We start from the raw sequence: 144,179 nt of genomic DNA on the forward strand, positions 1-144,179 counted from the left end.
AATATACAGTGCACATGAAGGGCGTCATTGTTGATGTACGGTATGTTAAGACATGTTTAACTACTTGACTATGGATTAAAAACGTTGTTCTCTTCGCAATATACCAGATCTGTATTCTGCGGGAGGACGGATTTCTATGGTTATTATATGTCACAGTCCAACCAAATTGTGCATCAATGCAATAACAAAAAGGTGTCACATATCATAATCGATTTGTAATGCCGTCAGTGTTCAACCTTCGACTTGTGTTAATAATAATAAGTAGCCGCGCTAAAAGTAGAACTTCAAACAACATAATTTAGGATTGAATGAAAATTTCACATTACTTAATCGATATAGGCACAAGCGTTCCCCCTTCTTGATACAACTTTAAGGATCAATTATAAGATAACCACATGCAAAAACATTTGGCTGAGAGAACGTCAAAATAACCCAAAGAAACAGATTTGAATTCATTTATCGCAATCTTACGGATAACATCTCCTACAAGCTGTGACCATTACGGTGATACATCACACCTGGTAAATTGTGAACGATAAAAGTGATCAAATATTGGATTAAGGCAAAACATTAATGGCTGTTCTTGGTAAATATACGTTGTTAAAGAAAATACTGTGATAATTTTTTTATTTGAAATGTATGTGTACCAAGAATCTCTTTCTCTATCCAGATGAATGAGATCAGATTGATCGTTCGTCGTACTGCAGTATATAGTACAGTCAAAACCCGTTAGCTCGATATACCAGGGACCGGTCAAATACTTTGAGCCTCGCGAATATTGAGCCAAGCGGTAATGTTTACAAAGAGTCAATCAAAATTTGTACTAAACATCCATTTAGAGCCAACGAGAGAATCGAGGCTAGCGATGTTAAACCAACGTGTTTCAACTGTACTAATAAAATTGTACTGCATATTAAATACGTCAACAGGTCTAAAGTCTTTAGACAAATATATGATGATTTGACTGGATAGATATAGCATCTGTTATAGATCAAAAGCTTATTTATGTACATTAAATACCAACATTGTATGTGAAGAAATGTACGAGGGCAAGCTTTAGTGAACACTTCCATTGTACATATCTATCTTGTTTAAAATGAAAGGTTGCTAAGTTGAATCTACCGGTTATATATGACCGTTAACAACATCGAGGTGATTTTTATGACCACAACATCTGTTAAATGGTAGACGATATATTTATATGAGGATAACACCGCTGTTTTAATGAAAGACGTCATTACCCGTTGTTCTCGCTAATCTATGTTTATCGTGTATAGTGTTCTTTATCTAGTTCAACCAGAAAGCGTGAGTACACGTGGTATTGTGAGCCATGGAGTCATAAGCATTACAGTATCAAAATAACAAACGTCGTTAACTTCCTTTTTTGCTGATTATGTAATCATAACTAGCATTAATTTAACATCCAAGCGGTGAAACCCCTATGTTTATAGTGAAGCTCTACTTCCACGAAGCAGGTGGATAGTTACAAAGTATGTATTTAGAGCGAAGTTCTAACAGCTGATTTAATATTGAATTAAGGCAAAGCATTAATAGCTTTTTAATAGTTTCAAGCCGTCGTTAAAAACACCTGTATCATTTGTTTAGTTTATTTTTTTTTATCCAACAAAACGTTTTCTTTCAATATTGTTTTTAATAAGATAAACATAATCGTGATGCATGCCGAATACATAACAAGGTCACGAGGTATGCTAATTACACTGTATGTTACTATATTCCTGAGTAAAGTTTAACTATTTTAAAACATATCAGTATTTTCAGTTTTAAACAACTGAGTCAACGCTTATAGCTGCAGTTTGTCTAGATTTTACATGTGTTCGTTTGTTGTAGTTGCGACAAAGATTTGTAAGTGACACATACGCCTGCTTCCTACCATTACAGAAATTAGTGAGTTTTCCTAGAAACTTACAAGAAGTGTAGGCAAACCTTTGTATTATCCCCACGTAATCACAAATTTCTAAAGAAATATCTTACCTTATACACTTCTAGAGATTTGACATTTTTTAACATAAAACAGATATCCTTAAACGAAACAGCCCCTGATTACGACCATTATGAATTGTATAGGTCAGCGTGATACTCCATTTGGAGATATTTGATTAAAATGAGATACTCTTTATTTCTCTTCGTCATTCAATTCATACGAAAATACCTTAAATAAGCGTACTATGCCTGGCATAAAGTACATGACAATTGTGCATATTGTTTTTACAGGCAGTCGATTGTAAATAATACGTTTGATCAGAAACCAGAAACATAAATATTATTTTAGGGTAGAGTCATTTATAATTATAAACACTGTCTCTTGGGAAACCCTGATACAATGTTTTGTTCAACGACTACACCGTATAGTCATATACATACAAAAGACATCACATTAATTAAATGAAAAAAAAAAACGATTGTGATAACGTGAACATAAATGTATCATATGTTAATCTTCGTCAATCGCACTTACTGAGAGTTGCAAACGACAAGTCAGTTCAATCCAATTTAAAAATAAATGCGACCATTCTCGAGGAAGGCAAGTTACTTAAGACCAGCGTTGATGTTATTGCATTGGTGAGAACAAGTAATTACGGTCAATCTTGTTCGAGTATAAGTGCCTTATGTTGGAGAATTTATCTGACCTCAGACACATATTTCACGCCCACAGTTGGAATGACGTGGAATGAAGCCAAGTGTTATTTAGTAAACAGCTGTCTTTAAATCATGTCACGGTCATTTTCAACTCTTAATCGGAGTCATTGATCTTTTTGCATGGCCAACGTGTACAGTACTTAGGCAAATGAGGTATTCCTATGTTATGATAAAGTAGACATGCAAGTGAGAAATGATATTAATTTTCAACACAGTTTACGTAAGCATTTTGTACATATTCTATTTCCCATTTCAATATTTCTGTATCGACTTTCTTATATCAATAATATATTTTAAGAATGTCAACGCTGAACAAAATACGCCGCCCTAGGCTTATTGTCGACAATGGTTATGTAATATTAGCATATTTTTGCTTAACTACGCTCGCGTTTGCCTCCCTTTAGGATTTCAGTAATAAATTTGGTCCAGCAGATCAATAAATTATAATTGTTAAGACATTGTTTTAGAGTCGCCTAATTTGATTTAAAGACAAGAATTGAATTCACATGCTAACGTTCTACAGGCCGCAAAATGACAATCGATAATCGGCACTGGCCGCAAAACTGATACTCGCTAATTCATGCAAATATTTGCGGAATCCCTGTGCAAATGTGTTACTTTATATAGTAACTGTGTTATAATGTATAGTGTCATATGTATTTAGACTTTATAATGACTACCCGTATAAACGAAATCAACTTATCGATAAAATGTTATTCTTTCAGGCTTGTTTAACTAAAGGTATATGACCCAAACTTAAAGCTATGTGTCTGAATGTTCCATTTACCGTTAAATTGAATGTTGATGCCTGATGGCCCTTACAAGGTTTGTAACATTTGAAGGCAGTTACTTGCTGAGGTAACATTTGAAGGCAGTTTCTTGCTGAGTATCAATACTTATGTCAAATGTGTGGCCGTATGTACTTCATAACTAAAGTTATAACAGTATTTTTATAAATTTGCTTTTTATTTCAACTAATATTGGTATTAAATTATTTTTCAATCCATAGAGGCCTGCAATACTAGGTTGGTATATTATTTTTGTTAAAGAAATAACAAAAATGCTACCAAAATCATTTCAAATGATAATAAACTGATGTTTCATGGCAATCTTGCACCTAAAATACCATATTTATGGGTTGGATACCATAAAACGACGCTTTTATTTTAACTATTTTAAAGCAATGTCGGTGGTCATGGATTTCTCGATACACATCACACATTGACAAATATCCAAGTATGATTTTGTGACCTTGATCCCTGACTTTTATGAAGGTCGGATAACAGCCTTATATGTATGACAAAGCTAGGGAGAACTTCCAACGTTTGCAAATGTCACCTTTCCAAGTCGTCTAAATTTAAAGATCATTATAACATGTTAGCATGAGGATCTGAGAAACGAAATACACACAATATAAGATCAATGGTTTTTAAATTAAGCACTGTAAATTCAAAACAATAATTTAGCTTATGTGTGTTGAAATCGAATCGCTTATAGATACGTTCCATGATGCCAATAAAAATTCAAGGACAAGCTATACTAATAACTACGTCTCGATTTAAAGATTTTCACGTTATATAGGATTCGGAATATTATACATGTTCTCATAATCTCACCTTAAGCCTCACCATTGGTAGTGTACTTTATGTACAGCATCGGGACAGATAGCATGATAATGTAAACTACTCAATCACCCGCGTTTGCAACTACAATTTTCGATGATGCAAGGTACTGTACACAATCTGTAGAGTAGCAATATGTTATTCAGATTATGTTGCGTGTTAAATACTAAGCAGTGCTCAAATTATTTCTGAAAAAAAATGTATCCATTAACAATCTCTTGTCGTACTGGCTTTAAACCGAAACAATATTTTATTTTTTTAACTTTCGCACATGTTCAGGAATTTACAAATAACTATTTATACATCTCGTAAATTTGAATTGGCTTTACAACAAATTCTACCAATTTGAAATGTTCCGTACCTTTTCAGTAGTCAAGAGTGCGGGAGGAAATCGCTGGTATTTATAAGATATTACATTTCAATTATTTCGTTTTCGTTTTGTTAAATTTGCACATAATCATAAGAACAACACAGGAATAGCTCATAAATACTTGGCGTAGGACATTTAAAACTTTTACTTTTCTTGATTTTGATATGAATGCAAGACACGATAATGGCAAACTATCTATTTTAATTATATGTAATAGAATGTACGAGTTTTTCTTCAAAAGCGTCCTCTTACAGACGTAGGAAGCCGTTTCGCTAGGACGAATACCAAATTTATCCGAGCCGAAGACGAGATTGGTGTTCGTCCTAGCGAAACGGCTATGTCATGCATTACACGTTGAAAGGATTTTGCAGATAATTAACGGTATAAGCGGTTTTCTAAACATTAGTGATATTAACATTCTAAGAAGTCAATAACAATTAAAAAAATGTCTTCAGGCTACATTCTTATGTTAGAACATCATAATCAATCAGTCCATGCTGTCTCTGTTATCAAAAAAATGAAGACAAATGTGAGAAATGTGATCAGTAGAATAATATGGCTAATTTATTTGAAAGAATACTTTCTGTGGAGCCCGTATCTACGTTTGTCGTGATTATACATTTATGTCTCCAGTTCATTGTCGTTTCGGCCCTAGGCTTGTATCCTTAAACAGGGGCTCCGTTTTGTAATGTTCGACTTCAGGTCTTATTCCTACAGTTTTCATGAATTATTGTACATTTTAGATAATGTATTATTAGAAAAAGTGGTATGCACATATTTCACAATCAGCTAACGTTGACATTTTGTTGTATATAGACATGGCAACAGTTCTGTTCATTTAAAAAACCCCAGCTAGACTAGATATTTGTTCACGCCCGCTTAACTAGGTGTTCTGGGTAATGCGCCTCCGGAAAGTCAGTATAAAAAATAAAATGATATGATAAAGAGATTTGATCAAGCATATCAGTGTATGAACGTCATATATTTAAGTGTTAAACTTGTTGTTCGATGCGACTATATCTTAATTTGTGCCACTTTAAATAATTTTATCTCGATTAAGAAGACAGCTAAACGCATATCATACCCTTGCCTGTTCTTTATGGATTCACGAGCTCGTATGATTTATGACCATTTCTTGCGACCGTTAAACGTTGTCTAGAACATAAACCATTGTAACTAATATAGCGCACAAATCATTTACTAAACGGCTTGCACTCAACTGTATAACTATGTTCATGTATCTTCATATTTATAAAACCTAGATTTAATAAAGCTGAGTAACCGTCTAATGATGTTTCCAAAATACGTTTTCTCTATCGTTATGATTAGTAAGCTTATAACAAAAGCTGAACGCTTAATTACTTGTGTTATAAAAACTAGTCTGAATTAATAAGCCTAGTACGTGAGGAGTTCATAAATTATAATTTAATTAATAATTCTAAAAAGAAAATGTATCTTACTCGTGTGGCATTAATTACATATCTTAGGTATAAAGGCCCTTGTTCATCAGTTCGGTCTAATGACTGCTATCAAATTAAAGCTCAATCTGGACCGCATAGCGCCTTATTTCTGAAATCAAAGAACGCAATTCGGGTCCATTGTCTTCATTCTATCTGACACACACCTAATAATGGACTTAAGCTAGTTACACAATCTTATTTTCCGCACTGGTACTTCAGTTCTTATTAAAAATGAGCTAGTCAGTACGAAAACCTAACTTATATCATTGTATGATAACGTGTTAACACTTAAAATAAGGATATAATTATTATACTGCAATTAAGAATTTCTATTAATTACTGAAAACTGGTTTGTTGGTATTTCATGTTTTTCTTCCTAGTCAAACATAAAAAAAAATGTTCATAAATATTATTATTGTTGCCGTGGCAAGCAAAAAAATAAAGAATGTATTCTCCCTTTAAATGTAGGATCGATTTATAAATTGTTTATTCCTAAGTAAAAATATAAATTGTATAGATTTTGACAAATGTACGAAATACTGTTTGACATTCAGCTTTCGCAATCTTACTTATGAGTCTAAAAAAATGTTTGCATATAATTTACATTAACGTCCACAGACATTTTACGACATATGATTTAATGTTAATACTTTCAGTAATGAGAAATAAAGAATTTCTTTTTGAGACATTTATTTTCTAGATATGTTATATTTCAGTCCTTCCTACGAGTTTTCAAACAAATACTTTACTTAATCACATTACTATTTTTTCCGTATTAGCAGCCTCTATTTTATGCGATGCTCGGAAAGCGACACCTTTGCGATGATAAACCGAAAGGAAACCAAATTATACTAAAAGGTCAATCGAAAGTATTCAATGTCAGCTTCAATTTTAATGAGCCATAAAAAAAGGTAATATGTTGTAAACAGTTATCACACAATCGTGTTGGTAATGTAAACTCGAATGGAAATCGACAGTTTATCAAGGACAATGAACCTATATGACACATACATGACGGTCTGAATTAATAAGCATAGTACTTCTCTGCCATTTAGGAGGCTTATGTGTATTTTTCACTATATCTTGAACAAAAGTAACAACAACACAGATCAAGTAACACAAAAAGTTTAAGCACCGATTTAATATAATTTTAATAACTGTGCACACAATTACCTCATAAATTTGACTCAATGATGTATATACAGTCATTTAATGAAGGACAATTTATTTTCGATGTGTTTGTTTGGCGATTATAACGGCTTCAATGCCAATATCGCTGTGCATTTAGAAAAACTTCACAGACGTGTGTCGATATCAGGTCATAGGAAGTCAATAGCTCTTTGTGACGGGACTGATGAAGGGAGGGTGTCTCCCCCGTCAAAATGAGACACTTGGTATATTAAGCTTCTGATATAGAGATATGTGCAGCAATACGAATTTTACCATTGTGAACCACACGGAGAACAAACATGCTACGCTGTTTAATACCATGTAGCCAAGAACAGTGTTCAATCAATAGGATGCGGTTTAAGTGAATCGTTGTTATATATCAACATGGTAGTTATAGAACGGTTACGCGCATTTTAATTGCTAGCGTTTCGATAAGGGGTAAAGGTCTTGACGAACACAACGCTCACAAATAAATATGGTACAAATAACTTAGATTGTCCCATAGTCTCAACTGAAATAGTATTTTAATGTATATTTGAGTGTATTTTTGATAATTTTATGCCTGATTTGTTCTTTGTAACAGCTTTATATGTTTAACTCAACATACTTAAGTTATATTGACAAAGACGTTCATTATTTTTTTGTTTTAGTTCTATTATATTTATAGTAGGAATAATAGCCTAAATACGAATAACAATGCAAACAAAGGTTTTAAAAGAGAACTAAAAACAATAGTGTGTGTATGGTTAAGTGGTGTGATAATAGCATCAAGGCAAAATGTTAACGACTAAATTTCACCAATACACCAAGCTTTTTTATAATTTATTCATGTATGATATGATCTTTCAACGTGGACGTGTTGTATTGGAAAATTGCTAAACAAGTAAAAAAATCCGTGCAACGAGCATAACGTTGCCTGCAGAGGGATTCACTTTCACTGCATTCCAGTACTTTTTTTAAAAAGCACCATGCCATTTGCAGAGCCTAAATATAGCGTTTCATAATGTACTACAAGACAGATATGTGTTACTGTCCGGAGCTTTTCTTTCTATTGTCGCAATCATTGCAGTTCCTATACTTTTAAAGATCGTGGATTGTACTTTACTCAAAGTGTCTTTAGGTTTCTGTTATTGATTGAGAGGATTTCGACAGTGTGATGGAAACCAATAAAACAAACATAGAATCAAGAATAGTAAAAGTTTTTCTTTGTTTATGGAATCACAAAGAGGTGATCCTTTTATTCATAAAAACATATACAAATCATAAACATAACAAATAATGAACAAGAAAATCATGATATACAACTATTTTCATCTTAATACATTGCATTTTTACTAAATTAATAAAACTTGATTATTAACATGATTTTTTAAGTTGCTTTTAAATTTCATAATGAACTTATTGAGGATAGGACAATGAGTTCTTTTATTTTTATATAATGTTTGAATAATCAAAAGGTCATCATTTAATAATGCACATAGGTTAACTATGTTCTGCCTTCTTTCAGATAAAAAGTACGATTTGTAAATACAGTAACCTAACGAGATAGAATAGTACTGATAATATTACATTTGTTTGTATGCAATTTTATATCCAATTATAAGTTTTTCGAGGCTTTTCATCTGTTTATATATATTACATTGTTCAAAGGTGTCAAATATCTTTGACCAAAACTGAGAAAGATAAGGGCAATTAGTAACTATATTAGGTTAACTTGCACCTTTCTATGTGAAAAGAAATTTAAATTTCTCGATAAGTTCAATAAACTTTCTAACTTACAGTCGTTGTCCACCACTAACCAACGTTATTTACACCACTACAGTGTCATACGATTGGACACGATAGCTCAACAGCTGGCATTAAATCATTCACTACACAGAACATAGGCAATACTACAGTTGTCTACCTTTCTTCATAGACAGTGTTCAACTATAGCAGCACGTACATATCTTAGCGTTGTAAAATAACGTAATAAATAGTATAACTGTAAATCTTGATTTGAACGAGGCATATTACAATTAGGTCCGAAGCCAAGATGTTGCGCACCGTTTTTTATTTGCATTTTTACATACAGGACTTGGCACATGTTACAGATATACCGGAAGTGCAAATAACAACACCACTTTGCCCAGCTGTTGCATGAAATCCAAGGAAACAATAAGCACTATAAAGCACAAATGGCTTAACATAAATATAACAGCTTATTTCAATGCTTTATGCTGCCCCGTCCATTGAATAACTATGCAGTAGATTGTCACATACAACAATGATCAGCATCAATATCAGGGATATACACGGCACACATAATCTGTTTTACATGGGACTCTGACATAAATAACGCCGGCAAACATAATGCTGCCTTATGTTTGATAGTGTCCTAAGGATTGATATTGGTTGATATCGTTCTCGATACGCTAAAAAATATCAGCGTCTATCAAATTAGCAAGATAGACAGATAACTAATTACCTATATCACGAATAGAGGATTTGGCGGATGTGTTCGGTACAACGTGCCGCGTGCAAGGTAACATCCCTCCTTCATATGTCAGTTTCACATCTAAAGGTTTATCATTATTGAATGATGCATATAAAGTGTAAGTGGTTGAGTTCGGGCCATGATTTTGTCATGCACTGGGGGACTTTGAAAACATCATTCACACATGTGTTCAGTACCTAAAGTCGACGTGGCGCAAGCAATGTATGGAATACAGCAAATATGCACATTGTAATAGATAGAGTATCTCTGTCATGCACGGAGGAGTTCATGCAAATGCATCGTACAAAGTCTTGATAACAAACACGAAATTTGATTAATATTTTGTGGCTATGATATGTATACCTTAAGTAACTATTGAGTTATTCTTTCTTACCTTACTATAGAGTTATAATCTTTATAATAAAATTAACCACGTTTTAAGGAGAAAAAATTGAATGAAATAACACATTCAGAACAAAAGCGTTTTTGAAGCCGCATGTCTTAATAACTGTTGTATAAAAAATATTTCTGTAGTATCAAAGTCTAACAAGTATCGACACATTCAAGTTATATGATATTTAGGTAAACCTATTGTCTTAAAGTTGCCAGGCATTTCAATCACAATAACACTCGATATTGCTTTTATTCACAGTGTTAGGTGTTCGACCGTTATGTTGGCCAGAAAGATAGCCGCTTTCATCAATGGATTTCACAACTACCTAAGGACAAAATGAAACTAGGATAGTTTAATTGTTCGCGCATTTTTCTTTTGAACAATAAATGTATCGCTATAGTCTACACTGTATTGTTGGGAAAACAGCATTGAACAATAAATCATATATGAGTAAACACCACCATGTTCATTTGAATTTCAAGCCATAGATTTAACAGTAGTAGATTTTAGATAGTCGCCGTAAACGTCAAATGTTCTTTGAGCATTATTTGTTATTATTAGGTACATGTATATCAATACTAAACGTGACATAACAGTTCCTTTTCAGAATAAGGTTACTATAACGCGGAGCAAGAGGTACAATCCATATCAAACGAATTTGTTCGCCGTCAGATTTTATGCAAACTATCCTACGCCTCTAGTACCAATTTTAGTTGAGTACTATATAAATCCAAGTGAAGTATACAATATTGTAGTTATATAAGTTTTATTGCATCAATTTAGATAAATGTTTCGAGAGCTTTTGGTTAACATGAAATTTATCCGGTAGATAAAATATCACGTTTATATTTAAGTGTTTTTGTAACAGTTGAACGCACTTGTTTAAACATCTTAAAATAATTCCATTAATACATCGCTAATGATTAAGAATAAAAACGGCGTGGATTTAACTGGCGGAACAAAGCAACTTATATTTATTTAATTGATGAACACACATCGTTGTTGTTTTCAATTATGTGATTAAACAGCCAGCATTACTTTCCCTGATGCGTATTGACAGAATGATATAATTAAGATTATCATGATTATGATAAAAGACATTACTATAACAAGAAAAATGATGCTTGTCAATATACAACAATTACATTTTCTACGATGCATGTCCATGTATGCATACTAACAAATCCCAGGTTTAAATTGGTGCTGTTAAAACGGTGCAGCCTGAAAAGGTTGACGTTTTACATCTGCCTAGCCTAAAAAGACTATAGTTGTGCTATCGCCCAGCCTGAAAACTGTGTAGTTGTAAACTGCTTGATTGGCTTTACCGCAGTATACGTTCTGGTCGTTTTTGGTAGCAGCTTTTCTTTTAGGACATTTTGCAAAATACATTATAAAAAGCATTAGGATATTAAATCACAAGCGAAAGAGGATGCTTCAAGACATCATAAAGTATCGTCATTCGATAAATTGGACACACGCTCTATAAACTATAGTCTTGAAATGGAACATCATAGTAAAAACGTTATCAGACAAGTTCTCTCAAAATTACATAAAGTTCAGAAGAGCTAGTGGGAACAAAGGATTATGTTTTCATTGTACACGAACTCAGCCAGTCCAATAGCTGTTGGAGTATTGGCAAACATGAGCAGCATACATCAGTTATATCAGCGACCAAGCGCAGATATTGGCTTCATCTTTCGACTGGAAGCTGAAGGACGACTTTCAAAGTGACTATTGATAACTTACTTCAATGGTCGCTCAAAAACATTACCGCGGCATCAAATCCGGCATAATTCCAAACGTTTTTCGTTTGGGATGTTACGGATGTTTAAATATGAGCCATGGATTGTAATTCAAAATACATGTTGGAAAATAATTTTAGACGACGGTGCAAAATGTGCGAAGGACTATTTATTCTCTAACTATTAAGTAAATAGTTATTTAGTCAGTAATAAACTTTCATCCATAAGTTCAAGTTCGGCAATCGATTATGTGTTTTGGTAAAAAATGAATTTTACTATTGCGATGGAAAAAGACAATAATTCTTCCTACATTTTAGCCAACAACGAAGCGAAATCGTTGTCGACAATACTGTTTGCGGCAAAGACAATGCGAACTGTATTCATACCATTGATAGTAGCGATTGGTTTATGCGGAAACACATTATCGTTGATGGTGTTTTTAGCCCGAAGCATGAGGAGGTCCTCGTGCTCAGTGTTTCTGGCGTCCTTGGCGGCCGTGGACAACACGTTCCTTCTCAATCTGCTCTTCACCTGGATCGACAGCGAGGTGGTCACTATAATATCCACAGATTTACTCTGTCAAATGCTCATATACTTCACGTATGTGACTAGCTTCTTAAGTGTTTGGTTTATTGTGGGATTTACCTTTGAGCGTTATATCGCCATATGTTTCCCACTAAAACGCACGTTTCTGTGTAGTGTAAAACGGGAAAAGATAGCAGTTGTCGCCTTAATCCTGGTTGCTTGTGTTTTATACAGCTTTAGTTTTTGGACATCTGAAATGGAACGTCTTGGACCAAAACTGAAATGTTCTCTTAACATGGAATATATTCATTTTTTAAACATTGTAACATGGGTTGATACATTTCTTACCATGGTTTTGCCATTCTTGATCATCATCATAGTTAACATGCTTGTTCTTAGAACTATCATACAAGAGCCTTTACAATCTAAGACTTCAGTCAAACTATCATATAGGAAGAAATCCGGTTTTGCACATAAAGAAGTGGATACGTTTGTTTTTCTAGGAACAATGAAAAATACATTTTGCAAACCTACTAATCCTCAGATCCGAGTGACAAGAACACTGATTATGGTTTCCATGACATTTCTGTGTCTAAACCTTCCGTCGCACGCAATTAGACTTTGCAATCTATTTTCGTCGGTGATATCGAAACAGCAGACAATTTCTGAGGAGTATTTCCTTCTTCAAGAGGTGACAATGGTTCTGTATTACGTCACCTTTAGCTGCAATTTTGTGATTTATACCCTCTTCGGGAAAAACTTTAAGACGTCATTAATGCTCATTTTAAAATGTCGTTCGGCTACAGAAGGGCGACGCCGATTACTGTTAAAACGATTAAGTACAAATAACAGTACCACAACGCCGTTGTGATAAGTTTAACTCTTGTCGTCACTTAATTGATGACTTAATTGTAAAAGCTATATTAGCTACACAAGTGTTTCAAACAAACGCCGACATATATCTTTAAAAAGTTGCTTTTAATCAAATTCAATTCGTGTCCATATGTTTCAAGGATTAAACAAAATATTTTTTTCACTGGCACTTCACTTTTTGTAAGATATATTGTAAAATTTTATTTTAATAAGAAATGAAATCTGTTTATGTATACATTTCACCCGTTTCCCTGTATGTGATACTTATCATTTGATATAGCCTCATTTATCGATCTATACATTCAGTTAATTAAGGAAACTTGAAACTTGGTAGGCTTAATTGAAAGAGTAATTATTCCAGATGGGTAGCTTTGGAAGAAAAAAATAAACTGGCGGTGATCTTGTTTGATATGTTAATTAATCCCATGTGAACCCGTTAACCAATCTTTTAACCACGATTCACACTGTGATAGTTATTCGGTGAATAAAGCAGCACGATATTCTATTTTATCTTTTCGTATCTCATATTCCGGCTATAACTAAATGCCCGGCCTTCGTAAAACAGTACCATAGACATTTTCATTTGCCGTTCTCAGCTTTTCAAAGCGTTTTCGTATTGTGTTATGCTCTTGTATAAATATTTATTTGCTATTAAATACATTATATTGGCATTAAACCAGATTGAAAGGTTTCGAATGTGCTTTTATAGTCGATTATTGTCTGCCTTACATCATTCGTACGTATGCCGTGCACTGAGGTCAGTTGGTCATGTGAACACGTGGATTTTTATGTTTGTACTAATCATTCTAACTGCCCAGTTTTTTTTTAGATTTACAAAGCGGTACATTAAATATGCATCTGACTGTTTTATCTAATCAAAGTTCATTCATTTTTTAAAAATTTCAATATAAGAATGAGTTAGAATGGCATAAGACATGCAGTTTGTTATTCATTGATAATTTAGGTATGCTTAAGCGGAAGTTATATTGCCTTGTTTATTGTCATATAGTTTGTCAAAATAATGCTAAACCGTTGAAAAATTCAGCTCGGTGTCCCTGGCCTTAGCCATACCTTTTGCATATGCATAATGAAATAGCATTTCCAAATCGTTTTTTTTTTCAGTGCAATGTTGTCCAGAATATAAGTATCGATGAAGTGTTTCCGGAACGGATTGAAAATGCGACCTGAGGTCATGCGCGTAAGCCTGTTACGAGGCTCGCCGCGCCCGATAGTCGGATTTTTCGATCCGGAACGGAAAAAAGTCATTGATTTTTTTTGTTGTATATCTTAAATTATCAATTTGTGGGAAAATGACGTGAAAAATGCACTTTTGTACATAACACAAAAAATCGTACAAAAAATTTACTGGCGTCATATTGCTCAGTAATTATAAATACTATTGACCTCAAATAGTTCCTCTAAAATCCGCGTGTTAACGATTATTTGATTTCAATAATAATTCTTGCCAAATTATATATTTTGTTGCACTTAATTGAAATGGCATACTATACTTTTCATAAACCATACAATAAAGGCAATAGATGTGTCACATTGTTGCGCTTGACTCATCTACATGACCGGATACACACGTCCAGTATGCAAAAAAAGAAAGAATTCAAAGCATAAAATGTCCGTTATGTTCAACCTTTTGTATTTATATCGCTAATTTTGGTTGAAATGATAAACCTCGGCGCGATAAAAATGACAGTTGTCTTGAAGGGACCTGATGAATTAGCTGCTCCTTTATTCTAAGAAAACAACAACACTTTCTTTCCGAGATACTATGAATGGATTCAAGCTTTATTGAACGATGCAAACGGTAATATAGCTCTTGTGTTAAATCCAAGCTTAGCTGAGCGTAATGAAATGTTTAGTTGATAATTGTAATAACAGCGTATGTTGCATGGTTGGAAAAAGTGAAGTAGACCAATTCCGCTGTTTTAATAAAAAATGTCATTTTCCGTTGCAAGAACATACATTAGCTTATTGTGTACAGTGTTTTCAATCTAGGTTAACAGGAGAGCGTTAGTACAGGTTGTATTATGGTGAACGTTTTATCCATATGCATTGGAGTATTGATAAAACGAATATGAAGTGTATATAAAATTAACTTGTATCAAGTAAACAATAAGGTGTTTAGACGACCATGAAACTCTACTTCAGCAAAGGCAGCGAATGAGTCAACATTACAGGGTAAAATACATTTTGTGCGAAATCAATCGAAATGGTTTCACTTTCCAAACTTGTAACCATCACATCTTTTAAATTGTCTTTAGTACCGTTATTCTTGCGCTAACTATTAGCTTAAAAGAAAAAGCTAAACGAGTGTCACTTAAAGACAGTACACAGAAAGAGTGGTATTGTCGATGTTAAATATGTAATTACATAATATACTACTTACCAGATCGGAATATGGATTAAACATGTTGTTCGCCAATCTCTTCCAGAGCGGTTTTATGCAGGGAGGGCTCATTTCTAAAGTAACTAATAGCCCAACCGAATTGTGCACCAAAACAATATACATTTTATTGGTTTCAGGCTCATTCGCATATTGTTTTAGCACGAACACCGAACGAGGATATAGACGTTGGTTCATTTGTCTCTCTACTGAGGGGCAAAACTCAACATACAAAATGCTTAAATTCCTAGGTATTGTCGCATATACATGTATGCGTATTATTTCTGGAAGTAAGCCTGCTTTTTATCTTAATAATTTTGTTGCGTTATGTCTTTGTTGAAAGTTTCTGCAGAGACAGACGACATCAAGCCTATGGCACAATGACTTGTTTTGTTTGAAAAAGAAACAAGAAGTAACTAATAGTACCTTACAGTTGATTCAGACGAATGCATTACATAATATACGACCACTAATTACGACGAACATCGCATGAGTGATTACCTTAGAATACCGAACGACGGATTGAAATGGCGGTTTTTGTAAAAGTATGACAAATCATAATCTATTTTATATTTCCGTTTTTTTTTCAACCTTCGAGATATGTAAGAAATAATTGGTTACCGTGATAAAAGTGGTACTTCAAGCTCCATTGAAAAGATAGGAATTAAGAGTTCACATTAGATATACCTCAGTTAATTTTAGTTCTTATTTGGCGTCATGCGTTTCCCTTTTTTGATACATCTTCATGAATGAATTATAAGCTTATCACTTGCAAAAAACTCTTTTGCTATGAAAGCGTCAAAAGAACCCAAAGAAACAGCTTTGCATTGTATTAATCGGATTTCTGACGGACAACGTCTCCTACAAGCTGTGACTATTACCCTGATACATCACCGCTCGTGAAATTTGAACGATGAAAGTGATCATATATTGGAATGCATAACATTAATGGCAATTTACTAGTAAAACAACATTGTTAAAGAATATTGATGATTATTGTTTTATTTGAAATGTTTGTGTTCCAAGCATCCATTTCGCTATCCAGATAAGTGAGATCAGGTTGATCGTACGCCGTACTGCAATAAAGTATTAATGTAATAAATATAATTGTACTGCATATGTAATACGTCACAAAGTCTTAAGTATTTTTGCAAATTACAAGATGATTATACTGTATGGATATACCATCCGTTATATATCTAGTGCTTCCTTATGCACATAAATTACCAATATTGTCCGTCAGAGGGGAAATGTGCGGATGCAAGGTTTATTGAACAATTCAGTTGTAAATGTTTATATTGTTTAAAATCAAAGGTCGCTTAGTTGAGTAAAATATATCTAAAATACAACTCTACTCTCAATATATGACCGTTCACGACATTGAGTTAATTTTTATGACAACAACATCTGTTAAATGGTGGGAAATATGATATGAGAAGAAACGCTGTTTTAATAAAATGAGTCATTAACCGATGTACTCGCTAATCTTATCTAAATGTGTGCACTGTTCTTAATCTGGGTTCACAAAAAGCGTTAGTATACGTCGTACTATGGTGAACATTTTAGCCATTATCATTGAAATAACCTTCTATATTGCCGATTATATATTATAATAACTAGCATTAAACATTCAGGTGGTTAAACTGCTATATTTGCCACGAAGCTCTACTTCCACGAAGCAGGTGGATAGTTACAAAGTATGTATCTAGAGCGATATTGGCATTAAAGATGATTTTATATTGGATTAAGGCATAACGTTAAGAGCTTTTCCTGTTTCAAACCGTCGTTAAACATACGTTTTGTTATTAGATTGATGTTTAATGTTGATGTACCCAGCAAGTCGTTTTCTATCAATATTGTTATCTGTAAGATAGACAAAATCTTTCTGCATATGAAATACATCACAAGAAGTGATAATTACGAAACATTTTTACAATGTCCCTTTTGGATCACCCCTCGTATTCACAAACTTTCTTAAGAAATATCTTACACACTTCTACTGATTTAACATTTTTGCACTTAAATCAACGATCCTTAAAAGAAACAGCACCCGACCCCGCCCCGTCTTCGGACAATTTTACAATAGTATGTATAGTTCAGCGTGACACTTCATTTGGCGTGTATATATTAATAATTTGCTTTCATATCTTCAAAAGATATTATATAAAAATGAGATACTCTTAATTTCTCTGATTCATTCAATTCATACGGGAATTACCTTGAAATGTTCAGACTACGCCTAGCATAAAGTATATGACAAATGTGCATATTGTATCGTTAACAGGAAGTCGGTCGTAAAATATACGTTTGATCAGTAAACCAGAAACATAGTTATTATTAGGGTAGAGTCATTTTTAATTATAAACACTGTTTCCTGGAAAGCACAGGTACGATGTTTCGTGCAATAACTACACAGTACAGTCGTATAAGTACGAACAATACGTAATGCATCGCATTAATCAAATGAAGAAAACGATTGTGATAGCGTGAACATAAGTTCATCACATGTAAACCAAGTCTTTGTCAATCCCTCTTAGTAAGAGTCGCAGATCACAAGTCAGTTCAATCCAATTAATGAATAAAAGCGATCATTCCCGAGGGAGGCAAGCTTCTTAAGACCAGCGTTGATATCATTGCATGGGTGAGAACAAGTAATTACGATCAATCTGGTTCGAGTATAAATGCTTTATGTTGGAGAATTAATTTCTGACCTCACATATATTCCACGTCCACAGTTGGATTGACATGAAATGAAGCCAAGTAATACTTAGTACAGAACTGTCTTTAAATCATGTCACTTTCATTTTCTTCTCCTCGTCGGAGTCAGTGATATTGCTGCAAGGCCAACATGTACAGTATTTAGGCAAAAAGGTTATTCAAGGCACGATAAAGTAGATATGTAAGTAGGAAATGATATCAATTATCAAAGCAGTTCATTTTGCATTTTGTACATATTATATTCCTACTCTTTTCTATTAAGATGATAAAGAAGTATGTGCTGATATATATATAACATGTGAATACACCCTTTTTATCATTGTCAATACATTGAGCACCTATATGCATGCTCTGAAGCATGTGGGGAACACATACTGGTGGGAGAAAGAAATCAACTGAATAACAATATGTTATTCCTTCAGGCTAGTTAAACTAAAGGATTCTGATACACACATAAGCTATTTGTCTGAAGGTTCTTTTTACCGTTAAATTGAATGTTGATGCCAGATGGCCATTACACATTTTGTAACATTTGGAAGGCAGTAACTTGCTGATTATAAGTAAGTTAAATATGTGGTCGTATCTACATCATAAATTCATTGATAGTATTTTTATAAATCTGCTTTTTATTTCATCAACGACCGATCGTAAAGAACATAATTGACAATTCGTGAAGGCCGCCAGCAAAACTAAGTTGTTATATTATTGGCGTTAAAGAAATAAAACAAAGTTCTGAACACAAAATCGTTTCGAATGAAATCAAAATAATATATCATGGTAAACATGCAACAATAAAAACTTCTTTGTGGGCTCGATATCTTAAACCGACGCTTTTATTTTCACATTTTTTTAAAAATCATGTATGTTGTCATGGATTTCTCGATATGCATCTAACGTTGACAAATGTCCGCGTACATCTACGTATGTTTATTTATAGAGTAATACATGATTGACTTTGACTTTTGCTTAATAATTGCCCGAGGGATTTAGGCCAGGGTGAATAGACCGTTCGATGATAATAAGACAATCTCAATGACAAAACTTGAAGATGCTTCATAATTACCATCTAAATGTATACCTTTACTTATTACAGGTCTCGATTTCAAGGTTCACTTTTTGTTTTTTTGATAAAAAAACATGTAATCATAGTCTTCTTTCAAACCACAGTTTAAGGTAATGCTTTTTATACACACAAGTCAAAAGGCCTATTTAAAGTACTCTTTCACGCGCGATTGTAAAGTTTTACTAATTCAAGGCACTGTGCACAATATGTGCCGCAGTATAAGGTTACTTAAGACTATGGTGTTTGTTTAACACACAGTAGTGCTCAAACTATTTCTAAAACTAATCAGCAAATACCGTTTTCAATTGATTAAACCTAAGATCAGTTGGTATATATACCGGAAAATACCAATATGCACATCTCGGAACTTCTTAGTGGCTCAAAATCAAAGTCCATGTTGTTTTCCCTTCCCTTTCAGTAAACAGTGCATGGTTGCGTGGGGAATTCGCTAAGTTTTTAAGATATATTTTATACTATGATAATCTAAAACTAGAAAAACTAAAAAGTTATTATTGTATTAACGCATGTAGGGTGTACGAATCCAAGAAAAGAACAACCTTAAATCTGTTAACATTTTGTGCATGCCTTCTTGAAGTGGAAATTACGAAAAGGCTAGAAGTGGCTTTTACATTACAGTTTTAATACATTACAGTTGTATTATTGCAATGGTAGTACAGCGATATGTAGTCACATGATGGCATTTTTCAAGTTTATAAACAACTAGTTATATTAAGTATCTAAAATATTCTTCCTTTATTGAAGTTATTTTTGTGTTCTATGTCTTTGGCGTTTACACAAAGAAGAAATGGTAGGTGTCCTCAAATTCAGCACATTAGCAATAATTAATAATGTTTTTAGAGAAAACATGTTCATTAAGATAACTACAGTGCATCCGAAGCCTGCGTGACATATATTCCGCATTCCATTTCCGTTCACTCTCATAGTAGAAATGAGGGACTACTTATTTATTCTTGTTAAGAGTGTACCTGAAGGAGAATAGGATTCGACAGAAACGAACTGTTTCCGGAAGTGCATTCCATGAGTAAATTGTAGTAGGCAATGATTTCGATAACAATTGAGCATTACAAGAAATATTACGAAGGTTAACAGAATTCCGAAGATTGTAAGCTGTTTTCTTTGAGTTGTTGCATTAAAAGTCTCATTCTAAAATAAACTGTAACAAAAACATGGAATTTGCCAACGTAAAACTTTGGTGGACATAGTGAAAGTTAAAATCGTAGTGAATGAATTGATCAATTATTTTTTTCGAAGAATAATACTCATGAAATAATCAGTCCAGTGAAATGATGTGGAGACGTGTTCCCTCCAAATCATTTTCTTTCTTCAGGAACTGCTAAATAATGATGAATAACGCCCAAACTATCCAGTAGTTACTGGAAACAGACCATCATTTCAAATGCTCCATAGCTGTTCCAACAAACCATATTGGCGTTTTTCTTAACATGCGAAATCTACAATTTAGTGTGTGGTAAAATTGTTTTAGTTTTAAAGGTTAAAGGTTAGGAATGAGCTACAATTGGCTTATACTATTACTAAAGAGATAAAAAAGTTCATTTTTTTTTCTTTTTTATAGTTAGACAACGATTATGAGAAGGTTAAAGATAATAAATCTCAATGTAACATTTTTGCCCTTGTCATATAACATAACTCAGTCAGTGTTGTTCTTGTATTATGAGAATTAAATGTGAGTTATGAGGTCAGTATAATAATAATTGTTTAAATATTTCCGAAGTGTAGTTATTTAATAAATGTTTTATATGCTTCTTTTGATTTAAACCTGATTAAGTTACGATGCTAGTGGGTGTTAAGAGTATTGCACTTACCAAAATTGTCCGCAAAAAGTTTGAATCGAACTGGAAATGGGGTAATGGTTCGTAACCTGTATAAACTCCGTGGAGATTTTTATTGATTATTCTAAGGCGATATCCCAATATTTATAAGAGGAAAATTATATAAATATTGTCTTATTTGTCCGGAGTTGGTTAATGTCCTTGGTGCCTTGTTTTGGCCATAACACTTTATGAGCTGTAGCAAACTAGGCGATGTACCGGGGTTCAAGGGGTTTCAGTTCATTATTAAGTTCAGTTGTATTTAGGTCATGCGAATGTAAGTCAACTTTTAGATCAACATCGATACGTTTTTTTCCCGCACTAAGTCCTTTTGGTGCTCACTCGGAGAAATATATTGCGACCATACAATTAAACATCATACAGTTTCTCTATGTATGCGATCTTATTGGGTGACAAGGGCAGTATCGCAATAGAACCAGATACACTTTTCTCATCTCGGTGCCTAGCATGTAATTCTCTTTAACACGTTAAATTTCATTAAATGCACGTCATTTTAACAAAACAACGGTTTAGATTTTGTCCTCGTGTGTATAAACACTCAACATGACCAAGGAAATCGTTTGTAAAATTTACAAACTAAATGCAAGATTATATTTATTCATATAAAAAGTGTACGCACCTTGCAAACCGGAACTCAATATACGGGACAGTTTAGGGGATTTCGTTTACTAACGGTTATACATTTTTGTTAAATCTGATGTCGCCATTTTCAACTGTCAGAATTTTACAATGCAATTAGACCATGCCTGAAATTCCTCAACTAACTTTTTTATTAAAATTATATTCATATAAAGAATATTTTCTTTAGACAAAATTCTCGTGCTGAAATTAAATAGACGTAAAACACAAACACACCAAAAGTGTCAAAAAAGTACATCGTACGTCTATTTTCATCATTGAAACATATTTTTCTCAACTATCAACATTTTCTTTACAATTTATGAAAAAACTGGCCTATTAACTTAGTGTTAACTTTAAAAACAAGCTAACAACAGGTTAATTCACTACTAGATTGCTATTCGTTAAATTCGAAATATCGTTCAAAATAGATAAATGCTTCATTTTAAAAAAAATATTCGCGATCATCTGACTTGAGATAAAAATACGTTACGGACTGACATTTATTAACAGGATTGATCAGGCACACCGATATCAGGTCGATTTGTTTATTATTGAATGGATAAAAATTGTTTAGGTGCCGAAATTCGGGGTAAAGTCATATTTAATTATAAACATAATATTCATTTCTCCTGAAAAACTTTCTACTATACTGTCGTGTAATTATTGCACTGTACAGCCATTTACGTACGAAATAGCATACACCTGTATATTGCATTGCTTTTATTACATGACAGAAATTGCTTGTGACCGTTGGAAACATGTGTATCATCTGTTAATCAAGTTATTACACAACTCAAGTTGCCACATTTCGATAGTTGCAGACGACAAGTTAGTTTAATCCAATTTATGAATAAAATAGCCTAGGGAGGCTATTTATTCAAGACCATTATTAATGTCATTGCATGTGTGTGAACAAGTGTCTACGGTCAATTTCTGTCGAGTAGAAATGCCTGGAGATGTCAGAGAAATAATTTTAAACTCAGACATATATTTCACGTACATTTTGAGATGAGGTAGAATAAAGTGAAATTTAGTATAGAGCTGCCTTTAACTCATGTCACGTCGATTTTCAACTCTTTGACGTAATCATTGAATATGGTTATATACAATTTCTAAATATACTTCCATCCATACAATGAAATTAACTGCGAAATATACAGACACATTTTGAAATTGATGTCTTCTTTACTATTGGAAATATTGATCAATTGGATTTCATTCTGAGATATCAAACACATACATGTGGCATTGGCACTGCAAATATTTCATTTACATTTGCTGCCACTTGTAATTGTAAAATAATAGGCAAAATACAAACACTCCACACATACAGAATGATATGAGGGGTGTTATATATTGCACAAAAAAAAAATATTATTGAAATAAAGAAGCGTTTTGCTATTTGGAACCACACTTGTTGAGAACAAACCAAAAGGCAAAGCGTTGCTAAAAATACTACAAAGCTTGTAATCCTAGTAAAGAAAATTCACTGGCGATGAAACTTTTATGTAAGTGTAAACCTGTTATTTGGGTCATAAATAGCAAACGATGAGATTTTAAAATTCAGGCAGTCAGCCATTACAAAGAGGGCAAACATCGCCAATAAGGTTTTATAAACAAGTTTCTTAAAATATTGTGGCCCTTCTGTACGTAATCATGACAAAGACGGTAAAACAATTACAGGCAATTTTACAAAATAAAGCACTCACATCTGTAAATAAATGTATCAGAATTAACGCACATGTAAAGGTTTGAAAGCCATACATCATATTCATGATAATAATTCAGCCCATGATGGTAGAATTGTTCTGCCTTTTAAGCTTTCCGTTGCGGTTTGTGTCTCTAAACGCTTGTTTGGTAAGATTAAGGATGTTGTGCTATATCCTGTAGTTACCATTTTTTTATTAGACTGCCACTGATGTTCGCTGTCTAGACCTTCCGTTATTGTCACATGGAATATAACGTCTGTAAGAATAGACATGGGCCTTAAATAAATACCAATACACTCCACTTTTTTCATTATCGACTTCTATAGATTGGTAAACATTTTGTTACAAAAGCCTATTGGTTGACATTCAATTCTTGTCCATTTGTATTACGTTCAAAGAACGTTCCTATTAACCACAAACTATTTTTATGCTCCCCCCTTATCCATTACCTTATCACCTTTTTCTGAAGTATCAGTTAGAACGGTATCCTGTGGTTATACCTGATCAATATTTTAAGCTAAGGTCAATTGTTTAACAATTTTTTCTCATCGGTGTACAATATTACAATGGTTGTGAAATATGTTATTTTTAGTAAAGAGTAAAGAGATCGAAATGGTTCATTTATAAATAAAGTTTAATGAGTAGTAACCCATATAACATGTAAAATGTTAAACATTCTGCATCGATAATCTTCAGATTATGTACCATCATGCCGAGCTCAGGAACAAGGGACATAGTGGTGTGTAGCTGGAGGTGTTCCACACACAAATGAGCATAAAAGTGGTATAGTGCCCGCCTCTCATTTAAGGATGTGCGGGGATGACCCCCACCTAGGGTAATAACTGTTTACATACATTTGATTCATATCAACGTGAATTTGGAAAGTTGAGTAACCGGCCAAGGATGTTTCCATTTAGAGATTAAATATTAATACAGAACGTCAGCTCTTAATAAAAGCAGAACTCATCACTGGTCTGATTATAAAATCAAATCTGAATTGAATAGACAATAATGTTAGGAGTGTCTTGTGTATGGTATAATTAATTATTAGTCTATAAGCTTTAATTGCTGATTGACTGATGGCTGGTATCAAATTAAAGATCAAAATTGACCGGCGACCTACTAAACTCTGAAATCAAAGAACACAATTTCGGGCAAAGATTTCCTCCCAATCTGAGGCAAAATAGAAATGGGCGTTCGTTAGCCACTAAATCCTTATTCCGTATTTACTTTTTTGACTGGTTCCTTGTTTCGTATTAAAAATGAGCTAGTATCTGCGGAAACCTATATATATATAGTGTGTCATCTAAACGAAATCATGTTATTATTTTCTAATTAAATATCTTATTACTTATTGTTACTCAAAAACATTATGTTTCGCATAATAACTAACTCAATTTAAATGTCATGTTCTTCTACAAAGGCATGTTTATGTATAATATGCCTGTTGTCATGGTGACCTTAACAATAAAGAATGTATCTATTTAACCTTTAAATTAAGGCTCTTTCCATTTAAGTTACATTCCTGAATAACAATATGAATTGTGTTGCTTCTGGCATTTGTTATTAAAACTATTAGACATTCAGCTTTCACAATTTAACTTTATTAAATAGATTATAATGTGTGCATGTTTGAGTCGTAAATGTCATCAGGATGTTATATAATATTGATTTACGTGAATGTTAACATACATTTATAGCTTATGATTAGATTGATCTTCGTTTTCAAAACTTCAACGTTGGTCTGTTTTAAACAGTCTACTTAGTTGCATAACGCAACAAAAAGAATGGTCATAGTTGTGGGTATTGTATTATTTATGGAAGTACGCGTGATCAATATCGAAATATTTTAAACGTTCCTTTTTGCGTAATGCCGTTGTTTGAAGTTTCTGCACGATCAGACGACATAAAGCCTATGACACAATGGCTTGTTTTGTTTGAAACGATACAAATAAAACTTCATGAATGAATTATAATCTAATACGTGCAAAAAATCATTTTGCTGAGAAAGCGTCAAAAGAACCGAAAGAAACAGATTTGTATAATATTAATCACATTTCTGATGATTACATCTCCTACAATATGTGATCCTTACAGTGATATGTGAACGATAAAACTGAGCCAATTTTGGGCTAAATCCTAAAATTCATGGCTTTTTTCTGATGGTAATGTGTGCATGTTTGAGTGGTTCATGACATCATGATTTTAAATAATATTGATTAACGTAAATGTTAACAGACATTTACGACTTTTTATATAATCTTCATTCGCAGAGTGAGAAATTAATTCATGTTTGCATGCATCTATTTTCCAGACGTGTTGTATTTAAGTCCTTGGTACGAATTTTCACATGGAAAAATATTTACACCTAATACGAAATCACTTTGAGCATTTGTTTATTTACTCAGTAGCCGCCATTTTGCACACTGCTGTCTATGCAATGATCGGAAAGAGACACTATTGCACTGCTCTTAAGTAAACCAGTTTGTAAAAAAGGTACATCAAAAGCCATATTAAGAGTTGATATGTTTTTTAAAAGGTCCACGTTAACGCATGATAGTATTGCTAATATCCTTACACAACATTTATTGAAATTAAATTTGAGTTTATCAAAGACTATATTCCTGATAGTATTTGATACAATTTTTTTCTTATAATGATGCGCTTAGGTTTGTTTTCAATATGACTTGGAATATAATAATAGTAACAAAACAAATAAGAAGACAAGGTATAAACACGGAATAAGTATTGTAATGGTACACCCATTTGCCTCATACTATTTAGTTAATGATACTTTAACGTATATACACGAACGGCATATTGTAGACTTGATAGTTCATCACAACGGCATGATCCATGTTTATGTGGATAAACTTCAGGAATGTTTGTCGATTACAGGTCTTAGCAAGTAAACGGTCTTTTGTGGCGGAACTGTCGAAGAGAGGTTGTCCTCGTCTAAAAGGAAATTTTTATCTGGAAAATCATGTATACATTTCATTTACATTTGCTGCCACTTGTAAATGTAAAATGTAAAATAATAGGCAAAATACAAACACTCCACACATATAGAATGATATGAGGGGTGTTTAATTATACAGACGTTTATGTATTGCACAAAAAATATTATTCTGATGTTCGTTTTGAAATTAAGAAGCGTTTTGCTATTTAGAACCACACTTGTTGAGACCAAACCAAAAGACAAAGCGTTGCTAAAAATACTACAAAGCTTGTAATCCTAGTAAAACAAATTCACTGGCGATAAAACTTTTATGTAAGTGTAAACTTGGTTATGTTATTTGGGTCATAAATAGCAGACGATGGGATAATAAAATTCAAGCAGGCAGCCATTGCGAAGAGGGCAAACAACGCCAATAAGGTTTTATAAACAAGTTTCTTAAAACATTGTGGCCCTTCTGTACGTAATCATGACAAAGACGGTAAAACAATTACAGGCAATTTTACAAAATTAAGCACTCACATCTGTAAATAAATGTATCAGAATTAACGCACATGTAAAGGTTTAAAGCCATACATCATATTCATGATAATAATTCAGCCCATGTTAGTAGAATTGTTCGGCCTATTAAGCTTTCCTTTGCGGTTTGTGTCTTTAAACGCTTGTTTGGTAAGATTAAGGATGTTGTGCTATATCCTGTAGTTACCATTTTTTATTAGACTGCCACTGATGTTCGCTGTCTAGACCTTCCGTTATTGTCAAATGGAATATAACGTCTGTAAGAATAGACATGATCCTTAAATAAATACCAATACACTCCACTTTTTTTTTTATTGACTTCGATAGATTGGTAAACATTTTGTTACAAAAGCCTATTGGTTGACATTCAATTCTTGTCCATTTGTATTACGTTCAAAGAACGTTCCTATTGACCACAAACTATTTTTATGCTCCCCCCTTATCCATTACCTTATCACCTTTTTCTGAAGTATCAGTTAGAACGGCATCCTGTGGTAATACCTGATTAATATTTTAAGCTAAGGTCAATTGTTTAACAATTTTTTTTCTCATCGGTGTACAACATTACAATGGTTGTGAAATATGTTATTTTTAGTAAAGAGTAAAGAGATTGGTTCATTTATAAATAAAGTTTAATGAGTAGTAACCCATATAACATGTAAAATGTTAAACATTCTGCATCGATAATCTTCAGATTATGTACTATCATGCCGAACTCAGGAACAAGGGACATAGTGGTGTGTAGCTGAAGGTGTTCCACCCACAAATGAGAATAAAAGTGGTATAGTGCCCGCCTCTCATTTAAGGATGTGCGGGGATGACCCCCACCTAGGGTAATAATTTCATAGTCTCTAAAATGGACATTTGTTTATACAATGCTCATGAAACATTTTTCTATAGTAATTGTTTAAGCCGTCGAGCTAAAACAAATCAGTTAAGACTATAGCTTAAATCCAACTATAAAGATTTATTGTTTTGCAATTTAATGTATAGGTTACAACAATGAATATGTTCAGTATTCACACAAGCTAAATTCATCACAAAACTGTAAAGGGTCAACTGTCATATAACTTCTTTTGCGATTCGGATATCGTAGAGGTGTTGTTTCTTTTCAATTCCAACCGTATATCTCTTCACAAACAGTGCATATTCAATTTATACTAAATGATTCGATTCCTCAAGAATGACATATTCTTGTATTGCATTGTCTTCAACCCGGAAAACTCTTATTTCCGTACCCGAAGTGTCCATTTGCATTAACTGAAATGCTATTCTCCGAATGCCGTGTTTGATTTTAAAAAACAACAACATAATTTTCATGAGCTCTCACCCGTTTCTCAGAAATATTGTCTTTTTGAAAGTAAGATTTTTGGACACAATCTCTGAGGTTTTATTACCCTTTTATGTAACCAGTATATTGCGTAAGCCACTGTCTCTGGTGTTTGGATACGTGCACACATTTAACGTTATGGTTTAAACTCATTTAATTGAGAACTGTTTACATACATTTGATTCATATCAAATTGAATTTGAAAAGTTGAGTAACCGGCCAAGGATGTTTCCATTTAGAGATTAAATCTTAATACAGAACGTCAGCTCTTAATAAAAGCAGAACTCATCACTGGTCTGATTATAAAATAAAATCTGAATTGAATAGACACTAATGTTAGGAGTGTCTTGTGTATGGTATAATTAATTATTAGTCTATAAGCTCTAATTGCTGATTGACTGATGGCTGGTATCAAATTAAAGATCAACATTGACCGGCGACCTACTAAACTCTGAAATCAAAGAACACAATTTCGGGCAAAGCTTTTCTCCCAATCTGAGGCAAAATAGAAATGGGCGTTCGCTAGCCACTAAATCCTTATTCCGTATTTACTTTTTTGACTGGTTCCTTGTTTCGTATAAAAAATGAGCTAGTATCTGAGGAAACCTATATATATAGTGTGTCATCTAAAAGAAATCATGTTATTATTTTCTAATTAAATATCTTATTACTTATTATTACTCAAAAACAGTATGTTTCGCATAATAACTAACTCAATTTAAATGTCATGTTCTTCTACAAAGGCATGTTTATGTATAATATGCCTGTTGTCGTGGTGACATTAACAATAAAGACTGTATCTATTTAACCTTTAAATTAAGGCTCTTTCCAATAAAGTTACATTCCTGAATAACAATATGAATTGTGTTGCTTCTGGCATTTGTTATTAAAACATTAGACATTCAGCTTTCAAAATTTAACTTTATTTAATTGATTATAATGTGTGCATGTTTGAGTCGTAAATGTCATCAGGATGTTATATAATATTGATTTACGTGAATGTTAACAGACATTTATAGCTTATGATTAGATAGATCTTCGTTCTCAAAACTTCAACGTTGTTCTGTTTTAAACAGTCTACATGGTTGCATAACGCAACAAAAAGAATGGTCATAGTTGTGGGTATTGTATTATTTATGGAAGTACGCGTGATCAATATCGAAATATTTTAAACGTTCCTTTTTGCGTAATGCCGTTGTTTACAGTTTCTGCACGATCAGACGACATAAAGCCTATGACACAATGGCTTGTTTTGTTTGAAACGATACAAATAAAACTTCATGAATGAATTATAATCTAATACGTGCAAAAAATCATTTTGCTGAGAAAGCGTCAAAAGAACCCAAAGAAACAGAATTGCATAATATTAATCACATTTCTGATGATTACATCTCCTACAATATGTAATCCTTACAGTGATACATCACACTCTGTGATATGTGAACGATAAAACTGAGCCAATTTTGGGCTAAATCCTAAAATTCATGGTTTTTTTCTGATGGTAATGTGTGCATGTTTGAGTGGTTCATGACATCATGATTTCGAATAATATTGATTAACGTAAATGTTAACAGACATTTACGACTTTTTTTTATATAATCTTCATTCGCAGAGTAGTGAGAAATTAATTCATGTTTGCATGCATCTATTTTCCAGACGTGTAGTATTTAAGTCATTGTTAAGAGTTTTCACATGAAAAAAATATTTACACCTAATACGAAATCACTTTGATCATTTGTTTATTTACTCAGTAGCCGCCATTTTGCACACTGCTGTCTATGCAATGATCGGAAAGAGACACTATTGCACTGCTCTTAAGTAAAACAGTTTGTAAAAAAGGTACATCAAAAGCCATATTAAGAGTTGATATGTTGGTAAAAGGTCAACGTTAACGCATGATAGTATTGCTAATATCCTTACACAACATTAATTGAAATTAAATTTGAGTTTATCAAAGACTATATTCCTGATAGTATTTAATACATTTTTTTTTCTTATAATGATGCGCTTAGGTTTGTTTTCAATATGACTTGGAATACAATTATAGTAACAAAACAAATTAGAAGACAAGGTATAAACACGGAATAAGTATTGTAATGGTACACCCATTTGCCTCATACTATTTAGTTAATGATACTTTAACGTATATACACGAACGGCATATTGTAGACTTGATAGTTCATCACAACGGCATGATCCATGTTTATGTGGATAAACTTCAGGAATGTTTGTCGATTACAGGTCATAGCAAGTCAACGGTCTTTTGTGGCGGAACGGTCGTAGAGAGGATGTCCTCGTCTAAAAGAAAACTTTTTAAATAAAATTTCAAATATAGAAAGCTGTGATGCCAAACTTCTATTACGCCTGTGTATATCTATCTGGAAAATTATGTACTTGCTTGTTTTCACACATCTGCCGATGTCATTGGTATTTTAGTTGTGTAATGTATAAAAGACAATTCAATTACGTTAGTTATTAATTTTGAATATTGATAAATACTCAGATACTTAATAAGTATACTAAGTATTTTACATTAAACCGTCATATTACAGACAAACCTGGCACGGAATTATTTAACTAAACATCAACACCAACTTTAATAAAACTGTAACAAATCATAACTAGTATGTCAATGGTATATAAACAGTTCCTGGATACATTCAATGGAGTAGAGGTTGCTAAATCTCAAAGCTATATTTATTTCGGAAAAAAATGAATATTTCTACATTGAAAGAAGCTGTATTATCAACATTTATTCCTCTTATACAACGTACATAAACACTGTGTATGTGTTGATTATAGCCAATTTGCAAACGAAATTATAAGAAAACATATGTTTATGTCACGTTAAGTATTACTATACCTAATACATTATGCTACAATACTACTTGATGGTGAGGGTTTGTTGATGCGTTGCGTGTTTACTTTCTATGTTAAATTTCATATATTTAACATGAGACAGCGAAAAGCTTGAATGCCTAGTTACTGTACAAATATCTAAAATTTTAATGACTTGAAACTTTATTGAACATGGTGGTTTTATTTAGTGTTCATGTTTTATAACTTATTGTTCAATGTTGTTTTCACAACTAAACAGTATATACTACAGAGTTAGGTTGATTGTTGGAAAAAAATATAAATGCACGAATATTTGAACTAGTTTTCATTTTGTTTATGTGTAAGTATGAAGTCCAAATATGAAAGCTGGAATCTACGTGACCAACATACCGGTCAAACAGCCACCGCTGTGAATTGAAAAATAACGAGTGTTATTGTGATATTAATGCATGACACCTTTTAGACAAAAGATGTACCTATATATCATATAACATGACAGTGTCGATACTTGTTCAACGTTAAAACCTACAAAAACTTAGTTTTATAAAACAATTACCGAGACATTTTATTTCATAAAGTATTTCATAGGTATTTACCATTAGTTGTGCCGTAGTTACCAATTCCATCCAAATGTCGTCGCGTGATTAAATGGGGTCCTGTTAGAGATTTATAAAACAGCTGCTTAATGCGGTGGATGTTTTCTTCAAAAACGATAAAGATGTAGTTGTTAAGTTCAGGCGACTTTAGGTGGTATTTATTTATTTTCAGTCAGTTTGCATATGTCACAATGATACAAAATATTTAAATAACCGTTTTAGTATAACACGTTCTAGTTTAAAGGTAGTTTATGAATATCATTCTCGTAATTATTTTGTCCGATATACATTTTTATAATAAACGGCCTGAGACAGAAAATAGTAGCAAGGGTTGATATTTGACTATATTGAAACAGAATAAGAAAACAACACAAACACACAAACTTCAGCTTTTATTCAGAACTAGTTACTTAATTGTGTTTTTCTCTATTATCATGAGGGAAGTGTTTAATCTTGGAAAAACTACTTTAAGTGGGAAACAACTTTAATCCGGTTGTCTGTTTCCTGTAATTGTTAGTAGAAGTAGTAGGTTTATTCGGTAAAAAGACATGAACATTACATGGCACGTCATAATGCAGACAAATTATAACATATCACTCTCAATGCATAGACAATAGAAACCATGAAATGCACACACAATACCAAGGATGACACAAAAAAGAGAAAAATGATTTTCACTTATTTCCATTGTGGTCCTTGAAAAACTGGTGGCAGTAACCATGGAATAGTCATGTAGTTTAGCAAAATTGTTAAGTACAAGGATAATAAATCTAGACAAGTTATATCACAGATAATTAATTGCATAAATTATATCACAGAACTCATTAACATTATTACTCTGCATTCATAGCCTATTACACTGCATTCATGGCCTATGTATTGTAACAGAAGACTTGAGATCATAATGTATGGAATAAAAAAAAGCCATTCAAAATGGCAATACTGTAAAGCAATATTAATATCACAATGAGATATGATAAGATATAAGGAAATACGTGTGAATAAGAACCCTACATGCTAATAAAAATGAAATTATTCTGATAGCTAAAAATAAAAATTTATTATATTAATATCACAATGAGATATGATAAGATATAAAGAAATACGTATGAATAAGAACCCTACATGCTAATAAAAATGAAATTATTATAGCAGCTAAATATATAAATTTAAAATGATCTTTAAGACTGTCATAGGTACTGTTTGATGGCAGACTTGAAATGGTTAGGTTTTGAAATATTCCTTATATTTTGAGGAAGACTATTCCACAAATTTATGCCATTATTTGTGAATGTCTTTGCCCCAAAACTGCCAACCTTAGGCTTGGAGAAACGACCAGTGTTAACAAAGGTAAAACTATCCGCAAAATGATCAGACACTGGCTGAGCTACCTTATTAGACCTTGTACAGCAACCGTGCACATCCCTTAGCGGTTTAAAACGTTCACCAAGATACTCAGGGGCAAGGCCATTCTTTATCTTATGGACATGACAAAGCATAATTTGCTCTACCCTTTTTGACACGGGTAGCCAACCTAAACTTAGAAATTGCTCTTGACCAACATGAGACATGTTATCCATCTTTAAAACAAACCTGATCATCTTATTTTGGGTAGTCTGGAGTTTATTTTTAAGTGACTGGGTAAGACCTGGATACCAAAAGGAACAAGCATAGTCATAGTGGCACTGTATAAGGGACATAACCAAGAGTTTTCTAGTGTGCATATTTAAGAATTTACTTTTTCTGTATAAGAACTTCAACCTGGAGTATGCAACTGACATGAAGAAGATGTTCTGTGGGTGTTCTCAATTCTGAAAGCTAAAATACCAGAAACAGCTCAAGCTTACGTTCAAAATGTGTCGCAATTGTTTTTGTTTATTTTGCACTCAATTGATTTGTCGATATGACTTCAGATATTTCTTTTTGCAGATTTTTTGGGGAGATTGACCTATACCCTTATTACTCCAAACCAATTAACAACAGTTTTTGTATGAAAAAATACAACAATAACACTATTTTTTTAATTATGATTTGGAGTGTCGGATCCAAGGTGCATTTTCAGTAGGGTGCAATCCCGTGTTGAAAAGACATAGAAGTAACACTGATCTATATCTACATATACTTAGTTTCGGCGACACGGCGCAAAGCCTTGGTCAATACTCATGGAAGAAACACTGATCTATATCAGCATAATTTTGTTATGACCATTCGCCGAGAAGAACATTTACATATATTTCATTATGTGCTTCTTCTGGCAAAAGACATAGAAGAAAATATAACTTCCATAATACCAAATGCTTCATATGGCAAACGGCGTATCAGTAACGCTTTATCTATATCAATGTAGGCTTCATATGACCAAAAGTATAGATATACTACTCATCTATACATTAACTTGCTCTTATGACCAAAGGTGTAAAAGAAAAATGACATCTATATGATCATATGCCTGGTAAGGCCTAAACTGAAATAATAAGGCAATTCAGTCAAGACAATGCAGCTTTACAATCACAAGACAAACGAACGTCTTAATCGAATGAAACACATACATTCCTAACCCTTTCCAATGCAAAATAACATAATTATTAAAAAGTATCATGATACAGCTAAAATATATTGCTAAAAGAGATGAACAATTAAAATGATGTTTGTCATTATTTAATAATTACATTATCTACCATGCAAGTCCATGTATGCATGTTTACACATTCCTGATTTAAATTTGGTGTTGTTTAAACGCTGAAGCTGTACCTTTGACAGCCTTAAAACATTTAAGTTTTTCACCCTGGAAACATTGTAGCTGTGCTTCCGCCTAGCCTAAAAACATGTAGTTGTAACCTTCTTAGTTGTATTTACTGCATATTGCGTTCTGCTCGTTTCTGGTGTAACTTTTCTAATACTTTTTTTATAAGATTTTGGCAAATACATTTTAAAAGTATTAGAATACTAAATTACAAGCAAAAGTTGGCGCGTTCTGCTGTCTGAAATTATCGGTTTTTGATTGTTTGGACAAACGCGCCAAAAACTGTCATCTAAAAATGGAATATTACAGTTTAAACCTGATCAGACAAATTCTCACTGAAATATATACAGTTCAGAAAAGATAGCGGAAATAAAAGGAAATTGTTTTCAATATACACGAACTCAGCCAGTGCCATAGCTGTTGTAGTATTGTGAGACAGAGGAGCAGCATGCGTCAGTAATACCAGCGTCCAAGCGGATATTGGTTTTATCGTTCGACAGAAGAAAGCTGAGTGAAAACTTTTGGATTGACTATTGATACATTTCTTAGATGGAAACTATACAACTTTACAGCGGGAAAAAAATAGCAGTTGTCGGGTTAATCTTGGTCGCTTGTGTCTTATACAATTTTAGCTTATGGATATCTGGAATGGAACAGCATAGACCAAAATTGAAATGTTCTCTTAAAATGGAATATATTCATTTTTTGAACATCGTAACATGGGTTGATACATTCCTTACTATGGTTATTCCATTCTTCATCATCATCATAGTAAACTTGTTCATAGGACAATTATACGAGGGCCTTTACAATCTAGTCATTCAGTCGTAATATCAAATTCGGGAGAAACTTTAAGACGTCATTAATGCTCATTTTAAAATGTCTTTTGGCTACTGAAAAGCGACGCCGATTAATGTTAAAAGGGTTAAAAGGGTTAAGTACCAACAACAGCACCACAACGCCGTTGTGATAAGTCCTATTTTGCTATTGTCGTCAGTTAATTGATGTTTGTTTTATGTTCTATGTCTTTGGCGTTTACCCAGTGCCATTAAACCGGGTTTATGGTTAAACTTTTTGCTACTGAGCTTGTTTCTGTAGCTTTTCGCATAAATATTATTTGTAAAAGCTATATTAACTACACAAGTCTTTCAATTACCGACATATATCTTGAAAAAGTTGCTCACGTTTTATCAAATACAATTATTTAAAAGAAATTGCTTGAAGCTGAACTCTACCAAATGACCTTACATAATATTGACAGAAGGATCCGAAATCGAAAAGGTCTTATTGACTTGCCATTTATTCCATCATGAGTTTGGCCATTCGTTCATGTGACAGAAAATATGAGTTGAAGACATACGCAGTGATGAAAGACGAATTTCAAAGACATTGCAGCTACTTGTAAAACACTTGGATATATTTTCAATGTATGATATTTACGTCAGTTTTCATATTTAAATGAATGTTAACAGTCATTATGAGATACATATTAAATTATCCATACTTTTTAGCTGACTTTCACCATGATTGGTCTAGCTTCAATTGACTGTAGAACAACTTGGTGAAGATGATATGCAGTATAACATTGCTAAATATCAGCTGGTATTTTGTTTCGGGACATTGGCTCTCCCAAAAGTCAAACTGACCAATATATGACTCGACAGTTATTATATTGCTTTGTCCTTTGCAAGTAATACGTTTAATATTTTCTTTGATCGCAATTTCGTTTGGTTATGTACTTCAACTAGCATATACTAGTATCAATAGTTTGGAAGGTATGTGAACAACGGTTGTATGAATATATTTCGGTTTAAGTCGGTCAAGTTTTTCTCATCTTTTGATACGTGGCGATTTATAAAATACGTGTTCTTGCTGACAAGGTTGTCCGGTTAGCGCAGTGGTTAGCGCACTCGCTTCTCAACAAGGCGACCTGAGTTCGATTCCCGGCCTGAGCGCATGTGAATTTGGTTAGTGGTCACCAAGCCGGACAAGTGGGTTTTCTCCAGGTTCTCCGGTTTTCCCCACAAGACCACACTCTCGCGCAGCATCTTGCCAACGAGTGTGACTTAGTATAAGCTATCATAGCTTCCTTCACAATCGTTGTAAAATATATAATGGTCAAAGTAAAGTATTGAAATGTGTTACGGCCTGTTCTTTCTGGATAGCACTATTCTTTCCCAATGCAAAAACGGACAAAATATATTCTTGTCTATCACATCCTCTCCCACATCTACAGCACACTGTTATTTACAATACCTTGATTATACTCTACGTGTACATACTATCATAATATGCTGTTAACGCTGTTAATGTTTCCAATCTTCAATTTTGCAATCGTTCAGCTAAACTTGGAAGTTATAGAGCCGTTCTCCTCATATAATAAAGTTGTGTTAGAAAATCTTTGTAGTGACTGTACAATTATTAAGCTAAGGAAATTAGAAAATCGACCATAACTTCTGTTATGTTTGACTGTGTTTGTTGTGTATACCTATATTATGTGTTATTTGTATAGATTAGAAACGCTGTGCTTAAATCCAAAAAAATCATTTACCTGTTCTGTTTTGTGTACAGACCGATTCTTGTACAGTATTAACAACAATATCAAACTAATGAATTAAAAAAAAAATATTCCGAAATATCGCACCAAAATGGTTCCAATTTGTCAAAACCTTAACCGCTACAAGCTTGAGTTGCTTATTTCATTAAACCAAATTTCTTGCTTAATCTTGATTAACATACATAAAAATAATATTATCATGACTAACAAAATAATAGCTTCCTTTAGGAAGATTTTATCTACTACAAATGTAAATATTGCACCAGATATAACTATTACGAAACACTGCAATACACCCAAATAATGTTCCACCAGTTCGAACCTTCAACATATCATTTTTAATAATATGGTACCATCCCTGCGTTATCGGAGCTAGAGTAAGTATATTTTAAAGTTTAAGCGATCAACCATATGACCTTTGGTGAATCTGTGGTAATGACTCTTTCCATTGATATTGATGATCTGGATATAATAATCAGCAAATATTAATGGCAATGTTGTGAAGTATTCGTCTATAATAATATGCATCATTCTTAGGTCAACTATAGTAGGCAACTATTAAAAAGGATATTCCCACGGACTCATTATCTAATTGAATATTAAGTAAATGTTTGTTAAACAATGAATGGGATAGTCAAAACTTTGTGAACCCAAAATGGCTGAAGGCATGAGACAACACAGATATTTTTATACATGGATGGATGGTTAATATATATGCAAAAAGCTACAGAACTAATTAAAACAAAAGAAACGTCAAAACATGTAAGAACGCAGATTGTGTAAAACAAAATTATATTTTGAGCAAAATCTTAAATCAAAGACGTAATACCGTCTAATTGAGGAGTAGGAACTATATACTCTAAATTAGAACTGGTAACTGGAATAGAACACACTCAAATGAAAGGGTTTGTAGAAATTGCGTATATACATAAGGCGATGAATTCCTGTTTATATTATCGAGTTATGTTTATAAAGAAAGAAAGGAATGTTTGAAACAATAATTTTATAGTTATAGTTATTTCAAGAAGTTCGGATTGGTTGAGGTCGTTGCTTAGTACCCTTATGTTGTTGCTGAGAATAAAAGACGAATGTTTAATGTGATGTCATTTTATTGAAATTATATTGTTGACATGTTGCTAACATTCTCAGAAAATGCGCCATTTTATATTTTGTTAAAACAATCAATTAATGCATTGTACTTTCTACCAATTATTATAGTGATTCTGATATTGAATGGTTCGTAATTATTTGTAAAATGTAAAAGAAATCATGATTAATCAAATTATTTTGTGAAATAGCTTCCAATATGTGTTAAAAATTAAACCAACAAATCACTTGCACTTTACTTCTTATAAAATATATTATTGAAATTTGTTTTCATAAGAGATAAAAGCTTTGTTTGTATATTTTTCACCCGTTCGCCCTTATGTGATAGTCTTCATTTTATATAGCCTCGTTTATCGATGTATGTAATGAGTTAATAATAGAAACTTGAAACTTCTGGACATATTTGAAATCTTCATTATTCCGGACAGGTAGCGTTTGAAGATATAATTAAACTGACTGCGTTCTTGTTTGATATATTAATAAATTTCATGTTAACCTGGTAACCAACCTTTTAACCATGACTTACACTGTGATAGTAATTGCGTAAATAAAGCAGCACGATAGTGTATTTCATCTTTTTTTATCTCTAATGTCGGCTATAACTGAAAGCTGCCCGGCGTAAAACCATCATGCACTTGTTAATATGACGTTTTATGCGGATAAAAGCATTTCCGTTATGTGCATTGTTCTTATTTGAACATGTATATGTTATTATATTCACAGAAAAATATGGGAAGCACTTTTATAGTGAATTAGTGTTTGCCTTACATCTTTCGTACTCATGCCGTACACGAAATGTGTTAAATATGTTTGAAATAAAGGGAAAACGAGATACACCAATAGACAGTGCACATGAAGGGCGTCATTGTTGATGTACGGTATGTTAAGACATGTTTAACTACTTGACAGGTCAAAATACGGATTAAAAACGTTGTTCTCTACGCAATATACCAGATATGTATTTTGCGGGAGGACGGATTACTATTGTTATTAAATGTCATAGTTCAACCAAATTGTGCATCAATGCAATAACAAAATATCATAATCGATTTGTAATGCCGCGCTAAAAGTAGAACTTCAAACAACTTAATTTAGGATTGAATGAAAATTTCACATACCTTAATCGATATAAGCACAAGCGTTCCCCCTTCTTGATACAACTTCAAGGATCAATTATAAGATAACCACATGCAAAACCATTTGGCTGAGAGAACGTCAAAAGAACCCAAAGAAACAGCTTTGAATTCATTTATCGCAATCTTACGGATAACATCTCCTACAAGCTGTGACCATTTCGGTGATACATCACACCTGGTAAAATGTGAACGATAAAAGTGATCAAATATTGGATTAAGGCAAAACATTAATGCCTTTTCTTGGTAAATATACCAATGAAAAAGAAAAACAAAAAATACTATGATGATTTGTTTCATTTGAAATGTATGTGTACCAAGAATCTCTTTCTCTATCCAGATTAATGAGATCAGATTGATCGTTCGTCGTACTGCAGTATATAGTACAGTCGAAACCCGATAGCTCGATATACCAGGGACCGGTCAAATACTTTGAGTCTCGCGAATATTGAGCCAAGCGGTAATGTTTTCAAAGAGTCAATCAAAATCTGTACTAAACATCCATTACGAGCGCCAACGAGAAAATCGAGGCTAGCGATGTTAAACCAACGTGTTTCAACTGTACTAATAAAATTGTACTGCATATAAAATAGGTCACCAGGTCTGAAGTCTTTAGACAAATATATGATGATTTGACTGGATAGATATAGCATCTGTTATAGATCAAAAGCTTCTTTATGTACATTAAATACCAACATTGTATGTGAAGAAATGTACGAGTGCAAGCTTTAGTGAACAATTCCATTGCAAATATCTATCTTCTTTAAAATGTAAAGTTGCTAAGTCGAATTTACCGGTTATATATGACCGTCAACACCATCGAGGTGATTTTTATGACCACAACATCTGTTAAATGGTAGAAAATATATTATGAGGAAAACACCGCTGTTTTAATGAAAGGTGTCATTACCCGTTGTTCTCACTAATCTATGTTTATCGTGTATAGTGTTTTTTACCTAGTTCAACCAGAAAGCGTGAGTACACGTGGTATTTTGATGAGCCATGGAGTCATTAGTCTGGTTCCCTGCTTACTGATATTTCGTACGGTACGTCAGGCAAAAGCCAATAATGCCGGCGCCCAGTGGACACTTTTAGGTTACCATTTATTTTACTTTTGTTGATTAAGTTAATATAAAAACGGCATTTGAACACTCTTAATATGTAGAATATAAGGGTACATTCGAGTTTTGGTGATCACATGTCTGGAAAGAAATATTTTGACTCAAGTGAAGTTTACGTAATTCGGACGTGGTGTAATTTCGGATGTTTGTCAATTGGAAATGAATGCCTTATTTGAGTTCACCCTGTCTTATTAAGACTTATGGTTAAAATAGGAAATTCAAATGAATAGTGGAATAAGTAAATATAACTATTACACTGTATTTATTGCATGATTTGTTTGTTTGCTTAAAAACAAATGGAGATTTTCCATGTTATAGATTTTCAAAGTTTCCAATTCTGATGTCGGAAGACGTTTGCTGCACACCGACAAACATCAGGCCAAAAATGGCTATTCCCAATGGCTATTAAAGGTTGCCATTCATTTGATTTTTGTTGATCTCATTAATGAAACAATGGTATTTGAACACTTTTCATGCACCAGTCAACTGTAACCACGCCCCCCCCCCCAGGTCCGGGGTTTAGCGGGGACTTTGATTTTCACTCCAGCCAACCCCGGCTAAAATCCCCGTCCTGCGGGAACGAACAGATGGTAAAATCCCCGCCAAATGCCCCTGCACCCCAGGGACCTTAAGTAAGGCCCATTCCCCGCTATATGTAAAGCAAATACAAAACCGCCGCCTTCACCCGGTAGTGCGAGACTACCTGAAAAGTAAAAACACGGCCCATTTCCCCGGCTATCCCCGGTATACCCCTGGGGAGGCCGTGGTTACAATTGAGTGGTGCATTATCTGTAGAAAATAATTACACAATTAATTTCAGTGATTTGTTGACTTGAGGCATAAAAGCTATAATTCCTATTATTTAGGACAAGTAACAATTCCCCTATCCTTAAATATCTGCCTTGGAATAATTTTAACTTTTTGGTAATTGTTAAGGACCATAGGGGTATGGCATTACAACACACCCTGCCCCTGTGATCAGTTTTTACTACTATTATTTCATTGACCTGGTTTGGGTGTATGTCTTGTCTGGAGCAATGTCAATACAAAACATTTATTTGTTAAGTGTACTGGTGGCAATGACCGAGAGGTCAGCTTATCAGGCGCTGATTCAGATTGTCCGGAGTTCGATCCCTACCTCAAGTTTTGATGAAAAGTTCTGGTTATAATCAGTAAATGGTTCTTTATTACATACTCAAAGCAGATTTTAAAACTACGCATCAGTTCATTGCTAAAAAACCCAGTTTACCTAGTATATTGACAGTTTTGACCATTTAAGCTATCCCAACAATATGATTTGAGCAATTGCAATTATAAGGATTGTATAAAATATAAAAAAATGTAATACATAGGAACAAAATACTTGTTTATTTTGTGCATCATAAAATTCTTAAACACATTTCTTTTATAATTATCAGACCAAGAGATCACACTAGGGACCATACATAAATCTTTATGTCTTGCAACTGTGAGTTCATCTAGATACAGAAGGAATCATTAATAGAACTGTCTAGTGTCGTAATGCACCTTTTACCGATTTCTGAGCACAACTTGAGACTAGATACCACAGGATGATTTAGTGTACTTTTCTTGTTTTATTTTTAGGATTATTAAAAAAATTCTGCTACATGTAGTGAATTTAACCTCCTGATGAACCAGATCTTCAAAGAATTGAAAGCATTACAGAAAATACAACTACTTTCGTTTCTCGATTTCTAAATCAGTTTGGGGTTTGCGGAAATATTTTCACTCGAGGTTTTATTGGCAAAAGAAAACTTTTATGTCACACCAACATGCAAGCAAATCATAATATGATTTTATTTTTAGATCTCAAGATGAGTATCAGTAAATTATGTGAAAAAAAACATGTTTTTACAGTTCAGGTTGTTATGAGTATGAATTAATATTAAATACATGCTTAAGATTTGAAGCTATTTTGGTTTCAGTTTACTCTTGTCAAGTTCTGAGAGCTCAGTCAGTGAGGCTATGACCATTCCGATATAGGATATAATGTTTGACGACCTTCACATCCCATCCAGAAGAACCAAGGGGCAACTGATGTGGCCGAGCAGGCACAAAGACACAGATTCAATCTATTTATCTTACAATGTAAAACTTGTTGTCAATTACAAGCCTTAATCCTTGTTTAGTCTTGTTGTTTGGTGAAGGTAGTCATATCTTCAGTCATCCTTCCGTTTCTGTGGCCTAGTAGTAAACAATCCGCCTGCGGAGCGGGAGATAGTGGGTTCGATCCCTGGTTGCATCATACCAAAAGACGTTAAAAATGGTACAAGTAGCTTTCTTGCCTGGCGCTCGGCAGTTAAGGGTAGTGCTTGGAAAAGTGGTGTACTCAGTACTGGTTTTACCCAGGAAAGTTGTACCCCATGTATCTGTGCTTTACACGTCAAAGAACCAAGGGGTCTCTTTGAAAAAGAACTAGTTTGTAGCACCCAGACTTTTTTGTATTTCATCAATATCTCTTCAGCATGCTGTCCCTTCGAAGGACCCCATTGTAAATAAGTGCTTGCACTTTCACAGGTTATCCTTGACCGAAAGTTGAAAAGAAATACATACATACATACATCCTTACAATATAGTAAGCCAAAGCATTCTGTAGTTGGTCAAGCTTTGTGTTCAGGTTACTTACTCTTCCTTTGACCTCAAGATCTCAAATAAGGAGTCATCTTGTGTCCTTCACCAATCTCTCTACCAAGTGATAGGACCAAGCTAGGCTTGAGCATTTCTAGTTTCAGCCTCACAAGCATTGGTCTACTGAAAGAATGAATCATATGCAAAGAAATGCACACCAACTTGTTCAAAGTAGGGCAGCACTATCAAAATAAATAGATGCTAACTGTCACCGTCTCAAAACCTTCCCGTCCTAATATTAGGACATCAGGTTTGGTGATAAGAGGTTGTATGTTAAGCAAATTTTAGAGAGCGGACACTGTGAAGAAATATTTTGCCATCTCAGTTGTCATATCTCTTAGAGTGATAGTCTTATACAATAAATGGACATGGATGGTTAAATAAACTTGTCCGAGATATAATGGCAAAACACATTTTGACCTACTTGTAGATAAGATCTAAAATAAATTGTTTGGTTAGGGTTTTTCATTTATTTTGGGTTTTTCATTTATTTTTCAAACTGACTATAAAACAGTAGGGTTGGCGCCTATTCCATAGGTAGGGTCGGGTAACCCGAAGCAAATGTATATTTTAGGGCTTAAAATTGATAAAAAAGGCTTCTAATTTTATTGAGTTGAGAACTGTTGCACCAATCAATTGTAACCACGCCCCTACCCAGGTCAATGGGTAGCCGGGAAAATGGGCTGTGTTTTTACCTTTTAGGTGGCCCTGCAATGCCAGGTGAATGGGTGGTTTTGACTTTGCCCAAAATATAGCGAGGCAATAACTTGAACCGCTTGGGTGAACGGAATTTTTCCCCATCAATTTGTCCCCCAGGGCGGGGATTTTACCATCAGTTCGTCCCCTCGTCCCCCCCCCCCAGAGCAGGCATTTTACCCGAGGTTGGCTGGACCGAAAGTCAAAGTCCCCGCTATTCCCCGGACCGTGAGAGGGGTACAAATGACTGGTGCATTACTAGTCACAATTGTGTCTTTTTAATACTTTCTGTACCAGGGGGGAGAATCGAGCTTAACCTAAGCATTCAAACAAGATGGCGGCGACCATGTAAAAGGTGAGGTTTTCGGCGATTTAAAATTTTGGAAGCCAGTTTAGGCACTGGCATATTGTGAAAAACCTGCTAGAGAAAATCTTAATTAGTACTTAAATTGTCAACGGTAGATCGGTCTTGTCAAAAATGTTGACAAAAGATTGTAATGATGATAAAGGTTTAAAGTAGATGAATGATGTTTCCTGTATACTCGTATTTAAAAATAATGTCTGGCTCGATCAAACATAGTTTAAACGGTTGCAGGCATAGGGCGAATACTTTACAGGTTGTTAAATAGGGCCGATCTAGAACTGTTATGTTTGTTGTGTCACTAAACCCTAGTTTCTCCTGACATGATAATACTCTATTGTTTAGAGCTTCATTTGTGATTTAAGACAGTCTTGCTGTACGTAAACGCAAACATGGCTAACGCTATTTAGCAACCCGAGACAAATTTACCGTATGCACAGCTGTCATTAGGTCTAGAAAATGACACAGCAGGATCCAGATAATAAGATTCTGAACTTGTCTCGGAGGCAGAATCGGTAAATGCCACAAGTCGAGGGATTGAACTGAATCTCCTTAGACTGAGCCTGGTTTGGCAATTTGTACCATCAACAAACATGTTTTCCTAAAAACAAAAATCGTTGTGTGCGAGTCTATCCAGTTAGAAGTTAGAAAAATATCTTATCGTAAGACTCCTGCTGACAATTTAAGTACTAATTAAGTGCGATCAGTTTCGCTTCTGGTAACGATTGATTAAATATGAATGTGAATATTTCTTTATTACTTGTTTTAATGCATCCTCAAATTTAAACAGGTACACCAAAAATTACAAAATAGACGATTTTCATCCACAACATCGCGTCACTGTAGTTTTTTTCTCAACTGTATCTAGATGAAAACACAGTGAAATCAGATTTGGCAGTTTCAAAATACCGCATCTGGATAATGATGATGTCGCACAGTGTTACGGAAACCTTTAATCTCTCAGAAAGAACAGATACAAACAGGAAACAAAATTACCGTAGGTAATGAACGCCTCTCTCAATAAATGACACCTAACCTTAGCCACTTATTTGCGTGCACTGCTCCTTAGCATTGTGCATAAATACTAATTTTGAAGCATATACGTCATTACGGGTTTTTAGACGGATAACTTTTGATCAATACACATTTATATTGCACCAACTTGACACAACAATCATGAATAGTGTTGCTAATCGTCAAAACAGGCCAATATTATCGAGGGATCCTAACCTTAGCCGTGCCTTTTATTTCGTTTTCCTCTCGAATCGATGCCGATGTCCGAATGTTTGACAAAACTACAGCATGTTTCATGGAGATCCAAGTACCAATGGGTGTGGAATTTTCTCTAGCAGGTTTTTCACAATATGCCAGTGTCTAAACTGGCTTCCAAAATTATAAATCGCCGAAAAACTCACCTTTTACATGGGCGCCGCCATCTTGTTTGAATGCTAAGATTAAGCTCGATTCTCCCCCCTGTGTACTGTGGCATCCATTTTCCACTTTATGTAGCTTGAAAGTTCAAACATGTTTGGCGAGCTGTATATGTCAATATTTTTCATCTATGATGAAAACTTACACACCCAGAAAGAAAACTCTTATGACAAATGAAAATAAACTGACACACTTGTCAATAAGAAAGTTTAAATTAGGTGATGTAAGTCGTTGAGCAGCAAACTTCTTCCAACATCAGAACTTGGACATCTGAAACATAAAACATTTAATCTTTATGCAACCAAACAAATCATGCAATAAATACAGTGTTAAAATATATTTACTTGTTCCATTATTCATTTGAATTTCCCATTTCAATCATCAGTCGTAATTATAGAAGGTGAAGTCATATAAGGCATTCATTTCCAACTGACAATCATCCGAAAATACACAACCTCCGAATTACGTAAACTTCACTTGAGTCAAAATATTACTTTCCAGACATGTGATCACCAAAACTCGAGTGTGCAATTATACTCTACATATAAAGTGTGTTCAAATGCCGTTGTTATATTAACTTGATCAACAAAAGTAAAATAAATGGTAACCTTATAGTGTCCACTGGGTGCCGCCATTATTGGCCTTTGCCTGACCCAATAACGATAGTGTTAGGGGAAGGAACTCCAGACTATGGAGTTATAAGCATTAAATTATCAAAATAACAAATGTCGTTAACTTCCATTTTTGCATATTATGTAATCATAACTAGCATAAATTAAACATCTAAGCGGTGAAACCCCTATGTAAACAATGAAGCTCTACTTACACGAAGCAGGTGGATAGTTACAAAGTATATATTTAGAGCGAAGTTCTTACAGCTGATTTAATATTGAATTAAGGCAAAGCATTAATAGCTTTTATATAATTTCAAGCCATCGTAAAAAAAACCTGTATCATTAGTTTAGTTTAAATTATTTTTTATCCAACGAAACGTTTTCTTTCAATACTGTTATTTATAAGATAAACATAATCGTGATGCATGTGGAATACATAACAAGGTCACGGGGTGTGCTAATTACACTGTACTTTACTATGTTTTTGAGGAAAGTTTAACTATTTAAAAACATTTCACATCATCTTTTTTTCAGTTGAAAACAACTGAGTCAACGCTTCCAAATGCAGTTTGACTGACTTTTACATATGTTCGTTTGTTGTAGTTACGACAAAGATTTGAAAGTGACACATAGTTTAGCGATTTTTCATGGAAACTTACAAGAAGTGAAGGTAAACCTTTGTATTATCCCCACGTATTCACAAACTTTCTAAAGAAATATCTTACCTTTTACACTTCAAGAGATTTGACATTTTTGAACTTAAAACAGATATCCTTAAACGACACAGCCCCTGATTTCGACCATTATAAATTGTATGTATATGTCAGGGTGATACTCCATTTGGCGTGCATATATTGATATTTGGAGTTTATATTTTTAAGAGATATTGATACTCATTATTTCTTTTCGTCATTCAATTCATACGACAAATACCTTAAATAAGAATACTATGCCTCGCATAAAGTATACAGGCAGTCGATTGTAAATAATACGTTTGATCAGAAAACCAGAAACATAAATATTAGTTTTATATACAGTCATTTAAAATTATAAATAATGTCTCTTGGAAAATCCTGATACAATGTTTTGTTCAACTGCACCGTATAGTTATATACGTACGAAATACATCACATTAATTAAATGAAAGAAAGCGATTGTGATAACGTGAACATAAATGTATCATATGTTAACCAAATCGTCGTCAATCGCACTTACTGAGAGTTGCATACGACAAGTACGATCCAATTTATAAATAAATGCGACCATTCTCGAGGAAGGCAAGTTACTTAAGACCAGCGTTGATGTTATTGCGGCCCGGGCCGCAAGAATGATAAACGCTGAGTCATGCAAATAATTGCGGAATCCCTGTACAAATGTGTTACTTTATATAGTAACTGTGTTATTTTATCTAGTAACATATGTGTTTAGACTTGATAATGACTACCCATATGAAAAGAATCAACTTTAATAACAAAATGTTTTTGTTTTCTTTCATGCTAGTTTAACTTAAGGAATCTCACCACACAAAAGCTATTTGTCTGAACGTTCCATTTACCGTTAAATTGAATGTGGATGCCTGATGGCCCTTACAAGTTTTGGAACATTTGAAAGTCAGTTTCTTGCTGAGTATCAATACTTATGTCAAATATGTGGCCGTATGTACTTCATTACTAAAGTTATTACAGTTCTTTTTATAAATATGCTTTTATTTCAGCAAACATTGGTATTAAATTAGTTTGCAATCTATGAAGGCCAGCAATTTTAGTTTGTTATGTTAATTTCGCTACCGAAATAAAAATAAATCATTTCAAATAATAATAAAATAATGTTTTATGGTTATCTTGCACCTAAAGATACCATATTTATGGGTTGGATACCATAAAACGACGCTTTTAATTGAACTATTTTAAAGCATTGTCGGTGGTCATGGATTTCTAGATACACATTACACATTGGCAAATATCAAAGTATGATTTTGTGACCTTGATCCCTGACTTTTATGAAGGTCGGATTACAGCCTAAGATTTATGACAAAGCTAGGGAGAAGTTCCTATGTTTGCAAGTGTCACTTTTCCAAGTCGCATAAATTTAAAGATCATTATAACAGGTCAGTATGAGGAACTGAGAAATTAGAAACACACAATATAAGATCGATGCTTTTTAAATGAAGGAGCATGCACTTAATCAACAAAACAAACTAAATCGGGCGAGATATATGTTAAACAATATTTATTACACATTTGTAATTAGTTTTTACTAGGATTTAAAGAACATTTTTATGTTTGTCAATTAAATTCCCAATACGTTTCTACGTATGTTTAAATCAAATAAATAATTGCTTCACTTGTCTTGTACACCTGATTGTCTTGAACAATGGTGATAGAAGGTTTGTCCAATATGGGTCTGTTTGATAGTCTATTATAACGGTCTGTTACATGGTTCACCGTAAACTGTACAAAAGGTTTACCAGACTTAATCGCTCAAAACAGCTTGCTTTTACCCGAGATATTTAATTTTCTGAAAATTCCTCTCAGGCATTTATTTGCACATTTTGAATGCTTTCAGTGCTCAATGTGATTTCGATGGACACGAAATTGCAATAGAACACAATCCCTATTAGAGCCTAGTTACAGTGGTAGATAAGTTGGTGACAAGAAGAATGTCGATACATTGCATCAATGATGCGGCTTCTGTTTTATAAAAAAGCGTTTGAATAAGCAAATGTGTGAAACGGTTTTGTGCAAAGAAAAATGAAATATTGAGTCACAATTGTAATGATGCCATATTGTCGTTTTTCTAAACGTAAGATCAGAGATATAATTATGAAGTGTATTATAATTATATTACTTTTAAAAGTTAAGCTACTATTGGCTTGTAATATTATTCAAAAGGTTGATACAAGTTGTAATTGTTAGTGTAGCTTGCATTTTGTTTTGACCGTAACACTGTACATGAATAAGTCTTGGCGCTTGTATGAATTTTCCCTTTAAATGAAGGCTCTTTTCACTAAAGTTTTATTCGAGAATAAAGATATAAATTGTGGTTTTTCTTCTGACAAATGTAATTAAAACTATTAGACATTTAGCTTTGACAATTTAACTTCTGTTATATAGATTAAAATGTGGGTATGTTAAGTCGTAAACGCCATCACGGTTTTATATAAAATTGAATTATGTGAATGTGTACAGACATTTACCACATTTGATGTAATCGCCATTTTTTCAGTCAAGAAAGATGACGAATTTATTTTTGCATGCATCTATTTTTCAGACGTGTCGTATGTAAGTCCTTATTAAAGACACACTTTTACTCCCAAATAAGATTTACCACAATTAATACAATTGTGATATTTTACCAAAAAGGGTGAACAATTTTGGTAAACAATTGTTCTAATGAAGGAAACCGTTGTTTATTTTAAAGAACTGTGCAGAAAACTCTCTAGTTTAACTGATACGTTGTTAATAATCACAGTTTATCTTTTAGAACTCACCAATCATTTTTTTTTTTCGTTTTCAGCTATTAATTTACATATTCAATCTTGCTAACAGTAATAAATAGTAATAATAAAATTTACTGTGATAATTAAAGTAAACATATTCCACTGTTTTAGAGAAATGTTTCATTCACCGCAGTAAATACATACTTTATTGTGTAGAGTGTTTTAATCTAGGTTAACAAGACAGCGTTGGGACAGGTCGTATTATGGTGAACGTTTAAGTCATATGCATTGAAGTATTGATAAAACAATCGTCTGTTCCTTTCATTGACTCGGTATATAGTAGGAACGTTTATCAAGTGAACAATAAGATGGTAAACCACTTTTTCCATGTGGATCTACTTCAGCAAAATCAATGTATGAAAGAATATTCCAGGGTAAAATGTATTTTGTGCGAAATGGCACGAAACTGTTTCAATTTCCATACTTGTAACATTCACATTCTTCAGATTTTCGTTCAATCCTATTTTGTTCTGGCAAAACACTAATAGCTTCCTCCAGCCGCCGTTTAACATATTGCTAACATTAGTTTGATTTTAATTGTTTTTGTACCCAGAAATTCGTTTTCTATCAATATTGTTATTTATAAGATAAACATAACTTTGCTGTATACGAAAAACATCACTAGGTCTGAAAAATACGCAATATGTGTACAATGTTCCTTTGATATATTTATATATTAAAACGTAGTCAGTATTTAATTTGAAAAAAATTAGGATATGCATCTTGCATTTGTTTTTGAAGTTACTACAAAGGTTTGTTAATGACACAAACCCCTGCTTACTACCATAATAGTATTTAGTGATTTTTTTTTTCTGGGAAGTTATAAGTTTTGTATGTTATCTTCTGGATCACACCTCGTATTCTAAAAAATATATTACACACTTCTACAGATTTAACATTATTTAAATAAAAGCTCCTGAAACGAAACAGCCCGTGTTTCCGACCATGTTATAATTGTATGTATAGTTCAGCAAGACAACTATTTGGCGTGGATATATTGAAAACTGGCATTCACATCTTTAAGAGATATTTGATTAAAATGAAATACTCTCTGCTTTATTCAATTCATACGAGAAATACCTTAAAATTCGCACACTACGCCTCGCGTAAAGTATATGACAATTGTGCATATTGAATCTTTCACAGGCAGTCGGTGGTAAATATACGTTTGATGAAAAAACAAGAAATATAACTATTATTTCGGTGTAGGGACACTGTCTCCTGGAAAACACAGGTATAACAATTCGTGCAATTACTACAGAGTACAATCATATACCAGCGCTGTAGCCACACTGAGGCACACCGAAGCAGATGCCTCGGTTAAAATTTGCAGAGCAAAAAAAAATGCATAAAAAGGCAATGAAAAATAATAAAATTGCATCTGATATTCGAGACACCACTACAATATAACAGAACTATTACCATTAATTATGCAAAATGCTGTAGCAACAGCCGCTGAGGCAAGTTGAGGTACCATCCTCGCTGTTATTGAGCTCTGTCGGATATTTGTTGCGATAATTTTTATCTTAAGTATTAAACCATTTAAAGGAGTATATAAAACGCAAAATATTTCTTTTGGACGCACTGTATCTGGCTACGGTATTCCGATAGTAAAGGTGGTGTCTATTGTACACCTTGTTTTGTGTTTGAACTTACTTGTACACCATTTAAAGATTGGGGAAATGTTGCTGTGGCTAAAAAGAGTATCTTACCAAGTCACAACTGTTCTAAAACACATATTGGTGTGGTAACCGCTATATTGTGATGTAAATAAAGTGTTTATACAGGAAGAACGGAATTAAATGCGTCGTTGAGCACAGCTTATTCCGATGAAATAATCGAAAACAGACATGTTCTTATGGCCATAATTGAAGTAATTATAAAGTTTTCATCACGAGGAATTTCTCTTAGAGGGAGGTGGTTAAAAGATCGAATCCTCATGGATAGCAATTTTAACTTCTTTATGGACTGGATAAGCACATATGATGAAACACTTTCCAATCATCTGAAAAGTAGTCCAAACTCATTCATCCGGAGTATACATCGCCGCAGTTCCAAAATGAAATAATTGCATGTATTTAATGCATTGTAAGAGCCGATGCGCTTCAGAAAGACAGACTCTCCCCACACTCTCAGGTACGAGAATAGATTCAATTAGTACCCTTTTGTTTCAGTATAAACATATATAAGACGCATTTATTGATATTGATGAGGAAGCATCTGGCCAGTATAAGCTTCTGATGCGTCACAAGTTATTTAAGGACAAAGGAAAGCTCCGAGTGTATTGTTTTGGCATGTGTGACGCAATACATACGTAAAACACTTGACTGAAACTGAGCAGAAAACATCAACAGATGTTCTAAGAGCAAACTCATTTTCGGACCCCTACCAACCCAACCCCATTGAATATTTTCTGCCTCGGTTAAAATATGCCTCTGGCTACGGCACTGTTTACGTACGAAAATGTATACATGATAGAAAACGATTGTTACAGTGTGAGTATAAATGTATCATATGTTAACCAAGTCTTTGTAAATCGCACTTAGTGAGCTGAGAGTCGCAGACGACAAGTCAGTTCAATCTAATTCATGAATAAAAGCGACTGTTCTCGAGGGAGGCAAGTCACTTAAAGATGCACTCTTATTCCCAAATAAGATTTATCACAATTAAAAAATGGTTTAAAAATACCATTAAAGGGTGAAGAAAAGTTGAAAATAATGTTTCTTATGAAAGATACCGAGCTTTCTTTAAAGAAATGTGCTGAAAACACGGTATTTTTTACCTTATAATACGATAGTAAATCACAGGAAACCTTTTAGCATTCACCAATCATTTAATATTTTTTGCGTTTTCAGCTTTTAAATACACGGTTACAATCTTGATATTAGTAATTAATATTTTCCATAGATCCATTATTTAGTGAGTAGTTAAAGGTTTATCACTCAAAATACATATTTGTTATACATGTGTATTTATTGATTTTGAATAAGGGTGTCACTTAAAGACCATCATTGATGTTATTGCATGGGTGATAACAAGTATTTACGGTAAGTCTTGTTCTAATGTAAGTGCGTTATGTTGGAGAAATGGTTTCTGAACTCAGACATATTGTTCACGCCCAGAGTTGAATGACGTAGGGTGAAGCCTAGTGATACTTAGTACAGAGCTGTCTTAAAATCATGTCTTGTTAATTTTGACTTCTTTGACGTTGTCATTGATATTTCTGCGAGGCAAACATGAACAGTACTCAAATGAGGAAATGTAAGGCTGCGATAAAGTAGACATGAAAGTAGGAAATTATATTATTTTTCAATGCAGTTTATTTTGCATTTTGTACACTTTCTAGTCCTCCTCTCAATATTTCTGTATCAAATTTCTTCTATCCAAAAAATAAGTAGTATGTGCTAATATATACAACATGTTGATAAACCCTTTTTATAATTTTAGTGTAATGTTGAATTTATAATGACTACACATAAGCATGTGAAAAACACATACCGGTGGGAGAAAGGATCAACTTAACTACAATATGTTAACCATTCAGGCTAGTTTAACATAAGGAATCCGACCCCCACATAAATTATCTGCAAGCTACATTCACCGTTAAGGTTAAACTGAATGCCGATGCATATTGGGCCTTACAAGTTTTGTAGAATTAGACAGGTAGTACACGTTGGCAAATGTCCATTAATAGTAACACTTATTTCACTTCCCTTGAACCGATTGATTCGCTTAAACCTTTTCTTGTATACAATTTGTGCCTGCCAGGTAATTATCGGCCATATTTCTTTCGTGAAAATGACGCAATGGAGCACGTTTTCGTCTGCGTAGAGCAATTATACAGTAATCGCCATCACGTGCCTGGATAATATTATGGATTTAAACGATAATCAATTTTGCGCGAATGAATATCGATAGTAAAATGCTACTTTATATAGAAGAATAATTACATCAGATATAGAATTATTAAAATAGTGCCATAATTTTACAGACAGCCGACGTGAACAATTGTTTGTTCAATATGACATAGTTTGAAACTTTGATAATAGTCTAACATATGGTTCACCTTAAAACTGTATGAAAGGTTTCACTTGATGTAACACGTACAATGTCGTTGTTTTTTAATAACAGTTTGTAAGTTTTCGAACATCTCAAATGCAACTACCACACGTAATCGCGCAAAACAGGTTATCAAGAACCAAGATATGCAATTTGGTGAAAGTAACGATATTGCCCTCAGACGTTTAACTGCGCCTTCTGAATGCTTTAAATGCTTGATGTTATTTCGATAGACAAGAAATTGCAGCAATAAAACACAATCAGCTGTTTGAGTCTAGTTATATTGGCATTTAAGCTGTTGACAAGAAGATGCTTCTGCGTCGGCTTTTAACAAATAGACAGCTTCCTAGTTAAACAAAGTGTGAAACTGATGGGTGCAAAGTAAATGTATGGAACATGTCAATAATACTTTCATTCCGGTTTCAAATAAGTTATTTTGAGTATGTGTTTGACGTCAATTGGCTCGTACATATGAAGTGCGTAAAGATAAATGGTTTAATGATGTCAGAACATTTTCATGGACAATAATGTTATATGCTTCAAAATAGCCATACTAAAGTGACAGCTACAGAAACAAGTTCCATCTGAATATCACTTTCCTTATTTCAAGTCTCGATTTAAAAGTTTTCACTTGGTACAGTATTTGGAATTAAAATGCATGCAATATAGATTCATTTTAAAGCCCACCTCAAGGTAATGTTTTTAATACAAAAGAGACAGAAGGCGTATTGATAAATACTACTCAGTTACGCACGATTGTAAATGATTAAAAGAGTAATGCAAGGTACTGTGCACAATATGTGCCTTAGTAGTAGGTTTCATAAAGCTACAGGGTGTGTCTAATACGCAGTAGTGTTCAATCTATTTCTGAAAATATTCAGAAAGACAATATCGTTCTTAGTCACACTGGTTTAATTGTTCTAACCGAACACCAGTTGACATATGTTCCGGAATATACCAACAGACAAACTTTAGACTTCTCGAAACTTTTGAAGTTGCGCAAAGTCAAAATCTGTGTGTTTTTTTTTGCTTTTTCATTTAAAAAACGGATGGTTGTTTGGGGATTTTCCGAGGTTTTTGAAGACACATTTTTAAGTGTTTGCTGTTCCTTTTCCACAGATGTAGGACGAGCGTTATTATTCTTTGTGATTAAACTTGTTTGTACATAAACTTGTATGTCAATATGTTCATGGTATATTGAATCGGATTAAAACGAAACTAAAGCTTATTTTATTTCTCTTCGGATAGTTCTACTTACACCAATAAGCGGTAGAAGTATTACCTTAGAACATAGTTTATCTAGTATTTAATATAATAACATTTTTATTGATGGAAATATTGTAAGGCTTGGTTACATATTTAGACTAGCAGATTGGTCGAGAAATGTTTTGAAAGGTACAAATGGTTGGCAAGAGGTAAAGGCGGATGAAATGAAAAATAAAAGTACATTATGGGGGGAGGCATTTGCCACTTCGCGGAGAGCGCTTTTTCTTGAGAACAAAACTACAATTAAAAGTGTGGTATACTCATATAACTTTTAAAGGTTAAAAGGAATACGTTACAATTGGCCTTTTGTATTACTTAAAAAGTTGATATAATTCCATTTTCACATGGAAAGGAAACGATTATGAGAAAGTTAAAGAGAACAGATCTTACAGATGCTACATTATAGCGCTAGTTTAATATCACCACACAGTCCGTGTTGTTCAAGTATCATGAAAAGAAAACATGAGTAATGAGTCCTATATATAGCCTCATAATTACATAATTGATTAACTCGTTTCAAAATGTGATTATTCACTTAATGTTTTTTTCCAGAATTATTATATAAGAAGCTGTCAGTGCCGATGCGAGTGAGTGTTGCGATTGTTGCACTTACATGAAGGGTGTATTCGAATTGAAAATGGGGTAAGGATATTGTTTCATTTCTCATTCGTCTTTTGTAGTGAATATTGTTGGCGCCTTGTTTTGGACATAACACCTTTTGGATAAATGCTTGGAAGTGGATAAGGCTGAGCTTTTGTTAACAAGTTAAATATCTCAGTGATTTTTAACTAACGTTGCTCCATCCACATACAAATGAGAATTATATATTGGTATAGTTTCCGCCTCTTATCTAAAATGTTGTGGGTTCGACCACAACATAGGGTATTTCATAGTCTTTATAATGGACACCGGTACTTGTTTATGCCCAGAAAACGTTTCTTTATACTAATACTTTAAGCTTATTTCATCACAATGTAATGGATCACCGGTCATATAACATTTTATATTTTCCACCGTATATATCTATGTATATGTGGTTCATATTACACAAGTACTTAATCCCTTGATTCCTTACAAATGATACACTTCCTTGTATTGTGTTGTCTTCGGCCGAGATTACCCTCATTTTCATTTCTGAAATTTCCATCTACATTACCTGGAATGAGGTTAAAATTAAATCTCTGAATGTTAATCATTATAACAAAAATGCTTAATTTGCATAAATCGTAGTAATGTCGGTCTCATTTGATATACCTCAAACCTCATTTGCATATTCCCTGTGACGTCACCCGTTTCTTAGAAAAAAATGTCCATTTTGCAAGTAAGGTTTGGGGTCACCAGCTCTTAGTTTTTATGACCTTTTCTAGCACACCGGATAGGCATTTCCGGTGAATTCAGCCGTGCTGGAAAACTCCATCTGGCATCCCCCAAGCCAGATGTGTCACGCGCTGTGACGTAATAATTTCAATTTCTTTTATAATACACTTAATGTAATCATAATTATGCGATTTAAAAAGATAAGTTCCATTAACATTAACTTTACAAAAATATACTTTAAAAAACAAAACAAAATAACCCTTAAAAGACGTGATACTGAAGGAACTTCTTGACGTATGCAGTGAATCAATTATTGCGCGTCATGACGTCAGTAAACATTATCGCACGCGCTTTTTGGTGATACATACAAAAATGCGCTTTTTATGTAATTTCTCCATAAAAAAATGAAATTTATGTATGCTAGTAAAAATATCTATCATGTGTGTCTGTTCCGGATAGAAAAATCCGAATCTCGGCACGCTGCGTGGCCGGTAACTCGGCAAGCCTCGTTACCTGGCAACGCAGGTGCCCTCGGGTCGGATTTTTCTATCTGCAACGGGAACACATGACAGATACTATCATTCATGTTACCGTAAAACTCTGTATATTGAAAACGCCACTATCTCTAGTGTTGGGAATCGTACAAATTGTTATCTATATGGTTAGCACTTATTTAATGGAGACCATATAATATAATCATTTTCATATAAACTTGAATTAGGATGGATTAATAAACGGCAAGGATGATTCCAAAAATAGGTTAAATTCTAATACAGAACTTCAGCCATTAATAAAAGTAGAAAGTATCATTGGTCTTATTATAAAATCAGATATGAGTTAATAAGCAAATTATGTGAGGAGTTTCTTATGTATGCTATAGATAATTATTCCCAAATAAAAATGTGTACCTATCCTAATTCCGTTTTCTGACTAGTGCGCCGTAACAAAAATGAACTGGTCTCTGAGGAAACTCTAACGAGTATATTATTATATAAAAGAAGTCATGTCATCATTTAATTTAATTAAGTATCTAATTTCTTTTGATAACTCCAAACATTATGTTTCGAATAATAACAAACTCAATTTAAATGTCATATTCTTCTAGAAAGACTTGTTCATAAATAATATGCCTGTATTTTCCCTTTAAATGAAGGCTCTTTTCGTTAAGGTTGTTTTGCTGAATAAAGATATAAATTGCGTTGTTAATACGTAAATAATTATAAATGTTACAGAACAAACAAGTGATATAGTTTACCTCAACGATACTAATATATTTCACGACTTTTAAAAAATCGTCTTTTTCATGCTCATAAGATGTTTTGACGATCATTATGATATATGATCTATAATATAAAATATTATGCAGAACTGAATGTAACTCGTGATTCAATTGCTATAACTGTCGTTGACGCGTAAACGGCCTCATTATTATTGACGAGCTGTTCATGCTTATGATAATGTTACAATTGATGATCTTCTAATTGGCAATCATCTAGATAGATCGGAAGTGTCCTGATTCGTTCTTTTCCTCCGTTTTCTTTGAATACTATGTTCCTTGATATTGTAAGGGCTCACCTTTGTTTCACGCTAGTGAAATGTGCTTGACACAAATGTATGTAAACGTATAACACAACTCCGTTTCAACTTCTTGTTGGCCGTGCTAACAAGCTCAGCTTGGCTCTCAGGTGACCGACTCAAATCTGATATTAAACAGACATTCTATAGTCCGTATCGTTTCCAACCACGTATTGAAAACAGTTTGTAAGTTTTAACAGTTTCATTGCATTTATAAAGGTGAAACATCACTCGAACTAAGAGCAATTGTTCAAACAGTAATACTATGTATCTATATCATAATATTTATTAAAGGTCAGTATGTTTTCGCAGGTGCGCACGTTCTGTAAAAATCGTATTATATTATATAAAGTATAATGTATTTGTTATATTAACCATGGGTCTAGCGATTATGTTATTTCGGCAGTACAACGAGATTTTAACATTGTTCTGGTAATGGCAATCCAAGCTAGATAACAACCAATAGTCACCGTACTTTCTGTATACAGTTGTCTGTGCTTTATATTTTCAATACGTATGTATGTTCTGCTAATATTGTAGGCCAATTCTACCAAAACTGAACGTTCGTAAAATACTTATAAATGTTTAATTTAATCAAGGCCACATAAGTTTTTTGCTTTCTGAGTAACTAATATATCAAGCAGTTTTATAATGTTACACTATCGTTATTATTTCAGTTAAAACTCTGGTTCTGTTCTGAACAAGGACTTGAATCAGACTGACTTCCAACAAAAATCGTGGCGCTTTTATACTCGCACAGTAGCCGTAGGTTGGCGGAACGCTACTGCCATGAAAATTTATGGCAATGCCACCCAAAACGTTGGTAGTACCAAAAAAAAATGATGACAATCATGTGACCGCCACAAAAAAGAACGTTTAAAGAAATCTCGAAAAATATGCAACTGATACTAAGAAAGCCTTTGAAAATAGCCCTATGTTTTGGAATGTAAACATAAACAAATCAAAAAGATGAGTCACCTTATACATGACTGTTCTTGACTTTAAAACATCGGAAGTTGCGCAGAATAACAAACTGGCTGACATTGTGCGAGTACAGAAACTTACGATAAATAATGAAATAATTATGGATATAACGTTACACCAGCGGTGAGAACAACAAATGCGTTTTAACACATACATATCGAAGAAATCTATTATTGAACGGTTCAAATCTATAACCATGCCTATGTTGAAAAGGTTCACTAAATGCTTACCATTACCGGGTGGGGTAAAGTTTATCTGAAGAGCACTTTTCTTTTGGCAAATGTAAATCCAGAGTCAGTTCATGCTATTTTTACCACTCTGAATGTCAATGTTAGATATGAAAAAAAGATATTGATAGGCTTATAAATAACCTTACTATCAGACAGTTAGCGGGCCGTTATCAAACCGACTTGCCGACATTTTGACCGTAAGCCAACATTTATTCGATATGGCAATGTTGACAGGGAAACTGCATACACGATAATAAATAGATATTTCACTTTTTCTAGTAATGGTATTCCTCTACAATAAAATATAACAATGAAACCTCAAAAATAACGACAAAAACGAGTATATGTTTTTATACTCGTTTTTATAACTTATCTTTATTTTAAAGTATGAGGGGTGTGACAATATCGTTTATAAAACATATATATATATATATATATATATATATATATATATATATATATATATATATATATATATATATATATATATATATATATATATATATATATATATATATATATCCTCGACAATTAGTAACTAACATATAATCTGGCAATTTCATGTTCAAAGTCCATATAATCTGACCACTTGATTGTTAACGTATATAGTATTAGTCTCAATACCGAACATGCATATAATCAGGCACCTTAATCTACAAAGTGCATACTATTTGCCATCTTTTTCTATAACATGTATACATGAAATCTGACACTCTTAGTCAACAAAGTGCATACAATCAGAAACCTTTAAAATGTACAAATTATATATAATCTGAAATTTCAACATACAAAGTGCATTTTATCTAACAACATATTTTACAACGTTCATATTATTTGACACCTTTTTTTCTACAATGTTTATATAATTTGACACCTTAACATATTGTATACAAAGAATCTGAGAAACAAAGGAAACTAAGTAAGACTCATTGAACTTAAACTTTTACATTGAAGATTTTCTAACTTACTAACTAACTATTTAATTAAGCTTGTAAATGTTTAGCACATTTCCGAAATATATCCGTATTCAGATAACTATGGCATTCAAAATACTTTTGAAAAGGGCGATTTTGAATACCATATCACTTGCTTGTCCAAGACGACAGCCCCTATGTAGTTATTGATAGTGTTTGAATGATTGCGTGTATACATTTAACATGCAAGTATGGTTTAAGTTGGCATATGGTATATCCATATCGTTTTTTGATCTAGATTTAAAGTTTTTAGTGGTCAGACAAAGAGGCACGACAAACGTTCAGAAAACAAGAAAGCACTGAATTCACTAACGTCGACCTGAGAATTTAAAACAGTAACGTAAATTTCGCTCTCCAAAGTCATGCTATCAACTAACGCATATCCTTTTAAGGTTTGCATATTTCATATGAAAGAAACGGAATAAAGTTTCTACCGGGCATAGTTGTCTGAACAACTTTTAGGATCAGGCTGACATGTACCATCTCTGTATGTAAAGCAAACGAAACAACATTGCTCAAAGACAACCCAATAACCATCACGTGTACAGTTCATTTCTTTTTTCTGAAAATGCGCAGTGTTGTCGCAAATATAACATGCCTTGCTTTGATAGGTGAATGGAGGTCCATCAAACTCAAGAAATGTTGCAATATTTACAAAAGGTGGTGGACCGCAGAGCTTAAAGCACTCAGTAGAATATGTCCATGTTCCGTTCACGTGACAAGTTGCTATGGCTACATGAAGAAAGGTCGGCAAGTAGTAGCCCTCACTGCACGAATACTTGACCGTCTGTCCATATGCGTATTCTTTTGACCACGTTTCCTGAAGTAAAGCATATTATTTGGCTTCATGATAATATTTTTATGAAAAACTACCTAAATCAACCTTAATGTCAAGGCCGCAATTATTGTAGTATACTATTGTGCTCAACAGACATATAAACAGGTGGTAAGGGTAATTTATATTAAACTCATCAATTTAAATTCATTTAAGCAGAACTCAATCGTTACCATTGAGACGCCGTTGACCGGTTCGGGCGAGAAACAATAGGGGTAACACTTGACTTCTCTGCTTGACCACATACCATTTATATCACACTGGACATACGGCCAACCTGAAAATCGATTTTGGATAAATATCCAAGACTCAGTATGTGACAATTCTCACACACGTGACAAATCCCAAATCATGCACTATTTAGCCCAAGACTGTTACCATAGGGCCATGGTTGCTACCTAACAATATACCAATCATAAATACGAAAAATGTGCTTCAATAATTATATACCTTAAATGCATATGTTTATTTAACCAACAATTCTTTACGATATTTAACACTTAAAACTCTACAAAATGTAATAACTTTCACTGTATAAATTGTTCTCCCCTTTACATTGAAAACAAATCTTGCATTGGTGTTATTTATATGCAGACATAAGTTTTGTGAACATATTTGTTTGATGCAATTCCCACTGTCATGTTTATCTCTACTCAGCTACATTAACCAAATAAATTAGTAAATGATACGCCAGGTTTAAACTGATCACCGTTAAACATAGTATAATGCTTAATCTAAGGATATTTCGTTGGAGGTTTGCCATTTTATACAGGCATAGCTATTTTAAAATATCCAGATGGTGTTAGATTTAAGACTGGCTAAGTTCAAAGGCTATTTAATTTAAAACCAGCCCTTTGAAAATACAGGTGAAATCACATACCAAGTTGTTCTAAAATGACAAGACTTTACGAATCCATATATGTATATGTGGAAAAGCGATCAAAGTACATATAATAAAAAAACATGTATTGTAGCTTTACTAGTGAAATACTATGCACTGAATAATATGAGGATTCATATAGATAGTGACTGGGGTCCTTTGACGCGCTTAATTGGATATGACAGAAAATTACTCTCAATGACATGAATAGCGTTGATAATATTCATTCATCTCTGAGCCCATAAGCAAACGATAGTATGGCATCCTTCCCATTCTTGTGATATTTGTTTACATATGCCACATATGTATTTGCGCATTCATGATATATAAATCATTTTCCTGTTGGCAAAATGTTTCCCTTTTGTCTTATTGGAACATTTTTTATATTTTTCTGAATCTTAACATTGTTATAAGCTCTAAATCATTTAATATGAATTTAACGCCGTCCGGCTAGACTATTAAAGGTGCTTATGAGGACAGTCACTGTAATATGTATTGTTTCAAAATTATTTATAAAGTGCTAACGTATGACCATATACTAAGTTTTTAAACTTGGAAAAAAGGAAATACTCACGCCGTAAGCAGTTAATAGTTTCTAAAACAATTTCTCTTCTCAAACTATATACGAACACTAGAAGAATATACTTTAAATACTACTGCGGTTTCTGTTTGACGTTACATTTAAACGATATTTTCAAATGATATCAGCTGACAAATTCCAAAAGTAACTTGAGCATCACAGTAGAGAAAATGTTCGTGTTTAGTAAACTTCAATACACTTACACCAAGCACTGTTTCCCGCTAAAAGAATGTTACCCATTGACCTCAAAGAACGAAGCGATACGGGCTTAACCTTCTAGCGTTTCGTCTGTGCATATAAAGGCGTTTGATTTGATTACATATTCGCATTAGACGATAATTGTGATGAATGGTAAAAACTTCATAAAAGAAAAAAAGAAAGTGTGTTTGTTCTGTATTATCGAAAAGAATGTTGCTTCGACATCGAGTAAACCCAGCACAACATGCTCTACATTATGGCTGTGTATAAGTCCTGCATACAAAGGGCCGCCAACAAATGACAATATTTTCATCAGAATTGATAGCATACTCAAACATGGTCTTACCTGAAAACATATAGGAGCCACTTGAACACATGTACTCTGCTTGTATAGTGTTGACGTAGGAATAACCTGGTTTCGGCTCCGCATTTGGTACGAAAGGTATTGACTCCTGTGTGCAGTATGGATAACAGGTAATTTCAGGATTTCCCCAGTTACCATTCTGATCACAGAAGATATAAGGAGTTCCTGAAGAAAGAAGAACTGAATATCCATAATAATTAACTGTAAGGTAAAGGACAATAGTTATTGCAAGTCCTAATGTTGGAAATGCTGAGGCTTGCTCTTATATCATACTCATTCAGATGAGATCGAGGCCAATCTAACGATCGAACCTGCGTGCAAGTTAGGCGCTCTATCAACTCCACAATACTTCTATGGAGGTGCCTTCATTAAACAAATATGTGTATCATACTTCACTCCTTTTGTTACCTTTACAGTATTTAGTAAACTTTATACAACTACCACCAAGCACTGTTAACCGCTAGAATAATGCTACCCATTGACCTCAAAGAACGAGGCGATACGGGCTTTACCTTCCTCCGTTTCGTCTGTGCAAATAAAGGCATTTGCCTTGATTACATATGCGTATCGGACGACAAGTGTGATGAATGGTAACAACAACCAAAAGAAAAACAATGAAGTATGTTCATTTGTATTATCAAAAAGAATAATGCTTCGACATCGAGTAAACCACCGCAATGTGCTCTATATTATGGCTGTGTATATTAAGTCCTACACACAATGGGCTGCCAACAAATGACAATATTTTTATTAGGATTGTAAGCATACTCAAATATTTTCTTACCTGAAAACATATAGGAGCCACTTGAACACATGTACTCTGCTTGCATTGTGTTGTCGTAGAAATCACCTGGCTTCGGCTCCGCATTTGGTAAAGAAGGTATTGACCCTTGTCTGCAGTACGGATAGCATTCAATTTGGGGTAGTTCCCAGTTTTCATTTAGATCACAAGAAATAAACCGAGTTCCTGGAGAACAAGATGGAAGATATTTCCTGTCACATCATTCCTAGTTCGTGCGAATGCAATCCGCTGTATAACGTGGCACCTCTGCCATATCAATAATTGCTCGCGCTATATTGGCGTGCTCAAACCTCTGCCATTTGCTGCCTTTGAATTGTTAAACCAGAGTGCCTAACAGTTATGCATAATCGTGGATTAATATTAAAGTCGTTTTGAAATAAAATGAATGACTGATTAGTTTGTTGAAGTTAAGATTCGAAATGATTTACAATTCTCAGCAAGAATATTTAATGATCCAAAACATTCCACTCTATTGCCACTCCTAGCTATATACTAAAACTAGAACCTCTTTGTATGTTAAATAGTTTAAGATATATAAATTATGCATACCGATATTAAGCCCCAGTTATTTTTTATCATGCAAAATAACATATTCAAGGTGCGTCCAGAAAAATAACTTAGCATTAGTGAAGTATATCTTGCAAATGTTATAAGCTTCATTTGTTTACCAATTGTGAATACCTTAATAGTTAATTGCACCGGAATTTTTAGCTACCTTTAGCAAGATCTTTTATAAATAACCAGGGTAAAATACATAATGATATAAAGGATGGCACCTTAATGTAGGTTATTATTAACATTCGATTAAAATGTAATGATTGATTATTCATTATACACGTAAATAAACTACTATTTGCTGTGGCCCGTCTATACAAGTCCAATTTGAGACCAATAATAAACACTCCCGGCTTATTATTGGTCCCTAAACAACCATAGTGAAAGGCATATCAAATTAAGTCACGGAATATCTATCGCAAAATAAATAAGCATACGCGCAACCTGATCAGTCGGATCGGTTATCTTACTAGTAGTTAACTTAACTCGGACTAGTGTTTTTATCTATATGTTCATATAGTCACTAATCTGGATTTTAACTTTAAAACAGTCGCAATTATACCTAACACGGACTTTTTTCTATTCATTACATCAACAAAAGCAACTTCCTCTAATGCATTGCTTGCCTTATTGGCTAAGCATGTTAAACATAGATATATTTCCAAAACATGTGTTTTAAGGATGGTACCAATTATTTCTTTTAAATAAATTCACACTTTGTCTTCCTTATTTATTGATAATTATATTTATTTTTTTTAAATACAAAAATGCACGTCTTATTCGAAATACGTCAACTGCAACAATTCATAATTGTTGAAAACAATCAGTAATTCAGCTTATTTAATAGTTATAAGGAAACAATTTAAGACATGGTCATTTTATAATCCAACAAGAAGTGTGTGGACCTTATATGCCTTAATTATTTTCCAGATAAATGGTTAGTTATCCTTTTTCTCACATTTCATTTGCAACGCGATGATTGCACATCCACATTAAGTGGGTGGAACTATATGGCAATTACATCAGTGATGTGATACGTGTGTACTCGTAGTGTTTACTTGCACAGGACAGTAAATGAAATTATACATAATCACCTTTTTCTGTTTAGATAATCACCGCATTGTTTGTCCTCCTAGTCCAGATTTGGTCACCTAATCGAATACATAGTGATGTCGTTCAACATTTCATAACATACAATGAAAAAGATTTAAATGACCCTTGATCATTGACAAGTAAACCAAGTGTGTAAATATACATGGCTCTCGGCGAGTCAATGCATGGAACGAATAAAGATTTATTATTCAAGAACAGAGTATGGTATATTGTGATGAATTTATTAATTTGATTCTAAACAAAATAAATTTAAATTAGACATTAACATGCCAATAGTATTACGTTTTCAGCAGACTATCAAACAAAAAATACAATTATAATCTATAAACATGCTTAAGCTAGTGAGTAAACTTTTTTCAGAAGCTCAATATACAAATACTACACTAGTATTACATTCTTTGACATGAACAGCTCAACGGTTTTAAATATGCTTAGAGTTTTACAATAGTATTTAGGCAGGTATCCTTGTCTCGTTCAAAATGCACATTACATTAAAAAAGGAAGTGAAACTCGTCTTCTAAAATATAACATGATACACAAGTCTTATCAACAATGTTTGTATTATTCCACCTCCTAGTAATATTCATTTCGGGGGCATTCATGAAATCTTTAATGCCTAGCTCTTTGGGCCATTTACCAATGAAGCGCACGAAACTTGCCATTTGGAGCGGGGTATTCAAGATCGCATGAGTGCCTCCGAAATGAATTTCAATTTTGATAAATGTGAACAAAGGCAATTAATAACACAAATGTGTGCTTATTCGGAGAAGATGGCATCTTTACAACATATCACCTTTAGTTATGGTTTATTTAAATTTATGATTCAGATTGCATCGCAAATATGAGATTGACCTTTCTGTATAGCAACGATCTACTTTAGTATATCATCATTATCGCAATTGTGACTTTTCTATCATTGCATAGATAACAGTATGCAAAATGGAGGCTTCTTAGAAATATAACAACATTTAAATGTAAGTTCGTGTTGGTTTTGAGTTAAACATTTGAGCTCACAATATATGTGAAACGCCAAAGATAGACTTAAATGCAACACGTCAGAAAAAAAACAGAAACATGCAAAAAGAAATTATTGAATGTCTGAAGATTAAATCATCTGTCGTAAATGTCTGTAAACATTAACGTAAATCTATCTTTTGTGCAAACGTAATGCCAATTACTGCTCCAACAAACAGACAAACACACATTATGAACTTTAGAACATAAGTTATTTTGCGAAAGCTGAATGTCTCATACGGTAGTTCTTATAACATTTGTCAATTAACTAAACATTTATAGTTCTTTTCAAGAACTTCATACACTTAAAGGGAAAATAACTACTCTTACATTTTTGTTCAGGTTTTTCTCGACAAAAGGACATCAACAACTACCACATCTCAAGTATTGTTGTTATGAAGCATGGCACCGTTTTGAGTAATTAAAAGCAATAACAAACTACATAATAAAACATCTTTATGTTACAAACGTCTGTCTTGATCATACAGTTTTAATCATTTGATTATCTAACAGAGTTTTAACCTTTTAAAAAACAGACGAAGCAGCATTTTCTGGACTTGTTTTGACGGGCCATATTATATATATAAATTATGAATAATAAATCGTGATATTTTAATCAAATGCTAATGAGAACATACATTTAGGTGCTGTCTTTTCAATCATTAAGTTCTTTTATCTTAGATTTAGATAACGGGTGAAATAACATAACTGCGCAACAACCTCTGGTAGGATTGAAAATGGCGTCGTCGGGATATACTTCACTTAAGCTGAATTATTTCTCGAGACGCACTTTGAATATGATTGTTATGTTGCATGATGTAAAACGAATGACCGCCTGCTTTGTAGCGTAATGAATAATTTTACATATAATTAACTGTTTTACATAAAAAGAGGTCCTTGTTTTATCATATAGGTTGGAGTGGCAATCGAATGGAATCTTTTGGACTAATAAAATATGTTTGCTGAGAATTGGACATCATTTCGAAACTTAATTTTAATACACGGTTCAGGCAGTCATTTCAATTCAAAACGACTTTGATATTAATCCTTGATTATGCATAACTGTCACGTATAGTGGTATAGCAATAAAATGGCCGCCATCGGCTGATTTGTCAGAGGTTGGACAACACCAGTACAGATGGTTGCATTCCAGCAGTTCGTATGAGGTGTGAGCATTTTCATATACATGTAGCAGGTCGCCTTCATACACACTGTTTAGACATGGAAAAGGAAATGTCTTTAATAGGCGATTTGTTTTGTTGCCCGATATATAGTTGAACATAAATTAAGTCCACATCTCTGTTACATGGCAAAACAGAAGTATGACTAATATGTGGTTGTCTATTTTGAAAGAGCTTTCAAAACCATACTGGATTTATATGATCTACTTTTTCTGTTTATATTTTCACTGTAAATTTGGTACTGGTACGCCGGAAAGAAACACTGTATATAATTCATAGTGGATTCGTACATCAAAATTTATCCTAATTAATATAAGAAACGTTAATATTTTTCTTACGTTGTCTAATGTTTAGTGATAATTCTTCCCATATAAAGTTTAGGTGGGTTGTGAAAACTAAACCTTAATTGACTTAAGAACATATAGGAAATGTCTAGTGGCATCTACCTACACCTTACCGACAAAGTGTCTCTTTTTTGCAGGAATAGACACCCTTGCTGCACCCGTCCAACCAACAAAGAGCGATTGTTTATTGTCCGTGATAAACTTCATAATTACAATTAAACGATCAGTTTTATCAGGCCTGAGTATAACCTTTAAAATTCGAAAGAGAGGCAAAAGCGAAAACGGTTTAGGAATGCATGCGTGTATGTCATAACCAGTGTATACTAATAAGGCGGAAATTTGTTTTCAGCGTTGACATTGAAAACAATACGAAGCGGCAAATTTACATATACTTACATTTGAACACCGTTCATATATTTAGACAACACGAATACAAAGAATTTGTTTCTTTAAAAATTGAAAGTTGTTCATCTTGATACGAGTTCATTGTTATTTAAATGGTTTGTAAACATCAAGACATGAAAAGAAAGTATGTCAGTGATCGTACTGAACAATGTCTGTTTTTTTAAGCAAAGACTGGTAATGATGAAAAAGCGATTTGGCAGCACAATGTTGTTTGCTATTTTTCAAACTTCACTTACTCTCGAAAACTAAATTTTGAGTAAGCTTACTTATCCGTCATCGTCGTGATTTTTTGAAGGTAACAAGAAAACAACAACCTGAATGGAGGTTTTATATCGTAAAGTAGAAAACTTACAAAAAAGAATAATTGGACTGTCGACCATAATACTGCTATATCACAGCTGGTGATATATGTAAAAAATATCCATGTTTATTTTCTGTCCAAAATCAACGTGTTTTTTTAGATTGCATGCTCTCGTTAAATATAATTTACGATCACAGGTTTTATTATAAATAGATTTGTACCAAGCAATTCATTTACTATTAAGATGACTGAAATCATATTGATCACGCGCCAAACCGCAGTTTATAAGATGCTTGGTTTCAAAAGAAGTTTTGTTTATGAAATATGTCACCAGGTCCGATGGTAACGTAAAATGTTTGAAATATTCATATTCATTCTAAGCGAACGAGGAAGCTGGGACCATGTGAGTTTGCGCCAACGGCGTTTTCGGTCAAAATATCTGCTTACTGATGTTATTCAATAATGTGATTTATTCCTCAGAGCAAGATGTCGAAGATCATCGCTGATTTGGTGGTGTTTGCCCTCCTTTGCTCCGTCACTCTTTGTCAGGAGTCGTTTACCACAGCAGCGCATCGCCAAATTGCTCGGGCAAATCCCTACGTGAAGATGTCTGTCGCCGAGCGGACCACCTATGCACGTTCAGGCGCGGCAAGTGCGTGAATCTGCTGCTCAAATGGTACAACCGCCTTATGATGGACAACGCTTTTGGGTCCAATGACGAGTGTGAAATATCTTGCAAAAGGGGCTATTACTTGTAGAACTTTCGGCATCCAAATTTAAAAGGATATAGACTTGCTGTGCATTGGGACTATTTTTCCATCATCTGAGCAGTAAAATTCTTTTAAAAAAGAATATATTTTCTTATTCTTTTTGAAAACTGTGTTGGGGCGTGTTATGGTTTTTTCTTTTTTGTTCGATCGTGAACATTTATAATAGTGAATATCTTTTTGGCTTATTTCATGTCCTAAACCTTTGATAGAATATGATAATATCTGTATTTAAATAAACTTTAGTTATCCTCTATATGTTTCCGTGTTATAACACTTTAATTTTGTCATTAGATATCAATGACACGGAAGTAAAACACGTCCTTGATTATCTTAAAGTTAAGAAGGCAATTGACCCTGATGAAAATAACCATAAAATGCAAAAAAAGTTTATCGCTCTTTGAACTCTTTTCACCAGATTGATACTACAAAATAAATAGTTCTCTACTGAATGGAAATTTGATTTAGTTAATTACTTTAGAGAATTGTTAGTCGGACACAAATATATATTACCAAATTGGTATATTTTTTTAATGACTAATAATCTACAAATATTAAATAAAGTCAAGACCTTTGACATGATATTGCATAGAGGTTTCATTTTCAAACTCTTCGAATATGGAATATAAGTCAACGTATACAGAGGGTTATTTCAATATTTACTGAATAGGTCTTAACGAGTGTTTCTTGTGTGTTTTCTCCAATTTTAAGCCGCTCACACATTGGGTCGCACAGGGCTCAAACATAGGCGCACTTATCTTGTATCACTCATTAATATAATGTTAACGATATCGCTTCCACCATTGCGAGCACAACTATACAATTTTACATATGATAGCACTCTCCCATAGCCATCTTCTAACCCTAATGACATGGAAACTACAATTCATTCTGTTTTACAGATTGATTCATAGTGGCTAGTAAAGTTCAATTCATCCAAATTAGAATCCTTTTTTGTTCACTAACACACCAGCTTCTTACCGATGACAGCGTTAATTCTGCTGGAAAAATGCTTCTTTGAGAGCATTTAAACAGAAGCTACATCGTGAACTCGTCAACAAATTCATATACCCTACTTAAGAGCATTTTGGAATACTCATCAATATTCTGGTAGAATTCAAAAATCAACAGAAAGGAAATTTCTTATCAAAAACAAAATAAATAATTATAGGAGTCACATGATCACTTTCAATTTCACGATCGGCTAGATTTGACTGTCGGATAGAAGGAAAATTAAAAAAACGGAATTTTGGTTAAAAAACATACTCAAAGCGAACTTCCTTCGTTCTCAATTAACATTTTCAACTAACAGGTAATTATTTAGATCTCTGTAATTTGAGAATACGAAAGCTTGATATCAATAAATATACATTTAGAAATATAAACACGCGTTAAACAATACCGTCGTCTTTTTCAAGGTGTAATTTGCTTGAAAACAAAAACGACAAATATCTTCAACTGTTTTTGCTTGAAAAAGAGTAAATCAGAACATATATTTATGTTAACCGCCGTCCTGTCTTTCAATCTATGTGGACAGCGCTGTTACGTGATCTACCATGATGCTTGGCCAAGAAACTCTTGCAGTGATCTAAACCCAACTTGTTTAACAACCACTTTCGATTCCCTATGGCCCTAATTACTATACTGTTCACCCATTGTGATGCAGAAGAAGTTGCCGACAATTTTCTTTCATAACACACACTTTCGCGATTTAACCTTTTCGGAAATACACGACCACTCTATCTGTTTAGTACAATACGACTAGTTAACGGGTTTAACAGCGTACTTTAAGGGCTACGTTTTATTTTTTAGTGATTTGTATTGAAAACTAAAAAAAACGAGTCCAATATCCAATTAACTTTTATTTTCCGGTTTTAAGCCAAAGACTCAGACAAGATTCCGCGACACCCTTCAGTGTTTATTTTTAAATTATAAGGAAGCCTTACCGTAGTGGAATTGCTCAATTGATATCACTTGTAAATAACATTCAAAAATATGCATGATCTGTGTGATTCCTATTTTGTATTTATTTACAAATTGTTGTCAGAAAACTTTAACTAAGTTATGTTACTCTGAAAACGAAACAATTATCTGATCGAATCGTGCATATTTTGCAAAGGAATTATTAATTTTACGTCTCTACAAATGTATTTAAATCAAGTGACCTGTAGAGAGCTTTGACTTTAATTCGCAAACCGTGCAGGGAGAAAAAAACAATAAAGCATGCGTTTTCTTTCCCAATGATGGTTGTTCAAATGTTTGGTAACGTGTTTAATGTGTTTATTTATAGTGTTTCAAGAGCATTGTGAAGGAACAAACAAATATTTGAATAGTTTCATACAAGTTTACTTATATTTGTAATCATAATCGAATATCAATTCCTGTATACAACCGGCCCTGAGTTCAATTCAGGCTGATAGTCGCTCACGTTAGCTAACGTTTGTAAGCTGTTTTTCATGTGTGTCCCACGTGCATTGTTGCGCAAACACTACAAGCGGGGAACCAAATCGCAATTGTTAACCGCAGACAACAGAACTGTTCGCAGGCAGATGTAAACCACGAAGAAGGAAACGGTGTTTTAATAAATTTCATTCTAATAATATCTTTCAATTCAAAATTTGTAGATAAAATAATTCCTGATTTATCTGAATAAATTTCTCCGAGCTTCTTTATTTTCCGGAGGCTTCTAAATACACATAGATCAGTATTGTGGATTTATTTTAAACTTATCACTGATTATCAAACAATGGTTAATCCAGGCGCAAAACCGGACGTTTCATAAAGACTTGATCACGAGGAGGAAACCCCCTCCCACATTGAGCAGAAAAAGAAAATATCTGCCTAATTGCTCACGAGGAGGAAACCCTCTGCCAAATTGAGCACGAGGAGGAACCCCTGTCTTATTTAGCAGAAGGAGGACATTTCTGCCTTGATGCTCACGAGGAGGAAGCCCCCTGCCCAATTGGGCACGAGGAAGACCCCCCCCCCCCCCGTCCCATTGTGTTCCAAATAATTTTACTTCTGCACAAATCAGGCGTATGAACAAATAACGTTAAAGATATTGGTGCTCGGTACGCAAAGACGCAGAATTTGATTGAAACGCAGACTCGCAAAATAGTTTAATAGCTTTTTTGTGGCGCAGGATTCGGCTAACAATAATTTAATTATTCGGTACGCAATTAGAGGGAAGGTAACAACAAAATTAAAAATTATTATTATTATTATTATTATTATTATTATTATTATTATTATTATTAAAATTATTAAAATTATTATTATTATTATTATTATTATTATTATTATTATTATTATTATTATTATTATTATTATTATCATTACTATTTTTATTGTTGTTATTATTATTATTATTTTTATTGTTATTATTGTTGTTGTTTTCATCATTATCAATATTAATGGTGGGTGTTTGTTACATATGCAATTACAATCTGCTCAATGGGGAATTGGGTTTCCTCCTCGTGCTATTTGTTATATGTTTTATAATATGATTTACCTGGAAAAAACTCTTTTATTATATATCCATCATAAACCCACGCTCAAAACATATTGCGAAATATGGTAGACCGTATCTCACTATTGTGCAATACGCGCGTATTCCATTCTCGAGACGTAACATCATAGGAGTATCCTGTCACAGTGTTGTTCGATGTTAAAATGACATCATGACACAAAACAGCGCGTCATTATAATGACATTTTTTATGTAAACATGTGTCAATTAAGTGATTTAACCAGAAACGTATATTTATAACTTCGTATACGATTTTTTTCCAGATATTTATTTCTGCGCATCTGGATATCGGAATCTGAAAAGATCCACTCGAGTCGAATACAACCTCTAACAAGCCTATTTGATTTCACCATCGTTTAAACATTGCATAGTATAGCATAATTTGAACTCGTACGATGTCAACTACTGTTTTTCTAGATATTCGCCGGCACACTGAAACGCCGTTAGTGGTGATAAATTCAATGATGTCAAAATACAATTCTAAACCACATAGTGTCATTATCTCAAAATAGAACTAAAGCCTAGTATTGTATGTCGCTATTATTTTATTAGAAATGCATCGCTACAACCCCCCTCCCTCCCCTCCCCCCCCCCCCCCCCCCCCCCCGCTTGAACCTCCGAAAGAAAGCCCTGAAATCGAATCACGGATACGGCGATCTGCAAAGATCCACTGGAGTCGAATGCAACCTCTCGAATCAAAACGCAGTTCTAATAACACTATTTCATTACACCATCATTTGAATTTCATGTCAATCATCGTACCTGATGAAATTATATTATTTTATCCTTATGTCAATATTTGTAACGTTTGAAGTTTAGATGGGATTCATTTATTACAGAACAAATATACAAATAAAAAATGTACAGGAACAATACGTTGAATATGCTAATTAACAAAATGTGAACGTGCAACCAAAGAAGACATTTCCCCAAACAAACTCGATTACCAGTTCTAAAGTGTCTTGATATTTTGTGTCAATTAAATACTACACAAAACTTTGCAAGGATACGCAGAATAAAATAATGAGCATTTAAAAGGAACTGCAAATATATATTCAGAGCAATTATGAGGTATTTGGAGAGAAAGGAAAAAACAATATCAATTGATATACATTAAAGTTCATTAAAAGAGAACTTTACCTTGGAAAGCAACAGAATATCTTGATTTTCAGAAAGCGTCTAAAATCCTTATTAAAATATCCAATAATATAAGGGTTGATACAAGTATTAATCATATACGACTTAAATAGCACTTTCTGCCAAGCAGGTACATCATACGATTCCCCAACCTTTGTAGTTACCAAGAGAATATAGGTAGGAATGTACGATACAACAGAGGCAACTGTTACACAGAACATCATTTTTGTAATCAACATTTGAATTGACTTGTTCTTGTTTCTGTTTGTCTTGGTCATTGTTTCGTTCACTTTCTTGTCATTATTTTGTGTTTGTGGTTCATCCGTGGTCGGTTTGGGCCTGCCTGGTTTGAACGGTTTCATTTCCAAAACGTTGCCATCACTTTGTGTTGTAGTTTCGTCCATGCTTAGATTTGAAGATGAGGGTTTTTCTTTGGGAACTTGTGTTTTCCCAGAACAGGAGGAACGCATGCTCATTTCAGAGTGGACCTTTAATTGTTTGGCGTTATATTGAATTTTCGTGAATAGCCTCCAGTATATCACTGCCGACACTGTTATCACCATGACAAACGTTACGGAATCCATAACGAAAGTAAACCAATACAAAAATGGGTATTTATAACTCACAATGTCATTTTCGACAGCATCAAATGTTACGTTGTTGACTGTAATGTTCACTGGAATGGTGTCAGCAAGAAAGAAGTATTTACTCCCTGACATAAATGTATACATGTACAATCCAGCCACAATGAAAGCCAGTGACTTAATTCTGAATCGTTTCATTAAAAGAACAAATCTATAGCGATCTACTGCTATTATCAAAATAAAAAGCAAGGAGCCAATGTTTAAAGCGTGTGCAGTGAAGTAATACACCTGATAAAGTTCGATATAGGGGAAATTGAATGTATGTAGAGAAAACGCAATGCTGGTTAATTGAGTTACGGAGACACACAGATCATTGGCAGGTAACAATATCATAATAATGGTTGACGTACTTTTTGCTCTCTTTAAGCTGTAAAACGCAATAGCCGCAATGTTTCCAACTATACCAATTGTACACACAATTACGATATAAATAATTTCAGCAATATTTTGAGCGGCACGTTCTTTGTTTCCGATATCCACTAGATTTTGCAATACTGTCGCATTCATGTTGTTAATGGTCCAATAAAATCGACACACTGTGGTTTGAAAACAAACATTGAATAACACCAAACTGATCAATAGTGTTTCCAGTTGTTAATTTGTTTAAGTAACTATCACGTTATATTTAATTCTTGTCCTTCTGACAAGCGAAAGCTAAAGATAAAATCAATGATGTACTTCAAGCTACTTATAACACGTACTGTTCAATGTGACTTAGTCAGAACCCATTTTCCTGTTTGATGAATTACATATTGAAATTAACGAATTCCGCGAACATTATCCATGCCAATCACAAGTAGGAGGAGTTTTGTATATCTTATCAATCAAGTTTGAGACCTGAAATGGTAGAGTTATAAAATTTCATTTTCAGAAGTGACATATAAGTCTTAAAGTTGCACTGTCACAGATTGAACGTGTTGACAACATGTTTATTGTTTGTCTTGGAACGAGCCGATTTATGCGAAAATGCATGGAAACCAGTGATATAGGACTGCTGACAAAAAATCAGTTCACAGCTTTTTTATATTTAAGTTCAAAAATTGATATTTATGCATTTTGCTCAAACCGTTAGTAACGCTTTAGGCCATAAAACATTCATTTTCGAACAGAAAGATGAAAATCTGCGATCTGATCATTTGTCAGCAGTCTTATATCACACGTTTGTAGATATTAAGGCAAATTTTGGCTCATTCCAAGACAAAAAATAACCAAAATTGTCAAAACGGTAAATCTGTGAGAGTGCAGCTTAAAAGCTAAAATCAAATAAAAATGTTTCTGTATGGAAAACGATTATTAATGTGTATGGTGAATTACACGTGTTAAGCTCTCAAAACAATGGCACGGAAATAATTGGTTTAACTTTATTTGTTTCCTGTTGTTAACATAAAGTTTCGAAATTTGCTCGAATATGTTCATTTTGATACACCAACGAACAACATATATATATTTATTGTAACATAATTGCTTTAACATTCAGATGTAAAATAATCCCAACTTCATTTGCGTTGCAACCGTTTTTTGATATTTTCAATTCTAAGTGTGTAGTAAAAATATAATTATTTTCACATTTGTAATTTCACGCCATAATACGCAATATCTCACCAAAATTTATAAAAATGAATTTGTCTCTATTGCTTGATGCTTAATAGTTTGCCACGCCTAGCCATAGACGGTTGCGTAGTGTGGTTTCTCTCGTGCAGATACTACGTTTACTGAAATAAATGTACAATGTCATTGCTTTTTGAACATGTGTAATTAAGATTGAGATTTCACTTTAGTAATTTTGTTACATTATTAATGATGGTTTTGACATGTTTTGATTATTTTATCAATTTGTAAATCTTGAAATGTGTTCGGTAAAATAAAATAAATATGACTTCCGTAAGAGGGGCAATGCATAACGTCAAACCTCAGACCAAAGCTACAGAGCTAGACAAGAAACACAAAGGGAAGTCAATAATGGTATATTGGCGTTCCATGTAGCCATTGAAGTTAATAGCCAATTATAATGCCTGGTTACGACTTTCATTTTAGTTACTACTTTCTAAACTTCTGATATATTATATACATATACACACAATGACAAAAAATATATACATTGTAAAACTAAAGGATGTTTTTATGTGAGTTTTCCAGTTGATATTGGTCGTGATTCGGCCCAAAACTACTATATGACACAAAGCTGCTTTACTTATCATCACCAATCTTAACCGATTTGATTGATTATTTTTATGTCGTTTACTTTCATTATTGTGGAAACCGAAGAGAACGAAAACAATAATACAAAATCCAAACGATTCTGGGCCCATTATCACGAATGCCTTGAATGTGAGTTTGACAGACTCAAATAAGAGCTGTCACAGTATGCGACGAATGCCCCCGAATGTGACATTGGCCTACGAACAAGGTCAGTACATGAAAAGTTGATCTTTCCTTTATGTGTCAAATACATATGGCAAGTTATTTTAAATTTCCTCTGAACATAAAAAATACCACCCATACTTGACAATCTACACTGTTATGTCCTTATATTGAGAATTCCCTTGTGAATAAACACTAAGTGTATCTTTCACCTTAGAGGTAGGGACATGGGTCTTGCACAGGACACGTCGTCTTCGTATGTGGAACACATGTAGCAAGTTATTTTAAAATCTGTCCTTACAAGGGAAGTTACAGCCCAGACACGACAACCTTTGCCCTATGTTCTTATATGCAGCACTCCATTGTGAATAAACACTAAGTGTGACCTTGACCTTTGAGGTAGGGACACGGGTCTTGCACGCGACACGTCGTCTTGGTATGTGGAACACATGTGGCAAGTTATTTTAAAATCTGTCCATACATGGGAAAGTTACAGCCCCGACACGACAACCTATACTCTATGTCCTTATATGCAGCACTCCATTGTGAATAAACACTATGTGTGACCTTGACCTTTATGGTAGGGACACGGGTCTTGCACACGACACGTCATCTTGTTATGTGGAATACATGTGGCAAGTTATTTTAAAATCTGTCCATACAAGGGAAAGTTACAGCCCGGACACGACAACCTATACTCTATGTCCTTATATGCAGCACTCCATTGTGAATAAACACTAAGTGTGACCTTGACCTTTGAGGTAGGGACACGGGTCTTGCACGCGACACGTCATCTTGGTATGTGGAACACATGTGGCAAGTTATTTTAAAATCTGACCATTCAAGAGAAAGTTACAGCCCAGACACGACAACCTATACTCTATGTCCTTATATGCAGCACTCCATTGTGAATAAACACTAAGTGTGACCTTGACCTTTGAGGTAGGGACACGGGTCTTGCACGCGACACATCGTCTTGGTATGTGGAATACATGTGGCAAGTTATTTTAAAATCTGTCCATGCATGGGAAAGTTACAGAGCCGGCCGGACGGACGGACGGTGCGATTTTAAAATGCCAACCTTCGGGGGCATAAAAAGCAAAACAAGTTAAACGATGTTGATCAGCAATTGGAATGACAATTGACTTTAACAATGATATAATGATTGCCAATTCAGAGCATCTTAGTTCTTATCGTTGGGCCCTTTCTATGCTTTTCTTAACAGCGCTTATGTTATTTATTTGATTGACAACTGTTTGACTACTGGCTCGTCCCTGAAGTGTTTATTGTTTTATTAAGTCTCAATCGCCACCCATATAGATGATTACTGGTAAACAAAACCATGTTTTCAGACGAGAAAAGAACTGAATGATCAGCTGTTATAAGTGAAACAGGACCTCAATAAATCAGAAAAAGGTGGGACCTTTTACAAATATTCTCATCCATCGTTTATATCTTCCAAAGGAAACACTAGTGTTAATTCTTATAAAAAGTGAATGTTATGTGTAAAATGCAATAAAGCATGAACTACAATTATATTGAAATTTATTGAAACCGTCGAAAAAACACTACATGCTTTGATTTGCTCCCTGTTGATTTTTTTTCTCCTTTTTTGTAATTTGTTTACATTTTGAGCCCTTTGTTATGTCTTACTATTCTCGTAAACGTAATTGTAAATATTATATATTTGGTTCTTTAACACATCAGATTCATATGACCGCTTCCAACTATGAGGGTGTCTCTTTAACCGGAAAATGAGAACGACAGTGGTTGGTCTAGAAAATGAGTGCTTGTAAAAGTTTACATGAAGTACTTTGACCGAAACTGAGTCTTAAACTTTGTTAAAAGATGTCAAATGGACAATTAACTTAACCTATGAAAACCGGAAGAACAAACAATGGAATAGTAAGAAGCGTTTAATTATACCGATAAAACCAGTCCTGTAATATCTCTTTAGCTTCTAAGAATAATAAGGGCTTCTATGATTTACTTAGACCTACTCTAAAAGCACTTTAAAATGCATTAATGTAATGAAATATATAAATATGACAATTATTAAAATTCAGAGAGGAAGTTTATTCTCAAGTTTTACAATGTATTTGTGTATTTATAGAAAATAACGTGTGCTATCAAATTATTCTTAGAAAAGGAATTATAATATCGATATACTCAAGCTATACATGTAAACTGTAAATTGAAATTAAGACAAACAATGAATTAAAACATCTGGTATAGATTTCTCCGGAGCACTACTACAAATGATCTATTGACATCAAACGGCATGTTCAGTTATATATTTTTAAGCAGTGAAGGAATCATAACAATGGTTGTAATAGTAATTGTTAATACTGACTTTTTGGAGGTAACACTACACCAAATGTGATTGGGGTAATGAACTCAAACTTCATAAACATACACATCTTATTGGGGACACATGGATTGTTTTCGAAGTATACTCTGACTAAAGTATATTTGAGTTATTTCCCTTAATTCAATTACTATTCTCTTTCAAACTGCTCGGTAGATACTGTACTTTATTTGACGTATATGTGGCAATATGTGACGCATTTTTGAAGCTCTGAATGCAAGTCAAAATGTTGTTCGCCTAAATTTGTTCCAGCTGGATACAACATTAACTGGTTCCCTACTGATGGAGATTATAGGAATATTTCGTTTGTTAAAAGGAACCACTTACGGATTTCATTTGGCAATTTGTTTTTAAACTTTTTCAACTCAAAAGTTGAGTGTTAATTATGGAATATATCAAACACCAACCTATAAATATTCATTCAAATAGAAAAACAAATCACCTCAACTTTAATTCCTTCAATGAACGGCCTTAGTGCAATTGTGATTTTTTTGATGAACGCAACATGTTCGGATATTGTCGGATCGTAAATAAATATTTAAGTTTAAGTAAATATTTAAGAATACAAACAATACCTACAAGTTTGCAAAGCCCATATTATAAACTCATTGATCTTCAAAAAACATCACAGAGGGTGACATGGATCAAATAGAGAAGCTGTACGACACTTTCCCTGTGAACGGTCCTTGACTTTCATCGTTTTTTGTTGTTGTGCTTTTTCCTTATCGCAGTCGATATGTTTTTTTTTATTATGTGCATATTCATTGGATCATGCTATAAGACAGAAATCAACGATAATGTAAGAAAGAGAATTTGTAAATACTTGCAGATGTAAATGTAACGGTACAAGCTATGTAACTGTTAACTTTAACTGCGATAAAGTAAAATAAATGAGAAACACACAACAAATACAATATTAACATTTAACATTTTGCTATCGAAATTAAACGCTTATGGCTAAGTTATGTTATGTCTAGAAAAAAGCCACGTTTATAAAAATACGTCGAAAGTGCTTGGCCTAGCTATTATTTACGTTCCTAAAACTATTGATCGACAAGCTCCTTTTTAAGACGAAAGTATTCCCATCATTATTGTCGCGTTAGGTTAAGGGTATCCCATGTAGTAATCAAATTATCAAGGGGAACTCGAAACACTTTCGCAAAAGGACAACTTCAAATGGGGACTATTTGGAAGTATCAAACACTTATCTGGAGCTTGATAGTCAGTAAGACAGAAAATTTTGACACAGTCAATCAATCTGAGTCATGGATCATTGCTGAAAAGAAGTTAGAATCTGAGATAATGTAATTTGATTAAATATTAACGTCTACGGACGGGGCTGGTTAAGATCTGAGTCAGCGTTCTCTCGTAGAGCAAAATGATTGACAACAAGAAATTAATTATTGCAACCAATAAATATGTATCATCAGACGTTGTTGTTTTGACTTCATAAATTTACGACTGAGCGGCTTAGTGTACCGGACAAGGAGTGGTGTGAGGGTACAGTTTAACGGTATACTATATTTTGGAACTTATACATAAACCAATTATCTGCTTTAATGATAAAAGAAGAAGGGTTCAAAATATAATTAAAGGACTGTTGTAGAAAAAGATGTTTTAAAATGAACTACAGATCTGGGGTTTTTATTATGCGATATTATTTTTAAGCAGTGGAATACACACAATTAATGTTTACCGTTTACAAACATGAACATATCACATTTTCATAATATGCTATCCTGCCCAGTAGGCACGGTTTGAAATAGGAAACATTTCTGACAGGTAGCAGTTTTAGAAATGAAAAGAACATATAATGTTTGATATATTAATATGTCCCATACGGCCCTGGTAAGCAACTGTTTACCTCATATTTTACACAGTAATGATAACTGTGTTAATGAAGCAGCATCGTATTTATTGCTACATATTGTCTGTATAAATCTAACCCAGATAAATCAGTAAAATAAATGGACGATAATTTGGCTAGACTACAGAAGAAACGCACAACAAATACACCATTAAAATTAGTTAGGGGTTACGTTTTACTTTGTTACTTACTTTGACTGGTAAATACGTGTTGATAAACCCATGAATATGGTACATTACAGCCATAACATTATGTAAAAGAAAGGTTGGAAATCCCGCTTTTACGGGTTCCTGTGTGGTCTACTAACTACACTATTTATGGTTATTAATCGATTATTTGAGCATTAATTATCCATCAATTTATTATTGAAATTTTCAATGAACATGAGATTTCATTGAATTATACTTCCTAAACTTCCGAAGGAATATATTGATACACATATTGGATGCTTTATTCGATAAGATGGTGAACAGCGACTTTTGACGGATCTATTGATAAATCAGTTAAATGGTAGCGCAAAACATGTCCAGTAACAAAACTGATATATATTCAAATCCGAGGTATTTCCTATCGTTCACAATTTTGGATGTAATTAATAAGTGAATAGTAACCATGGATGACATTACAGAATATATCTTTCACATTAATTATTTATTTAGGTGCAAAATAATGAACAATTTATTTTAAATAAATATACGAAGTCTATAACAATTTAAATAAATATAAATTAGCAAGTTCGACTTCCGTAGTCGATTGTGTCTCTTCGTTAAAAATTAATACCACTTTTGTGATGGACAAAGAACATAAATGCTTCCAACATTTTATTTATTAACCAAGAGAGATCGTTGTCGACAATACTTTTTGCGGAAAAGACAATGCAAACTGTATTCATACCATTGATAGTAGCGATCGGCTTATGCGGAAACACATTATCGTTGATGGTATTTTCAGCCCGAATCATGAGGAGGTCCTCGTGTAACTCTGTCAGATAAACTTACATTATATTGTTCATTTGTTAGAGCTCGATAGAGAACGTTAATTAGGGATTCCTCGTAACCATAGACTGTGCATATTAGGTTCTAATGAGGAAGAAGAAGTTCTTTACATGTCCGTGGTATGCTGATTTGTGAATAATATATTTACCCAGTAAATACATGAGGAACTCTAAAATGCATAAAATGCACATGTGTTAAGTCTCTTGAAACGATAATTTAAAACGGAGTATTGCTCTTTTCTTGTACTTTGCATTTAAAAGATGGCAGTGAATACTCAGTGTCTTTGTCTTATTTCTTTGATAAATGAGTGAATTATGCATGTATCATATTTCTGTTATATATATTGACTAATCATATGTCAATAATTTGCTATTCATGTTCGTGTTGATGTTTATTCTTTGCTTCAAAACAATGTATTGCGGTCATATCTGTCAAATATAATGTTAGTTGTGTCAGGGTCTGGAGGCCTAAATCTCTTTGTAATTGACTTGTGTTGTCTTGACAGAAGGATCCTTAGTATTTCCATATATTTCCATAATAAGCTTGGTGATTCTTACTTATCACTAGTTATCAGATTTTGAAACATATGAAAGAGGAAAGACTATGTAGACAATTATATACAACTGTTTTATATTTATTTATAAACATACCAATAACATAACAGAAACATAGGTAACATATAGCTTTCAGTGATAAAAGAACATTTCATGTAGAAATACTATTTTTTAATTATTCTCCATTTCACTGTAGAGTGTACAATGATAAAAAACATATGTTGTAATACAACTTGTACATGTTTTCAACGTGTAGTATTAACACGTTAATTTAATTAGTTGAATAGAAATAATTATTAGAAGCATATACAACATTTATTTCATATTTTGGCGGACGTTGATCCAGATAAGACTCAAATTGTTCAATTAGTACATGACGATGATGATATCGCTGAAACCTGTAATTGACACGTTTCACAGTTGCTATTGTTTAAATGGCACAACTTTTGCAGAACAAGCAGAAATTACCATTTTCATATTAGAAAGTTTGGATATGAAATGTTATCGCCTACTTGCATAGCTGATTGTAAAACAATTCTGGAAGGTTACCTCTGTTAAACGAATTTGTCGCTTCTTTTGAAATGAGGCTAATTAAACATGCTACTGAATTATTCAGTGTTGAATTGCTTATTATATGTGTTGTACCTAAAAAAGTTAAACTAATGTTATGTTGTGCAACGCCATGGCCCTCTCCAATGTTTATTCGTCTTTCCTTTGGTCATTTTTCCCTATCGTTAGCTACTAAGTGGTCAAAATATCGCAGAATAATAATATAAAGCTCCAATAATGTTACCGGCAGGTGTCGATTAGATATTCTGAGAAAAGATAGAACAGTCAAACGCTATCGCATATATTCAGGATGGCCCTAAGAGTTGAATAAGAAATATCAAAGGACCTGCATTTTTGATCAACGAATATATTACTTGCTGCTATCGAAATTAAACGCTTATGGCTAATTTATGTTATGTCTAGAAAAAAGACACGTTTATAAAAAATACGTCGAAAGTGCTTGGCCTAGCTATTATTTACGTTCCTAAAACTATTGATCGACAAGCTCCTTTTTAAGACGAAAGTATTCCCATCATTATTGTCGCGTTAGGATAAGGGTATCCCATGTAGTAATCAAATTATCAAGGGGAACTTCGAAACACTTTTGCAAAAGGAAAACTTCAAATGGGGACTATTTGGAAGTATCAAACACTTATCTGGAGCTTGATTGTTGGTAAGACAGAAAATTTTGATACAGTCAATCAATCTGAGTCATGGTGAAAAGAAGTTAGAATCTGAGATAATGTAATTTGATTAAATATTAACGTCTACGGACGGGGCTGGTTAAGATCAGAGTCAGCGTTCTCTCGTTGAATAGAGCAAAATGATTGACAACAAAAAAATAATTATTGCAACCAATAAATATGTATCATCAGACGTTGTTGTTTTGACTTCATAAATTTACGACTGAGCTGCTTAGTGTACAGGACAAGGAGTGGTGTGAGGGTACAGTTTAACGGTATACTATATTTTGGAACTTATACATAAACCAATTATCTGCTTTAATGATAAAAGAAGAAGGGTTCAAAATATAATTAAAGGACTGTTGTAGAAAAAGATGTTTTAACATGAACTACAGATCTGGGTTTTTAATATGCGATATTATTTTTAAGCAGTGGAATACACACAATTAATGTTTACCGTTTACAAACATGAACATATCTCTTTGTCATAATATGCTATCCTGCCCAGTAGACACGGTTTGAAATAGGAAACATTTCCGAAAGGTAGCAGTTTTAGAAATAAAAAGAACATATAATGTTTGATATATTAATATGTCCCATCCGGCCCTGGTAAGTAACTGTTAACCTCATATTGTCTGTCGTACACCTGCTGTACTTATGCCGCACACTAAATGTGTTTCATATAAAATAAATAATAAAGTTCATTAATTTGGCTAACAAAGCCATTGGCATCGGATATTTGGACTCAAATTATTTTTGGAAAAAAATCGAACAAAAATCTTACAATTCCAAACCAAGAGTACCATGCCAGAAATGTGAAAAAAAATATTGAAAACTATTTTTTTATTATAAATATGCACTTTGTACCGTGTATTTATTGAACGATTCGATACCCGGATCACGTAATAATCTAATTACTCAATTCAAACTTCTGCAGATAAGGACATGATACCCATCTTTAAAACAATCTACCTTTCTCCGCGAAAAACCTCGCCTAGTATACGATTTCTTTGACTTTACTCCCATTTTTCTGTTCCGTGTTTTTCTACCACCCTTGACTTCCGGTTTTATTTTACGACATTTTTTTCATTTTATTTTTGAACTGGGTTGTACGCCCAGTTCGTAACAGGCGATCTGATTGGTCGAGGGACAAGACGTCCTTGGCGGTGTTTTTCAAATCTAATATCGTAAACTAATTGGACTTCCAACATTCTGGGTCTTCTCATCCGTTAATAAGCAAATTATGAATGAAAAAGTACACATGCAATATGAGGTTGCAATCAGTCAATGCAATAAAATTTCTGATCAAAGCGTATTATTTCAATATAACTATACATTTCTGATATATTGTTACAACTCTACTGTACAAAACGAAATTAAATTGAATAACTTACAACTAACAGATAAAAGGGGGACGCACCCGGCGAGCGCCCCCCCCCCCCCCCCCCCCCACAAAAATAGAATTAATAAGTGGTAAATTAAATAAAGAAGAATAAATTAAGACATGTTTTTTTTAAATATTGTTTTATATTATAGGGTAAAAATCGAGATAATCACCTGTGGGTGGAATACAATGTTTCAGTTTAGGTAAGTGCCTTCGTCTGTATTTTCCAATGTACTAGTAGAAAAGGGGCGGGAACTGTTTGGTGAGTTCAGGTATTTTTCAATTATTATTCACAATTCTAGCATTGAAATTTTTATTTTCGATTTTTAATATATATATATATATATATATATATATATATATATATATATATATATATATATATTAAATAAAATGATTTTGAAACATGCTGTGCCAGTGACGAAAGCATACGTTTTATTCCCGATTAATGAAACGCGAGTGTTTATGTTTACGGTTTTACGGGATTTCTGTTATTCTATTTGTGTGGTCACTGATATATTCATATAAAACACGGCATTTATAAAACTTCGGTTTATAAAGTTATAGTTAAGAGTACAACAAAAACGCATCATATTCAAGGAAATCGTTTCTAAATTTCATTAAATCAGTTACTGACATTCGGATATACTTTAAAATTTAAACTCGCCCTGCTCTGCTTCCACCGGCAGGCCGGGAATCATTCAACTAACATTTAAATTAATAATTTTCTGTAAACCCTATCATTGTTCTGAAGTATCGCTGAAAGTTATTCAAAACCAATGCAAACAAATGTATGACAAACAGAAATTTTGACGGATAAACCTTTAACTAAATCAGAATATCGAGCCATCGAGTTTCGACTGTACTTAATAAAAATTTTTTAAAGATATTAGTTACTGATATCAATATTGTAACCGTGTATTTAATAACAGAAGGCGCAAACATATTAATTTATTGGTGAATGATGCTAAAAGATTTACTGTGGTCTACTGTAGTCTCATAAGGTAGAAATAAAATGTTTTCAGCGCATTCCACTCAAATCAAACTCGGTATTCTTCATAAAACCTTTCAACCTTTTGGAATATTTAAAACGAAATATCTGATATGGGAATAAGAGTGCATTTTAACTACAAACATACTTAGAATGCCAAGAAACATTACGCCTGATGTCAATTGAAGCATTTGAGCGTATTTTGTTCTCAAATTTCTAATCCATATACTTTGACATTTTGTTTATAACAGCGACATAAAATGACTTCTCTGGCCTTCACTGACCTGAGTTTTTAACATATGTTTTGAAATAGTCCTCGGATTAGGTCCGATGACCATCGCATCGTTTTAGAGACTTTGAAAACATTTATCACCTGCAAATTTAGTCTTTGTCAATCTTGGTACATATGGAGCGTCGCAGTCGACAAGTTCGCTCATTTCAGTATTGATTTTCATGAATGAAATTGTCCATAATCTAGGCAGGCAATTACCTTTAGATGATCACTGATTACATGGGTGAGATCAAGTTATTACGGTCAATTCTACTTGAGTATAAATGGCCTACGTTGGAGTAAAATCTGAATTCAAAAATATATTCCACACCAATTTTTGGAATGACGTCAAGGGAAATCAACTTTTACCACAGAGCTGACTTGAACTCGTGTTACGTTCATTTTTAGTCGGGTCATTGAGTGAGACATTATTTAAAAAAGAGAGTGTGCATTTAAACATACCGATACTGTTGTTTCAATCAAATTGCAATAACGAAGGAAAATTGAGACATGTACGCGGTTAAAGTTATAAAAAAAATACAATGATTGATAGTTATGTTCGGATGCAAGCCTTGGTGAATAATTCGATAATTGCCTTTGCTTCAAATCAATGGTCACTAAGTTGTGTATAAGATACTAGTACTGTGAATATAACTGTATCAGTTATGATACAACGTAACACGCATCAAAGATTATCATTCTGAGAATATCAGCTGTAACTTTAGAGTGAGCTTTAAAACGATCCATCATTTAACAGGCATACATCTTTGTAAGAAAATTCTGCTGCTTACATTAAAAGAGCCATTCATAACTGTATATGCAAGAAAACCTCTAGTATTTTACCGTTTATATAGTCGAATGAGCGGCAATATAACCTAATCCATAACTCTACATCACGACCAACACTGCATTAGACATTGCGTAGTAAATTTCAGAAACGAATTTAATTCTTTATTGGTGTCCAACGTCAAACGTCCCTCTTTCTTGATACAGCACTATACGGTGGCTTTAAGCTAACCACATGCATATAAAGATTGAGTTTTAAAAGAAAGATATAAAGAGCCCAAAAGTGTTTCGTTCACATCAATTTCTTTTCTGAGAGATAAAATCATCTTACATCTGTAACCATTACACTGATCACAGCTGGTTAAATATGTATTGTAAATAATATGATATCCATATATGATTCATGCCTACTGTTAATGTGTTTTGTGAGGTTTCTATCGTTAAATATAGTTTATGATCATGGTTTAATTTTAAACAGATTTGTACCAAGCCATTCATTTTCTTTCCAGATGAATGCAATCAGATTGAACAAACTCCACGCTGCAGAATATAAGATGTTTGGTTTCAAAAGAAGTTTTGTATGTTAATTATGGCACCAGGTCTTATGATACCATAATATGTTTACAATGTTCTTGTAATAAGTTTAGATTTAAGAAATTAGAGACTGAGTTGAAAACTAAGTTAAGGAGATGAAAATTGCTGTCATCCGTAGTGCTTCTACTGATTTAACATTTTGAAGATACGACAAAACTTCAAACTTTCAAGCCTACTGTCGTTCATTTTCTACACAATAAGCTGTGTCTGGGTCAACTCTTGTCATTAACAATTTTATTAAGTCTTCATGAAATATATGACTATATGCTTATTGGTGATTTTAACAAGCAGCTTATCTGATACCTGTCTACACGCGTATTGGTACATTATTTGTTATTGTTTACACTTATATACGTACCTTTTCTCCCACCTCAGATAAGTAGATCCATTAATTTAACCATGCTAGAAATTCTTATCTTGCCCACGGGCGAAGATAAAATGCCCGTATGGAACTTCATTGTCACCACATTGTAATTACCTCCCTTGTTGAAGACTGTCGTCTGTAGCGCATCATGAAAACCTTGTCTTGTGGCAATATTTAGAACGCGAGTTAATTATTTCTCGCTTCAAATATCACCAGAAAACAGTTTTCACGCACCTTTCAAAAAATAATGCTTCACTCTTCTTAGAACTATTTAAAGACCGATCAGACCATTTACATACTCTGAATCACTGCGCGAATATCCATGACAACCACGAATTATTGCATATCCGTACGCAATTATTTTCACTAAGCACAAAAGAGTTCCGGCAAAAAAAAACATTTTTACTTAATTTTGTTGAACTGAGGTGGGAGAAAAAGCATCTACCATAGCCGCTCGTGTAAGATAGGTTCATCCCGACCCTCGCGCATGGTGTTTTGCGGAAACTCGGTAAACCTCGTTTCCGCAAAACACCCTACGCTCGGGTCGGAATAAACCTATATTACACTCTCGGCCATGGAAGATACTTATAATCATATACCTGTCTACACGCGTATTGGTACATTATCTTGTTTTTGTTTACACTTGTATAGGTACCTTATCTTATACCGCGTTACCGATAAGCAGCCATATTATTAGAACACTTTACTTCTCGACACAATGATATTTGTTTAACAAGTCTAAATAAAATATATAAAATGTTGAATTGATTTGGCTTGGTTACAATACGATTCCTATTATAATTTACTTACAAGTGGCCGGAAATTGAATTAAGTGCATTCAGATCTAATTCCACGTGTAAGCGCTTAATATCCCAATATTGCAATCCAATATTGCGGATTTTTATTCATAATAAATGATCAAAGAATCAAGATGTGTATGTATAATTTGCTGCACAAAATATGAAAATGTTTTTCCAACAAATGTCTTACTCTATGACCTGACTAAAAACGAACGTAACTCGAGCTCAAGTCAGCTCTGAGATATGGGATTTTTCTCACGTCCATATGTGAGCGGGCATTATATGTCTAAAATCAGATATCATTTCTCCGTCATAATACATTTAGTGGCCGGAAATTGAATAAAGTGCATTCAGCGCAAACTGCACATGTTAGCGCTTAATTTCTCAATAATGAAATCCAATTTTACGGAGTTTTTATTCATAATTACAATTGATCAAAGAATCAAGATGTGTCTGTATAATTTGCTGCACAAAATATGGAAAAACATTCCAACAAATATCTTACTCTATGACCTGACTAAATTTGAACGTAGCATTACTCATGACAATTGAACGTAACACGAGTTCAAATCAGCTCTCTGCTAAGGAATTTTACTCATGTAATTTTGGTAAAATCTTTCTCAGTGTTGTAACACAAGTTCAAATCAGCTCCGTGCTAAAATTAACTTCATTTCGATTCATTGCAAAAGCTGGCATGAACTGTCTGTAATCATATTTTTTTTTCTCCAACATAGGGCAATTATACTCGAATCTTATTGACCGTAATAACTTGTTCTCACCCATGTTATGTCAGCAATAATGGTATATTGCCGGCCTAGTTTTTGGGCGCTTTAGCTAACGAATACTGGAATGATCGAACTTGTCGACTACGACTCTCTGTATGAGCCAATATTGACACAGACTTGATTTGCAGGTGATATGGTTGTTTACTAAATCTTTATTATGTAAATAATGCGATGCATTACATGTTACTTTGTACGTGTATATATTGTGTAGTCATAACACAAAGATATACAACTAAAATGACCCGTACATATTTTTTATCCTGTCACTTGCACACAACACGACATGATATCACTGTGCTTGATTGCTATACAATGTCCGTCGGTCAAGATCTTATTATAACAGATCAGATGATCATTGGACCTTTTCCGCGGACTATTAAATAAAAGGTCAGCGTGTATGGATTAGAAATACGCTTAAATACTATAGTAGCAATACTTCAGAACGAGAATTTTGTTGACATAAGTGTTTTTTGTTAGTTGGATGATTCTCGGCTTGGACTTTAGGTAGAGGCAGAGCCAGGCAACAGCAAATTTTAAATAATTTTAAATATGTATAATAGTGATTGGACTGACTTTCTGTAATTTGCAGAGGATTTCCTTGGTCATGATGATAATGATTGTACTCTAAATTATTACTATATAAACTGAAGTTTTTTTAATGACGTATTTTAATTGAATAAAAACTTCAACAGACAGATATTATAACATGCTGATTCCCTTTATTGAAAATGTTTATCTTGCGCTGTTGTTGATTTGCGTTTAAATGCACATATATCCTTGGGGCAATAATGGCATATTTTTTCCGAGGGTAAATCTTTTCACATAAACGCGGCTTTTGTTTTTATCTTTATACCCATTGAAAAGATTACAGGTCTCACTGCACTGTTACAAGTACTCAGAACTTTAACAAATACTGATATTATTTTGTTTAAGGTAAATGATGTTAACGTTGATAGATTTAAAATATGAGTTGTGAATAATAAACTTTAGTGAACACCATTTTTCTGTATTAAAGAAATCGTAATTAACGGAGGTCATTAGTCAATAAAGAACTGACAGGAAATTTGGCAACATGCTGTGGTTTCGGGGCCATAAAATTTGAGCTGTTCAACGCTAGGTATACCTGGAATAACTATGAGTTAACTGTTTCCTAAAGGCCACAGTGATCGACATCTGCTCGATATTAGTTTACATTTTATTTTGCATCATTTGTAAAGAAAGGTAAATTAATCAACGCTAAATCACTCTCGCTGGCACAATGGTGCTCGTGAATGGAATATTGTGGTGTAAACATATTACGTAATCATCAGACCTGGTGACACATTTCATATACAAAACTTCTTTTGAAACCAAACATCTTATATACTGCAGTGTGGAGTATGATCAATCTGATTTCATTCATCTGGAAAGAAAATGAATCCCTTGATACAAATCTGTTTTAAATGAAACATATGATCATAAATTATATTTAACGTAAGCAGCCTCAAACAAACACATTCAATTTAGGCCTGAATCAAATATAGATAATTTTTACAATACATTTATCACAATCTGTGATTTATCAGCGCAATGATCACAGATGTAAGATGATTTTATCACGCAGAAATGTAATTGATGTGAACAAAACATTTTATTTTGGCACTTGATATCTTTCTTAGAAAACTGAATCTTTATATTCATGGGGTTAGCTCCAAGCCACCTTATAAAGTTGTATCAAGAAAGGGGGACATTTGACGTTTGGCGCCAATAAAGAGTTAGATTATCGTTAGTGAAATAAATTCAAACTTACTTAAATGAAATTGTAGTATTTCTATGTGTTGCCCGGTAAACAAATACAACTTACACATGCCGATAAATTTTAAAATGCTCAGCTGTATATCGGGTTATGTATGTCACACCTTTTACGAAATTATTTAATGTTAGTCCGTCCATAATTTCTAATTCGATGTTGTCGCACAAAGAAGTATGCCTGTTACATGATAATTCGTTTTAAAGCGCACTCTAAAATTACAGATGATGCACCCTGAAAATGGAATCAGTATATTCCTGGAGACGGAAATATAGTTATTTAGTTAAAGTGAACAGACTGAAACGACATTTAAGTATTTTCGGGGCACCATTACGCTTAACTCTGTCCGAATCGTGTGAAATTGTTGTCGAGACTATTTTACCATTGAGATCTGTGTAGAACATTCCGATCGCCTAAAATGATTCCCCGCCGACGAATGGTTCCAGGCAAATGTTATTTGTATGTTCATCATAATTATCATAATAGGGGAGTCCTAAACAATGAAAGTAGTGATATTTCAATTTCCTTTTCGTGATGAATTCGTACATTTTTCATGTCAGTTTGCAGTTAACTAGCTAATGGAGGATTTTGGACCTCTAGTAACGGATTCGCATTGCCAGTTGATAAAATATATAGCCTGATTATGATAGAATCGAAGAAAAACTGTCATTACAATTATATTTTTCTTCAATATATTTGTTTCGTCTTTCTATAAATATAAAACATAAAAGCATTTTTAGGTTATTAATTTTATTTTATTTTAAGTATTGTTAATTTATAATATTTAATTAACTAGAATGACTTGTACATCATATATATGTGGTTTCTTAATTAAATATTTGAACATAAGGCTTTGCCGTTAACATACTGCAGTGTAGTCAACGGAAGGCCATGTAAATATCTATGATGTTATCTAGTTCTAGCTTCCATACCATTACTTTACCAGTATTTTCTTATGTAACAGTAAAACATTTAACAAGTACCAAAAAGGTACAATTTTTAACTTAACGCTGAAATTTCATTTTAATGAAATATGTTTGATCATTTTTCGGTAATAAAACGAATGCTTTTGTAGTTTATTTAATGTTCTTTATTGAAGTTTAAATCAACGAACACATTTCGTGTGCGGCATAAGTACAGCAGGTGTACGACAGACAGTACTCGACTAAAAGCACTTTTGAAAACTAAAAATTCGGTTTATTGTCAAATGTGTTTCATTAAAAAATAAATGTTTTACTCAAGAAGATTTATACAGACATTATGTAACAATAAGTCTAAGCTTTACTTAATATATATAACTTTTCATAGAAAAACCACAAGCAAATTGCTTTTACCAGACGTGTAATTGTGAACTTAGCCGGCATGGTACCATATACAATGAATATGAATATAACAGTATTCATGAGACATACAGAGCCAGTTACAGTACCCTACAAAATGATATTCAGCTGTGACTCGAATCGCCCACGAAAAACCAGAGATAAAAACATAATGAAAAAATTCGCTCTGGAAACGTGTACCCATTTGTCCCTTTCTGCCGGTGAACCGTCCTTTTTGAATCATACTAGAAGCTAATTGGTTTATGTTTAAGTGACAGTATGTAGTGTAAAATCCTCGCACCAATCTGTGTCCTATACACTAAGCCGTTCAATCGTATAATGTATCGTCAAAGTAATCACGTCCGGTAATACAAGTATTATTGTTAGCCATAAGTTATTTCTGGTTGTAAATTATTGTGTTCAGTCAAACGAGAGAAAGCTGACTCCAAGATATTAACCTGGCAGACTGACTGCCTAAGCCCGGTCTGTAGACCTCAAGATTTACCCTAATTACATTTTCTCAGAGTGTAACTATTTTGCAGGATATGATCCAAGAGTCAGATAGACTGACTATCACAAAACGTTCAGACTTACTAACTAAGTATCCATCTCCAGATATGTTAGTGTTTTATACTTCCCAATTGACCCCGATTGGAGTTATCTATTCAGGGAGTGTCTCTAAAATCCCTTTGATTATTTAATGAATTCATTGGACACCTTTTACTTCATGCGACAATAATGATTTGGTTTACTGGCTTTCGTGACAAAAAGAAGCTTGTCAATCAATAGTTTCAGCGACGTAAGGTTTAGCTAGGCCAAACCTTTTCGACAGATTTTTTGTAAACAAGGTAATTTAACTATTTTCTGGACAGTACTTAAAATAGACATTAGCAATTTACCTAGGAGTAAGACGTATGGTTTCGATCACACCAAGTAAGATATTAGTTGCGCAAAAAGGCAGGTCCTTTCATAATTATTGTTCAAATCTTTGCGAAATAGATTGACTGTTCCATCTATTCTCAGAATATCTAGTCGACACCTGCCGGTAACGGTTACGAAGCTCCTATGAGAATATGATGATGTGGCATTTTGACCACTTAGTAGCTAAAGATAGGAATAATGGCCTAAACAGAGATGAATAAATATTGGCGTGGGTTATTGTGTTGCACAATATGACATAAGTTTAATCATTACTAGGCACAACACGTATAATAAGCACTTCAACACTGAGTTAATTTAGTATCATATTTGTTATACCAACTAATAAACTACGCCACCCACGCCACATTTTATCAACTCCATGTGGCTATAAAGTCGCCTCATTTAAAAAGAAGAGAAGCAGAAGAAACCTTTTCAATTGTTTTTTTTTTCAATCAGTTATACTAGTAGGTGATAACTTACAGTTCATAACCAGACTCCCTATGATAATGGAAAATACTGTTTGTTCTGTTAATATTATGCCAATTTAAAGTGACACTCTTATTCAAAATCAATACATACACATGTATTACAAACATAATTTTGAATGGTAAACCTTTATTTACTTACTTAATAATGCATTTATGGAAAGTATTAATTACTGATAACAAGATTGTAACCGTGTATTTAATAGCAAAAAGCGCAAAAATATTAAATGATTGGTGAATGCTAAACCAATAAATTGACTGTGGTTTACTATAGTCTCATAAGGTAGAAAAACCGTGTTTTATGCTCATTTCTTTCAAATTAAACTTGGTATCCTACATTAAGTACAATTGTTTTCGACATTTATTCATCCTTTTTGGAATATTAAAACAATATTTTAATTGTGGTAAATCATTTTTGTGAGTAAGAGTATATCTTTAATAATAGCAACTGTAAAACGTGTCCATTACAGGTGTTCAAAGATGTCATCATTATCATACACTTAAGCAAATTGAATACGGCAAGTCTAATCTGGGTAAATATCCGCCAAAATATTTGATATGATTCTATTAATTACTAATATTCAACTAATTAAATTAAATAGTAAAATAACATAGAGGAAAAACATACATTAAAAACTATACATAGAAATCGAGAACAGTTAAGAATTATTATTTCTCGGTGGTTGTTTTTATTACTGAAAGCTATATATTTACTATGTTTCTGTTATGTTATTGGTATGTTTATAAATGAAAACTAAAACAGTTGTATACAATACCATAGTCCTTCCTCTTTCATTTGTTTCCAAACCTGATAACTCTTGACAAGTAAGAATGTCCAAACTACTCTTGGAAAATATGGAAATACTAAGGAACCTTATGTCAAGATAGCACAAGTCTATTATAAAGTGATTTAGGCCTCCGGCCCCTGACACAATTAACATTATATTTGACAGATATGACCGCAGTACAATGTTTTGAAGCAAAGAATAGACACCAACACGAACATGAATAGCAAATTATTGACATCACACATATTTGTTTACCTTGTTTCTGTATTTTGTCATATATATATATTGTCAATAAAAATAAACTAGGACACTTGGTGTACACTGCCGTGTATAAATACAAAAATACTCTATATTACATTTTTTATTTCCAGAGACTTATAACATGTGGATTTCATGCAAATTAGTGTTCTCCTAAATTACCGAGTAAATATAATATCTAATAATATATTCCAATAATCATATACTGGGCATGTTAGGAGCTTTTACTTGAACCTAAGCACATAAAACACACTATGTATGGTTTCGAGGATACCCAGATTAACGTCCTCTTTCTAGTTCTAACTAGTAAATCATATACTGTTAGTTTATCTGACAGAGTTAATGTTTTCTTAATTCCTATACACATTAGTTTAAAAGGTTTGTGTGGCTTAAATAGCGTTGATAGCAACGGCATCAATAAAGTGACGAGAAGTGATGAGTAAAAATTACCCAAAAGGTGTTGTGTTACTGTTTTTGGAGCTTAATCTTCTAAGCATTTGTCGACGTCGCTCATCCGTAGACGAGCGACATTTGAGAATTAGCATTAATGATGTCTTAAAGTTTCTCCCGAAAAATGTATAAAGCACAAAATTGCAGCTGAATGTCAAATAGTACAAAACCAAGGTCACTTCTTGAAGGAGGAAATACTCCTCGGAAATTGTCTGTTGTTTTGACATCACTGACGAAAATAGGTTGCACAGTCGAATTGCGTGAGAAGGAAGATTTAAACACAAAAATGTCATTGATACCATAATCAATGTCCTTGTCACTCGGATCTGCGGATTGGTAGGTTTACAAAATGTTTTTTTCATAGCTCCTAGAAAACCAAACGTGTCCACTTTTTTATGCGCAAAACCTGATTTCTTCTTATTTGATTTCTTATAATATTTCACTGAAACAGTAGAAGACGACACCCTGACTACAGCATTTGACTTTAAAAAACCTTGAATGATAGTTCTAAGAACAAGCGAGTTAACTATGATTATAATGAAGAACGGAATTACCATTGTAAGGAGTGTATCAATCCATGTTACTATGTTCAAAAATTGAATATATTCCATTTTAAGAGAACATTTCAATTTTGGTCCAAACTGTTGCATTCCAGATGTCCATATACTAAAGTTGTACAAACCACAAGCGACCAAGATTAAGGCGATAACTGCTGTCTTTTCCCGTTTTACACTACACAAAAACGTACGTTTTAGTGGAAAACATATGGCGATATAACGCTCACAGGTAAATCCGACAACAAACCATACACTTAAGAAGCTTGTCACGTACGTGAAGTAAATGAGGACTTGACAGAGTATATCTGTGGATATGATAGTGACCATCTCGCCATCGATCCAGGTGAAGAGCAGATTGACGAGAAAAGTGTTGTCAACGGCCGCCAAGGACGCCAGGAACACCGAGCACGAAGACCTTCTCATGCTTCGGGCTGAAAACACCATCAACGATAGTGTGTTTCCGCATAAACCGATCGCTACTATCAATGGTATGAATACAGTTCTCATTGTCTTTGCCGCAAAAAGAATTGTTGACAACGATCTCTCTTCGTTGTTAATTAAAATGTAAGAAGCATTTTGTTCTTTGTCCATCACAAAAGTGGTATTCATTTTTTTAACGACGAAACACAATCGTCTACGGAAGTCGAACGTACTGTTTCATTTAAACTGATGTAGACTTCATAAAATTATTTAAACTAAATTGTTCATTGTTTTGCATGTAATCCATAATAGATATGTTAGATAAATTCTGTAATATCATCCATGGTTCATATTCACCATTAATAACATCCAAAATGGTAAACGTTAGGAATTATCTCGGATTTAAACTTATTGCGTCTTTCGTCACAGGACATGTTTTGCGCTTCCGTTTAACTGATCTATCAATAGTCCCTTCGAACGTCGCCGTTCACCTTCTTATCGGAGCACTGTATTACCAATACTGAGGCAGCAATGGAAATGCCTGATATAGTGTATATTTTAAGTATTGGTCTTCTCTCCTCGGCGTTCTTGTGAACTTTACATGATTTAGTTAGGATGCATCTGATCGGGTTCCCAATATGAGATTACATTCTTCAGGATTTGCTTTAATATGGATTTGGCAATAAAGAAGCATGTCTGTCCAAGTTATCAAAAACATTCTCTACTTATAGCAGATAGTGCCTACTTTTGCTTGTGATTTAGTAATTCAATGATTATTTTGTCTGAACGCCATGGAAAATGGCAGTAATATAAAAGTTGCTACAAAAAACGAGCTACATGGTGCAGGCAATACAATAAGGTAGTGTGTTACTACACATTAATAGATAAAGTAGCGCTTGCTGAATGGTCCACAGGTTTCATCCATATTATGACGAACTCGTTTGCCGTTAGTTTGCATGCAAATTACAGGAAACAATCCACCATGTGGAATGCTCGTCCTCCTCGAACCAATCGTAATTGAATTCTAAAATAATTGACGAAGCGGTATACAATAATATTATGCAAAAATGTGTATTGCAAAAAACTTATTCCTGAAGACAGGTAAGTACTTTTGTTCGTCTACAAAACATTTGTATGTTAAGGTCAACATGATATGTACCAACGGACGATTTCAAAATTAAGCATGTAGCTTAAAAGAGCTAAACAAATCAATTTGAGTCCTGTCTTCCTGCTGGATGTTTTTGGGACATATATTTTAACGCACGTTCGGAAATTGATTTGCCGGACTCATTAAATTGAGAATGAAAATTTGAGGAGATTCTTGTCCAAATAGGCTATGTAGATTATGCAAGATTTTTTCTTAATGCTTAATGAAATTAATTAGAATAATTAACCCATTAAATGCAAAGAAAATGCATGTGGTTTGTTTGTGAATATCATTTTTGTTTATTTCTATGCTTCTGTTTCACTTTTTTTTTTCAAAACGTTTCCGATGCGGCTTTTAAACCAAGTTAAATCTAAACGTTGTTATGTTTTTTTTTTCTAAAGCTTGTCTTTTTCCTTTCAAATAAATGAGTGCGCTTGTTAAAACATCTTCAGGTTTTTATTTCTGTTATGTAAATTATTAGTGTGTCTTTTATCAAAGAAATGTGTTCATTGAAAGTATAATGCTCTAGAATACCGGGGCAATCTGATACGAAAAACTACAGTGAGATATTTCTTTTCAACTGACAGTGAGTTAATTTTGATATCTTCATAGAATGAATTGAATTGTTTGCCGACATAGGTACATAAATCTTTCCTATGCTTAAAAATATGACATATAGATATATGAATTACTCACAAATACCGTTTCAACATGCGGCCGTTGATTAGAAAGGCATTTTTATCGTCATCTGAGATTACCATTTGGTGTCAGCATTAAAACACGAAAACTGCATTAGTTGATTTGTAACAGAACTGAAGCTAAGCCTTTCTTACCGAGAAGAACATAGTATATGTCGCCTTTGAGGGTGATACAACAAAAGATTCAAACTGATAAGGTCATAACCTGGTGGTTAAAATGTGAACAGCGCTGAAACATTCTGTTTTAATGCAGAATGTTCAGTTATTTAGAAACAAAGTTACAAATATGATATTATTTATGTAGCTATTGAACTCACATAGTGACCATACAATGTAGCGACGACCTGACCATTTTCATACCATATATAGATAAAATCTCCATAATACACTTTTATAATGGGATACGCTACATTTGAATTAATCGCAAGCACAATCTTAATTCAGTAAAAGTATGGTGACAGAGTTAAATTTAAAATCATGAATATATCAAATTCAAGCTGCTCAAAAGTAAATACTTCATGGAATCGTTTTTATCAAATCAAGGCGTGTAGAAACATGCATGGAATTTATATTAATTGGCCGAAATAAATCCAAATTCAATAACAGCTGCCTATTTGGCATTTCAGACATAAACTTTTAAAGATATATAAATACACAGTGATAATATATAAATAATTAAATGCATGATGTCCGTATACTACCCTTTGCAAACACGTTAACCGTTATGCTGCTCTCATACCGTTATGCACTTTTCAACTTCATTTCAAAAATACAAATGAGTTTTGTGTATCAGAGTATTCCTTTGAAAGTAAAGGTAAATGGATGTATAATTCAGTGAAACCTCCAGCATATTCAATTCAAATTCAATGATGAATTGATGGATAATAAATGCTCAAATAATTGAGTAAACGACACTAAATAGTGTAGAAAGTAGCCCACACAGGAACCCGTAAAAGCGGGATTTCCAACCTTTCTTTTACATTATGTTATGGCTGTAATGTATCATAATCATGGGTTTATCAACAAAACATTACCAGTCAAAGTAAGAAACAAAGTATAACTTAATCCCTAGTTTATGTTAATGGTGTATTTGTTGATAACGTTTCTTCTGTGTTCAAGCCAAACGATCCCCAATTTATTTAAATTAATCGCAGGACATTACTTGGTACAGAGTTTGTATCGTAACATGTATATCTGCACTCATTTACAAGTACTATTTTAACGCTTTCGTAGATTTTTGTCTTATAACGTGACATAATTAATACGTACACATATGTACACAATAAAAGATACCGACTGCAATAAAAGAAGAAAGACAACTAAAGACGACGAAAGTTACGGACTTTCGATAGTGAAGGTTTCGTACAACTTCTACGGTTTTCAAGTATGCTTAGGTTTATACAATAATATCTATGCAGATATACTTGTTTAATTTCGATATACAAATTCCATTCCAAAAAGATGTGAAATTCATATTCAACAAAATATCTGATGGACATGTTCTATCAAAAACATCTGTATTTTTGCATCTCCCAGTAATATTCGAGGGCATTCATGAAAGTTTTGATGCCCCAATCATTGAGCAATATTACCAATGAAGCGGACGGAAAATGCCATTTTGAGCGGAGCATTCAAGATCGCATGAATGCTCACGAAATGAATTTCACTTATAATAAATGTTAACAAAAGAAATAAGCAACATAACTGTGAACTTATTCGGAGACGATGGTGACCTTACAACATATCGCCTTTAGTTATGGTTCATTCAAATTTACGTTTTATTGACTTTCCTGTACATCAATGATCTGCTTTAGATCACCGCGATCGTGACGTTTTCGATCATTGCATAGAAAAATATTTTGAAAATGGAGGCTTTTGAGAAATATAATAAATATCTAAAAGAGAGTTCGTATTGATTTTAAGTTAAACATTTGAGCAAGCACACAATCAATGTGAAAATGCCAGGGATGGCCTAAAATGCAACACGTCAGGAAAACAGAAATTTGCAAACAGAAATTACTGAAAGTCTGAAGATTAAATCATATGTCGTAAATGTCTGTAAACATTGACGTTAACCTATATTATATGCAAATGTTTAATGTCAAACAAACAGACAAACACACATTATTATCTCTAGAACATAAGTTATATTGCGAAAGCTGAATGTCTTATACGGTAGTTCTAATAAATTTCTCAATAAACTAAACATTTATAGTTCTTTTCAGGACTAAACCTTTTATAAAATAGAAGGGAAAACGACTACTCTTTTACATTTCTATTCAAGTTTTTTCTCGACAAAAGACATCGGATAACAACCACCATATCTTAAGTATTGTTGTGATTAAGCATGTCATATGTATCCGGTTTCTTTTGCCGAATAAATGTTAATATAAAACACATTACCGATAAGCAGCCAAATAATTAGAACACCTTACTTCTCGGCACAATGATATTTGTTTTACAAGTTAAGATAAAATATATATAATGTTGACTTGATTTGGCTTCGTTACAATACGATTCCTTTTATACTTCACTAACTATTGGCCGGAAATTGAATGAAGTGCATTCAACGCAAACTGCGTACATGTAAGCGCTTAATTTCCCAATAATGAAATCTTATTTTACTGCATTTTTATTCATTATTACAATTGATCAAAGAATCAAGATGTGTCTGTATAATTTGCTGCACAAAATATGAAAAAACATTCCAACTAACACGAGTTCAAATCAGCTCTGTGGTAAGGAAATTTTTTCACGTGATTCCAAATGCGTGCGTGTAATATATGTCTGAAATCAGATATTATTTCTCTAAAATAATACATTTATAATCGAACAGAAATAACCATAATTACTTGTTCTCGGCCATGTTATTACACATATAATAGTGAAAGAAATTTGCCTGCCTACGTTTGTATATAATGGGCACTTTAATTCAAAAATACTGGATTGAACTTACTTGTGTTCTGCGAGCCTTATTACTTGCTATGATTTCCAAAGACATGAATTTGAAAATGATATGTTTGTTTTTAAATGGTCTTTAACTTGTTTTTACGGCATTTTTATTCATTATAGAAATCTTAAATGAAACTCAATCAAGGTGTGTTTGTTTATTTTGCTGCACATTGTATAATCTTTTTTTTTTTAAAAACACAATCTTTCTCAATGACGTTACACAAGTTCAAATCAGCTCAGTGCGACAATTTAACTTAATTTCGATTCATTGCAAAAGTTGGCGCGAACTGTCTGAAATCAATGATTTTTTTCTTCAACATAGTGCAGTTATACCCGAACCTTGTTGACCGTTTTACTTGTTCTCACCCATGTTATGTCAGTATTAATGGTATAATACAGGTTTTGTTTATGGGCACTTTAGCTCATGAATACTGGAATGAACGAACTTGTCGACTACGATCTCTATATGTGCCAATATTGACACAGACTTGTTTTGAATGTGAATTGGTTGTTTATTAAGTCTTTATTATGTAAATCATGCAATAAATTGCATGTTATTTTGTACGTGTATATATAGTGTAGTCATTACACGAACATATATAACGAAAAATGACCCGGACGATTAACCTGAAGTTTTAGTACCCGACATATTTTTTATCCTGTCAATGTCACATAACTCGACTTGATTATTGTTGTGCCTGATTGTTTTAAACTGTCAGTCGGTCATGAGTTTTTTTATAACAGATCAGATAATCATTGTACGTTTTCCTATTTAACAAAAAGTCAGTGTATATGGATTAGATATTGGTAACCAAATTGTGCATAAATGCTTGAAATTTACGTACTACGTATTGTTTTTTTTGGCATTTTATGTATGTAAGTAGTTAAGCAATATTTGTGGACTGAATGCGTGAAATTTGCAGAGGATTTACTGGAATATGATGGTTACTCATGTTTTCTAAAACATAACAATATGAATAAAAGCGACGTTGTTGAATTTTAAAATGACGTGTTTTATTACAATAAATACTTAACCGGACAGATAGAATAACAAACTAGTGTCCTATATGGGAAAATATTTTCTTGCTCTGCTGTGTTTTTTATATTTGAATGTACATATTTTCCCCGTGGCAATAAGGGCAAATTCTGGGTCGATAGCAAATCTCGTCATAAAAACGTTGCTTTTGGTTGTAGATTTAAGGTATACCTGCACTGTTACAAGTACTCACAACTTTTACAAATACTTTTGATAGAATTTTGTTGGAATGAAATGCTATCATTGGTGATAGTTCAAAGATATGTTATCTGAATCATTAATTTTAGATAAAACCATTATTTATGTATTTATGTGCTTGTAATTAGCGTTGGTATTTGTTTGATCCTCACTGCCCTGAAGAAACGTCTGTAATCGAAATGAAAATGATCTATATAAGCTATGCTTTCGATCAAATTCTTTGTTTTTCATTGATGTATATATGTTGTCTTGTGTTATTTTCCTCAATAAATATGTTTAAACTAAACGTCTGTAAAAAGAATATGATGTTTCTGATATGAAGATGATTTATATGTTGTTGGTTTTTCATTTACGTTTATAGCTTCTAAATCTTACTTTTTAAACGTCTACATTAATGCATTTCTTTAAAGCCGTGTTTCCGCATTGCCAATTTTCTACAAATAGATTATTTATCCACTTTTATTTGTAGGTTTTCTTTATTTCATGCACATGCGTTTCAAAAGGCCAAAAACAGCCAATGACATCAAAAAGAGCCTTGCTATTAAGAAGATGTATGCAGAACAATCTTGTTATTACTGTTTCTATGAGCCGTTTAAGATAATAAACTTTACCTGTTTGTGTGCTTTTTTTATTCATGAATAATATTGCTTGCATTTAGCCGAACGTAATTCCATTTCAAAAGACTTAAAGACCAAGTTTAACCCTTCTGTAAGTGATCCCTGTCCCATATATGTGGCATTACACAAGGTTGTTTAGATCTTTATTGCCATGTGGTGTCTGTTATCATCAATCAGACATATCTCGAATCAATGCACATGCTGATCAGTGAAAACATTACCGGTGTAGTTACTTCTCTTTGACCACAGCCATAAAAGGCAATTAGTCAATGGAGAACACACAAGAAATTTGGCACCATACTGCGGTATCATGATCATAAAGTATGAGCTGTTCAGCTTGAGATAAACAAGGTAAAATCATCTTAAAATCTTTTAGTAATGCTAGTTATGAAAGCGATACCACTATGGATTCAGTGTGTTCTTTCTGCCAGATTGATAAACATCTGCTCAGTATTAGTCTCAACTTTATTTTACAACAACTGTAGAGACATGTATATTAATTATCACTGTCGTTTGTACGTTGTTACGATTGAGTTTGGTATTGGTTTGTAAAGGTCATCGTATTTCCCGGAGGAAACCTTATTGTCCGGGTTGGTGACCATCAACAAAGCACACGTGCTCCAAGACGGGAAATTGAACCCTGGACGATTTTTAGTGATACGATAGCGCTTACTACTGCGCTTAATTAACTGCTTGGGTATGGTTATACAAGTTTCACATGTAAGCGAAAATATGTCCAGGCACCAATAAACTTCTTAACAATTACAAGATATAGTTAAAATAAAAGATCAAAAGATAAAAAAGAATCATTCAACGTTAAAACGACTAAAATGTATGGTACTTATATAAATACAAACGATTACACAATATGCTACCAATACATGTGCAAACAATTACAATATAAGGTAAAAATACGCCTGTAAAACACTATAAGATGAGGTACAAATAAATATGTAAACGATTACAAAATAAGACACCAATACACGTGTAAACGATTACAAGATACGATACAAATACATATGTAAACGATAACAAGATAAGACACAAATACACATGTAAACGATTACAAGATAAGATACAAATACATATGTAAACGATAACAAGATAAAATACAGATACACGTAAGGCACCAATACACGTGTAAACGATTACAAGATAATGCACTAATACACGTGTAAACGAGTACAGGATATGGCACAAATACACATGTAAACGATTACAAAATAAGATACAAACACACATGCAAACGATTACAAGATAGGGCACCAATACACGTGTAAACGATTACAAGATAATGCACTAATACATCTAGAAACGAGTACAAGATAAGGCATCAATTCACGTTTAAACGATTACAAAATAAGATACAAATACACATGCAAACCATTACAAGATAGGACACCAATACACATATAAGCGACTAAAAGATAATGCACAAATACGCGTGTAAACCATTACAAGAAATGGCACCAATACACATGTAAACGATTACAAGATAAGATACAAATACATTTGTAAACGATTACAAGTTAATGTACCTATACACGTGTAAACCATGAAATGATAAGGCACCAATATGCGTGTAAACGATTATAAGATCAAGCACTAATACACGTGTTAACCTTTACAAGATAAGGCACCAATACACGTGTAAAAGAATACAAGATAAGATACAAATACATGTGTAAACGATTACATGTTAAGGTACCAATACAAGTGTTAACGATAACAAGATCAGGCACCAATACACATGTAAAGGATTACAAGATGAATGACCAATACGCTTGTAAACAGGTTTAAGAAAAGGTTTAAGATAAGGTATCTATACACGTGAAGACAGTTACAAGATAAAGTACCAATACACATGTAGACAGTTACAAGATAAGGCATCAATATAAGTATAGACAGTTACAAAATAAGTTACTAATACAAGTGAAGACAGTTACAAGATAAGGTATCAATATAAGTGTAGACAGTTACAAGATAAGGTACCAATACAAGTGTAGACAGTTATAAGATAAGGTACCAATACAAGTATAGACAGTTACAAGATAAGGTACCAATATAAGTGTAGACAGTTACAAGATAGTTACTAATATAAGTGTAGACAGTTACAAGATAAGTTACCAATACAAGTGTAGACAGTTACAAGATAGGTTACTAATACAAGTGTAGACAGTTACAAGATAAGGAACCAATACAAGTGTAGACAGTTACAAGATAAGGTAGCAATACAAGTGTAGACAGTTACAAGATAAGGTAGCAATACAAGGGTTGACAGTTACAAGATAAGGAAGCAATACAAGTGTAGACAGTTAAAAGATAAGTTACTAATATAAGTGTAGACAGTTACAAGATAAGATACCAATATAAGTGTAGACAGTTACAAGATAAATTACTAATATAAGTGTAGACAGTTACAAGATAAGTTACCAATACAAGTGTAGACAGTTATAAAATAAGTTACTAATATAAGTGTAGACAGTTACAAGATAAGTTATTAATATAAGTGTAGACAGTTACAAAATAAGTTACCAATACAAGTGTAGACAGTTACAAGATAAGTTATAAATAAAAGTGTAGACAGTTACAAAATAAGTTACTAATACAAGTGAAGACAGTTACAAGATAAGGTATCAATATAAGTGTAGACAGTTATAAAATAAGTAACTAATAAAACTGTAGACAGTTACAAGATAAGGTACCAATACAAGTGTAGACAGTTACAAAATAAGGTACCAATACAAGTGTAGACAGTTACAAGATAAGTTATAAATATAAGTGTAGACAGTTACAAAATAAGTTACTAATACAAGTGAAGACAGTTACAAGATAAGGTATCAATATAAGTGTAGACAGTTACAAGATAAGGTACCAATACAAGTGTCGACAGTTATAAAATAAGTAACTAATATAACTGTAGACAGTTACAAGATAAGTTATTAATATAAGTGTAGACAGTTATAAAATAAGTCACTAATACAAGTGTAGACAGTTACAAGGTAAGGTACCAATACAAGTGTAGACAGTTATAAAATAATTTACTAATATAAGTGTAGACAGTTACAAGATAAGTTATTAATATAAGTGTAGACAGTTACAAAATAAGTTACCAATACAAGTGTAGACAGTTACAAGATAAGTTATTAATATAAGTGTAGACAGTTACAAAATAAGTTACCAATACAAGTGTAGACAGTTACAAGATAAGGTACCAATACAAGTGTAGACAGTTATAAAATAAGTTCCAAATATAAGTACAGACAATTACAAGATAAGTTACCAATACAAGTTTAGACAGTTACAAGATAAGTTACTAATATAAGTGTAGACAGTTACAAGATAAGTTACCAATACAAGTGGAGACAATTACAAGATAAGTTACCAATACAAGCGTTGACAGTTATAAAATAAGTTACTAATACAAGTGTAGACAGTTACAAGATAAGTTACTAATATAAGTGTAGACAGTTACAAGATAAGTTACCAATACAAGTGTAGACAGTTATAAAATAAGTTACCAATACAAGTGGAGACAGTTATAAGATAAGTTACTAATATAAGTGTAGACAGTTACAAAATAAGTTATTAATATAAGTGGAGACAGTTACAAGATAAGTTACTAATATAAGTGCAGACAGTTACAAGATAAGTTACCAATACAAGTGTAGACAGTTATAAATAAGCTACCAATACAAGTGGAGACAGTTATAAGATAAGTTACTAATATAAGTGTAGACAGTTACAAAGAAGTTATTAGTATAAGTGTAGACAGTTACAAAATAAGTTACCAATACAAGTGTAGACAGTTATAAAATAAGTTATTAATACAAGTGGAAACAGTTACAAGATAAGTTACTAATATAAGTGTAGACAATTACAAGATAAGTTACCAATACAAGTGTAGACAGTTACAAAATAAGATACCAATACAAGTGGAGACAGTTACAAGATAAGTTACTAATATAAGTGTAGACAGTTACAAGATAAGTTACCAATACAAGTGTAGACAGTTATAAAATAAGTTACCAATACAAGTGGAGACAGTTACAAGATAAGGTACTAATATAAGTGTAGAGAGTTACAAATAAGTTACTAATATAAGTGTAGACAGTTACAAAATAAGTTACTAATACAAGCGTAGACAGTTATAAAATAAGTTACTAATACATGTGGAGACAGTTACAAGATAAGTTACTAATACAAGTGTAGACAGTTACAAAATAAGTTACCAATACAAGTGGAGACAGTTACAAGATAAGTTACTAATATAAGTGTAGACAGTTACAAGATAAGTTACTGATATAAGTGTAGACAGTTACAAGATAAGTTATCAATACAAGTATAGACAGTTACAAGATAAGTTACTAATATAAGTGTAGACAGTTTCAAGATAAGTTATCAATACAAGTGTAGACAGTTAAAAGATAAGTTATCAATACAAGTGTAGACAGTTACAAGATAAGTTACTAACATAAGTGTAGACAGTTATAATGTAATTTACTAATATAAGTGTAGACAGTTACAAGATAAACTATCAATACAAGTGTAGACAGTTCCAAGATAAGCTACTAAGATAAGTGTAGACAGTTACAAGATAAGTTACTAAGGTAAGTGTAGACAGTTACAAGATAAGTTACTAAGATAAGTGTAGACAGTTACAAGATAAGTTACTAATACAAGTGTAGACAGTTACAAGGTAAGTTACTAATATAAGTGTAGACGGTTACAAGATAAGTTACTTATATAAGTGTAGACAGTTACAAAATAAGTTACTAATACAAGTGAAGACAGTTACAAGATAAGGTACCAATACAAGTGTAGACAGTTATAAGATAAGGTACCAATACAAGTGTAGACAGTTACAAGATAAGGTACCAATACAAGTGTAGACAGTTACAAGATAAGTTACTAATATAAGTGTAGACAGTTACAAGATAAGTTACCAATACAAGTGTAGACAGTTACAAGATAAGTTACCAATACAAGTGTAGACAGTTACAAGATAAGGTACTAATACAAGTGTAGACAGTTACAAGATAAGGTAGCAATACAAGTGTAGACAGTTACAAGATAAGGTAGCAATACAAGAGTAGACAGTTACAAGATGAGGAAGCAATAGAAGTGTAGACAGTTACAAGATAAGTTACTAATATAAGTGTAGACAGTTACAAGATAAGATACCAATATAAGTGTAGACAGTTACAAGATAAGTTACTAATATAAGTGTAGACAGTTACAAGATAAGTTACCAATACAAGTGTAGACAGTTATAAAATAAGTTACTAATACAAGTGGAGACAGTTACAAGATAAGTTATTAATATAAGTGTAGACAGTTACAAAATAAGTTACCAATACAAGTGAAGACAGTTACAAGATAAGGTATCAATATAAGTTATAAATAAAAGTGTAGACAGTTACAAAATAAGTTACTAATACAAGTGAAGACAGTTACAAGATAAGGTATCAATATAAGTGTAGACAGTTACAAGATATGTTATTAATACAAGTGGAGACAGTTACAAGATAAGTTACTAATATAAGTGTAGACAGTTACAAGATAAGTTACTAATACAAGTGTAGACAGTTAAAAGATCAGTTACCAATACAAGTGGAGACAGTTACAAGATAAGTTACTAATATAAGTGTAGACAGTTACAAGATAAGATACCAATATAAGTTTAGACAGTTACAAGATAAGGTACCAATACAAGTGTAGACAGTTACAAGATAAGGTACCAATACAAGTGTAGACAGTTACAAGATAAGATACCAATACAAGTGTAGATAGTTACAAGATAAGGTACCAATACAAGTGGAGACAATAACGAGATAAAGTACATTGTTGTCGAGACTATTTTACCATTGAGATCTGTGTAGAACATTCCGATCGCCTAAAATGATTCCCCGCCGACGAATGGTTCCAGGCAAATGTTATTTGTATGTTCATCATAATTATCATAATAGGGGAGTCCTAAACAATGAAAGTAGTGATATTTCAATTTCCTTTTCGTGATGAATTCGTACATTTTTCATGTCAGTTTGCAGTTAACTAGCTAATGGAGGATTTTGGACCTCTAGTAACGGATTCGCATTGCCAGTTGATAAAATATATAGCCTGATTATGATAGAATCGAAGAAAAACTGTCATTACAATTATATTTTTCTTCAATATATTTGTTTCGTCTTTCTATAAATATAAAACATAAAAGCATTTTTAGGTTATTAATTTTATTTTATTTTAAGTATTGTTAATTTATAATATTTAATTAACTAGAATGACTTGTACATCATATATATGTGGTTTCTTAATTAAATATTTGAACATAAGGCTTTGCCGTTAACATACTGCAGTGTAGTCAACGGAAGGCCATGTAAATATCTATGATGTTATCTAGTTCTAGCTTCCATACCATTACTTTACCAGTATTTTCTTATGTAACAGTAAAACATTTAACAAGTACCAAAAAGGTACAATTTTTAACTTAACGCTGAAATTTCATTTTAATGAAATATGTTTGATCATTTTTCGGTAATAAAACGAATGCTTTTGTAGTTTATTTAATGTTCTTTATTGAAGTTTAAATCAACGAACACATTTCGTGTGCGGCATAAGTACAGCAGGTGTACGACAGACAGTACTCGACTAAAAGCACTTTTGAAAACTAAAAATTCGGTTTATTGTCAAATGTGTTTCATTAAAAAATAAATGTTTTACTCAAGAAGATTTATACAGACATTATGTAACAATAAGTCTAAGCTTTACTTAATATATATAACTTTTCATAGAAAAACCACAAGCAAATTGCTTTTACCAGACGTGTAATTGTGAACTTAGCCGGCATGGTACCATATACAATGAATATGAATATAACAGTATTCATGAGACATACAGAGCCAGTTACAGTACCCTACAAAATGATATTCAGCTGTGACTCGAATCGCCCACGAAAAACCAGAGATAAAAACATAATGAAAAAATTCGCTCTGGAAACGTGTACCCATTTGTCCCTTTCTGCCGGTGAACCGTCCTTTTTGAATCATACTAGAAGCTAATTGGTTTATGTTTAAGTGACAGTATGTAGTGTAAAATCCTCGCACCAATCTGTGTCCTATACACTAAGCCGTTCAATCGTATAATGTATCGTCAAAGTAATCACGTCCGGTAATACAAGTATTATTGTTAGCCATAAGTTATTTCTGGTTGTAAATTATTGTGTTCAGTCAAACGAGAGAAAGCTGACTCCAAGATATTAACCTGGCAGACTGACTGCCTAAGCCCGGTCTGTAGACCTCAAGATTTACCCTAATTACATTTTCTCAGAGTGTAACTATTTTGCAGGATATGATCCAAGAGTCAGATAGACTGACTATCACAAAACGTTCAGACTTACTAACTAAGTATCCATCTCCAGATATGTTAGTGTTTTATACTTCCCAATTGACCCCGATTGGAGTTATCTATTCAGGGAGTGTCTCTAAAATCCCTTTGATTATTTAATGAATTCATTGGACACCTTTTACTTCATGCGACAATAATGATTTGGTTTACTGGCTTTCGTGACAAAAAGAAGCTTGTCAATCAATAGTTTCAGCGACGTAAGGTTTAGCTAGGCCAAACCTTTTCGACAGATTTTTTGTAAACAAGGTAATTTAACTATTTTCTGGACAGTACTTAAAATAGACATTAGCAATTTACCTAGGAGTAAGACGTATGGTTTCGATCACACCAAGTAAGATATTAGTTGCGCAAAAAGGCAGGTCCTTTCATAATTATTGTTCAAATCTTTGCGAAATAGATTGACTGTTCCATCTATTCTCAGAATATCTAGTCGACACCTGCCGGTAACGGTTACGAAGCTCCTATGAGAATATGATGATGTGGCATTTTGACCACTTAGTAGCTAAAGATAGGAATAATGGCCTAAACAGAGATGAATAAATATTGGCGTGGGTTATTGTGTTGCACAATATGACATAAGTTTAATCATTACTAGGCACAACACGTATAATAAGCACTTCAACACTGAGTTAATTTAGTATCATATTTGTTATACCAACTAATAAACTACGCCACCCACGCCACATTTTATCAACTCCATGTGGCTATAAAGTCGCCTCATTTAAAAAGAAGAGAAGCAGAAGAAACCTTTTCAATTGTTTTTTTTTTCAATCAGTTATACTAGTAGGTGATAACTTACAGTTCATAACCAGACTCCCTATGATAATGGAAAATACTGTTTGTTCTGTTAATATTATGCCAATTTAAAGTGACACTCTTATTCAAAATCAATACATACACATGTATTACAAACATAATTTTGAATGGTAAACCTTTATTTACTTACTTAATAATGCATTTATGGAAAGTATTAATTACTGATAACAAGATTGTAACCGTGTATTTAATAGCAAAAAGCGCAAAAATATTAAATGATTGGTGAATGCTAAACCAATAAATTGACTGTGGTTTACTATAGTCTCATAAGGTAGAAAAACCGTGTTTTATGCTCATTTCTTTCAAATTAAACTTGGTATCCTACATTAAGTACAATTGTTTTCGACATTTATTCATCCTTTTTGGAATATTAAAACAATATTTTAATTGTGGTAAATCATTTTTGTGAGTAAGAGTATATCTTTAATAATAGCAACTGTAAAACGTGTCCATTACAGGTGTTCAAAGATGTCATCATTATCATACACTTAAGCAAATTGAATACGGCAAGTCTAATCTGGGTAAATATCCGCCAAAATATTTGATATGATTCTATTAATTACTAATATTCAACTAATTAAATTAAATAGTAAAATAACATAGAGGAAAAACATACATTAAAAACTATACATAGAAATCGAGAACAGTTAAGAATTATTATTTCTCGGTGGTTGTTTTTATTACTGAAAGCTATATATTTACTATGTTTCTGTTATGTTATTGGTATGTTTATAAATGAAAACTAAAACAGTTGTATACAATACCATAGTCCTTCCTCTTTCATTTGTTTCCAAACCTGATAACTCTTGACAAGTAAGAATGTCCAAACTACTCTTGGAAAATATGGAAATACTAAGGAACCTTATGTCAAGATAGCACAAGTCTATTATAAAGTGATTTAGGCCTCCGGCCCCTGACACAATTAACATTATATTTGACAGATATGACCGCAGTACAATGTTTTGAAGCAAAGAATAGACACCAACACGAACATGAATAGCAAATTATTGACATCACACATATTTGTTTACCTTGTTTCTGTATTTTGTCATATATATATATTGTCAATAAAAATAAACTAGGACACTTGGTGTACACTGCCGTGTATAAATACAAAAATACTCTATATTACATTTTTTATTTCCAGAGACTTATAACATGTGGATTTCATGCAAATTAGTGTTCTCCTAAATTACCGAGTAAATATAATATCTAATAATATATTCCAATAATCATATACTGGGCATGTTAGGAGCTTTTACTTGAACCTAAGCACATAAAACACACTATGTATGGTTTCGAGGATACCCAGATTAACGTCCTCTTTCTAGTTCTAACTAGTAAATCATATACTGTTAGTTTATCTGACAGAGTTAATGTTTTCTTAATTCCTATACACATTAGTTTAAAAGGTTTGTGTGGCTTAAATAGCGTTGATAGCAACGGCATCAATAAAGTGACGAGAAGTGATGAGTAAAAATTACCCAAAAGGTGTTGTGTTACTGTTTTTGGAGCTTAATCTTCTAAGCATTTGTCGACGTCGCTCATCCGTAGACGAGCGACATTTGAGAATTAGCATTAATGATGTCTTAAAGTTTCTCCCGAAAAATGTATAAAGCACAAAATTGCAGCTGAATGTCAAATAGTACAAAACCAAGGTCACTTCTTGAAGGAGGAAATACTCCTCGGAAATTGTCTGTTGTTTTGACATCACTGACGAAAATAGGTTGCACAGTCGAATTGCGTGAGAAGGAAGATTTAAACACAAAAATGTCATTGATACCATAATCAATGTCCTTGTCACTCGGATCTGCGGATTGGTAGGTTTACAAAATGTTTTTTTCATAGCTCCTAGAAAACCAAACGTGTCCACTTTTTTATGCGCAAAACCTGATTTCTTCTTATTTGATTTCTTATAATATTTCACTGAAACAGTAGAAGACGACACCCTGACTACAGCATTTGACTTTAAAAAACCTTGAATGATAGTTCTAAGAACAAGCGAGTTAACTATGATTATAATGAAGAACGGAATTACCATTGTAAGGAGTGTATCAATCCATGTTACTATGTTCAAAAATTGAATATATTCCATTTTAAGAGAACATTTCAATTTTGGTCCAAACTGTTGCATTCCAGATGTCCATATACTAAAGTTGTACAAACCACAAGCGACCAAGATTAAGGCGATAACTGCTGTCTTTTCCCGTTTTACACTACACAAAAACGTACGTTTTAGTGGAAAACATATGGCGATATAACGCTCACAGGTAAATCCGACAACAAACCATACACTTAAGAAGCTTGTCACGTACGTGAAGTAAATGAGGACTTGACAGAGTATATCTGTGGATATGATAGTGACCATCTCGCCATCGATCCAGGTGAAGAGCAGATTGACGAGAAAAGTGTTGTCAACGGCCGCCAAGGACGCCAGGAACACCGAGCACGAAGACCTTCTCATGCTTCGGGCTGAAAACACCATCAACGATAGTGTGTTTCCGCATAAACCGATCGCTACTATCAATGGTATGAATACAGTTCTCATTGTCTTTGCCGCAAAAAGAATTGTTGACAACGATCTCTCTTCGTTGTTAATTAAAATGTAAGAAGCATTTTGTTCTTTGTCCATCACAAAAGTGGTATTCATTTTTTTAACGACGAAACACAATCGTCTACGGAAGTCGAACGTACTGTTTCATTTAAACTGATGTAGACTTCATAAAATTATTTAAACTAAATTGTTCATTGTTTTGCATGTAATCCATAATAGATATGTTAGATAAATTCTGTAATATCATCCATGGTTCATATTCACCATTAATAACATCCAAAATGGTAAACGTTAGGAATTATCTCGGATTTAAACTTATTGCGTCTTTCGTCACAGGACATGTTTTGCGCTTCCGTTTAACTGATCTATCAATAGTCCCTTCGAACGTCGCCGTTCACCTTCTTATCGGAGCACTGTATTACCAATACTGAGGCAGCAATGGAAATGCCTGATATAGTGTATATTTTAAGTATTGGTCTTCTCTCCTCGGCGTTCTTGTGAACTTTACATGATTTAGTTAGGATGCATCTGATCGGGTTCCCAATATGAGATTACATTCTTCAGGATTTGCTTTAATATGGATTTGGCAATAAAGAAGCATGTCTGTCCAAGTTATCAAAAACATTCTCTACTTATAGCAGATAGTGCCTACTTTTGCTTGTGATTTAGTAATTCAATGATTATTTTGTCTGAACGCCATGGAAAATGGCAGTAATATAAAAGTTGCTACAAAAAACGAGCTACATGGTGCAGGCAATACAATAAGGTAGTGTGTTACTACACATTAATAGATAAAGTAGCGCTTGCTGAATGGTCCACAGGTTTCATCCATATTATGACGAACTCGTTTGCCGTTAGTTTGCATGCAAATTACAGGAAACAATCCACCATGTGGAATGCTCGTCCTCCTCGAACCAATCGTAATTGAATTCTAAAATAATTGACGAAGCGGTATACAATAATATTATGCAAAAATGTGTATTGCAAAAAACTTATTCCTGAAGACAGGTAAGTACTTTTGTTCGTCTACAAAACATTTGTATGTTAAGGTCAACATGATATGTACCAACGGACGATTTCAAAATTAAGCATGTAGCTTAAAAGAGCTAAACAAATCAATTTGAGTCCTGTCTTCCTGCTGGATGTTTTTGGGACATATATTTTAACGCACGTTCGGAAATTGATTTGCCGGACTCATTAAATTGAGAATGAAAATTTGAGGAGATTCTTGTCCAAATAGGCTATGTAGATTATGCAAGATTTTTTCTTAATGCTTAATGAAATTAATTAGAATAATTAACCCATTAAATGCAAAGAAAATGCATGTGGTTTGTTTGTGAATATCATTTTTGTTTATTTCTATGCTTCTGTTTCACTTTTTTTTTTCAAAACGTTTCCGATGCGGCTTTTAAACCAAGTTAAATCTAAACGTTGTTATGTTTTTTTTTTCTAAAGCTTGTCTTTTTCCTTTCAAATAAATGAGTGCGCTTGTTAAAACATCTTCAGGTTTTTATTTCTGTTATGTAAATTATTAGTGTGTCTTTTATCAAAGAAATGTGTTCATTGAAAGTATAATGCTCTAGAATACCGGGGCAATCTGATACGAAAAACTACAGTGAGATATTTCTTTTCAACTGACAGTGAGTTAATTTTGATATCTTCATAGAATGAATTGAATTGTTTGCCGACATAGGTACATAAATCTTTCCTATGCTTAAAAATATGACATATAGATATATGAATTACTCACAAATACCGTTTCAACATGCGGCCGTTGATTAGAAAGGCATTTTTATCGTCATCTGAGATTACCATTTGGTGTCAGCATTAAAACACGAAAACTGCATTAGTTGATTTGTAACAGAACTGAAGCTAAGCCTTTCTTACCGAGAAGAACATAGTATATGTCGCCTTTGAGGGTGATACAACAAAAGATTCAAACTGATAAGGTCATAACCTGGTGGTTAAAATGTGAACAGCGCTGAAACATTCTGTTTTAATGCAGAATGTTCAGTTATTTAGAAACAAAGTTACAAATATGATATTATTTATGTAGCTATTGAACTCACATAGTGACCATACAATGTAGCGACGACCTGACCATTTTCATACCATATATAGATAAAATCTCCATAATACACTTTTATAATGGGATACGCTACATTTGAATTAATCGCAAGCACAATCTTAATTCAGTAAAAGTATGGTGACAGAGTTAAATTTAAAATCATGAATATATCAAATTCAAGCTGCTCAAAAGTAAATACTTCATGGAATCGTTTTTATCAAATCAAGGCGTGTAGAAACATGCATGGAATTTATATTAATTGGCCGAAATAAATCCAAATTCAATAACAGCTGCCTATTTGGCATTTCAGACATAAACTTTTAAAGATATATAAATACACAGTGATAATATATAAATAATTAAATGCATGATGTCCGTATACTACCCTTTGCAAACACGTTAACCGTTATGCTGCTCTCATACCGTTATGCACTTTTCAACTTCATTTCAAAAATACAAATGAGTTTTGTGTATCAGAGTATTCCTTTGAAAGTAAAGGTAAATGGATGTATAATTCAGTGAAACCTCCAGCATATTCAATTCAAATTCAATGATGAATTGATGGATAATAAATGCTCAAATAATTGAGTAAACGACACTAAATAGTGTAGAAAGTAGCCCACACAGGAACCCGTAAAAGCGGGATTTCCAACCTTTCTTTTACATTATGTTATGGCTGTAATGTATCATAATCATGGGTTTATCAACAAAACATTACCAGTCAAAGTAAGAAACAAAGTATAACTTAATCCCTAGTTTATGTTAATGGTGTATTTGTTGATAACGTTTCTTCTGTGTTCAAGCCAAACGATCCCCAATTTATTTAAATTAATCGCAGGACATTACTTGGTACAGAGTTTGTATCGTAACATGTATATCTGCACTCATTTACAAGTACTATTTTAACGCTTTCGTAGATTTTTGTCTTATAACGTGACATAATTAATACGTACACATATGTACACAATAAAAGATACCGACTGCAATAAAAGAAGAAAGACAACTAAAGACGACGAAAGTTACGGACTTTCGATAGTGAAGGTTTCGTACAACTTCTACGGTTTTCAAGTATGCTTAGGTTTATACAATAATATCTATGCAGATATACTTGTTTAATTTCGATATACAAATTCCATTCCAAAAAGATGTGAAATTCATATTCAACAAAATATCTGATGGACATGTTCTATCAAAAACATCTGTATTTTTGCATCTCCCAGTAATATTCGAGGGCATTCATGAAAGTTTTGATGCCCCAATCATTGAGCAATATTACCAATGAAGCGGACGGAAAATGCCATTTTGAGCGGAGCATTCAAGATCGCATGAATGCTCACGAAATGAATTTCACTTATAATAAATGTTAACAAAAGAAATAAGCAACATAACTGTGAACTTATTCGGAGACGATGGTGACCTTACAACATATCGCCTTTAGTTATGGTTCATTCAAATTTACGTTTTATTGACTTTCCTGTACATCAATGATCTGCTTTAGATCACCGCGATCGTGACGTTTTCGATCATTGCATAGAAAAATATTTTGAAAATGGAGGCTTTTGAGAAATATAATAAATATCTAAAAGAGAGTTCGTATTGATTTTAAGTTAAACATTTGAGCAAGCACACAATCAATGTGAAAATGCCAGGGATGGCCTAAAATGCAACACGTCAGGAAAACAGAAATTTGCAAACAGAAATTACTGAAAGTCTGAAGATTAAATCATATGTCGTAAATGTCTGTAAACATTGACGTTAACCTATATTATATGCAAATGTTTAATGTCAAACAAACAGACAAACACACATTATTATCTCTAGAACATAAGTTATATTGCGAAAGCTGAATGTCTTATACGGTAGTTCTAATAAATTTCTCAATAAACTAAACATTTATAGTTCTTTTCAGGACTAAACCTTTTATAAAATAGAAGGGAAAACGACTACTCTTTTACATTTCTATTCAAGTTTTTTCTCGACAAAAGACATCGGATAACAACCACCATATCTTAAGTATTGTTGTGATTAAGCATGTCATATGTATCCGGTTTCTTTTGCCGAATAAATGTTAATATAAAACACATTACCGATAAGCAGCCAAATAATTAGAACACCTTACTTCTCGGCACAATGATATTTGTTTTACAAGTTAAGATAAAATATATATAATGTTGACTTGATTTGGCTTCGTTACAATACGATTCCTTTTATACTTCACTAACTATTGGCCGGAAATTGAATGAAGTGCATTCAACGCAAACTGCGTACATGTAAGCGCTTAATTTCCCAATAATGAAATCTTATTTTACTGCATTTTTATTCATTATTACAATTGATCAAAGAATCAAGATGTGTCTGTATAATTTGCTGCACAAAATATGAAAAAACATTCCAACTAACACGAGTTCAAATCAGCTCTGTGGTAAGGAAATTTTTTCACGTGATTCCAAATGCGTGCGTGTAATATATGTCTGAAATCAGATATTATTTCTCTAAAATAATACATTTATAATCGAACAGAAATAACCATAATTACTTGTTCTCGGCCATGTTATTACACATATAATAGTGAAAGAAATTTGCCTGCCTACGTTTGTATATAATGGGCACTTTAATTCAAAAATACTGGATTGAACTTACTTGTGTTCTGCGAGCCTTATTACTTGCTATGATTTCCAAAGACATGAATTTGAAAATGATATGTTTGTTTTTAAATGGTCTTTAACTTGTTTTTACGGCATTTTTATTCATTATAGAAATCTTAAATGAAACTCAATCAAGGTGTGTTTGTTTATTTTGCTGCACATTGTATAATCTTTTTTTTTTTAAAAACACAATCTTTCTCAATGACGTTACACAAGTTCAAATCAGCTCAGTGCGACAATTTAACTTAATTTCGATTCATTGCAAAAGTTGGCGCGAACTGTCTGAAATCAATGATTTTTTTCTTCAACATAGTGCAGTTATACCCGAACCTTGTTGACCGTTTTACTTGTTCTCACCCATGTTATGTCAGTATTAATGGTATAATACAGGTTTTGTTTATGGGCACTTTAGCTCATGAATACTGGAATGAACGAACTTGTCGACTACGATCTCTATATGTGCCAATATTGACACAGACTTGTTTTGAATGTGAATTGGTTGTTTATTAAGTCTTTATTATGTAAATCATGCAATAAATTGCATGTTATTTTGTACGTGTATATATAGTGTAGTCATTACACGAACATATATAACGAAAAATGACCCGGACGATTAACCTGAAGTTTTAGTACCCGACATATTTTTTATCCTGTCAATGTCACATAACTCGACTTGATTATTGTTGTGCCTGATTGTTTTAAACTGTCAGTCGGTCATGAGTTTTTTTATAACAGATCAGATAATCATTGTACGTTTTCCTATTTAACAAAAAGTCAGTGTATATGGATTAGATATTGGTAACCAAATTGTGCATAAATGCTTGAAATTTACGTACTACGTATTGTTTTTTTTGGCATTTTATGTATGTAAGTAGTTAAGCAATATTTGTGGACTGAATGCGTGAAATTTGCAGAGGATTTACTGGAATATGATGGTTACTCATGTTTTCTAAAACATAACAATATGAATAAAAGCGACGTTGTTGAATTTTAAAATGACGTGTTTTATTACAATAAATACTTAACCGGACAGATAGAATAACAAACTAGTGTCCTATATGGGAAAATATTTTCTTGCTCTGCTGTGTTTTTTATATTTGAATGTACATATTTTCCCCGTGGCAATAAGGGCAAATTCTGGGTCGATAGCAAATCTCGTCATAAAAACGTTGCTTTTGGTTGTAGATTTAAGGTATACCTGCACTGTTACAAGTACTCACAACTTTTACAAATACTTTTGATAGAATTTTGTTGGAATGAAATGCTATCATTGGTGATAGTTCAAAGATATGTTATCTGAATCATTAATTTTAGATAAAACCATTATTTATGTATTTATGTGCTTGTAATTAGCGTTGGTATTTGTTTGATCCTCACTGCCCTGAAGAAACGTCTGTAATCGAAATGAAAATGATCTATATAAGCTATGCTTTCGATCAAATTCTTTGTTTTTCATTGATGTATATATGTTGTCTTGTGTTATTTTCCTCAATAAATATGTTTAAACTAAACGTCTGTAAAAAGAATATGATGTTTCTGATATGAAGATGATTTATATGTTGTTGGTTTTTCATTTACGTTTATAGCTTCTAAATCTTACTTTTTAAACGTCTACATTAATGCATTTCTTTAAAGCCGTGTTTCCGCATTGCCAATTTTCTACAAATAGATTATTTATCCACTTTTATTTGTAGGTTTTCTTTATTTCATGCACATGCGTTTCAAAAGGCCAAAAACAGCCAATGACATCAAAAAGAGCCTTGCTATTAAGAAGATGTATGCAGAACAATCTTGTTATTACTGTTTCTATGAGCCGTTTAAGATAATAAACTTTACCTGTTTGTGTGCTTTTTTTATTCATGAATAATATTGCTTGCATTTAGCCGAACGTAATTCCATTTCAAAAGACTTAAAGACCAAGTTTAACCCTTCTGTAAGTGATCCCTGTCCCATATATGTGGCATTACACAAGGTTGTTTAGATCTTTATTGCCATGTGGTGTCTGTTATCATCAATCAGACATATCTCGAATCAATGCACATGCTGATCAGTGAAAACATTACCGGTGTAGTTACTTCTCTTTGACCACAGCCATAAAAGGCAATTAGTCAATGGAGAACACACAAGAAATTTGGCACCATACTGCGGTATCATGATCATAAAGTATGAGCTGTTCAGCTTGAGATAAACAAGGTAAAATCATCTTAAAATCTTTTAGTAATGCTAGTTATGAAAGCGATACCACTATGGATTCAGTGTGTTCTTTCTGCCAGATTGATAAACATCTGCTCAGTATTAGTCTCAACTTTATTTTACAACAACTGTAGAGACATGTATATTAATTATCACTGTCGTTTGTACGTTGTTACGATTGAGTTTGGTATTGGTTTGTAAAGGTCATCGTATTTCCCGGAGGAAACCTTATTGTCCGGGTTGGTGACCATCAACAAAGCACACGTGCTCCAAGACGGGAAATTGAACCCTGGACGATTTTTAGTGATACGATAGCGCTTACTACTGCGCTTAATTAACTGCTTGGGTATGGTTATACAAGTTTCACATGTAAGCGAAAATATGTCCAGGCACCAATAAACTTCTTAACAATTACAAGATATAGTTAAAATAAAAGATCAAAAGATAAAAAAGAATCATTCAACGTTAAAACGACTAAAATGTATGGTACTTATATAAATACAAACGATTACACAATATGCTACCAATACATGTGCAAACAATTACAATATAAGGTAAAAATACGCCTGTAAAACACTATAAGATGAGGTACAAATAAATATGTAAACGATTACAAAATAAGACACCAATACACGTGTAAACGATTACAAGATACGATACAAATACATATGTAAACGATAACAAGATAAGACACAAATACACATGTAAACGATTACAAGATAAGATACAAATACATATGTAAACGATAACAAGATAAAATACAGATACACGTAAGGCACCAATACACGTGTAAACGATTACAAGATAATGCACTAATACACGTGTAAACGAGTACAGGATATGGCACAAATACACATGTAAACGATTACAAAATAAGATACAAACACACATGCAAACGATTACAAGATAGGGCACCAATACACGTGTAAACGATTACAAGATAATGCACTAATACATCTAGAAACGAGTACAAGATAAGGCATCAATTCACGTTTAAACGATTACAAAATAAGATACAAATACACATGCAAACCATTACAAGATAGGACACCAATACACATATAAGCGACTAAAAGATAATGCACAAATACGCGTGTAAACCATTACAAGAAATGGCACCAATACACATGTAAACGATTACAAGATAAGATACAAATACATTTGTAAACGATTACAAGTTAATGTACCTATACACGTGTAAACCATGAAATGATAAGGCACCAATATGCGTGTAAACGATTATAAGATCAAGCACTAATACACGTGTTAACCTTTACAAGATAAGGCACCAATACACGTGTAAAAGAATACAAGATAAGATACAAATACATGTGTAAACGATTACATGTTAAGGTACCAATACAAGTGTTAACGATAACAAGATCAGGCACCAATACACATGTAAAGGATTACAAGATGAATGACCAATACGCTTGTAAACAGGTTTAAGAAAAGGTTTAAGATAAGGTATCTATACACGTGAAGACAGTTACAAGATAAAGTACCAATACACATGTAGACAGTTACAAGATAAGGCATCAATATAAGTATAGACAGTTACAAAATAAGTTACTAATACAAGTGAAGACAGTTACAAGATAAGGTATCAATATAAGTGTAGACAGTTACAAGATAAGGTACCAATACAAGTGTAGACAGTTATAAGATAAGGTACCAATACAAGTATAGACAGTTACAAGATAAGGTACCAATACAAGAGTAGACAGTTACAAGATAAGTTACTAATATAAGTGTAGACAGTTACAAGATAAGTTACCAATACAAGTGTAGACAGTTACAAGATAGGTTACCAATACAAGTGTAGACAGTTACAAGATAAGGAACCAATACAAGAGTAGACAGTTACAAGATAAGGTAGCAATACAAGTGTAGACAGTTACAAGATAAGGTAGCAATACAAGGGTTGACAGTTACAAGATAAGGAAGCAATACAAGTGTAGACAGTTAAAAGATAAGTTACTAATATAAGTGTAGACAGTTACAAGATAAGATACCAATATAAGTGTAGACAGTTACAAGATAAATTACTAATATAAGTGTAGACAGTTACAAGATAAGTTACCAATACAAGTGTAGACAGTTATAAAATAAGTTACTAATATAAGTGTAGACAGTTACAAGATAAGTTATTAATATAAGTGTAGACAGTTACAAAATAAGTTACCAATACAAGTGTAGACAGTTACAAGATAAGTTACTAATAAAAGTGTAGACAGTTACAAAATAAGTTACTAATACAAGTGAAGACAGTTACAAGATAAGGTATCAATATAAGTGTAGACAGTTATAAAATAAGTAACTAATAAAACTGTAGACAGTTACAAGATAAGGTACCAATACAAGTGTAGACAGTTACAAAATAAGGTACCAATACAAGTGTAGACAGTTACAAGATAAGTTATAAATATAAGTGTAGACAGTTACAAAATAAGTTACTAATACAAGTGAAGACAGTTACAAGATAAGGTATCAATATAAGTGTAGACAGTTACAAGATAAGGTACCAATACAAGTGTCGACAGTTATAAAATAAGTAACTAATATAACTGTAGACAGTTACAAGATAAGTTATTAATATAAGTGTAGACAGTTATAAAATAAGTCACTAATACAAGTGTAGACAGTTACAAGGTAAGGTACCAATACAAGTGTAGACAGTTATAAAATAATTTACTAATATAAGTGTAGACAGTTACAAGATAAGTTATTAATATAAGTGTAGACAGTTACAAAATATGTTACCAATACAAGTGTAGACAGTTACAAGATACGTTATTAATATAAGTGTAGACAGTTACAAAATAATTTACCAATACAAGTGTAGACAGTTACAAGATAAGTTACCAATACAAGTGTAGACAGTTATAAAATAAGTTCCAAATATAAGTACAGACAATTACAAGATAAGTTACCAATACAAGTTTAGACAGTTACAAGATAAGTTACTAATATAAGTGTAGACAGTTACAAGATAAGTTACCAATACAAGTGGAGACAATTACAAGATAAGTTACCAATACAAGCGTTGACAGTTATAAAATAAGTTACTAATACAAGTGTAGACAGTTACAAGATAAGTTACTAATATAAGTGTAGACAGTTACAAGATAAGTTACCAATACAAGTGTAGACAGTTATAAAATAAGTTACCAATACAAGTGGAGACAGTTATAAGATAAGTTACTAATATAAGTGTAGACAGTTACAAAATAAGTTATTAATATAAGTGGAGACAGTTACAAGATAAGTTACTAATATAAGTGCAGACAGTTACAAGATAAGTTACCAATACAAGTGTAGACAGTTATAAATAAGCTACCAATACAAGTGGAGACAGTTATAAGATAAGTTACTAATATAAGTGTAGACAGTTACAAAGAAGTTATTAGTATAAGTGTAGACAGTTACAAAATAAGTTACCAATACAAGTGTAGACAGTTATAAAATAAGTTATTAATACAAGTGGAAACAGTTACAAGATAAGTTACTAATATAAGTGTAGACAATTACAAGATAAGTTACCAATACAAGTGTAGACAGTTACAAAATAAGATACCAATACAAGTGGAGACAGTTACAAGATAAGTTACTAATATAAGTGTAGACAGTTACAAGATAAGTTACCAATACAAGTGTAGACAGTTATAAAATAAGTTACCAATACAAGTGGAGACAGTTACAAGATAAGGTACTAATATAAGTGTAGAGAGTTACAAATAAGTTACTAATATAAGTGTAGACAGTTACAAAATAAGTTACTAATACAAGCGTAGACAGTTATAAAATAAGTTACTAATACATGTGGAGACAGTTACAAGATAAGTTACTAATATAAGTGTAGAAAGTTACAAATTAAGTTACCAATACAAGTGGAGACAGTTACAAGATAAGTTACTAATATAAGTGTAGACAGTTACAAGATAAGTTACTGATATAAGTGTAGACAGTTACAAGATAAGTTATCAATACAAGTATAGACAGTTACAAGATAAGTTACTAATATAAGTGTAGACAGTTTCAAGATAAGTTATCAATACAAGTGTAGACAGTTAAAAGATAAGTTATCAATACAAGTGTAGACAGTTACAAGATAAGTTACTAACATAAGTGTAGACAGTTATAATGTAATTTACTAATATAAGTGTAGACAGTTACAAGATAAACTATCAATACAAGTGTAGACAGTTCCAAGATAAGCTACTAAGATAAGTGTAGACAGTTACAAGATAAGTTACTAAGGTAAGTGTAGACAGTTACAAGATAAGTTACTAAGATAAGTGTAGACAGTTACAAGATAAGTTACTAATACAAGTGTAGACAGTTACAAGGTAAGTTACTAATATAAGTGTAGACGGTTACAAGATAAGTTACTTATATAAGTGTAGACAGTTACAAAATAAGTTACTAATACAAGTGGAGACAGTTACAAGATAAGTTACCAATACAAGTGTAGACAGTTATAAGATAAGGTACCAATACAAGTGTAGACAGTTACAAGATAAGGTACCAATACAAGTGTAGACAGTTACAAGATAAGTTACTAATATAAGTGTAGACAGTTACAAGATAAGTTACCAATACAAGTGTAGACAGTTACAAGATAAGTTACCAATACAAGTGTAGACAGTTACAAGATAAGGTACTAATACAAGTGTAGACAGTTACAAGATAAGGTAGCAATACAAGTGTAGACAGTTACAAGATAAGGTAGCAATACAAGAGTAGACAGTTACAAGATGAGGAAGCAATAGAAGTGTAGACAGTTACAAGATAAGTTACTAATATAAGTGTAGACAGTTACAAGATAAGGTACCAATACAAGTGTAGACAGTTACAAGATAAGTTACTAATACAAGTGTAGACAGTTACAAGATAAGTTACCAATACAAGTGTAGACAGTTACAAGATAAGTTACTAATATAAGTGTAGACAGTTACAAGATAAGTTATTAATATAAGTGTAGACAGTTACAAAATAAGTTACCAATACAAGTGTAGACAGTTACAAGATAAGTTATAAATATAAGTGTAGACAGTTACAAAATAAGTTACTAATATAAGTGAAGACAGTTACAAGATAAGGTATCAATATAAGTGTAGACAGTTACAAGATATGTTATTAATACAAGTGGAGACAGTTACAAGATAAGTTACTAATATAAGTGTAGACAGTTACAAGATAAGTTACTAATACAAGTGTAGACAGTTAAAAGATCAGTTACCAATACAAGTGGAGACAGTTACAAGATAAGTTACTAATATAAGTGTAGACAGTTACAAGATAAGATACCAATATAAGTTTAGACAGTTACAAGATAAGGTACCAATACAAGTGTAGACAGTTACAAGATAAGGTACCAATACAAGTGTAGACAGTTACAAGATAAGATACCAATACAAGTGTAGATAGTTACAAGATAAGGTACCAATACAAGTGGAGACAATAACGAGATAAAGTACCATCAATGTCATTAACATGTTTGTATATGATACTTAGAATAGCCTTTAAATTTCAGTTTTATTTCTAGCGTTCTTATCCGTTGTGTATTTAACTCACGGCTGCCTTTAAAAGAAATCAATAAGCATGTTGTCATATATTTTATGAAAGCTTTATAAAATTGTTATTTACAAGGGTTGACCCAGACACAGCTTATCGTGTAGAAATTGAACGATAGCAAACTTGAAATTTTAAAGTTTTGTCTTATCTTCAAAATGTTTAATTAGTAATAGCACTACGGATGGCAACAATTATCATTTCCTTAACTTAGTTTTCAACTCAATTCTAAATTCTTAACTTATCACAAGAACATTGTAAACATATTACGTAATCACCAGACCAGGCGACATTTTTTTATATACAAAACTTCTTTTGAAACCAAACATCTTATTAACTGCAGTGTGGCGTATGATCGATCTGATTTCATTCATCCGGAAAGAAAATACATAGTCTGGTACAAATCTGTTTTGGTTTATACTAATTTATTTTTAGCTCGATTGTGACGAAAGCTGATAGCTTATAGAATCACTCTCGATTCCGTTTCCTGGGCAGAAACCAGTACTGTGTCCTTTTTGACAGGCTATGAGAAAGTACCTCTGGTGGGGATCGAACCCACAACCTCTTGGGTGAGAGGCAGACACCTATACCACTAGACCACTCTCACCCTTAAATCTGTTTTGAATGAAACCAATGATCGTAAATTATATTTTATGAGAGTAACCTCAAACAAACACATTAATTATAGGCTCGAATCAAGTATAGATATTTTTACAATAAATATATTACAAGCTGTGCTGTACAAGCGTAATGGTCACAGATGTGAGAGGATTTTTTCTCCCACCTCAGATAAGTAGATCCATTAATTTAACCATGCTAGAAATTCTTATCTTGCCCAAGGGCGAAGATAAAAAGCCCTTATGGAACTTCTTTTAATGGTCACCACATTGTAATTACCTCCCTTGTTGGAGATTGTCGTCTGTAGCGCATCATGGAAACCCTGTCTTGTGGCAATATTTAAATTGCTAGTTAATTATTTCTCGCTTCAAATGTCACCAGAAAACAGTTTTTACGCACATTTCAAGAAATAATGTTTCACTCTTCTTAGAACTATTTAAAGACTGATCAGACCATTTACATACTCTGAATCACTGCGCGAATATCCATGACAACCACGAATTATCGCATATCCGTACGCAATTATTTTCACTAAGCACAAAAGAGTTCCAGCAAAAAAATACATTTTTACTTAATTTTGTTTAACTGGGGTGGGAGAAAAAGCATCTACCATAGCCAATCGTGTAAGATAGGTTCATCCCGACCCTCGCGCAGGGTTTTTTTGCGGAAGCTCGGTAAACCTCGTTTCCGCAAAACACCCTACGCTCGGGTCGGGATGAACCTATCTTGCACCCTCTGCAATGGAAGATACTTGGAAAAAATATTTTATGAACAAAACAGTTTAATTTCGGCCTTCCGAATCTTTCTCAGTAAATTGAAGCTGTGAATGCCTGTGGTTAGCTTATAACCACTGTGTGGAGTGTGATTAAGAACGATGGACGTTTAACGCCAATAATGTCTATCGTATTAACTTAAATTAACTACGGTGTAACTAAAAATAAAATAGTTGTTCCTAACATTAAAAGTAGCTGTTACCCGGTTACCAAATATAACCAGCATGTGTCGACGCATATTAAATTGTGGATTTGCATATCGGGTAATATAAGTCACACTTTTTTTAAAATAGCATCATATCAGTCAGTCCATAATGTATAATTCGCTGCGGGTCGTGATAATCGGTCGTGCATTCTGTTATATTGTCGTTCATTCGGTATATATTAACTGTAAAATACTAGATGTCTTATATCTTAACATGTTAAACAAAACAAACCATTGTTTCAAATCCTTGCTGTCGTGGTTTCGTGCAGAAACATGAAATAAAAAACGATCAACAATGTTCAAAATAGTCGCATGAAAAGCTTATGATGTTGAGGCCAATTTATTGACTCGACAAAGAAAATAATCGACGTTTGACTGTTATCATCAATCAGACATAGCTCAACTCAATGATTATCATGATCAGTGAAAGCATCGTCGGTGTAATAAGATAAAGTACACGTGTAAACGATTACAAGATAAGATACACGTGTCAACGATTACAAGATAAGATACACGTGTCAACGATTACAAGATAAGATTCACGTGTAAACGATTACAAGATAAGATACACGTGTCAACAATTACAAGAAAAGATACACGTGTCAACGATTACAAGATACTAATGTATCTAATGTACTAATATGCGTGTAAACAATTACAAGATATTGCACCTCCAATGGCATTAACATGTTTGTATAGTTTGTATATGTTGCTAATACTTAGATAAGCTTTGAAATGAAAGTGATATTTCAAGTGTTCTGATAATATATGTGTATTTTACTCCCGGCTGCCGATTGAAACATCAATAACAATGTTGTCATATATTTTCTGAAAGCTTAAGAAAGTTGTTAAATACGACTGTTGACCCACACACAGCTAATTGTGTAGCAATTGAATGATAGTCAGCTTGTAAGTTCCCTCTCAGTTTCATAGTAACTATTTAGTTTGCTGCCTATACCGCTTAGCTTTTTTCACGCATGAAATCTGTAGTTTCCAGTAGTAATGCTCAAACTGTGTTTATTTGGAAATTAAAAATGTCATAAAACAATCACTGTTTAGACCCAAAGAATGAAAAATGAAATAAAGTAAATATATTTTAATATAATATGTTGATATTTACAAACCAAATTTGAAGTCACACGAACAATCCACACGATGCAAAGTGTATGAAGCAAAGGGCAGTTTCATTCAGGGCTTTTGTCGTCACTCCAAAATGTTAAATCAGTAGAAGCATCACAGATGACAGCAAGTTTCATGCTAATAACTTAGTCTTTAACTCAGTGTCTAAATTCTAATGTCTAATCTTATCATAGGAATATTTCAAACATATTACGTAATCATCGGACCTGGTGACATATTTCATATAACTTCTTTTGAAACCAAACCTCTTATATGCTCCTGTTCGGCGTTGGATCAATGTGAATTCAGATCAATGTGAATTCATTCATCTTCATGGTAAATGAATCGCTTGGTGCAAATCTGTTTATAATGAAACCTGTGATCGTTAATTATATTTAACGAGAGCATGCAATTTCAAAAACACGTAAATTCTAGGCCGGAAATAAATTAGGATAATTTGTACATATATCATAAGTTGTAATGTACCAGTGTTATGGTCACAGATGTTAAATGATTTTATCTCTCAGATATGAAATTGATATGAACCAAATAATCAATTTTGGCTCTATGAATCTATCTCAGAATATTAAAGCTTTATGTTTATTTGTTGAGCTTAAATCAACGATATAGAGTTGTATCAAAGAAGTGGTCGTTTGAGGCGAATAAAGATAAAGGTTATCGTTGGTTCAATTAACTAGGCACTAATTAATTTGAAATCATAGTTCCCTTCATTAAAACAAAGCTATAAGTACTATGGATAGCCCGATAACAAAAAAACAAACATGTTGCGATACATATTAAATTGTGGAAGTGCATATCGGGTAACATATGTTTCTCTTTTAGAAAATGATGTAATGTTAGTCCACCCATAATGTCTTTTGCGCCGATGGTTGTGATGAGTGTTTGTGGATAAGGTTATATCGCCGTTCACTCGGCAATAGCAACTTTAAAACATAAGACGTATTATCCCGTTGTTATTTTAAACAAAATAAGCCATTGAGTTATGGCCTTGGTGTCGTCGTCTCGTGCAAAAACTTCGAAATAACAGACGTTAAACAATGGTCAAAATATTCACATGAAAATCACTTACGCTACCAGTTATGATAAGCATTCGTAAAGCAATACCCGCAACTCTGGCTATTTTATTTGTTGAGTTTAATATTTAACACGTACCTTAAAGGTACAACATTTAACTGATTCGCTGCATTTCCTTTTCAAAGAAATATCTTTGTTAACACATATTTTACCAATTAACCATTTTAGAAGACATAAATATTCTTTGCTTAATCCAGAATCGCCGTACCGCCGTGCCGTAAACTTAATGATTGCGTTTCATTATTCGGATATAAAAATGCTTTCTTAGCCAATTTAATCAATTTTATTGGAGTTTAAATCATCTTACACATTTCATGTACGACTTGAGTATGGCCGATGTACGACAGACAACACTCGACTATATAAAACTCCTCGGCCATTTTTTATCGAAAACAACCTCGGATGAAAACCGGTTAATCAGTTGAATTAGTTCGTAAATTTTTTACATATGTCATTAATTAAATGTAGTGTTTCAGCTTGTATTTATTGATCCAAGTTTACATTGATTGCCAGTGAAGTGTTATTTTGCAAACATATATATATAATAATAAGATTCCCATGAAGTTTAACTGATTAAATAAAGTACTTCGCGATCTAATTGCAGTGGACTTAAACATACCGATTTATGAGTATATAAACCGTCCAAATACATCCAATGTTGTTTTCGATAAATATGGCCTATGAGTTTCGAATGAAACGCACTTTTGAAAACGGTTTGAAATTGGGTTCATTGAAAAATGTTTCATTTACTAATAATTGTTTCACTCAAGCATTTTACACATAAAAAACTACTTAAAAAAGCTAAAAACGTCAAGTGACGTACTGTAGTATTGGGGCACAAGTTTCATTCATAGCCGATACCTGGCTAAGAAATGCTGATTTATCTCTAAAGATTTATTCAGACATTATATAACAATAAAGATCATGCTGCTTCATTAACACAGTTATTATCACAGTGTAAAATATGAGGTTAACTGTTGCTAACCAGATCCATATGGGATTATTTATAATATCAAACATTATATGTTCATCCTTTTACTTCAACCGCCAACGGTCTGGAATGTTTCCTATTTGAAACCGTGCCTACCGGGCAGGATAACATATTATGAAAAAAACAGATATGTTCATGTTTGAAAACGGTAAAACATGAATTGTGTTTATTCCACTGCTTGAATTGAAAATAATATCGCATTATTGAAGCCCAGTTCCGGTGTCTATGTTGATGATTTTTTCTTATAAAAAGGTGTCTGTTTATTTATATTTTAAACCCTACTTTTTATATCATAAAAGCACCTAATTTGTTGTGTATTATTTGTAATATGTGTAAGTTACAAAATATAGTATACCGTTAAACTTTGCTACCCTCACACACATCCTTGTCCTATACACTAAGCCGTTCAATAGTATATTTATTATCGCAAAACAACAACGTCTGATGATACATGTTTATTAGTTGCAATGATATATTTCGTGTTGTCAATCATTTTCCTCTATTCAACGAGAGAACGCTGACTCTCCGATCTTAACCAGCCCCGTCCGTAGACTTCAAGATTTAACCCAATTACATTTTCTCAGAGTTATACCTCTTTGCAGCAATGATCCCTGACTCAGAATAACTGACTGTGTCAAAAATTTCTGCCTTCCTAACTAACTATCAAGCTCCATATAAGTGTTTGATACTTCCCAAAAGACCCCAATTGAAGTTGTCCATTCCGACAAAATTCCCCTTGATTATTTAATGACTTCATGGGATACATTTTACTTCACGAGAATAATGATGGTTATACTCGAGATCGTCACAAAAAAGAGCTTGTCAATCAATAATTTTAGCGACGTTAATTTTAGCTTGACCAAACCCTTCAGACGTAGTTTTATAAACAAGGGTATTTTTTAGACATAACACAAATTAGCCATTAACGTTTGATTTCGATAGCACAAGGTAATATATACGTTGATAAAAAGGCAGGTCCTTTGATATTTCTTATTCAACTCTTAGGGTCATCATGAATATATGCGATAGCGTTTGAGTGTTCCATCTTTTCTCAGAATATCTAATCGACACCTGCCGGTAACAGTAATATAGCATTATATTATTCTTCTGCGATATTTTAACCACTTAGTAGGTACAGATAGGAAAAATGACCAAAGGAAAGATGAATAAACACTGTCGAGGGCCATTGTGTTGCACAATATAACATTAGTTAAACTATTACCAGGAACAACACATATACTAAGCAATTCAACACTGAGTAAATTCAGTGTCATTTATGAATTTGCCTCATTTCAAAAGAAGCGACAAATTCGTTTAACAGAGGTAACCTTCCAAATTTGTTTTCCAATCAGCTGTACAAGTAGGTTTAAACATTTTATAATCAAATTTCCTAATATGATAATGGAAATTTCTTCTTGTTCTGCAAAAGTTGTGTCAATTAAACAGTAGCAACTGTGAAACGTGTCAATTACAGGTTTCAGCGTTCTCATCATCGTCATGTACTTTAGCAAACTGAACATTTTGAGTCTTATCTGGGTCAAAGTCCGCCAAAATATGTATTGAATGTTTTATATGCTTTAATTAATTATTTCTATTCAACTAATTACATGAACGTGTTAATATTACACATTGAAAACATATAAAAGGTGTATACAACATATGTTTTATAACATTATACACTCTAAAGTGAAATGGAGAATAGTTAAAATTTAGTATTTCTACATGAAATGGTTTTTTTACTGAAAGCCATATGTATACTATGTTTCTGATATTATTGGTATGTTTATAAATGAATAATAAAACAGTTGTATACAATTATCTCCATGGTCTTTCGTCTTACATATGTTTCCAAACCTGATAACAAGTGACAAGTAAGAATGACCAAACTAATTATGGAAATATATGGAATGACTAAGGAACCTTCTGTCAAGATAATGCAAGTCAATTATAAAGTAATTTGGGCCTCAAGCTCGTGAAACAATTAACATTATATTTGACAGATATGACCTTAATACAGAGTTCTAAAACAAGGAATAATAGACACCAACACGAACATGAATAACGAAGTATTGACATCAAACATACGATTAGTCAAAATGTATAAAAAAATATGAGATATGCATAATTCACTCATTTTTCAACGAAATATGACAAGGACACTGAGTATACACTGCCGTCTTTTATATTCAAAGTACAATAAAAGAGCAATACTCCGTATTACATTTTCATTTCTAGAGGCTTAACACATGTGCATTTTATGCAAATTAGTGTTCCTCATGTATTTACTTGGTAAATATAATACTCACATATCAGCATACCACGGATATGTAAAGAACATCTTCTTTCTCATAAGCACCTAATATGCACAGTCTTATACGCATTAGTTTAAAATGTTTGTGTGGCTAAACTGTCGTTGGCAACAACGACATCACTAAAGTGGCGACAAGTGATTAGTATTAATTACACCAAATGTGTTGTGTTACTGTTGTTGGAACTTAATCTTCTAAGCATTAGTCGGCGTCGCTCATCCGTAGATGAGCGACATTTTAGAATGAGCATTAATGATGTCTTAAAATTTCTCCCGAAAAGAGTATAAAGCACAAAATTGCAGCTAAATGTCAAATAGTACAAAACCAAGGTCACTTCTTGAAGGAGGAAATACTCCTCGGAAATTGTCTGTTGTTTCGACATCACTGACGAAAATAGATTGCACAGTCGAATTGCGTGAGAAGGAAGATTTAAACACAAAAATGTCATGGATATCATAATCAATGTCCTTGTCACTCGGATCTGCGGATTGGTAGGTTTAAAAAATGTTTTTTTCATAGCTCCTAGAATAACAAACGTGTCCACGTTTTTATGCGCAAAACCTGATTTCTTCTTATTTGATTTCTCACAACATTTTACTGAAAGATCAGAAGACGACACCCTGTCTAAAGCATTTGATTTTAAAGAACCTTGTATGATCGTTCTAAGAACAAGCGAGTTTACAATGATAATGATAAAGAATGGAATAACCATTGTTAGGAGTGTATCAATCCATGTTACAATGTTCAAAAACTGAATATATTCCATTTTAAGAGAACATTTCAATTTTGGTCCAAACTGTTGCATTCCAGATGTCCAGAAACTAAAGTTGTACAAACCACATGCGATCAAGATTAAGGCGACAACTGCTATCTTTTCCCGCTTTACACTACACAAAAACGTACGTTTCAGTGGGAAACATATGGCAATATAACGCTCACAGGTAAATCCGACAATAAACCATACACTTAAGAAGCTGGTCACGTACGTGAAGTATATGAGCACTTGACAGAGTATATCTGTGGATATGATAGTTACCATCTCGCCATCGATCCAGGTGAAGAGCAGATTGACGAGAAAAGTGTTGTCCACGGCCGCCAAGGACGCCAGGAACACCGAGCACGAAGACCTTCTCATGCTTTGGGCTGAAAACACCATCAACGATAATGTGTTTCCGCATAAACCGATCGCTACTATTAATGGTATGAATACAGTTCTCATTGTCTTTGCCGCAAAAAGTATTGTCGACAATGATCTCTCTTCGTTGTTGATAAAAATGTTAGAAGTATTATGTTCTTTGCCCATCACAAAAGTGGTATTCATTTTTTATCGAAGAGACACAGTCGACTTCGGAAGTCCAACTTACTAATGTATATTTATTAAAAAAGATGCAGTATTCATATAATTATTTCAAGTAAACTATTCTTCATTTTGCACCTAAATCCATAATTGATGTGTAAGATATATTCTGTAATAACATCCATGGTTCATATTCACTTATTAATTACATCCAAAATGATAAACGTAAGGAATGATCTCAGATTTTAGGCTGTTGTGAATTTCGTCACTTGACATGTGTTGCGCTACCATTTAACTGATTTATCAATAGTCCCTTCAAAAGTCGCCGTTCACCTTCTTATCGAAAGATGCAGCCAATGTGTTCGCTTGATCGCTTGCATAGGTATTTATTTTGGCTGCAGCACTGTATTACCAATACTGAGGCAGCATTGGAAGTGCCTGATTTCGTGTATATTTAAAATATTGGTATTCTCTCATCGGCGTTCTTGTGAACTTTACATGATTTAGTTAGATTGCATCTGATCGGGTTCCAAATATGAGATTACATTTCTTTGGATTTGCTTTTACATGGATTTGGCAATAAAAAAGCGTTTCTGTCCAAGTTATCAAAAACATTATGTTCATATAGCAGATGTATTCTAACAAGTTGGGAATTCGAATCGCCGGAATTATTGAATTGAGAATTTTTATTCTATGTGTATCTTGTCCAAATAAGGAATTCTGCATGATTTTATAAGAATGAAATAAATCAGAATATCTAACCCGTTAGATGCAAAGAAACTGCATGTGATATATTTGTTAATCTCAAATAGTTTTATTGTTATACATGTGTGTCACGTGCTCCTTGTTTTTCAAAATAAAATAAAAAAAAACTTTTGTCAGAAGAAAAATCATGTCCTATTCATAATTATATCATGCGGCATGTAAGCCAATTCCGATATAATTAGATGCCAAATTAAATCTACGCAATGTGATGCTTTATTTCTTGCAGAATGTCGTATTTTCTTTCCCAGAAAAAAATGCCTGAAATGCATTCACTTGAACTTTCCTATGCTAACAAATAAGACATATGGATGTATTAATTACTCACAAATACCGATTTCAAAATGCTGCCGTTGATTAGAATGGCAATGTTATCGTTATCTCAGATTACAACTTACCCAGATGAACATAGTATTATTCGCCTTTGAGGGTGATGTAACGACAGAAGGGTACTGATCTTGTCATAACCTCAGTTGGCAGTAGTGGTTAATTGTGATCAGCGGTTAAACTTACGCGTGGAACATTCTCGCTTAAGGCAGAACCTTCAGACGTTTAGAAACAAAGTAACAAATATGTTGGAGCTGTTCGGGATGGCGCTTATGGACGGAATTACCAGTGACCATACAATGTACGGCGACCTTGGTCATGTCTCACACCATACATACACAATATATCCATGATTCATTTGAACAAAAGGAGAAAGCTATATTTGATGTATTTGCATACACTATATGAAACAATCTTAATTCTGCCAATGTATAGTGACAGAGTTAAATTACAAAACATAAATAGATGTACAAGCTGCTCAAAAGTGAATGGTACATGGAATCGTTTGTATCAAATCAAGGTGTGAAGAAACATGCATTGAATCTATATTAATTTGGCATTTCAGACATAAATTTGATAAATATATATATATATATATATACAGAAACAGTGTTAATATATAAATATAATTAGAAGGATGATGAATAAGTTCGTATAATACCCTTTGCAAACACGTTAACCGTTATACTGCTATCATACCATTATGCACTGTTCACCTTCGTTTCAATGATACGAATGTATTTTGTGTATCAGAGTATTCCTTGAAAAGTAAAGGCTAAAGGAAGTATAATTCAATGAAACCTACTGCATGTTCATTGCAAATTTCAATAATGAATTGATGGATAATAAATGCTCAAATAATTGAGTAAACGACCCTAAATAGTGTAGTTAGTAGCTCACACAGGAGCCCATAAAAGCGGGATTTCCAACCTTTCTTTTACATAATGTTATGGCTGTAATGTACCATAATCATGGGTTTATCAACAAACATTTACCAGTCAAAGTAAGAAACAAAGTATAACGTAATCCCTAGTTTATGTTAATGGTGTATTTGTTGATAACGTTTCTTCTGTGTTCTAGCCAAACGATCCCCCATTTATTTAAATTAGTCGCAGGGCATTACTTGGTACAGAGTTTGTATCGTAACATGCTGCACTCATTTACAAGTATTATTTTAACGCTATGGTAGATTTCTGTCTTATAACACGACTTAATTAATACGTACACATATGTACACAATAAAAGATACAGACTGCAATAAAAGAAGAAAGACAACTTAAGACGACGACGATAGTGAAGGTTTCGTACAACTTTTCTACGATTTTCAAACATGCTTGGGTTTATACAAAAATGTCTATGAAGGTATACTTGTTTAATTTTCGATATACAAATTCCAATCCAAAAGGATGTGAAATTCATATTCAACAAAATATCTGATGGACATATTCTAGTAAAAACATCTGTATTTTGCATCTCCCAGTAATATTCGAGGGCATTCATGAGGTTTTGATGCCCCGCTCATTGAGCAATATTACCAATGAAGCGGACGGAAAATGCCATTTTGAGCGGAGCATTCAAGATCGCATGAATGCTCACGAAATGAATTTCACTTATGATTAATGTTAACAAAAGAAATAAGCAACATAACTGTGTACTTATTCGGAGACGATGGTGACATTACAACATATCGCCTTTAGTAATGGTTCATTCAAATTTACGTTTGATTGACTTTTCTGTACATCAATGATCTGCTTTAGATCACCGCGATCGTGACGTTTTCGATCATTGCATAGAAAAATATTTTACAAAATGGAGGCTTCTGAGAAATGAAACAATATCTAAAAACGAGTTCGTATTGATTTTAAGTTAAACATTTGAGCACACAAAAATTTGTGAAAATGCCAGGGATAGCCTAAAATGCAACACGTCAGGAAAACAGAAACATGCAAAGAGAAATTACTGAAAGTCTGACGATTAAATCATATGTGGTAAATGTCTGTAAACATTGACGTAAATCAGTATTATATGCAAACGTTTAATGTCAATTACGGCTGAAACAAACAGACAAACACACTTTATAATCTTTAGAACATAAGTTATATTGCGCAAGCTGAATGTCTCATACGGTAGTTCTTATAACATTTGTCAATTAACTAAACATTTATAGTTCTTTTCAAGAATAAACTTTCTATGAAAAGAGCATACATTTAAAGGGAAAATGACTACTCTTACATTTCTGTTCAAGTCTTTCTCGACAAAAAAACATCGAATAACAACCACCATATCTTAAGTATTGTTGTGATTAAGCATGGCACCTTTTTGAGTAATTAAAAGCAAACACAAACTACACAATAATAAAATCTTTATTTTCAAACTGTACTACAGTAGCGTTAAGAAATGTTATGAGTTCGAGTAATCCTCAGAGACTAGCTAGTTTTTTTATAATAACTAAGGAACAAGTTAGAATGATTACGAAGCTAGTTATCGTCCATTATAAATTTTGTGTCAAAGAGGGTGAAGTGTTTGGACAAGTGCAAGTGCGTCTTTAATTTCAAAATTGAGCCGGTCGACGGTCAAGGTTTCTCTTTAATTTGATAGCAGCCATCAGACTGTTCATCGGACTTTTGGACTAAGGTTTGTATTCGGCAGACAAGCAATAAACGCTTCAATACTAATTTCCACAGTAAAGACTAATAGTTCAATCAGTCAAAATAAGATTTCGTACCTTATAGCGATAGGGGACACATATTAGTATAACCATCATTTGACGGTAACACAAATTCCTAAATCTAGTTCAAATAAATAACAATATATGGACTGATCTCCAATTATGGAGTGCACGAAAAAGTTAAAAGGTGTGTGTGTGTGCGTGCGTGCGTGCGTGCGTGCGTGCGTGCGTGCGTGCGTGCGTGATTCACAAAACTAGAAACAGTTGCTTATGCCCGAAACAACATTTGAGATCACAAAAATAGGACATTAAACAGTTCGCCATCCCGAACAGCACTTTTAGAATAAACAGCATTTTCTAGGAAACGGGAACGATTGTGATCAGCTTTTATCAACTTTTTAATTTGATTTAAAAAAATTAAAGTGACAAAAATGAGAAGTTTCATAGTGACATCAAACAACACGTTGAACATTTAAAAAAAGTGTGTACCCGTGTTTTTATGCTTTTCCGCTTATGTTATGTCTCCAGGGGATGCTGCCCCGGACCCCCTTTGAAATCCTAGCTGGCCGTTTTTGTAAACCAATTCCTGTTTAGCAAGTCCCTGTTAATGTATTGTTTAGCTCTGTTTCCACTTCTATATTCAACAAAATGTCAAAGTCAACTGACTTGAAAAAATAACATAAATTTCACAAAACCACATACCTTTACCAAATGTTAACCAAACAGTTATATTTTAACCGTACGTATGCAAATGACAATTACGGTTACATATGAGATACCAAAAGTACTATGAAATATGACAACTCGGCAACTTTTATTTTAAACGGCATTTAATGATATTTTATCGAGCATTATTAGGTGACGACAACTTTTGGACACTCCACAGTGGACTTAAACCAGTTATAAACCCACCCTGGTTTATATTTATAGAATCACATTGAATACTTTCGAGAGACTATTTATTGAATATCTACACAAAAGAATGTCCTTCAATTATCAAACCATATAATGGTTACATTGACACATAACTCACATTATCTTATAACAGAACAACACGCAACTATTAAACTGTAACATGAAGACATGTCTGTTACCTTGTTATGAATGATTGCATCCTTTTAAGCAATTGCAATTTTTTTTACATCTTAAATAATAGTTAAAGCCCACTATAGCTATTACTTTTCAACGTTTTATAAACAAGTCTGAACGATTAGCTTCATTCGGAACATAAACATTCATTACCTTTGTTTTCAAGTTTAGAATGCAGCTAATATGGTTTGGTGGAAAAGCCATGAAGTCTGTGAAATGTTTATCAGTTTCCAGTAATAACTAAACAGCATTGATATTAACCATCAAAATATCATTTCCAGAGCAAAGATGCACTCTAGGGCTGCGGGAAAACGCGCCAAATAACCAGGGCAAAATGCGGTAATGTTGATAATGTGCAAAATTGCGGAACAAATTGCGAGAGCATGACAATTCTTGGGCGCACAACAAGGTATAGGGCATTTGGATAAATATGGCAAATTATTAATTTTCCTTCAATGGGTGATAAAAGTGATATTAATTTATTTTTAATGCAACATAATCGATGCTTCGTGAAACCATTTTGGTGTATTGAGATGATAAATCTCGTACCAGAAGTTAATTTTGGTCTTAATGTCGGTAACATTTGGTTTGTATTTTATCACTGTCCTGTGTATTGAGTATTGCAACTCAATTATCTGAAGTTACATTCACTTCAAGTTCTGAAAACAAATTTGAGCGCCCCGAGTTTGTGGAAAAGAAACAAAACAAATGAAAATATGGTAAATTACTAAGTGATTTACCCTCCCAGACATCTTCTTTTTTTACTGAAAAATGAACTCTTCGTTAAGCTTCATATTGAGCCACTTAAAATACAATAGGTTGTGTCAATGTTCGTGTGTTGGAATCTTTTCTTGCATGCAATAATGATATAACATTAATTTATCATTAAACGTTAACAACATTCATAGCCAACATAAATTATAGTATTACATCAAATTGTCGTAAAAAGCAAAGAAATGGTCAATCGAAAGATTTTGGATTATTTCATACATATTAGTAAAAAAAGTTTAAATTATCACTATCTTATGTTCTTGATCGTAATATAGATGTATGGTTTATAAATTTACTAATATAACGTAGATATTTTCTAGAATCTAATGACATCAAAAGTATCAACCTTTGTTTTGTAGGACAATGATGAAAATGAGGTTTAAAGTATTATTTCCTTAATGTGATTATAATTGGGAAAACTAGAATGAAATGATATTCATTTTCAATAACATTTGTACAATAAGTTCACATTCTATCTATTCTTAATATACATTATGTCTTTCTATTTCAATTAACAAATTGTGGAAGGAAACCCAAAATTTTAAATTTTGTAAGTGCTATTTTTGATTTTATTTGAATGTATTGCATATAGGTAAATTTTGTTTTTATACCAGCAGTATGTTTCTAATCTGTTGGATTTATTAATATTTGTATTCCCCAATTTTTTAAGTATATCAAAAATTACATGCTTTATTAATTGAATGTGGATTTTTTTTTATATCTTGAGAGTACCATGAACCAGACATTCCAATTTCATCTAGTATAGTTTTAACATGGAATGCCCAATTCAATCTGTTGTAGGTATTATTATTATCAATACTATTCTAAAACATTGTATTATTATGCTTGGAAAGAAAGTTATAATTAGATTTCAATATTTTTAGCCAGTATTTTATTATCTTAATCTTACATTCTCTTACCAGTCGATGTTTGCCTTATTCTCCATATTATGCAGATAGACTGGTACGTTTTCTGACATTAAGAATTTTCCTCATAAATGTACAATGCATTGTTTTCCATGTCTTTTGCTGGGTTTTGCGTCGTCAGCAAATAAAAGTAAATATAATTTGACATTATTTATACTGCAAATACCGTTTAAATAATTATGATGTTTGATAACACATCATTCACGAAAAATAATTGATTGATCGCATTGTTTGCGTACGTTGTATGAACGCACTATGGCACGCGAGCAAATTCAAGCGGGCTAACGCTTCTTGGTTATTTGCACGCTTTCCCTAGTGCGTTGATACAGCATAAACGTAAGAAACGGGCGATCAATACTGATCATTTAATTTTAAAAGAAATATCTATTGTGATGAAACATTGGCAGTATCTTTTGCAATTAAGTATTTGTTTTCAAAGAAGCATAACCGACAAGATACGTTTGTATAAAAGAATATGTTGATTTTGGAACGGCTGTTATATGATGTCGCGCATTACGTCAAGTTTTACCTATACGAAGGACTAGGCGAATGTAAATATTTAATCATATTTGTGAGTATATTCTTGAGAGGATGTTAATTAGAGTAATTCCGCTGTATATTTTCGGTTTTCAACGTTTCTGCATTTACAGACAGGGACAATAATTCATTCATTCAAAGGAATACCTATTTTATTTATTGATAGAAGGAGGATAAAGCAATTTTAAATGGAGCAATAGGATATATAAAGAATGCAATATCTGCTGTGTTGATAATGAATATAATTTCCTACTTGCAAGTCCAATTCATCATAACCTAAGCATATCTTCTTTGCCTATGTATAGTGCACATTTGCACTGTTTTTTTTATTTAATAGATGTCAATGCTATTCTATGAATTTGTATCCTGGTTCTTTTGCCGAACAGATGTTAATATAATACGCATTATCTAAAACACCTTACTTCTCGATACAATGATAATTGTTTTACAAGTTTAAATAAAATATATAAAATATTAACGTGAGTTGGCTTGGTAACAATACGATTCCTATTATACTTCACTTACAAGTGGCCGGAAGTGCAATCAGTGCTAACTCCATATTTAAGCGCTTAATATCTCAATAATGCAATCAAATTTTATCAAAGAATCAAGATGAGTACGTTTTTTTGCTGCACAAAATATGTTAGTATCTTTCCAACAAAAGTCTTACTCAGTGACCTGACTAAAACGAATGTAACATACCTCATGACAAATGAACGTAATACAAGTTCAAATCAGCTCTGTGCTAAAGCATTTTTCTCAAATTATTTCAAATATAGGCGGGCAATATATGTCTGAAACCAGATATTATTTCTCCAATATAATACATTCATAATCAAACAGATTGACCGTAATTACTTGTTCTCACCCATGTCTTGACATAAATGATAGTCTAAAGGAAATTGTCTGCTTTCTTGTGTAGATTATGGGCACTTTATTTAGAAAAAACTGAATTGAACTAACTTGTTTTCGTCGATTCTTCAGATTTGCCATGATTGACAAAGACTTCATTTTGAAAATCATGTTTGTTTTTAAACTTGAAATCCTAAAAAAAATCAAGATGAGTACGTATATTTTGCTGCACATTGTATAAAAAATAAAAACAATGTATTTCGAAATGACCCGACAAAAATGAGCGTAACACAGGTTCACGTCAGCTATTTGCGAGGAGTTGATTTCAATTCGAGTCATTTTAAAAGTTGGCGTGAAGTAAATGTCTGAAATCAGATATTTGTTTCCAACAAAGGGCATTTATACTCCAACAAAATTAACTGTAATAACTTGTTCTCACCCATGTAATGACATCAATAATGGTATATTGCCTGCCTCGATTATGGGCACTTTAGTTCATGAATACTGGAATTAGTTAACTTGTCGACTCTCCATATGTGACAAGATTGAGACGACTTCTTTTGCAGGTGACATGGTTGTTTTCTAAGTATTTCAAATGTGTTTTGCTTGATTTTATCATGTAGATATTGAGTTGCATTACATGTTCTTTTGTACGTGTATATATTGCGTAGTCATTACATGAGGATATAGAACTAAAAATGACCAATACGATCTGCCAAAATATTT

General features: G+C 33.1%; 1 protein-coding gene across 1 annotated transcript; it reads right to left on the reverse strand.

Annotated features, from left to right (window-relative positions):
- Positions 1–12,198: 12,198 nt before the first annotated feature.
- Positions 12,199–97,416, reverse strand: LOC128240450 (thyrotropin-releasing hormone receptor-like). Its single transcript, XM_052957091.1, has 4 exons — positions 96,642–97,416; positions 63,867–64,049; positions 63,065–63,247; positions 12,199–12,446 (listed from the first exon to the last, which is right to left on the reverse strand). The coding sequence occupies exons 1-4, from the start codon at positions 97,399–97,401 to the stop codon at positions 12,199–12,201; spliced, it is 1,374 nt and encodes a 457-aa protein (XP_052813051.1). The 5' UTR covers positions 97,402–97,416.
- Between the last annotated feature and the right edge of the window lie 46,763 nt (positions 97,417–144,179).

This window comes from Mya arenaria, chromosome 7 (assembly GCF_026914265.1).
Source record: "Mya arenaria isolate MELC-2E11 chromosome 7, ASM2691426v1".
Taxonomy (NCBI): Eukaryota; Metazoa; Mollusca; class Bivalvia; order Myida; family Myidae; genus Mya; species Mya arenaria.

What these genes read in the sequence shown, in the direction of transcription:
- LOC128240450 (XM_052957091.1), bottom strand. Translation starts at nt 97,401, where the DNA reads ATGAATACCACTTTTGTGATGGACAAAGAACAAAATGCTTCTTACATT. An exon ending in ATCAAATAAGAAGAAATCAG is followed by an intron (nt 64,050 to 96,641) that starts GTTTTGCGCATA and finishes CTTGTTCTCCAG; the next exon opens with GAACTCGGTTTATTTCTTGT. An exon ending in TGGCTCCTATATGTTTTCAG is followed by an intron (nt 63,248 to 63,866) that starts GTAAGAAAATAT and finishes TTCTTTCTTCAG; the next exon opens with GAACTCCTTATATCTTCTGT.